Consider the following 143,440-nt stretch of genomic DNA (forward strand, 5'->3'; position numbering starts at 1 on the left):
CGGAATAATTTCACTTTTTTTATCTCTTCTCTGCGTCCTGGGTGACGTCAGCCGCTTTAAAGGGGCGCGGTTCCGTTTGAGAAACAAGCTCACAGACTGTCTCGTATTTGTGAGCGTTTATATTGTATATACAGCAGTATTAAATCCAAATCATCTGACTTACACATATCAATAAAACTGAACGGCATGGAGTAGTGTCAAACATAAATACTGTAAGCCACAACAGTGTGGTTTATGCTGCCATCCTGTGGCCACAAAGGTGCATTACATCCTCTAACATTCATCCGCTTTTCCCACCTTGTCCAAATATATAGATTTCTTACATTCTGTTTTGGATTTTTCCCATTCAAATAGCAATATTACAGATAAACTTTTGTGGCAGGCTGCCTTTCATTACGTTCCTCTTTATCTGAGGTGCTTTCGGTTTCAGCCAGCAGCTTGCTTGCAGGACACTTGAACGTGTTTCTTAAAAACAAGCGTTATGCAATGTCATAACACAGTGGTGATTGTGCCCCTTCCCCGCATGAGAATGGACTGGCCCACTACAGCAACAGGAAAACAATTTCCTCCTCCTCCTCCTGCTGCTGCTGCTATTGGGGACACCAGCCGCCAGCGCAGGCTTTTAGAGAGGGCTTCAGCCATATCATAGACGGCCCTTCACCTCCTCCTCCACCCTCCTCCTCCTCCTCCTCCTCCCCTCCATCCTCCTCGGTGTCTAAAGGCGAGGAGCGTCATCGACCGTCTCCTGGATGCATTTAATCCAAGCGGAACCCGAGGCTTTGATTTATCCTGCGCTGTTTGGAGGTAGGAGAACATTTTTTCACATCCATTTCAGACCTGATCTTATTGCTGCTATTCTAATCCAGAACATGCGCGTTTATTTGTTATTTTTTTTATTGCATCTGCACATGCACTTGTCTCCTTACCCTTCATCGGCGCAAATGAAGCCACAGAGAGGCCACATGATCCAGCATCTCCGCCTGCGATGCTGTTTTCATGCTAGACCGCAGGCCAAGGACATCACCAGACCTGTTTAAAAAAAAAAAAAAAAACAATAATGGCATTCCCAGTTTTCTTAAACCTATCCTCATATCCCTTCGTATTTATTTCTTGCTTCTCAGAACACCTCGGGATCTCCACAGGCTGTGCTTGTGTACTAATTTCTGTAAACATTTCCCCCTTTTCAATATTTATATAGATCTGTGGGCAAAAATGCTGCGCCCCTTCAGCTTGCAAATCTCATTCCCTGATCCAAAAATATACCCCATCTTAGAATATAGAGCAGCCAAGACAGCCCTGTTTGTTTTTAAATTTTAATTCCACCTGTAAATGTGATTTTCTCTCTCTCTCTCTGTCTCTGTCTCTGTCTCTCTCTCTCTCTTAGATGGTCTCTTAGATTGCTGGGCTTGCCTGTTGATACAAGGCACAGCATCTTATGATTTACTTTTGTTTTTACATTGAATTAGTTTTTCCACTCTACATAGCAGGTGGCCCACAATTTACCCTCTTATTGCTGCTGATCAAATTGTGACATTTAATTCTGAGCTGTAAGTCGCTCTGTGTTGCTGGTAAACATAAGACACGATCTAAAGCTAGGCCAGGTAAAACTGGACTGATTAATTTATATCAGCAAGTCCTGCACGTCATGGATTTGTGTGCAGGCCCGTAGTTAAGAACATGCTGTGTCTTCTTTCGTTTGGAAATGAAAAGGTACATTCAGCTCCAGAGTGTGCTCATGTGTGAGTCTGTGTGTGCGGATGTGGGTGGGTGGTGGGGCTAATGGGCCAAACGCAGGCCTCAGCTTCATTGATGGCTCCCTGGCAGTTAAAAGCTCTTACTGATAAGACTCTCTCCCGCTCAGATTACTCCTCCCCCCGCCGGCTATCGGACACACGGTGCACTCAGAGCACTAGTGCAGCCAGTTCGGCCCCAGATGCATGGATCGTTGTCAGCATCAGCCCACAGAAACACCACCCCAATGACAGCTTTGGAGGAAGACTTGCCTGTCTAGCCACAAGGGCACATCTATCTAGTATTGATTTCATCCTCTGTATTGATTTGTTGTTACATGATGAAGGCCTGCTCTCTGGGTTTCCTTATTTCCTGGACACTTGCAGGACAGCAGAGAGATCCAGTTTCCCCTGCATACAGGTCACTGCACTGGTCATAGTTTTTGTGTTTGTCTGTGAGAGAACACACTCCTCCTGTTGGTAAATTTGCAGCAGGGATGCATACAGAGTGATTGGTGATGGCTGGACGAGGGAGCAGGGAAGGCAGCGCTCCCCGAGGTCTTGTTGTCTGGAGGGAGGAGTGTAACCACAGCAATAACTGTCGAGGCCTGGCAGGGCGTCGGCCCGGCTGGGCCAGCTGATAAACAGTAAGACAGGAGAGGGAGCAGGCGGACGACGAGGAGGAGGGAGGGAGGGTTAGAGGAAGGGGAAGACGAAGGGTGGGACGGAGGAAGAGGGAGGGTGATGCAGATGAAAGAGGAGGCACAGGGGAGAAGAGAAAGAGGGGGGTTCAGAGGAAGTGGGGATCAGTCAGCGAAGGAAATCCTCCGAGGCAGCAACATGTTTGGAGTGTCTTATGTTTGTAAGGTGCAGGGACCTTTTTCCTGCAAGTCTCCCACAGAGAGGGAGGCCAACAGGAGCTCGACTCCTTCCCTCCCCTCTCTTATCCCCTCGCTCTTGAGCAAGTTCCCCAACACTGCTGATTTTCTGTTTCTCTCTCTTTGTTTTTGTATTGTGGAAGTCTTAAAGGACTACTCCAATGTTTTGGGGGCAAAATAAATAGAGTTGCTGTAAAGTCAATTTTTTCTCTTTGACAGAGCTAGGCTAACGACTCCCATAGACTTGAAGTCTTTATGCTAAGCTAAAATTAAATGCTACCCATAGGAACCAAACCAGTCGATGCACAGAGGTGAAAAAGGTATCAAACATCTTGTCTCAGTCTGGGTTAGTCAGAAAAAGGGTATTTCGCCCAAAAACATTAACGTAATGGTTAGTGCCTTATTTTCAGTGATGTGCTCTGACTGAACTATCTGGAAGTCTTAACTGTTCATGTAGAGTGACTTGTCAAACATCCATCTATATTTCATTTGTAAAAGCAAAGCAGCAGAGACCATTTAATGGTTGCCACATGTTTTGCGGATGCATGACGACATCAAGGCTTCAGGAGATGCTGTCAGGAAATGCCCGGGCAGGCAGTAATGCTTTTATGCTCTTCCTTTCGGATTAACACCTTCATGGTACATACTTCATGATAAAAAATATATACAGATTACACTCAAATTGTCTGAAGTTGCAACCTCTTAAGATATAAGACAATATGATTCCCCAAAATGCATTTTATTCGTTTTTTTATTCGAAGAACAAAGTAAATGAATCATGTTCCTAGACTTTTTTTTTTTAATTAAATGTCAGCCTGTGACCAGATATATAGGTAGATGTGTTTGCAGATTGTTTCTAACACATTTGTTTTTTTTATCCTCTCTTCATGTTTGTATGTCAGGGCTGCTTACAACAAGAGGAAAGTTTCTCCCCAGCCATGCAGAAGGTAATCCACAGTCACACACTCCTGCTGCAGCCTCATAAACAACAATACAGATGCTTTAATGAACAAGTTTGTTTTATATGAGCCTGCGCACGACCCTCGATGTTTCTGCTGGTCGCACAGGTGGAGGGAGGGGTGACCCATGTTAACCTGCCTTCTTCCCGAGGCCCCAGCACCCCTGGGTCCCCCGCCACAGGCATCACAGTAAATACAGTCCCCTCTCTACACAAACACACACCTACAGTTGGTTTGTTTGCTTGCACACACACACACACGCAGTCACATGAAAAGGAACCTGTCCTGGTGTGTGCTGTGTCCAGGCCCGTGTAAACGACCAGGTGGTGGGCTACAGAGACCTGGCAGCTCTGCCCAGAGATAAAGCCATCCTGCAGGTGGAGAGACCAGACCTGATGACCTACCAGCCTCACCTCAGCTTCTCCTCTCTGGACCCGCCACGCAGAGAGGTACGCACAACACACACACACACACACACACACGAAAGGCGTCTGTTGCACACGCTGACATGAAATCAAGAGCTGACTTGTTGCGCTTGTGTTTCTGTCGTCCCCAGAGATCTCTGTCTCCTCCCTCCTCATCTCCTCCGATGTCTCCTGAGGTAGGAGCCTGGAACACACTGTCAAATGTCCATGTGTGGTGTAACTGTGATTTATGACTAACTGGACTGTTTCACCCGCAGCCCTTGAAGTGGTAATCCTCAAATAGTCTACATTTTAAAAAATATCTCCATCTTTGGTGCTAAGCGCTTTTTCCAGTGGTGTCTCTGCCCGACAGCTCAGTTAACCCTCTGAAACCCGAGAAAATTCTCTTGGTTTCTTTCAGAAACAGTAGAAAAAGGCTGATTAGCAAATTACTTTTCACATTTTTTGAAATTTTGAAATTACATTCCAAGTGAATTCACCATAAAATGATGGTCTTCTGCCAAACGGGTTGTTTGTCTTTTGGAGCCCTGGCTCTGTTAGATCTAAATGAAGCAGAAACTTAATTAATGTCATTAGTAATAACTGTGTTTACCTGCCATCTCATGTCAAAATGGCTGCTGTGAAGAAGGTCTGTTGAGACAGGAAACAACAGGCATTTGTTAATAAGAAAGTGTTGTGGATGACAGTTTAGGGATCCAATTAAGTTTCTTTCTTAATTGCATGCGCAGGCACCAAGGGAAGCCGTAGCACCAAAGACATGTTGTCCATTGTAAAATAAATATCCATGTGTTGGCCCATTCTTTGACATCAACATGTTTTTGACAGCTCACGTTAAGACACGATTTTTGCCGTATTTGCCTTTTGCCATAAAATTTTTCCTTCTGTTCATAATTTGGTGGAGGGTCTTAGCATATCATTGATACAGAGTTCACCAGATAAAATAAAACACAATTTATTGGTATCATCTAGATCAGTGGCTCTCAGCCCGCGTTGCAGAGACCCCCTTTTGACTTCACTTTTTTTCTATTCATTTTAATTTCATTATTATTTCATTGACCTCTGCTCATAGTTTCCACTCTCTTCATTTTTTAATCTGCCAATCTACAGTACAAACAGTTATGGAGTAAGTAAATCTTACTAGATGGGGATCCCTGAGATTACATCTTATCAAATACAGGTCCACGGCCTGATGTGTATCAACTTGGGGGTTCAATCACCGATCTAGATCATTAAAGTTAGCGACATATTCTGAAAGATGGGGAAACAGTTGAGAGCATATATCACTAGAAATATTAGTGTCCTGTCATCAATTTTCAGTTGACAGTTAGTCACTTTGGGACTAACACAGGACTGCAAGGTGCCTCGACCCCCTAACCATGTTTCAGCCTATTACTGTGCATCTGTTTTGGAGTTGTTTTACACTTTACTCAAGTTTTTCTGGGAAACAGAATCTGGGAATTGGCAGAAATGGCCCTAAAAACTCTCATGTGATCAAGTTTTCACTTCTGTCAAAGCCTTAAATTTATGGAGAGTCTTCAGAAGTTTCATTAGTCATGTTGATGGATGTACTAATCTTTCTGTGTGTGTGTGTGTGTGTGTGTGTGTGTGTGTGTGTGTGTGTGTGTGTGTGTGTGTGTGTGTGTTAGGTGAAGGGACGCAGGGCAGAAAGTGAAAGTGGCTCCCCTGGAGGATCGATGATGCAACTTCAGGCTGGCCGTAAGATCAGTGGCAGCCTGCAGCATTTCCACAGACCAGGTAATAAACCTGAACCTGTTTTATGAAAGCCTTTAATGCGTGAAAAACCTTTTACTGCTGAACCAGAGACTCTCAAACTGAGGGTCCAGACCCACTGCTGGGCCCCAGTGTGGAGGCAGGTGGGCTGTGGGACGGCTGGATCAACCTAATCTCTTCTCAGCAACAGAGGATGGATTTTTTAAAAATTATGCAACACAGAAACAATTTTTACACACTTCAGCCCCCCGACAGCACCATTACCCATGATGCCCTGCAAAACTGACGATGCCTGGAGAACTGGAGCAGCCTGTTTAGCTTGCTGACAATATCATGGGCACATTTTTAAAACCGAGAGCAGCCGATGTGCTTCCTAAAACAATAAAGATCATATCATATATAACAACAACAAAAAAAAATCCTTTAGAAATTGATTAATCGCAAATTAATTTCAGTTTAGTAGTCAAGTTGCATTTATTTGAAATATTGTATTTCACACTCTTAACAAAATTCACTTTAGTTTTTTTAATCTGAGCCATCGTGTATAAATATATGATTTTATTTTATTTTATTTATTTGTGAATAAGGGAACCAAAGAAAACCTTACTGGTCATTAGGTGATATGTTCACAGAGAGGAAGAATACTCAGCATTGATCACAAATTATCCTTGACTGGAATTTTTTTTTTTCCTCAGATAATGGCACCAACATATACAGGAAACCTCCCATCTACAAACAAGGTAAGCTCTCTGCGCTACTCAGTTTTATTTCCATCTCTCACACTCGTTTCCCGGTGAAACAGCTTTCGTTTTGTCCTCTTCCGCTCTGCAGATGTGAGTAAACATGTGGAGGGGAGCATCATCCAGTCGTCCAAGTTCCCAGCGGCTCAGCCACCAGATCCCAACCAGCCGTCCAAGATAGAGACAGAGTACTGGCCCTGCCCGCCATCACTGGCTGCTATGGGTAACACACACTCACACACTCTCTCACACACATATAGAGCAGTGCAGACGGGTGACAAATGAAAGGAAAAAGCATGAATCTGTGTAGTCAGCCCGAGCTTAGTCTCTCTTTCTGCTCCTTCCACAGAGATTGAGTGGAGGAAGAAGAGGGTTCAAGAGGAAGATGAGTTTGAAGACCTGACAGAGGACGCCAAGACGCTGCATGAGCAGGAGCTTGAAAAGGTGTGTTTGCAGGCCCTCAGTGACACACACACACACACACACACACAAATGGAGCTGATAATAAAAACAAGTATTGATATGAGTCTCACGATGCTGAGGATATTTCTGACGTCTGTGTTTGTGCTGTTTTTTCCAGATCAAGTCCAACCTGGGCCGCCTCATTCTGAAGGAGGAGAAGGAGAAAGCTGTTCATTTCCGCAGGAAGACACAGTCGCTGCCTGATAGAACACACATGCACACTAGTAAGGCAGAATGTATAATTATGATGTTTATTTATGTGTAAGATTACCGCTCCTTTGTTGTCACTGGACTCTGTTTGTTTGCCTGGCAGGTTTGTCCTCAAGTGCATCCAAGTCCGCCTCACGCTCAGGCTTGACCAGGGTGAGTGTGTGTGTGTGTGTGTGTGTGCTTCTAAAATGGTTGATGATGAACAGATGACATGTAACAGGATAACAATGATGTCATTACACATCTAATAACAATTTGTGAGAGTGAGAAAAAAAAGTCAAAAAAAGATAAGGGAATAGGTGAATGCATAGTGGAGGAGAATTTTGACTCTGTAGTAAAGAATCCCTTTAAAAAAACCATAGAGAAGTTTATTATAGTTCATTATGCAAACAGGAATAAAATGATATGTATCATTGATTTTGAAGGCAACAGAAGTAAAACATACTTTAAAATAATTACCTACTTGCAGCAGTGTAATAAATAATGTTACCCATTGCGATTCCACACAGATAATCAGCTGTCCAAAATTGGATTATATTTTACAACCCTTCCGTTCCTGTTCCTGAAATGTTCTTTTTGTTGTGCGTTTGCAGATGCAGTCTGCAGAGTTCTCTACAGATGGAGATAAAGGGCGACCAGGTAGTTTTTCCTGTCCAGTCGTACAAAGTCCTAGTTGTACTGCCAAAATAGAGCAAACAGCTGAACGCTCCGTCTCCGTGGGCTGTTTGGCTGCAGCCCCGAGGCACCTTGGCATAGATTGTGCCGGTGTCTAGATCCCTGCTGGAGGGATATGACACCTTACCTGGCAGCAGGCTCCCATAGTGCCATCTGCTGAGACGTGCTGGCTGGGACTCCCAGTGCTATTTTGTATTTGTTTTGATAGTTTTAATCCTCATTACACCGTAGACCCCTTTGACAGCAGCCATTCTGACATGAAAAAGCAGGTTTTCCTCCCATTTTGAACTTTGATAGTTTGTGGGGCCCCGTTGGCAGATCAGGCACCCACGGCCCCTACCTTCCTCACTCTCATGCCAACCTTTCCTCAACATCCTCAGCAGTTAACCCTCTGTCCTTGGAGAGACGCCAGCCAAAATAAAAAAGGGCTGCCCGAGACTTTAATGACCCTGAGCCTAATGGGATATTAAACATTTAATTACAACAGGAACCAGGAGTGTCTGCTTTCTGTGTGCTTAATATCCCTCATTTTCTCTGGTGTTTCCTTTATGTCAGGTGTGTCTTATAGATAAGATGACCAAAATATAACCCGTGAAAATGCTTCATTCTGAATATCCGGAGGAGGGCTGAGTAGATGTTTTTAAAACCTACATTATAACTCGACAGCACGGACAAAATGTTTTATCTCTCTTCCACATTCATGTGTGGAAGGTTTTCCTCACATCATGTGGCTCCTTGCCTGTGGCTGTCCCAGAGAAACCCTACACAGTTAATTAAAGCCACTGTTGTAGCATTATAAAATACACAGGCATTTTTTTTTTTAACCCTGAACACCAGATGTGTGGATCACGGACTGGCAACAACATTGAGGCTAGTTTCAGATTGAAGTGTCAGTCCAACGCCGCTTACGGTCCAAAATAATCCAAGGCCTCGCCACTAGAGCCAAGAACAAGACAGGAGCAAATGAAGTCACAGTTGAGAGCAATATCAAAACATGTGGCAGCTATTAAAACTATTATGCTAATAATATTCAGCAGAGTTTCCATATTCCCATAAATGCACTTTGCAGAAAAACAATGGGGAGAGTGTAACGTCAAACATGTCTGTGGTGTTTCAGGGTATCAGTCAAGAATCTGAGGCCAAGATTCCAGTATGCAGCATTGTATACATTTTTTACCATGTACTACACCTCATTTCCCTTATCTCCTTCTTATCATGTTGCAGCTGCTCAGGTAAGCGTGGTGTCTGCTGTGTGTGTGGCATGTGCATGGCCGGTGGCATCGGCAGCTACGTGTTTCTGCTAAACTGCCATCTTGGATTTAACAGCTGCATGTTTGCAACCGCTTCCCCGCACTCGCTTAGCTCTTGCACGGCGCTGTTTCCAACCTACTCCATCTCAAAGTTTGTCGCCCATGAAACTGTGTGCCGCAACAGATGTGTGTGTATAGTCACTGCACTGTGTGTGTGTTTAGCTTTGCAACTTTACAACTTCTGATGCCACTTACGTTTGTTTCTGGCATTATTGTCTCTTTATGGGTCTGTGCACCAGGTTGTACAGAAACACCTTTACATACAATATGTATGTTTGCTGGTGTGTGTGTGTGTGTATGTGTGTAGAATGGAGAGGCACGGAGAGAGCGGATGGACAGAGGAAACTCACTGCCTAGTATCCTGGAGCAGAAGGTGAGCACTGCTCGTGGGCCGCCTCTCCATCAGTGCCATTCATCAAAATGCCCAGACAAGCATGCACACGCACAAGACGACATACCAATTAACAAGCTGAACTAAATGAACTAATCTCTTTTACAACTAACACAGCGACCAGATAATTTAACTCTCTCCCTTTAACTCGTCAAAGTGCTCAGGTAAGGTCCCCCAAGTCTGTTTCAGATAAGAAAATTTATTGAAATTAATGAAACCCCAGCAGCAACCTTTAACATTCGAATGTGATCAAATAAAATTGAACTTTGGCAGAGCGCTGGGTTGTATAGTTACCTGAGCGTGATAGGAGTCCACGTGGTGGTGAAAGACCCTCAGTAGTTTCTCTGAGGACGCACTACACTACGAGTTCAATTGTACTTTAAGCAGGGGTGTGTAAATTCAAGTTTGAGAGCAAAGAAAACCACAGGCATGAAGGAAACCTGTGCAAAATCGCAGAACATACTGACACTGAAAAAGGAATGATGTGAAAACACACACACAAAAAAAATGAACCGTGCAGTATGAGGTAAGAGAATCTTTGAAATTCGCCGCATCGCAGCGATGTTTGTTTGACAGGCTGGAAGAGTAAACTCAGTCAATTGAAAAAAATCCCTGCTTTGAAGGAGCCCAGATGACTGAGCGTTCTGTTGTTTGTCTCTCTGCTGTCTCCGTTCCCTCCTCAGATCTATCCGTATGAAGCGCTCATTGTCACCCACAGAGGGCGCTGTAAGCTGCCGCCAGGAGTTGACCGTACCCGACTGGAGGTGTGTGTCATGAGCAGTGCTGGTGTGTGAATGTGCGTGTGTGTGTGTGTGTGTGTGTGTGTGTGTTTGATTATTGGTTTTCAGTTTCAGTCGGCGCAGGCGAGAGGGAGAGAGAGTCACTCTGATGAGCTCCTTCACTGCGGCTGAAGGTTGAATGTTTTGTCCTTTACTGAATGGGAGTGAAATAAACAGGCCTGCAGATCGTGAGGCCTCATTGGATGATTTAAAACCACCGCATTAGAGAGAGAGAGAGACAGAAAAAGAGAGAGAGAGACAGAAAAAGAGAGAGAGAAGGATCCTGGTTAAGGTTTTCAAACCTATCAGATGATCTTTACCTCATTCTCATAATGCAATCTTATAATGCAACTGAATGTTTCTGATATTAAGTGCTAATGTGTAATCACCGATGATCAGTTTAATTGGAGAAAAAAAACATCCTATGTGTCTAATCCATAACTTAAAAGAACATTGGTATTATACAAAGGGTAAGACATCTTGCTGGATCTATATTATTCTATGATTTATCCTGTGACAGTGTAGCATGGGCAAGCACATATGAAAGCAGTGGTTATTTTTTATTACCAATAAAAAAAAGTTAGACTGGTTACTAACTATGGCTGGAATGCTCAAACTGCCTCATTATTTCAAACCCTGGAGATTTTAAATATATCTGACGTCGGTGAACTCCACATAGGCACCTCTGTATCTCAGTTTCCTCACAATTCACTTCCTATTTGCTTTCACAGTTTCTTTGTGGCTGCTTGTAGTCACAGATCCGCTGCGATCACACCACATCTGTTGATCCTCTACACAGTCAGCTCTGCAGAACTAGCCTTTGCCAGTTTTCAGTCGGGTCCAGTTAATATGGAACAGATTGTCCTCGTCACTTCGCAGTCACTCATTTCAGATTTTTCTTTTTTTTTTTTTGGAAGATCAGCCTCTCTTGAAAGAGTGCAGCACAATATAAATGATCTGCTATTGCAATCCTTGTATTTCTTTATTTCTTCCTGTGTGTTTTTTTTTTTTTTTTTTTTTGGGAAATGTTTTTTTTCTTCTTGTTATTTCTAGTCAGTGTTAGATGCCCTCAGTTTTGTTTTTTTGTTTTTTTAAATCCCAGCTGTGCATTTTTTTTTTTTATCATCTTACTGTGTATTTCTTCTCTTTAGTTTTCTTTAATTCTGTGCATGAATAAAGAACTGAGCTGGACTGCAAACGGTGTCTGTCTTCTCTCCCTCCAGAGGCATCTGGCTCCAGAGGAGTTCGAGCAGCTGTTCGGGATGGCTATTGCAGAGTTTGACCGCCTCTCGTTATGGAAACGAAATGAACTTAAGAAGAAAGTTTCACTTTTCTAACAGGACGTGACCTTGCTCCTTGACTACTCGATGAAATCCACTCGCGCCGCCGGAGGAGCAACATAGTCCAGAACCAACCAACACACCGTCACAGTCAACACGAGGAGCGATCGATCAGTAGTATCTGCAGTAATACTAGCCCAGGCCAACATATCCGCCATCAGACTAACCTATCATAACCCTCCAAGTGTGCCGGCCCCTTTGGAAAAGACAGAGTGTATTATGAAGGCTGGCCCCAACTAACCCGTTACCCCGACTAACCCTTAACTGATGCACTGACAAAACACATCACTCCATGTGGACACACACACACACAAAAACACACACACACACATATTATCTGTGCTGCACTTGTAATCACCATTGCTTGTAAAACACCCGGGAACATCTCTGCTCATTCTCAGTGTGCTTTACGTGTCTACTCATCACATGCATCGCCATGCTCATACATAGTAATGTTTTCTTTGGATTCGGCTGGTATCTCAGTGATTTGGACCTCCAGGCCATGTAATACTGTCCTGAAGCTGAACGACAGCTAATAGGGAGCTACAGTCATGCACTTATCTGTTACTGACTCGTATGGCAGAATGTAATAATATCCAACTATTTATTATGTGGCGCATTAGGTATGAGCTGACTGACTGAATGAGATATTTATTTGATGATTGTAATTCTTACTCTCCACTTGCAGAACGACCATCTTTGCTACTGTGAATTGTTATAGTTTGGATATTAGAAAAATGTTATTTCAGCTGTACAGATGTTTTTTTTTTTTATTTTATTTTATTTTATAGAACCTCGTGCCCCTCTGACTTTGTTATTCCTTGCTTTAATCTGCTATTACATTTGCTGTGCAAAGTTCAATTCTGTCATCACGGATTCGTCTAATTTTGGATCTTGTCTTGAGGTAGAGTAGCAGCGTTCCTCCTGCCGTGTTCACTACTTTTTGCGCTACTGGCATCAATGCAAGACTCTCACATGCTCACCGCTCAGTGTCAGCCCATCATGCCGTCCTCCACCTTGCTTGCTTTCTGCTAAGACCGTCATACCATCCAGCCCCTTTGTTTCTGTTGTGCAATCTACAGGAGTCAAATAAATCTGTTAAATAGAAAAGAAATGCTGTTGAGTGTCTGTGATTTTTTTTTTTTTTTTTTTTTTTTTTTTACTGCAAAGTATCTAAATTACATACATTACATATGAAATCACTGGTAACACTTTACAATAAGAGTACAACAATTAACGTTAGTTAATGCCGTAATAAACATTAAGTAACTAACCGTTAACTAATGTGTCTAAGAATCATGTACTAATGCTGTTCATGCTAAGGTATTAATTTATATGTTATTTAAGGGTTATTGTAGATATTAACATTAGTAAATGCCATAATAATCATTAACTAACAGTTAATTAACCATTACAGCATTAACTAATGTTAACTAACATTAATTGTTGTACTCTTATTGTAAAGTGTTACCAAATCACTCTCAAAGTGTAAAAGATGCCAGGAAATCAGGGATTCTCTTGATATCTATAGGCTCTTTTCTCACCATCATGTATTGAGTAAATTCACATTTTATCCTCTAGGTGATGACATATACTGCTTCTCAATATTTATTTATTTTTGCACTTATACAGCACATATTTCATACATATGATTTCAAACCTTATGGATTTCTAATTCATTTTTCCATTCTACTCTGATATTTTCAGTTAAACTAATGGAAAAAGATTTATACTTTCAACATCTGAGTGAATATTATTTCACATTTTCTTCATCTTCAAGGTCACATCCTGTGTCTCAATTTTTCATTTTATGTATTTTTTGTATTTTTCACTTACACTGGAAATTTTTCATATTTATAATTCCATGTTATGGATTTCTACTTCATTTTTATAATTCTACTATTCTTTTGCACACCTAATCCTAATCCTAACCCCATGGTGCTGCTGCTATTTTTCCATTCTACTCACTGGTAGATTTGTGTGGCACACTGTATTTTTAAAAGTGTCTTTGTTGTTTTACATTCTAACACCCGCCTTTGCTATATAATTATTTCCATTACCTTTTTTGTAACTGGTTGGAGATAAGCAAGCCTAAGCTGTGGAAATACTTCATTGTGAGTTCTGCCTTGAATTGTGGGTAATAATGTGAAGGGTTCGTGTTGCTAAGAGACATATGGGCTACACATAAAAGAGGGGAGCTTGGCAATTTTTCAATGTCACAGTCTCCCACTGGATAAAGCAGCACAAAGCGATGCCTCCCACGCCGGCCTTTGATTGGCAGACACACGATACGACACAGAATCCGCCGTCCTTGAGCATCTAAAGCTGAAGCCGCATTCAACAGAGACAGAGGCACTGTTACTTTTCTGTTTTTTATTGAATGGAGTGAAACATCTACATAAATGAGAGGCCTCGCAATACAAGTACTTGACAAAAAGTTCTCTTTTTTTCTCCAAATTTAGCTATAAAGAAAAAATCTTGGTTAAACCGCTTCTGTACATTCTGTGAGATATGTTCTGAGACCGAAACAGAAGTCAGAAATGAGGCCTCGCTCTCCACCCTTCCCACCCACTCCCATGAAAAAAAAAAAAAAACAACAACAAAAAAAAAACAACAAAAAACAAAAACCTCAAACCCAGCCAGTTCCCAACGATCGGTATCCTCAACACACACACCTGAAACACTCCTCACCTGCGAAACAGACAGCCACAGCATGTCTCATGCATGTGAAGCTGCAGGTAAGTCTCCCTCTTGTTGACCCTGTCCTCTTAAAGCTTGTCATCACTCTTTTCCATCACATTTCACTTAATTTCTCTCTTTCCCTCTCTCTCTCTCTCTATACCTCTCTTCCTCTCCTGCATCCCTCCCTCCCACATCCCCTTTTCCCACTCAGGGGATTTTATCTAAATCTATTTCTGTAAAAAAAAAAAAAAAAAAAAAAAAAAAAAAAAAAAAAATCAACATCACATTGAAAAGAGGGAACAATTAAAATATACATATATAATATAAATGTCAATACTTGCTCTTCAGAGCTCAGTTACACTATCATTGGCATAAGAAAGGATGGATTTTATGCAATGGAAGTTCAAATTAATTTCTCTCCTGTCTATTCAAGTGCTGTCACTTGTTCTTTTGTGTGGGCACAAACACAGAGAAGGTACGTTGGATGAGTATACAGCATCAGTTCTTCCTTTGCCAAGCACACAAAACTAGAGGTCGAGTTGATAGAAAGGGTCTTAACGTTGTCCCAAATACCAACTCATAATTAGAAAATGGATTTGCCTTGATTCGTCTGGGCAGTGATTGCCTTCAGCAAGTCCATGTAGAATGTACAATTGAGATTTTATCCTGTTATCATTTGTTCAGGTTCAGTCTTAAACTATGATATTAGATCTTTATAGATGATGAAATAAATAAGCATGGTGAGAGTCGGCTGGACTGAGAGTCACACTGAACGCCCCGCCTCCTGCTCTCGCTGGGAGGAAGGAGGAGGGGGGAGAGGATGGGAAGGAAAAGAAGCGAGGGGGAAGGACGGCATGAAGGAAGGTGGCACACAGGGGGCGGCAGAGAGCGTCAGCGGGGCCGGGGGAGAGGCGGGGCGGGGAGGAGAGATGGAGGGATAGAGAGAGGAGAGCGGGAAGAAGAGGGCTGGAGATGAGCTTAGAGGGCGGATCTAGGCCTGTGCGTTGGTGCCGTTCTTGTCTGGAGGTCCGGTGCTGGCTGGCAGGTTGTTGAGGGAGGGGTTGGCCTCTTGCTGCTTGCTGTCCCGGCGGGGCGGCATCCTCTCATTGATACGATCCAGACCCCTGGCCTCCTCAAAACTCTGGATCTTGTGCTGGGGGTTGAATCCTTGAATGGCTGCAAAGACAGGAGCTTCTGTCAGAGCGAGGCCTCAGCAGACTGCAGGCAACAACCCTGAACTAGAGGGTTGAGACACATCTACTGCACACCAGGGTAAGAAATTAACCTTTTGCTTTGTTTTTTTTTTTTTTTCAAGAAGGTATTTTTTTTTTGCCACCGTAATCAGACTTTTTTCAGGGGTAGGGGGCATTACGGTTTTTTGTAGGCGCAGTTTCATGCATCAGTTGGCACCACTAATGTCTTTCCCCATGGTAGAAACTGGCAGCAGGCCTTTGAGAAGAGAATGGAGCCATGTTCCCCTTTCTGTCCCAAACACCTTTATTGTTGAGGTTTTTTTTTAAACCACACTGATAGCCATGCCAGTGATTTTACTCATTTATTGTAATATCTACAAAATGTATAAACTTCACGTTTCGCTAATCCTTTCCAAAATTAAGCAGTAATATTTAAAAACTCTGATATCATTTTTCTTCCCTTTTATTCCAGCCACTGGTTTCCATTCATTCCACTAAGATATGAAAATGAACTTTCAGAGACTTCAAACTTTCTTCACACCAGTATTTCATCCACATTAGTTTTTTTTTTTAAAAAAGCAGCAGCACTGTTGTGTTTTGATGAGTGCAACAGTCCCTCCACCGAAAAATAGCTCCTGAGGAAACGTTTGCTTTTGACACCTAATTATCAGCTCTGTGGTTTATGCATGTTGATGACTTCGTTAGCTACAGAAGCAGAACATTATAAAAGTGGCCGTTTTTGATTAAATACTGTAAAATCTTTAGCACCCCGACATCTTTTGCAAAATGCTTTGTTACGATGCAAAATGTGGGGAAACGGGCCAAACATTCGAAATCACTGGTATGGTCCTTTAATTGTAGCCTTTTTCGTTGGTGTTGTCGCTGCAGTGGTTTCTGTGGGGTCTGCATTTCCTTCTACTGCCAGCCACAGAGTGTCAACATTTCCTACAACTTCAGTCTGTGCAGTCAGTTGTTCTCTGATCAAATTTGCTCTGTATGTCACTCAGGACACACTATCACCGATCCCCAAGAATCCCTGATCACTTTATACAACAGGTTTTAATGAAATTTCACATTGCTTTGGCAGGTTATAGGTAGAAATGTTTGTTATTTACCACATTACTCTATACACTGTTTTTTAAGTATTATAAGCACTATAAATGCCTCTTAGGTGATATGGCATTAAAACTCTGCATTACTTTTTTTCAACAAACTTTGGACATTGAAGTGTAAGGACTTATGATTTCTAGTACACATGATAAAGGCAATATTAGGCTCAGTAGATTTAGAGTTTTATAACATAAGAAATGCGGACTCTACTACAGATAAAAACCTGACTCAACTGATGTATCATTTGATGACTCATTTGAGTATGTGATGACTTTTAAGACCTAATAATTGCAAAGCTGAATTTAAGACATTTGAAGACACATTAAGGACCTGCAGACGTTCACTGTTGATGCATGACTATTTTCACAACTCAGTGAAAGACAGTGGCTGAGATACAAAGGGCTACTTCAAATTAATATGGATGCTTTTTGCCCCCTTGTCCCTAATTTCACAAAGATTTGATGACCATTCCAGGGGGTTAATGTCTGACCCTGCTGCACACAGGCAAGTTTACTGAAGTCTTAAGTAACACAAGAAAGAATCTGTGAGGCGAACTGAGAGGACTGGTTCGGACCACGAGAGATAAAGAGAGAGAGAACTTACTTCATGAGAAGACAAAGACAGCATGGAGACAAAGAGAGAAGAGACTTTTCTTAACACATTGGACGAACATTAACGATGGACAACACTTAGAACGAGCGTTCGTTTCTGAACAAAAAGGAGGGCAAAGCATCAAAAGCATACAAGATCATTCAGCTACTCAACTACAACAAGACACAGGAAGTTTGGGGGGAAGGGGTGAGGGGAGAAAGAGAAAGAAAGAAAAAGAGAGAGAGAGAGAGAGAGAGAGAGAGAAAGAAAGAAAGAGAAATAGAGGGAGAGAGAGAGAGAGAGAGATCATAGACGACTTGCATACCTCGTGCCTCTTCTGCCTCTACGGTGGCTGTGTAAGCGTGAGTAGAAGTGCCATGCCCAAAACCAATGGAGAGAGAGTGGCAACATTATCAATGCATTCAGTCAGTCACGTTATCACTGCAATCAGTCAGTCCTGTTATCATTTAGTCAAAGATCATCACAACTCCCCACCCTCCCCTCCATTCATAATGGTAGTAAAGATGAGGTCAGAGGTTAGAGGTGGGGTGCAACAGCTATGGGAGACTGGATGATTTAACCCTTTGACACCTGAATGACACATGACATTCCTGTTTGTCTTCTCAAAGATATAATTTTTCTTAAAATTACTACGTTGGCTACGTTGGCCGATGAAGATTATCATTATTATTATTTTGGTTCAGGAATCACACTCACAATGCTTAAATATTTTTTTTGCCATCATTGGTATAGAAATCACCATGAAACTGAGAATTTTAAGTCTTTGATGGAGTCAGTCATGGACTTCCTCACATCAGCTCTTCTGCTATAAGCCTCCAAATGTAGGTTTTACTAAGAAAGCTCTACAGCAATGTTAGCGAGGAAAACATTTGCTGACATTGTTATGTATGTATGCATATTTTCACTACAGTTGGTTCATCTTACCAGAGACAATACCATTCATGTAGAGGAACGCCCACTCAGCCCTGCTGCAATGTATTATAGTACAAAATGCAGCCGCTAAAGCTCTCCTTTAATTATTGACTTTCAGGTTTACCATCCTTTTAAGACAAAAAAAAAAAAAACGCATCCTCACAGGCCAAAATAGCAATACATTTTAAATATTTACCAATACCACCAATGAACAAAATTATGTCCAAAGCCTGCATGTGGGCTGCTGGGTTTCAAGGGGTTAAGTGGATAAAATAATTAGAGGGATTTATTGGAGTTTGTTGAAGGAATAAGCCATAAAGGACACAGTTATGTAAACGTGGTGTCAGACGAGGGTTGTACCATGGTGGGGCTCATTTAACAGGATGGCTCCTTTGAGGAAAGCTTCTGGAGGATTTAATTTAAAGGAGGGGAAAGACTGGTAGATTCATTTCATCTGCCCCATCTGCTCGCTGTGTGTATGTATCAGTGTGTGTGTGTGCGTGTGTGTGTGTTTATGGGGTGGGCTTGGGGCTGTAGGTTGTTTATGAGTGGTTAGTCTTGGAGTGTGAGTGCAGGCACAGGAGGTTACTGTTAGTTGGGGGGGGGCGGGGTTTGCGTTAGTGTCTGTTCATGTGTGTTTGAGAGGGTGGGCTGATTTTTACTCACCGCTTTGCAGAGTTTGTCGGCCTCCGGACAAAACTCCCAGAGGCAACGTCCCGGTGGGTGTCAGCCCCTTCAGCTGTAACACACTCTCATTCTCCTCTCTGTCAAGGCATGCACAAATGCACACACACACGCGCACACGCACACAGACACACCCACAGAGAACATGTCATCATCTGCTGCAGATGGGCAGTAATTTTCCACAGATTACACTTAATTGATTTATCAATAAATCAGACCTACTTGCATAGCACTTTTCATACAGGCAAGTGTAACATAAAGTGCATAATACAATAAATACAGAACATAGTAAAACACAGGAAACTAATAAATCACTCTGTTAAACAGGAAGAGAGAAAACGCTATGATAAATCTCAGCAATCTTAACTGAGGGACATTAGAGGCAACAACTAAGAAATAAAAAAAAAATAAATTAATGGATAAAAATTAAAATAGCTACTTAGAATAGTAATAAAAAAAAGGCTGAGATGTGGAAAAATAAAAGCTGCAAAAAGGAGATAAAAAGCAACTAAATTCTTAAGATTGCACAATAAAATAAAATCAATGAAATCAAGAATGTAAAAGGATAGACCAAGGGGTAAAACCAACCTAAATAAATAAATGCATAAATGCATTTTAATACAAACATTATATTAATATTATATTAATAATATTCTAATATGAATATTAAGTTTTTAAATAAAAAAAACAAAATAGATTTTAAAAAAAATCAATAGATAAACAAATTTGAATACAAATACTAAGCATTTTTGGCCGGTCTATTTCCTCCAGCAGACCATAAACCCTTTTCTCACGAGGCTGTAACGCTGCTCACACTTTGTGCCAAACACCTCAGAAGAAAGAAAATGAGATATACAATGTGGAGCAGTGTTTATGTAAAGCGAACAGAAGGCAAAAGCAGAGCTAATTAAAAATGCACTCGCTGCTAAAACTGCTATCACATTGTGGCATGTGATGTTATCATTTCTATAAGCCCAAAACAGTTACATAACCACATACAGTGAAGGGTAACTGCATCTCCACTGCTGTACAATAGCTTTGCAGAACATTAGATAATACACCTATTACCTATCTCGGCCTCAAAACCATTCCACTAGGTTCTTTTTTCTTTTCTTTTTTTTTTTTGAACACCATTCACAGGCTAAGTGCAAATCATTTTGACACACTTACACAAGACTGAAGGAGGACAAATGTAAGTCAAGAAGAAAGTCATTAACCTTACACTTAATTGGGGCAAGATTGGAAAAAAGGGTTATAATTATGCAGTAACTCCATAGTAATCCAAAATACATCAGTCAAATACAATAGATTATTTATTATCCCATAACCTATTTTATATGTATTTACTGCTTTACTTTTTTTGGGTGAGGTCTCACAGTCTTGGCCAGAAATGCAGCATGAAGACAAAAACATATGAACACAATAAAGGCATTCAAAATAACACAGACTGAATGAGCATGTTCACTCTGGCTGACTGAGAGACTGAAAAGCCTTCAAAAACAAAATGTGCATGTTGCCACACACACCTGAGCACCGAAAAGACACGGGCCATCTTCCCAATAGCACGGATCTTATTTCTGATCACCTCCTTCCTGACAGCAGGAGCACCGCCTGAAAAAAAGGAAAAGGAAATAAGTTTGGGAATTAATTTCTTAGAAATGAGCATGAGGAGAAAAAAAATCAACAACTAGGAGAAATTGCCCTGAGAAATATAATTTACTTCACAGGCCTCAGCTGATACTCAGCTGGTTGTCAGCAATAACTGAGGCTTTGTTGTTATGCAACACTGGCACAAAAGCATCGGTGGTTCGCCTTTGTTCTGGTTTTAAGTTACAGCCTATAAACGTGAAATAGTTGAGTTTGATGGCATAATAATATGCAGTGTTCACTTCAACACCCGAAACTGACTGCAGATGTGCTTCAACTAAGAGCCGCTCCACACTGTCACATTCAAAGCCTCCATCTCCCAAGCAGCTAACAGTGTTATCTTCAGATAAAAGTGTGTATCCTCAAATGTATCATCACCAGACTGCCCTCCGCCCACGTCATCATTACAGTCTGGAGTCATGCTGCTACTAACACAGCACCACCAAACTTCGAAAGCGCCATTCAATTCAGCATAACTAATATAGAGAATAATCATATGACAGGCAAAAAGAATTATGCCACTACAAAAAAGAAGCCTGAGCACCATTTTGCGCACACACACACACACACACACACACACACGGCATGTGAGTATATGCTCTGGGGACAAAATACTATTACCTAGCAACAGATTGTAGAGGCATAGCATTGGCACTGTGCCACCCTCTGTGGGTAAACACCACATTGCATTGGCATCGGCTCACACCAGCTAGGAGAGCATATTATTGGCCAAAGCTTTACCACCTCTTTGATACACATGCATTTTCTGCAAATGCAACAGCTTTACAGTGTGATTACTGCTGCTTATACTGAGCCTAGGTATGAAAAAATAATTAACCCAACTTCCCCAAAAGGTTTTAGTTCCTCTTTTGTTGCTGGTCGTACCGTGTCAGGACGTGAAAGTATGTTACGTATAAGAGAGCGATATGTAGATAGATCTTTTCAAGTCCGAGGCGCTAATCCCCAGGTGATTTTTCTTCTGAAGGAAAGCAGAATGATTCAAATCTATTTTGAAAGAAAGAGAAAAAATATGCCGTCCCCAATTTTAATGTCACCACTGACATGTCAAGAGCCACACCCCTGCACTCTAGACCAGAAAGCAAGACTGCATCCCTGTCTGTCACGGCCACATGCTGAGTATCACCTAAAACTTTGTAGTAAATCGTCTCCAAAATCTCAAAATTGGTCTCTGTTTTTTAGAGTTGTCACTACATACAGTATATGTGCTTTAGGTATGGTGAGACAGTCAAACAAATAAATAATAAAGCATTTCTCAATATGTTTTATTGTTTTGGTTACACTTTCAAAAAAAAGTCTGATATTTGTGAATGTTTAGGGGGGAAAAAGAACAGAAAGAGCTTGAGAGAGAATAAATAAATTATGTGTCCTTACCCTCACATGTGTCGTCACCTTCTGACATGAGCTCGTCATCAGAGCAGATGTTCAACACGTTCACCAGCATCTCTGTCACTGCATGAACACACAACATATAAACAAATGTCAGACACTTGTCATGTACAGGGATGGTTTTGTTATCGATGCATTATGGGACATAGGGGTAAACTGCATACATGTATGGCTATGGGTATACGCATAAATAGATCTGACAATGTTAGTGAAAATGTGCCATTTTCCCATGATGAATGTGGTAAATTAGTACATTTCTCAGTTAAACGATTATAATAGTAGAGTAAGACTATCTTCCCGTCCCTGAATTATCTGCTGACTCCAGGTCCGTGACACAGTGACTGCACATACTGTTTACTCTGTCTAATGCTACAGTTGTGCAACTGAAGGTCTTTTAGTGAATAACTGAATCAGATTAGGATCTGTACTGCCCAGTGTTCACTGATAGAGTGGAGCCTTGTTAACAGATTAGTGGCATTACTGAGTTATGGTACATTCTTTAAAATCACAGGCCTAATTGTGAGTGGCAAGCATGCACATGTAGGTGTATATCTTCTAAAATACTGATGACAATGATAAACATTGTGTGCACCCACTAACACTAACCTCTAAAACCATTCAGGCATCAGTTTATTTGGTCAAAATAAATCTGTGATGAACACGCAGGCTACACACACAGTCACATTTTATCTGCCCACAGTGCATAAACAGAGACAAACAGTGTACACCACTTAGGCCCAAACTGCAAACTGTTTTCTGAGAACTTGCCAGGCAACCGCAGCTTAGTATGTTTTGATTGTATCTGTCACCGGTGCGACTGAAAACGGAGACCGACTAGGTCCCTTTGGCACTTAGATACAGTTGGTGACAGCTGGTTTACACCTGATATGGTCACAGTGTAATATCTGTACCACACTGGTCCCCGGTCCATCAAGTTAAAGGACCGCACCAGTGATTTTGAATGTTTGGCCCATTTACTACAATTTCCTCACATTTTACATTGCAACAAACCATTTTGCAAATCATGTGGGGGCAATGAAGATTTCGCAACATATAACCAAAATCCCTCCTTTTTCAAATTTTAATTTTTGGTTGAAGAAGCCACCTTATAATGTTCTGAACAAAGCTAACAAAGTCGACACCATTCATACCACAGAACTGATTACTGGCAAAAACAAATGTTTCCGCAGGGACTATTTTCTGGTGGAGGGACCATTTGACTCTGTCCAATTTCAAGTCATCAAAACACAACAGTGCTGCTGCTTTTGGGAAAACTAATGTGGACAACTTTATTACGGTGATGGGATACTGGTGCGAGGAAAGTCTGAGGTCTCTGAAAGATAATTTTCATTAAGGAGGGAAATGAATGGAAACCAATGACTGGGAAAAATTTGTATTTTGTTGATAGGCTAAACGTGCAGAATCTCCGGAATGGTCCTTGGACTACCTACTACTCGAGGAAAAAAAACTGAGTTCTGGTTCAAGGTTATTGGTCAAAATCAACTATTTCGTCTTGGGAAAAAAGTATATTTACTATATTCAAGTATTCTACAACCACAGCCGCATTTCGCTGAGACTGTTTGAGCATCTTCTAACCTTTTTCTCCAACGAAGGGCAGAGACCAGGTGAAGACATCCATGAAGTTCGGCAGCCAGTAGGGGTGAGGAGAGCAGTTAAACTGCCGGATGTTCATCACATTATTCTCATACTTCAGCACCGCCGCTGAGGAGGGATCACCACACACACACACACACACACACACACACACACACACACACACACACACACACACACATTAACTCTCATAATTCATAAACCCTGTGTGGAAAGTTGCTCTTTCTTGTAAGGTATAAGTGATGCCATGGTTTCTGTGCTTCAAAACACACTTGTCTTACCTTTGTTATTGTACACGTCCAGGTAGTTAGGGGCAGAGAAGATTGTAATTAAAGACGGGAAGCCTGTCGTTTGACTTTTCCTGTACATTCGATACCTGAGAGACAGAGACAGACAACTGTACTTTGCATGCTCAAACAACATCCCTTGTAGCTGAAGTAAGAAAGATTCATGATGATAGAAGACATCCTTTTGCTGCACTGGTATCATCACTACTCACCCTGCATCTTGGGCTTCATGTGCTCTTATTACAGACAACAGATTATTGTTCATCAGGAAGTCACATACTGCTGGGTAACTGATAAACAGAAAAATAAGTTATTAGTGTTGAACAAGCATCGCGAGGAGCTCAAGAGAGAACACGCATTTAGATGTTTTATCATCCATAGCCCTGAAAAGTTAATGTAATAAAGCACTGTGTTGAGACATGAGAGCAAAGATTAAGTGTAGTGTTTGAGGTTTCTGTGCCCACGCAAACATCAAACACAGACACTTCTGTGACTTTTCAGGTTTGCTAACCGCATTCAAGGACTCAAACCATCATGCTGTATAGGGAGGAATTTTCAGGATAAGTTAATATAGATAAATAACTGCATTGTGAAATTGTTATTATAAATATATTGTATCGCTTGTTGATGACCCCAAATCGCCCTGTCCTGCTGCCACGTAGAACAATCAACATACTAAAGTAAGCAAGGCCTGTGACGCAAAAACTATGTCGAATTTCACTTACCTCAACACAAGTCCGTAATCCTTCACTTGTCTACCTTCACCATACTAACATGTGCTAAACCTCTCATGTACAAATACATTTTATAATTTAGTTAAAGACAGGTATACCCCAATTTTCCACCCTACCAAAATCAAAGATAGCAGACTCAACTTCTTTGTTGGCACTGTAATCTCAAGAAATACATTTGCTGATGCGTAAATGGTGCCGCTTCGCATTGCTAAAGGCCTCACTGACTTTTATATGCGGATTTTTCTACGCAGCAGCACAGAACCCTTTGGGAAGGTCAACAGCCGATACGAGCAGACGTTCATGTTCATGCTCCAAGATTTTTGAGTGCTGACTGAACTTGAATCTAGTGTTCATGACTAGTAGTGCAAAAGGCCAATGTTTACTTTGCGGTTTTGAATGATATAGTGGTAGAGATGTTTGCATCAGCACACAAAATGGAAACAAATGGTCAAGCGTCTGATTTCTGAGAGCGTGACGCTGAAGATGCTGTTCTGGTAAACCTGGAGGGAGTTCTACAGTGACGGGCTGCACGACAGGAGCTGTGACAGCACCAGCGCTCGGCGTGGACGCCCGCTGTTGACTTTCCTGCTGAATCTGTTAAGTACAATTGTGCTATGTCGACTGGTACTTCAGGAAAAGCCTTGGGATGAAACTAGCTGCGCCCCAACTCAAGGAAAAATTTTGGAAGTCAATAGTTTAGAGTCAGCTACTGGCTCTTCCCTTTACAGTTAGACTGTTAAATCTCTCTGTGCACTGTTAGTGACAATCTGGTGAAAAAATATTGATTTTTGGATAATGTTCTTTTTTTCCTCAGCTCCCGTCTTTCGTACATCAAAAAACATGAAAGGAGGCTCATTAAAATCAATCAGACTTGTTTCTTTTACAACTACATGTAACATAAAATTTCTTTATCTGACAACAGGATTACTGTATCTGCAGACCTTTCAAGCAGCCCCCACTCTCCACTCTTCTGGTGTATTAAAAAAATATGGAAAAATATAACACATCATACAAAATACTGTGTTTATATTTAACCTTTTTGTATGATGTAAAATGTTATGTAACGATGTGAATAACTCAACATACTGACAAAGAGATGGCGCAAATTTCAATCAACACTCTTTCTGTATTTTTCCAAAGTGCCCCCAAAAGGACAAGTCAGCCTTGTTTGTCCTTCCTGGTGAATAGATGCTCCTACGGTACTTCTTCCCTCAGTTGTCATGGCAGTTAAGAAGGCTGCTTAAAACTCAAGTGCAACACGAGATGCAGAAAGTGCTAAAATTAGAGATCAATTAAGATCGAAGCGTCTACACAGGAGGTCTGGGAGTTTATAGTTGATCCTAGAACAACTGCAGATTCAGTTCAAAATCTCCAAGCCATACTTTGGACCTGAAGAATGACGCTTCATAATTTCTGAGTGTGAGAAGAGCAGGCAGCCTGTCTATGCACTCAACAGCCAATGAGTGGAACAAAGTGGGAACATCAGTCGAGGAGCTTGACCTGCTGGAGTTACTAACAGATTTACAGGAACCATAACAGATTTTGCATTGAATCACTGAAATGTCATGCCACTAAAACAAAACTGCAGTAAATGCAGCATGAAGGATTCAATTAAATGCTTTTGAGGTAGAAGCCTTCACATCTCCATGACCTCTGTGCTGTGCCAACATTGGAGAGTCAACACAAATAGAGAGGCAGCACAAAGACTGCTAATATTTTCCAAAACCTAAAAGTATATTAAGTCGTAACAATGGTCACACCCACAGATTACCATTTGTTTATGAAAGCCCTAATCTGCCCACATTAAGCCACTAGATTAGCCAGCAACCGCTTTAAAGGCTTTAATCCCAAATTTACAACTGGCAAACAGCAGTGAGAGCCCTGAGTGCTGTACCTGTAAAAATAGGAGCAGCCGCGGACACTGTTGTGGCAGAAGTGCTCTTGGGTCTTTTCCGAGCCGTAGTCCTCTCCTGGATCCGACCAGAGCAGGTCACACATGGGCCCAAAAGCCGGCGGTTCCTTAAATCGGTCCAGCTACAAACAGCAGAACCAGTGTCAGCTTTTGACCACATTATAAAGAGCGTAAACAATTTTAATCGACTCATACCTTACACTACAATCAAATTTAACAGGACCATACCGGTGATTTTGAACGTTTAGCCTATTTACTATAATTTAACCACATTTACATTGCAACAAAGCATTCTGCAAATCATGCAGGGGTACTAAAGATTTCAAATTGAATTTTTGGTTGAAACAGCCACCTTAAAATGTTCTGCTTCTGCGGCTAACAAAATCATTCCCATTCATAAACCACAGTACAATAATTCACTGTGTAAAGCAAACATTTGAGAATACACAGGAAAACTAATGTGGACGACTTTATTATGGTGATGGAATACTGCTGTGAAGAAAGTCTGAAGTCTCTGAAAGTTAATTTTCATATCATAGTGGAATGAATGGAAACCAGTGGCTGGATACAAGCGAGGAAAAATGATATGGGAGTTTCTTTGGGAAAAGACTAACTGAAACAGTATAAAGATTTTTCAGGTATTAGGCTAAACATGCTGGTATGGTCCTTAAACAGGGTATTATTTCTACATTAAAACAGAGGTTTAAATCTGGGGAGATACCTGGACCAAGGTTAAGAGATAGGGATTTACCTTCCGTATGTCATCCAGGCAGGTGATTTCTGGACTGAGACCACCATGCACACAGAGGAACTGCTGGTTGAGGAGCGCAGCCAGGGGCAAGCAGTCAAATGCCTCCATACAGGCATCATATACACGCTCTGAGTACTTTATTTTACCTGGAGGACACACCCACCGAGGTCTGGTAAATTAACAAGTCCGGTGCCATAAAACATTTAAAACACGCCTACCACTATCAAATACACCTAACTGATAAAATAAGATAAGAAGTTTGCCAATGGCAAGGACTTGCTACAAGAGCTCAAAGCAATAAAGGGGATTTAAGGTTAGACAAGAGCAGCTTACACTCCTGTTTGAAGGTGAAGTACTCTGTGAGATGCCGGCACTCATGGTTGCCTCTGAGGAGGAAGAGAGTGTTGGGGTGGTTGATCTTCAGAGTCCACAGGTACAGTACACACTGCAGGGAGACACAAAAGATGCCCTTCACCATTCAGCAATGAGTCCTTACATGAAAACCCCAAGGCTGGAGCCACACTGACCCGTCACCGTATGGACAGAAATGTGACAGAGTCCTCCAGTTTGACGTTTTGCTTTTGAATTCTTCCAACCGACATGGATGCACCACAAAGTCCCAAAAAGCTCAGTCTCTTCGCATCTTTCTGCACATCAAAAACTGGCACAAATCAAATGACACGTCATCATCATTAAACACTCCTCACTGCAAACAATTAAAAACACACACTGACGAGAGATGGGTGTGGCCACAGCCTGAAGGAGTCACTTCATTCAGACATGGACGTTTGCAGCTATGAAAACTTCAAGCCACACTAAGCAGTAATTCTATGGCAGAATCTTAACTGGAAAATGATGGTTGGGCAGCATAGTTAAATAGTCTGAACTGGCAACATGTCTTTCTGAGGATAAAGCAGTCTTAAATAGGGGTGGATAAATCACAATACAACTACTATCATGACATTTTACCCACAAAAGTGATGGTATCATGATATAGTTGATTGTGTGATATGCAATATATTGTAAGATGATGATACATTACGATGTATCTGGAACAGAAGGAGAAAAAATGCTCTGGAAAAGGTCAAATAATATTTCAATAAGCAGGAATCAATCATGTTTTCAGTGTTTTTTTTTTTTTTTTTTTTTTTTTTTTTATCTGCATACAGACTGCAACATGAACATGACAGAACAGTTCCAGCTAAAATACCTGAAGGCAGGGAACAAATACACCTCACAGGGACCCAAATGTGCATCTGTGCGAATGAATTTGAAAACTTGAATAGCAAGACTTTGCACAAGTGGACTGATAAAGTCTCACAAGAGGAATTATCACAATATACTGCATTATCACTTTATTATTCCACCCCTAATTCTAAATTAATACTGTTCAATGGAGCAATCAGATATTCTAAAACTTAGCTACAGGATTATGGAATATCCTGAATGAGCAGCTAACCCTAATCCTAACAAAGTCTTGGAAAGGGGATAATGTGGTTCTGCGTGGCCGAGTTGTTGCTGTGAATAAAGCATGGCAAGATATCCACTAACTCTAACAAGGAAACATGACAGCAGCCAATAAAAATGTCATGCCAACCATAGCTAGACTAAGTTAGACTCACTTCCAGAAAGCACACTGGCAGATTCAGTACCCTCAGCTCCCTCAGATTGTTTTGGAAATGGGACACAGACAGAGCCTAGAGGCAACATCCAAGGCTTTTGTGTGCATGTACACTTGCACACACGCCCGCGCGTTGGCGTGTGCGTGCGTGCAAGTCAGTGTAGCAGCTTGGAGGGTGAGAGACAGACACAGATTTGTATGTTAGTGTGCCTTTCATTTCCTACTACTTTCTATTTAAAGATGTTCTCCTAAGCCATGCGACCCAGGACCAAGGCCCCGGCTCCAAATGTCACATGAAATGGCAGATGCGGAAGCACAAACACATGTAAACGACACCTACCTCAATGCTGAAGTATCCTCGATCTACATAGTCTCCGAGGAACAAGTATCGGGTACTGCTGGGGGATCCGCCCACTTCGAAGAGCTTCATCAGGTCAAAGAACTGGCCGTGGACGTCTCCACACACTAGAGAGGCATGCTTGCGTTATTTTCTGAGAGTCTGATTCTAACAGCATGGAGCAACTTGTTTGTGTTTAGCAATACGGTGACAGTTTGGAAACTTTTAGGTAATGAGAGAAAAGGAGAAAAACAGACAGATGAAAGCTGTGAAACAATAAGGCGGGCAGACAGTGCAGAAAGAGGTAAAAATAGAAAGCGGGGTTGAGGGTGGAGGGTTGGATACCTAAGCTAAGCCACATGTCAGGGAGGGCAGCTATAGAAATAGATTGCAACATCTGAGACAGGGTAGATCAGTGAAATTGGCTGAGTTTCCATAAAGTGCCGCCTGCGCACTCATTGTCTTTCTTCCTAAAGCTGAAGAGGTTTCCAGGCTGGAGGCAGTTTAGGGAAATTCACTCCCGATATGATGTGATGCGGCCATGTGTAAGATGTCAGGTTTACCCGTGATGGGGGCTTCCACTTCCAGCATGCATTTCTCCTGGCGGAGGATGCTGGCTCCCTCATTGATGATTTGCAGAGCGGCCTCCTCTTCCAGCCGGCCCTCCTTCACCAGATGGGCCTTCAACAGCTCCACACTGGGCCTCCCGTCTACATACAGGTCTCTCACTGTGAGGCGTGTACCGGGAGGATATGGCACCGCTAAACACACACATACACACAGGACAGACAAAGAGAAAGAGACACAAGCGTTAACAGGGTTTCTACTAGGGGTGGGAATCACCAGTGGTCCCACAAATCCATTTAGTCATGTTTCTTTGATTAATCAGGATTCAGTTACTAGCCGCAGTTTGTGATGCTTCTGTGTTTACAGTCATAAATGCCAAAATTTCAAAAACACTAGAAACTCAAAAAACATAAATAAATTAATCCAGTTCCCCTTCTTTTTACTTGTATAGGTCAACCGAACAAGCACCATATTCTGTTTTGTAGAATCAACCAGGATTATCCAACACATCTCCTTCACATTAAATGCAATTAAACAACTTGTGATGCTAAAGGTTATTGTGAAAAGAAACTGAAGTGGCTTTTACAGCAATACAACCTAGTGAATAACTTGTATCTCAGATCAGTGTGAATAGAACAACCTGTTTGACTTGACTGTGAAAGGAATTTAAGAACTTAAGTAATAAATGGCAATGGCTTTTTGTATTTTCAATACAATCTATGTGCAATCCTGTTGGCTGTTTTCAACAACTGCCGGACTCTGACTTTTGAGTTGTGACATGGTTGTGTCGTTGAAGTGATGAAAATGAAAGTAAAAAGACTGATTTTTGGTTTCAGGGAATTGATAATTGTTAGGAAAAAAGAATCATGATCTTATGTTAAGTTGAGTCAGCCTTGTTTCTTATTTGCCAGTAAATTTGCAAAATCTTTCCATGACTTTTCCATAATAAAAAAAAAAAAAAAAAAAAAAAAAAAAAAAAACATACACCAAATTTCTGTGACTGTATATCTGTCGTGTAAGTAGTAAAATAACCTTTAAAACCAGGGGGGCTCATAACAACCTCCATGTCTCTTGAATCTGACTGGCTGCTGGTTTCCCAGAATGACATGAGGGCTGATTTCCAGGGAACAATAATATCTTAATTGCATCTTTCTGTCTTTTCCAAAACTTTAGGGATATTTCATCATTTTCATGACCACAGAAACTCTGTGTTAAACACTCAGATCCAAAACAACTTCAGCACTTTACACTTTGGTACATTTAACAGACTGTCAGTCCAATTTTCACTCTACATTTATTTATAACTCTGGTCAAACCTGGGCAATCATCACAACATCAGAGCATCTCTGTTAGTAACAGGGCCAAGTTTATACTTGGGTTGTGATGATACTGAGTATTTCTTACCATATAAGAACAGAGTGACATTAGTGTAGGTTTACTGCTAATGGAGCCACTATTGGAGAAAAAAAAAGAAACTCTCTTTGTTCTTCATTGGGTAATCACGTCGATCAAGCTGAACTGAACTTGAATTGTACCGCGGCAGTAAGGATCGCCCCGAGCATTACTGAATGAGTGAGGCACTAAATTTTATCTATCCAAAAGTGTGGGCTGCAGGCTACAGGAGAATATGAGAAACAATGGCGCCTTTGGCAGCAGGATCCCTGCACAGGGAAAAGTGAAACAAAAAAAAAACACTGGCTCTTTATTGAGTATTTCGCTGGAAAAGATATGACTCACCTTGCAAACATTTTGACGCGGTGTTAAAACAACACATAGAGCAGGCTGTCAAGTCCTATTATGGATCTTAAGAACTTGGAAGTGTTGTGACCAATAGCATGGACATGGCACTTAACCCTAAAACATGATGTGTGCAAACACTTTCCTTATTTTTTTACATTATCATTACCAAACCTTCAGTTCACTTCCAAAGAGCCAATGGGGAGGAGGGCTCATTTATTTGAGATACAGAGATAAAAATGGATAAAAATATAATGAAGAGACATGGCATAGAGAATAAGCAACAATGCAATAAAGAACCAAGAATAAGGCTGGGTAACCAACAAATAAGGATTAATTTTTAAACCATATTAAATCACAGTTTACCATTAAAATCTGTTGCAACAAACCTTAGAACTGATTTAAAATGAAGGATTATATTTGAACCTCAGTTAAATTTTTACTCTAAACCAAGATTAAATTTAATGCTGTTGTGACAGAACTTTAAACTCCAAATTAAACTACTATTAACTCTTTATAACTCATTATGTGTAACAGGAAAAGTGACATTATGTGTAAATTTCTTGGAGTCTACCTTGAACTAAATTGTCTTGCCTTAGCTGGTTACAAATAAACCTGAGAACAGCTTAATTTCACTGCTAAATATTTAAAATAATGCCATATTCAGAACATTAAGTGTAACCACTTGATCTATAGTTCAGTGGCTGAATGTCCTTGATTTTTTGAGGGCCCAAGCGCCACGGGTCCTGGGGGACCCTGTTATTTTTGTTAGAATTCTTCTTCTGCCTTAAAATAATCTGAAGCGCAGAGACTCTAAGTCCTACAGCAATCAAATTTGGTGGATAAGTTTAAAATCCTCGCCCTTCTCAGGCAAACAAACAACAGAGAGAGGTGCTATAACAAGCAACATTGGACTGCACGCATTGGTTTTCATTTCTGCAATGATTGGGTTGTTTTGTTTTGTTTTTTCTTCAGACATTTTTAGACAAAAATTTTGCACGCCACATATATGGGCTGGGTGGATTTAACTCAGTTTTTGAAATTCACACCTTTAGAGGCCATAAATGAAGTAGACAGTGGAGATGCACACAGGAAGTGAGGTTAAAATTCAGGCCTGCTTGAGGTTAGAACAACCAAACTTCAGAAAGATATTTGAGATCAACCCCGAGGTTTGACAAACCCATCGACTGTATAAAGAACGATTCCATGGCTCAACAAGAAAATCATCTACACACAATTTTTTTTTTTTTTGCATTTTGACCCCAACAGTTTCCAACATTATAAATTTGAAGGGAAACCCTCTCTTCTCTAATATTTTCTTGAGAGTACTCTATCAAAGCATATATGGACTTCCCCAAATTAAAGCTAGTACAGTGGTGTGCAAATGAGGTTTACGGCAACGATGTGCAAACAGGAAGTGAGGCATCATTAACTCTTGATTCTAGAGTAACCAAATATCACTTGTCTGAGATGGGCCCAGACGTGTGAGAGGTAACTCTGTTCCACAGCGCCAACATCAGGTCACCCCAGCATTATTGTTTTTCTTTCTCTTTGCCCTTCTAGGTTGCTTTATTCGCTAAACTTGAAAAACAGCATATTTGAACTACATGTATCACAAAATCAAAATACTTGTGGCCACTTGCTGCAAGGCACTAACAAATTTGATGGCAAAGATACACACACACACACACACACACACACACACACAGGAAGGGCTGCTTCACACCAAAACTTCATACAAATATCTGCAAAGACCTAAAAGTGTGTCAGACCACACTGGGCTGCTCTCTGTTGGCTTACCACAAGGCCAAAAATTGTCAAACGTCCTCCTGCAGTTGTGGGGCTTTCACGAACCTTTGACATGTACAAGCTTTCCAAAACTCTGAATTAAGCTTATTCTTCCACTGTCAAATCATCTGGCCCATGGATTTGGACCCTGCTAATGGCAGCTTGCATCCCTTTACTGTAATGCAGCCTTAAAACCAAGAAAAGAAAACTCTTATGCCATATCACATTATTACGATATCCAAAATCCCAGATAATATGTAGTCTTATATAACGATATCAATGTAATGTCAGTATATCGCCCATCCCAACTTAAAGCTATATTTCAATACAACATTTGTGTCCATCTTTGGTGCTAAGCTCTCATGACTGTGGTGTTTCTGCAATGCTCCTTCCAGAGATCGCCTGTCAGCCGGTGTGTCCAGCACGGTGACGTCTTTTTCCTTGGATGATCTGTCGACGAGGTTTCAGCCTCTGTAAGTGGCACTCTTTTCTTTGTCTGCTCACCCACTGTGGCTATCTCTGCTCATGTTAACTCCCCACCTCTTCAAACAAAGCACTGTTACAGCTGCGGGAAATGTGAAATGCATCATTTCCACTAACTTGTTTTCTGTGCAATAATATGCAGGAGCATTTTTTTAAATCCCATTTTAATTGCATACAATGGCAATTAGTGTATGAAGTATAGCTATAATTGTGTAGAATGTGAGTGAATAGGAGGCATTAATTTATTTATATTACTATTTCATTACTATGCTATTTTTTTATACCTCAGCCCTGTCCTTGAGTGCAACTGAATTGCATTGTACGTTTGCACAATGACAATAAAGAAATCTGAAATCCTCTACACCACATTTTCCCAGGGAAGAACAAACATGATATTGGCTGTTCAGAGCAGGAATCCTACAGACTTTTATGAGCTTAATACAAATTAAATCACTATATATTAGAATGTATGACTATATAGCATCAGCATGGTATAGAATAGCATATTATATCTATATATGAAATGAAATGCATGTTCATTTTCGAGTATGTGGCACAAATAACAGTAACATCCAACTATTATACAGCCTCAGATAAACACTATTCTAATAGCCAGTCTCTCACAACAAGCTGGAAGGCTTTATGTTTTAGTAAAAAAAAAAAAAAAAAAGCCAACAACAGTCCATCCGTACTTCAAAAGCACTTTTCTGCTACATATGAAAGACAGCAGGTAGCGTGTTCCTGATTCATACTGAAGCTGACTTAGACTAATGGTGTTTCATAATTACGCAATCACTTCAGCAAAAGGCATTCCACACAAAGACCATGAAGGCATGTCAAGGCTAGAAATGAAGACAAAAGGTAACAGTCTGGCAGTACAAACCAGCTCCCCAAGGAAATGCCACACAGCTTAACTCCCAAAAACACGGCTGAGTTTAGAGGGATTTGGTAGATCAATCTTAAGGAAGTCGTCAGGCTGCTTCTGTACTTGCTTAAATGTGTGAGTGTGAGCACTTGCTATTTGTTAAAGAAATGAAAACTGGAAACCAGAGGTATGGTTTAGAGGCTGTGATTGCACTGCAGTAACACGGCTCAGAGGAGAGGCAAATAGAGAAAAGTGACAAAAATACTAATGGGGATAACTGCAGAAATACCTGTAAAGAAAACCAAAAAGGCTGTTGCTGTATGCTGGCAAATGAAATCAGCTGTTTCCTTCTGGTCATACCTACCGTTTATCACAAAGTCAACTGGGGCTGGGGCTCATCTCACAATCTCATCCACTGTCACACATGCACACACAATTCCCTCTGCTCTCTACCTCCATATTCACAGGCAAAAAGTATTTCAGAAGGCATGTGCCGGCGTCCATATACACTCTCTCGGCCCAGTGATCTAATTAGTGTACAAGTCTGAAACCAAACCAGGTCGCACACATTCAGCCAATCATGTCAGCGCCCCTGAACTGGTTCATCCACAGCTCGGTGTGTCACCAATTGGGTCCCTGTACCTAAGAAACCAAGCGAACTATCAAGGCAACCATGATTTTGATGGGACAAGATTATCGACTCCATCATTCAGGAGCCAATACCTTATATCCAAAAACAATGAGAAGAAACCCTGGTGGTTAAAATGAGGTGTCACTCATGGCAGAGCAGCAAGATCCAAGTATTAAAATCACAAAGAAACTGAGAAAATGTTCCTGCCAGGTGCTTGGGGGTTGCTCTGAGTGGACTTTTTGCCTTTAATGGATGGTATACAGTGAAGAAAAACAGGAAAGACCAGGGTGCGAGAGAGGGGGCAACAAGCAACAAAGGTCCCATGCCTGACCCAAATGCAGGACATCGCAGTCACATATCACATGCCCAGACCACCTCAAGACCCCTAAGCTCATCATTTATACACAGTCGAACCCAACATCAAAAAATAGACGCCATCCAAAGCAGACATCAGCATGCACAAGCGTTTTGTGCCCACATCAGAGGAAATAACTATCCATGCCAGGAGGGGGCATCAGTCCCAAAAAAGCTAAGCGAGAACCTCAGGGTCGCAGAAACATAAAGCAAAATAATAATAATCAGGGTTCCCACTCTTTAAAGGAAGTTATTTTGGTTTTTGATTTTTCAAGGACATATTCAATGACCTATGCGCACATCAGCTGTTGCTCACATAAGGTTGCCTTAGAATGGTTCAAAATGGAAAAAGCAGCAAAATTCTCAAATTACTCACTATCAACATGTTGTTTATATGTTGTGCAATGTTGTTTAAGTGTAAATAAGTTAACATGTTAACAACACACAAATGTATTGACAATGCACAAACAATGCGTTGTTCAAGAGAAAATGCACTGATCAACGCGTCGGTTTTGTGTTTTTCGACTCATTTGGCTCTCCATAGACACCAGCTGGGTATGAATGGGTGCTGAAACTGGCCAGTGTGAGTTCAGGAAAACACAGAATATGTGATCTCAGTCCAACTTTAGAATTTTCCAGGATAATGTTTCCAGGGCATATTTTTGATGACTGAAAAACTGATCTATAAACTAGTTATCCAGGATGCTTGGCAACCCTGAATGGTGGCTATTATTATCACACCACTCCGAATCTGTTTTGTTACAGAAATTGATTACATGCCTGCTGATTAATAATAGTTTCTTAGGGTCCAAACATTACATGCAAGTGGAAACATATCAGTTGTAGACTACCAAAAGTAAAGAAAAAAAAATACTGTATTAGTAAATAAGCATGTTTTAAATTAAAACTCCTTCCTGAACTTTCCACAAAGTACCTTCTTTTATTCAAAAAAAAAAAAAAAAATGAAAATGAGTGGAATGAGAAATTTCAATGTATTTAATTACTTTGGCCAATAAAATTATTACTGCTATTACCATTGGCAGGTTCATGTTTTTATTTATTTATTTATTTATTCATCAACCACAGACAGGTGAGCCAAAGGGAATTTGTGTTTCTTTGTTGTCACTGGCTGCAACAAATGATTTTTTTTTTTTTTTTTTTTTAATGACAATCCATTATTGTGATGAGTGACAGAAACTGAAATGAACACTAACATTATAACTACTGCACTTCAGCCAACACTGAGTTGAAGACAGCACTTAACTAGTGCTATCAGTGCTATTGGTGGTAGTGCTAACACAGTGCCTCTAAAGTTATCTCAGGTTACAGCACCAATGCTAACCCTGTGCTGATGTAACCACTTTAGACTGTGAAGATGCCCTGCCATCTTCAGCGCTGGAATGCTTTGAAGTAACAGTATCAAGCCAGCCAGAGATAGCCAAGTAACACTGCAAATAAGATGCATTAGAATCTACTTTTATTCATTTGGGGGGGAAACACAACAGCTGAGTTTTCTTTTGGTCCTTACTTATGTTCTATTATTTACTTTTGGGCCCAGTCTGGGCTAGGTGATATGGACTAAATCTAAAAAATATCACGATATCTTTAACCAAATACATTAATATCAATATTGTGATGATACTGTAAGGATGAACACTGGCGCTTTCATTTATATTTACACACGAGAGATTTATGCTATCCTCAATAATGTGGATATGATGACCAGGTAGAGACAATTAATGAAACTGCAAGAACAAACTAATCAGTTCAGAGAATTGCATGTCTTTACTGTAGTGCAGGCTTTAAAACCTGGAAAAGACACCACTTATGCCATATCAAGGTATTATGATGTCCAGAATCCCAGATAACATACAGTTCTATATCATGATATCAATATAACACTGATATACTGCCAAGACCTACTGGAAATACCTACATTTTTATTGCTGTATATACTTGACTTAGATTGAGCAAGTTCTTTGTAATCTCTTAGTAAGCCAAGTCAATCATGAGCATTTATATGACATTCACATACTGCATGTAGACTCCGCTTTGAAGGCGTGCTTGAGAGTTTGTCATCCTGAAAACTAAAGCATGCATCAGCCATTTTCCAAAACACAGACAAAAAGTGAGGTAAGAAGTGGGCTTGAGTGTCTCCTGATGAATGCACTCCCTTTAATCTTTCCTCTACTCTGACATTAAAAGTCGCTCTTCGCTCTCTCTTAGGCTATATGTTCTGCATGGAGCACTCGTGTCAATCAAACTGAAATGTGGCAGTGCTTCTCTCCTGCAAACAGATGGCCGGTCATATTCAGGTGCGGAGAGAGTAGTTGCCCCAGCTGGAGGAGCTCAGTTATCCCGACGTCTTATTCATGACTGAGAGTAACGCTGATCTTGTCTACGACCGCCAATTAGCACTGCTGATAGCTGTACTGAGGAAATTATATTGGACCAAAGAACTAGGCCACAAAATGAAGTTCATGTATAGTGTAGCAAACAGTTTGGACAAGTAAGGTCAGCTAAATTCGGTGCCAGCTGTCCAAGGAGGTGGCTGCATTAAGATTTTCCCCAGCATTAACCATCATTTCAATAAAAAAATCACTGCTGCACTATGCCCATTTTCATTTTGTCTCTTCATATTGTGGCTACCACTCTGCTCCCACAAGCCTATAACGTTAAGATAAAACTCTAAGATAAAAACATTCTTTTTCAGGTCTGACAAGCTTAGGCTTGTGTAACATTAAAATGAACCTTGCAAAAATGTCCAAATCATATCTGTTTGTAAAGCACAAAAATGTATTTTTTGTTTGTTCATTAATGTGAGTGTATGTGAACATGGAACACTATTTTAAAGATGCATCCTTAATCGAGGCCAAAAGGTGACCGAAAATACAACTAGTAATAATAATTACACTATCCCCTGAGGCTAAAACCAGGCTATGACTCATTACACAGAGGCTATATGCTCTTGCAAATAAAATCACCTACCAAACAAAAAAGCCAACTGTTAAGCAGTAGGCTACTGTGCACTTTTTGCAGACACCACAATGAAATTTAATGAAATCGATACCTGTGTTTTCTGTCAAACTCTTTCTTCTATTTGGGTTCAGCCTATTGACTGCTCCACTTCTATCCAATGTAGGTAAGTTATCAACTCATTAATGGTGAAATTAATAAAGAAGCCTCAGTAGAGTGTGGCACACACAAAGACAGGAGAACAAAACAACATCTAAGGCTGATTGTTTTAAAATTACACGGAGAATACATGGTTGTGGTAACACATATTTGGAACAAGGTGAAAACAAGAGTGTTTCAGAGAAAAAGGTTGTGGTGGCACTGGCAGTACCATTCCAAACGCCAGAGCACACCTTCATATTGGTGCGGTAGGGCAGTAATGCAGTTACTGTTACAGTCCTAGTTACCACGCTATTAGTGTGATGGCTTTGTCAATGGCACCTCTTATTGCCTGCTTTCTTTGTTATTACTGACATCACCCTTAGCCAGACAAACAGGAGCCCAGGGGCAGAGTCTTATCACAAGACACAGGACAGGGCCCTGTGCAGAGCTCCATCACAGGGCCCATGACAGGACACTAAACCTGGTGCCACAGTAGGGCTCCATCACAAGGTCTAGGTCCATCAATCATGAATGAGGACAGAATCATTACACATGCCTGGCAATGCGAATGGTTGGACTGATTCGATTACCACCGGTAACTAAGCCAAAAGGTCAAAGCATCGAGACCAGATCTGTGATCCATCAGTCTGTAAAGATCAGTGGGCTGACACAGACAGAAACACAGACAATTCCCCACAGTGGCGGGAGCTGAATAGTCAGGGTCGGCCGTGGGAACAGTTCAACAGGACGCCCTCAGGTGGTACGGGGCCAGTCAACATGGGTCAGTGATTCTGGGGTTCTGGAGGAGTGTGTGTGAAACTCTAAGTGTGTCTTCTCTCTTCCCTGTTTAGATGATCAGGCAAGACAACTAAAGGCTGATTAGTGGGAGTGTAACGGTTCAACAAACCCACAGTTCAGTTTGTATCGCGGTTTTGGGGTCACGGTTTCGGTTTCGGTTCTGTTTGTTTGGTACATTAGGGAGAAAAAAACATCTCCATTTCTAATGCTATCTGTATTTCAATTTATTTGCAAAAATAACACTTCTTTCATTCAGAGATATGTTAACAATACATGATATCAACAAATATTCATTCAAAGGTAAAAGTGCTGCCTAGACTACTTAAAACAAACAAAATACTTTCAGTACATTCATTAATTCATCAGTTAAGTGTGTGGTTGTATGGCTCTTTCAGCGCATTTTTCATCTCCATGATAGAACAAACACAGTATTGCGTATTGAATGGGTCATTTTTTTACGGCTCCATTTTTACACCCCTACTGAGTGTATGTCAACAATATCATCAATTTCTTGGGGATTTTGTACCAAAATGGAAAAACTGCAATTCTACAATCCGTGATTAACCAAACTGTACATGAGTGAAGAACTGTGATTCCCTCCACCCCACCCATAACAGTGCTATTGAATATGATTTCTATTTTTTTTATTTTTTCAAATTCATAAGGTAAAACTGTCAGTACTCCTTTTGATTAATATTAGGCCAAATAACTGACCTTTCCATGAGCTGCATACAAATACATTCTATCATTACACAGCACAGCCTTTACAGAACATTGGCAATAGCTACATTCAACATTTTGCGTTGAATTGGTGCTATTTAGTGAGTCTAAATTAAAAAGAAACAGAATTCTAAGACTGGTCAGATTTTCCAAGTCAAAGTGTGATGAAAAAGCAAGCCATGGCTTAAAATTTAAGGCACAAACTATATGGTGATAAAGGTGAATCTTTACACCCCTATTAATTTACCTCCTTTCATAATATCTGATTACTATGATGCCTCATGCACACGCATATGCACACAGTAGGCTTGCTTTCTTTGTGAGACAAGTGGAACAGGTGAGCAAATATATGAGGTATAACTATGGTTAACTGGAAACTAAAATGAAAAGCAAAGCCATGGTCAAATGTTTGTGCGTTTGTGTGCATGTGTGTGATGGGCTCCATGGCTGGCTGGGAGCCTTAGGAGGGCAGGTTTAATGATCTCATGCTCTCCTCCAGCTTTATACTCCTAAGCCTCCCTAACCCACTGAGCCTATCATACACACCCACCAACCCACAAACACACACACACACACACACACACACACACACACACACACACACACACACACACACACACACACTTAACTAACCAGTTAGCTAGATAACCACTAAACCCTCCCATCAGACAACACAATGCATCTCCTGAGCCCAAGACAATCACACCTCCTGCATTCAGTCAAGTTCACAAGCACTGCAGCACTGCATACATATTCAGCCTATAGACAGCCATAACATGTTTCACCACTCACTGCTGCCATTTGAAAACGAACTCCTACATGAAACAATAGTCTTGGTTGAAAAATGGAGCCCAGGTGTCCTGCGGACGTCGTACCAACTTGACTAGTGAACCTGAACTGAATGTGGATGTCAAACATCGCTGACATCTGGCACTGTGGATGGCTAAGCTATACGGCTAGCTGATTAGCTGCTGGATTGATTAACTTACATAACCTGGCTACCTCTCTCCCTTGATGGGGAGAGCGAGTAGTAAGCACCGTGATCCAGCGGGCTTGGTAAAAACCTGAGTAAATTAACTGTTAACAGAGCTGGCTTTTCATCCAGAGGCGAGATAAGCTCCCCTGCTCGCATTAGCAAACTAGCTCTCACACCAGCTACCGTTAACTTCCTGCAACCAGAAGAAAAAACATTATCTTTAACGCTGTAGGTATAAAAGCATAAAACAAATACCTTTGATGGGTCGTTCAACAGTAGAGAGTTTGTTTTGGTCTTTTGCCGACATCCTCCTCCCTCTGTATTGTGCGTCGGAAAATTTGCTAAATTCTAAACTTAACTTGATGAATTCCTTACTAGCTAGCTAGCTAGCTGAAGTGAGCTAGCCGTGCTAGCTAGTTGGGTTTTAGCACCTCGGAGCAGCGGCGCTTCCCTCCTGCGACAGGGCAACCAGGCTGGAGCAGTGAAGCCGATCTAGACTAGAGCTAAACCTGACGGGGGAAGGGAAAGGGGGGGTCTCTTTAACCAACAAACTGAAGCTTTTCCTGCCTTCTCTGCCCTACGGTGCAGTGATGCCAGGCTGCTGTCAATTTGTCAGATGATGAATCGACTAGTCCAGGAAATGATCCCCAGGCACTGTCAATGACTCCCTCAAGATGTCCCGCAGAGTGCGTCAGATCATATCTTTATTTTATCCCTTTATTCTTGGATGAGGTGCATCTGTCACAGGCCGCTGGGCTTTGGTTTTTGTCGTGATCCGATGTGCCGTCCAGACCCTCTGTCGGATTACAATAATCCACCACAAGCGGATTTCCTAAAACATGGCTGTATGTGTCCAACGCGTGGAGCTGTGGGTAGTGTAGTATTCATGTAATATTAATGCCATGCATTCACAATGAGTTGGCCATTCACTTGTTTGCTGACAGCCTAGGTGTGTGTGGGGGTGGGGTGTACAAGGGTGCAAATGACATGATACTAGCCTAAAATAAGAAGAAGAGGAAGAAAAAGAAGAAGAAGAAGATGAAGAACAAGAGCAAGAACATTATTATTATTGTTGTTGTTATTATTGTTGTTGTTGTTGTTGTTGTTGTTATAAGTGGTTTTGGGTAGTAGGAGGAGGAGTCTAGAGGCGGTATTATAATAAAAATTGTTTTAACTTCTTTGTATCGGCAGTAAATACATACTATGTAAGACATGACTTGTGACCATCTCTACATAGATGTCCATCCTTTAATTCGGCGCACACACAACAAGCTACACCAAACTACAACTCATTAAATGTACAGCTTTAATATCTGACTCATGGGTTGCGGTCTTATGGACGTTAAACGACGAGTTAAACTAAGCATTTATAAAAGCTGAATTTCTGGTGATATAAGTTGCTGTTCGGCGGAGGGTCTGCATGCCGAATTGAATGGCAGCTCTCACTGCTAATTAACAATGCTAATTAAGAGTTACTGTGTAGGCCTGTGTTTGCCCACAGACAAAGCCACATTAAACTATCAATTTTTTTGAATGTACCGTCGCGTCCCATCCTCTCAGTGCAAGTGCGCGACACGTGTCGCCTGCAGTCCTCCCAGACTCCATCAAACAAACATGAACTTTTGGAGAAGAGGGTGATTATGAAACTGTGTGAAAACCCGCTTCGAGTTGCCAAGACTCAAGGTAAAAGCCCTCATCATGTCAACGTCACATGAATGAGGAGCAAACAGAATGACTGTAGTACCACCATGTGGCCGCTGAGCTACAGTACCTGCATGATGCAAGGCACCATTTACTTGGCAGAATGTAAAACCCAGGACTATTACGAGGCTATTTATAATCGTCATAATAATAATAATACTAATAATTTTAAATGCTGCTTTTAATAATATTTTTTTTTATTTTATGCAACTCTTCAAAACACAGTTACAACAAGGCATGAGACAAGGTGACAGAATAAACTTCCATATAATTTCTGTAACACTGGAATGAAAACAAGTTTTATTTTTCCCTCCGTAAGCCTTACGTGTTAGTGTTAAACTTATGATCAAAGATAGCCTACCGTATTTCACCAATTAATCGCCCGGCCGCAAATAGCCGCCGGGTTCTTATAAACGCCTGGGGTCTGCACGCATTTTGCGTATTAAACGCCCACCCGAATAACCGCCGGGGCGATTATTTGCATTATATTGAGGTAACCCAAAATAAGGCTGTTCACCTTATTTTTGCAGCAGTAAACAGTTAGCCGCACAATAACAGTGCGGCACTTCCGTTTTCTGTCAAAATAAGAGCGCTAGCTAACGTCAGAACAAAAGGGTGTTCCGTAATATTAAATCGACCAACTGAAAATATGTTGGACAGTAGCTGTCATCACGATAATGACCTGGTGCAAAAATAAATAAAGGCCTGCAGCGAATAGCCGCCTGGTTCTTTTAAACGCCCGGGGTCCAAGTCGATTTTGCATATTAAACGCCCGGGCGATTAATTGGTGAAATACGGTAATTAGGTGAGGAATTTATTGCATCAGAAAATATTGTGTATTAAGCTCGTTTGCATTGCTTTTTCTACTATTTGTGTTTAATCTAATAATGTGCTGAGCATCATCAAAACTGAAAAATTGTTATAACTGGGTAGATTCAAGAAGTGCTTGTAAAATAATACATAACTGGAGCTGACTGTTTGGGCCATGAAAGGCAACACTATGATAAAAAAAAAAAAAAAAAAAAAAAAAAAATATTCATCATAAATCATTCTGAGATGACTGAGCTCATTTTTGTGTCACACATTCTGGTTTTATTTTAGTGGCAGCAGTCACAGGCATTATCCAGCAGTGATGATAAGTTTATACTTTCCTCCCTCTGTTTGTATCTCAGTGCAAAATGACCAAAAATGAAAAGAGATGGTTTTCCTTGGTGAGTTTAACATGATTATGAAAGATCTGGAGGCAAACTCAAAGTACTGTCTGCTACTTTTAGCCAAGATTCATATTGGGTTTGTCTACTTTGTCTATTTATCTTCTTCCTTTTGTACACTAGCCAGTCTGACTGAGCTGTTATATGAATTTTTGCACATTATTTTGTACATCTTGCTGCATTGGTTAGGCTATATGAGGTGAGGAGAAAATTAAAGTAATTAAATATAGTATAAAGGGTACCTCTTTACAATAGGACTATCTAAATAGACTAATTAGGTTATTAATGATGTTGTAAACACATTATAAATCATTAAAAAAAAAAAGTTATGGCACAGTTTTCATACATTGATGCAGGCTCACTATTTGGCAAGTTACTGCCTCACTGCATCTGTTAAATCTCAGATCTTGTTAGATACTTACTTTGTCTTGTCCCTTTATCAGTCTGCCATCCTTGATATCTGCACTGATGTATGAAAACTGTTATAACTTGTTTATAACTGCTTATTGATGATTTATAATGTGTTTACAACCAAATTACAAACCACACTGATAAATCCTTTGTAAGGTATAAAGTGGTACCTATACCACAACTTTAACTGGTTAGCACTGGCGACAGAGCTGTGGATGACTCATTTGGCTCATGATAAAATGATAAAGGTCACTGCATCTGAAGCCACCCCTAACAGCCCATGGCGTGGACATTATTTTTAACAGGTACTTCAATAAAATGTTCTGTGGTGATGCCAACTTTTGTCTTGAGAGATCTTGAGTGTCTATTACAGAATGCAAAAATGTCACATGCCTTTTTGTGCTGTCTTAACAAAACGGTTCAGGTATGTTTTATATATCAAAATACAAATTGATTCATACAAATAAAAATATGTTAATAAAAATACTCCTATGCAAGTTGGTGTGTATTTCAATGACTTTCCTGGTTGTGAATAAAAATGCTCAAAGAGTAACACCGGGTCAAGGAGTGCTGTAGAAACTAATGACTTCTATTGATGATCACTCCTGCCACCATATTCACTACTCTATTACATTATTCCTAAACCAAGTTAACCAAATGATTTGTGTCTTACAAGCTTAATGACTGAATTTTAAAAAATAAGACAGTTAACTTCTTTAATAATATGCAAAAATAACAGCACTAAGCTTCAGAATAGATCTTATCCAGCACCCGACATGAAATAAATAGTAACACTTAAAAAGGTTTTGATCATCAACAGCAGTTGTTGGGCCTCTTGAGAACCACGGTTTTGCCAAACGCCTTGCCCATGTATGGAGAACTTTGCGAGGCCAGGGAGTCCCAGATCGATCGGGGCCTGTCCCCCCAGACCCTACCTCATTCAAACCATCATCACACGCTGTCGCCCCGTCCCAGACAGCTGCTGTATTTAAGTGCTCTCCCCTCAAATCATTACACTCACTGAAGCAGCAGCAGCATCTCACGGAAAGACAGCAAAATGGTATGTGTTCAAACAACTTTCTGACTATTTGAATGGCCTCTGTTGGTTCTGTTGACTTGTTTCAAATTACAAAAATGATGGCTGACATTCCACTATGTTCAGTTTACAAGTTATTATTCATTTGGGGGGTAATCTGAGATAGTTGAAAAGAATCATCATGATCAAACTGGTCTCTCCACTTAGGCCAGCAGAAAGACAAAGAAGAAGGAAGGAGGTGCCAAAAGGGCTCAAAGAGCCTCCTCCAATGTTTTCTCCATGTTTGAACAAACCCAGATCCAAGAGTTTAAAGAGGTAGAATCATATTTCCAATGCTGTATTTATCGCAGATTAATTTAGCTCTTTTTAGGCTGTACTTACGCCCGATTCTTCTTGTTAGGCTTTCACACTTATTGACCAAAACCGGGACGGATTCATCGATAAAGAGGATCTCAAGGACACATATGCCTCTTTGGGTTTGTGGTTATGATTGTAGGCTTACACAGAACATCACATTACCATATGCATTTTATAACAAATGCAGCTTTGTAAGGATGTGACCTACTTGTACATATTCTCAGGAAAGCTTAACGTGAAGGACAATGAACTTGAAGACATGCTGAAAGAAGCCACGGGCCCAATTAACTTCACCATGTTCCTCAACCTGTTTGGAGAAAAGCTGCATGGTCAGTTATCATTTCTGACTCCTAATGGACACTAGAACACAGGCCTAACCTAAAATGAGCAACCAAACAAAATGTCCTGTCTTTGCTTTATGTATGCAGGCACAGATCCTGAAGATACCATCGTAAATGCTTTCAAAATGTTTGATCCTGATGCCAGAGGTTACATACACAAAGACGAGTAAGCTGCCTGTTACATATCTGTTTGAATTAGATCAGCTCTGTCATAATGTGTACTGTAAAAAAAAAGAAGTCTAGCCATATGAGCAGATAAAATCATATGTGCTATGTTCACAGATTACAGAAATTACTGATGACACAAGCAGACAGGTTTTCATCTGAGGAGGTAAAAAATTCAACAATACTGAACAGTGTGTTTTATATTCATGCTGAAAATTTCTGTATGCGGTAAAATAATTCCTTGAGTACATTAATTTCTCTGAATTTCAGGTTAAACAGATGTTCCAATCATCCAATATTGATGCTGCAGGGAACTTGGATTACAAATCTCTGTGTTACATTATCACACATGGGGAGGAACAGGAAGAATAAAGGATCCATCATGAACATCATCGTGGATGTGTAAATGAAGCTGTTGCAGTGGGTTTGCTGCACAGCGGGTGCCAACACCTCTCTGTCCTGGTTGTAGATTAAACCTCAATGCTGTCTTTCACTGGCTTGAAATAAAAGAAGACAAAACTTGACTCGGCATTCATTCATTTGTTCTGTAAAGATGTTTCACCCATAAAAAGTGTGTTTTCCAAAGGGCTTAACATTAGTTTAAAAAATACAGAAATTCCACAATATACAATATATTCCATAAAGAACAAAGTCATCAGTATTGAAATAGATTATAAAAAGGAATAAATTGAAGAAAAACATAGAATCAAGTGTATTTGGCCTCTTAGACAGTCGTCTATAGTCCAGCGATGAGTAGCCCTCAGTGCAGTGCTCTTTGGTAGCAGTAGTATCAGGTTTCCCTGATGGCAGTGTCGACAGTGTGTGCAGGGAAATGCTCATGTCCCATCACTCCTGTCCCGCTGCGGTCACCGGCAGGCTGCCGCCCGCGCCTCGGGAAGGACGTAGAAGGCAAAAGAGTATCCCGGGAGTTTTAGATGTTCTCCTGGCGGCAGATTGGTTCCTTTAAGCTCAGGTAGAGTTTTGTCATCCACCATCTTCAAGACTTCGCCGTTGAGTTTCACAGACCTGCATATCACAACGCACTGTCAACTCTCACAGCTATTACAGCATATACAACAATGACCTCGCATTAAGTGACAAAAAAGTGGTTCAAAGATGGGATAGAGTCGGTGTCCATCCCTACAATACTGTCACAATCATTTTGACATAAAACAGCAGGTGTTACTAATCAACAAAGGCTCCACTCCATTCAGTTCTAACGCCCCGTTCATGCGGTGCTGGATTTATCATATCCTTCAGTTTCCCCACAGGAAACACCTTACCAAGTTGTACAGTCAAGCCGGGTAAACAGGGATTCTACATTACACAAATTGGCCGAGTTGTGGCATTTGAAAATGCTGACAACCTCACGTCGTGACAATGTCAGTTTTCTGTGGATGACACAGAAAGTTTCTTGTTTTCACTGAAAACCCTAAGCTTGTTGGCTAAAGCTAGCTTTATTGGCAAAAGCTGGCCTTGTTGGTTAAAGCTAATCTTCTTGTCATTAGCTTATTGAGCTAATTAGCTTAATAAGCTAATGACAACAACTTCCCTGAGTCCAAGATATAAAGCACATGAATGCAATACTATTTTTCTCACAAACCACTCAGTGTGAGCCTCCAAATCGTCCCATGAATCTGATGAGTATGTGAACACAGCATGATCACATTTAAATGGAACAGACTCCTAATTAATTAATGCTATTAAGAACACCTGTGTTTACCTGCTATTTCATATCAATGTGGCTGCTGTGAAAAAGGTCTGTTGGTATTCTTATAAGATAATTACACTCATTCTAAGTAATGTGTATATGATGACCAGGCCGGTAGAGACAAATATTATAGCAACGACAGTCTAATGAGGTCAGAAAACTGCATCCCTGTACTGTAATAAAACCAGGAAAAGACAACACTTATGTCATATGATATTACAACATCCCAAATCATAGATGATATCTAGTCTTATAACATCAATATAATATCAATATACTGTCCAGCCCTAGTAGAGCGAGTTCTTCCATTTTGATGCTGGAGGCATTATTTTTGTAAATAAAAGAGGGGGAGTTCCAGGACACCCTGCTGTATATTCCAAGTCTCTTGTATCCGTACATATGCTCAGTACTTCACCAGCATGTGTGATCACTGTGCATGAGAGGGTTTTGCCGAAGTGGTCTTTGCTGCAAGATTTGAGCAAAAACATGCATGCTTGTGAAGTCCTGAGGGTACGACTGGATGCCGGAGACTTGGATTATACAGCAAGACAAGTGTCAGGTTTTTTTTTTAAATGGAACTTTTGATATTGTTTTGCTGCTGTGAAATTCTAAAATTATGGATCTAGTTGGATACAATGTATCAGAGATGGCTGTGTTTTAGAATACAAATTTACATGAAGGCTTGAGATTAAAACTGTTTTCATCAGGGACTGAAAGCGGCACATGGTGAGTACTTGATGCTAAAATTATGCATTATGGGTGAAGTATCACTGTAAGGAGTGCAACCCCCCAGGCAGGGCTTAAATTGGGTTTCCAGGAACACTATCTGGAACCGTACTGCTTTAAGTGTAAATAATTCTACACCCCATGAACCAGGCCTCAGGACATGCCATGTCCCTCTAGGCTGGAAAAGGGCTGCAGAGTGACAGGTACCTGGAGTACAGCCCCTGCTCCCCCGGCTGGTCAGACTGAAGGACAAACGCCACCACTGTGCCACTGGAAATGTGGGCAGGCAGAGAGACTCTGGCTGGACTCTTACTCAGGTTCATGGCTATCAGTGTGACTGCTCCATTCCTGTAATATGTGCTGGAGATACACAGTGATGACAGAGGTTACTAACGATGTCATGGGCAGCTAACACTTGTGTTACAAATTAAATTTTTTTACACAGGAATACCTCTTCTTCTCAGTGCAGTGGAGATACACCCTCACTCTCTTTCCCTGGGCCGAACTGGAGAATCCCTTAACTTTCAAAACCTCGAGTCCAACAAGTCTCTTGTACAGAACCGATAACCAATAGTCCTACCAAAGAAATGCATTGCATATTTAGTTTTGACATCATATGTGTCAAAAATGGGAAAAATGAAGTAACAAAACATGATATTCTAAGATTTGGAGATAGAGCTGGTGTCTAGCAGTGGAGCAGAGAGCATCTTTGTCCCAGTACCTACACTTGTGGTCTTTGTTTTAGTCAAACTACTTGAGTGATGTATTTATGGGAAGCTGCCAAAGCGATTAAGTAGCTGTGAAGACTGAAAGTGTTCAGAAGTTTTGTCAACACACATCAGGACACACTTGGTTTCCAGTTGCAACAGGAGCTACTACAATTACGGGTGTTGTATGACACAAGAATGGCACAAAGAGGACACATTTTCTAAATAAATATGTGAATTAAAAGCCCACTTAGTGATTCAAACATTAGCCCTTCACACTTACCCCTTAATATTGTCTCTAAGCAATTTAAGGGTAAGGGTTCATTAAGGGTGGATCAAGTGCACCTGCTCTTAGGCATTTTCAGAAATGGGAAAGTCTTCCAAACTCGGCAGTGGCCTGAATGTGCACTCAAGACTGCAAGTACTGGGACAAAGCCAGCTGGTTTTGTAAAGAAGAGCTTACAGGGAGAGGATCCAGGTTGTCATCGACCAGGTGGTAAGTCCCAGAGCCAATCAAAACCTGCCTGATGACAACGTTCAAACCCAGTTTGGCACCCAATCCTAATTTATCCAGCCACCTGTATTCACGAGATAATCAAAACACTGAAACATGTTACAAAATGTTGGAATACATCTTTAGTGTATATCAGTTTAAACTGCAAATCTCTGTTTTGTTGAAAGGCAAAATATGAAGATATGTTTTTTTTTACTTTTCTACTTGACTGGTAGAGAGATGCTGTTTTTTGATGATGCTCAATTGGCATGGAAAGATTTGCTTGTTAGTCTTCTCCATGCGCTTATCAAAAAACTGCATTAAAAGGGCAGCATATAGCCTATAAGTCAAAGCTGAAGCTTCATGTTTCTTCCAGAAATCTAATACAGCATGGGCTAAGGAAAGGCTGTTGGGTCCAGATGCTGTCTGGCTTTACTCTGCCAAGAAACAAACACACTTCTAAAGAGAGCCAAATCTGAGTTTTATGCACCTCTAGACACAGAAAACTTAGATAATTCGAGTAAATTATGGAGGGCTATACAGTCCTTATCTACTCGCACAAATCAAATGGAGTAGCCTTTGGTATGGTAAAAGACTGATGATGATGAATTGATAAATTGTTTTACATGTTAACGTCTAAATACATGTCTACTGTTCATGATATCTTTTTTAAAGATATCTATTTATTATTTTTAGGATAATGCCATTACTAAAGGAAAGAAAGGAAACAGAGGCACAAGTGTACAAAGAATTCACATTAAATGTAAAAAAAAATGTATATGTATCCATATATGATCCATATATGATCATATAAATAAATAGTGATACACAATAAGCATGCCCAACCATCTGAATATATACAGTACCCAAACAAACAAAACAGTTAGATACACTTTAACAACTACACTCACGCTCAGTGCCAAATATAGCTCATAATAATTTTATTTTGTCTGAAGTTTTAGCTGAGATGGATTTTCCACTGGCACCATGCATTTCAGCAACAGATCTTTAATGTTCATGCTTTTGAGGCTATGCCAGTGATTGTAACTGTGTATGTGGGCCGGTCAACTAACCTACCCTGGGTAAATAAAGGCTGAACAGAATAAAAATAAAGAATAGTTACATTACTTTTTTGCTTCCTTGTGTCTCATACACAAGTCTGACAAATGTGCAAAGCAGTTTTAACCCTTTAACTTTGTTTCTGTAAATACCATAAAACTTTTATGTAGTTTCATGCGACTGGTTGCAGTAATTATAGGGTAGTTTTGTGTAATTATTACCAGTTCTCCTACACTGCTCTGCTTCGGTTTGGCCTCCGACATGTTTATGAAAACTGCCTCAAGTAAACTTCTTTACTGCTACATGTGAGCCTTACTATAGGTAATGGTAGCATTGCTTTAAATTTTGAGATTATGAGATTAACCCTGCCAGGAAGCAGTTAATTCAATCAACTACATATTCCCCAAAAGATGATGCCCTTTTCCATGTCAGCAAGCTCATCATCACCTAACAAGTCCCCCAAGGTTATGGGTAGGAAATGAGGCTTGCGTTCATCAGGAATGACAAAGAGGCAGCAAATTCAGGCTTGTTTCTTCATGTCAAACCTCACACTTATATAAGAATGATGATTTGTTCAGTTAAAAAGTAACTGATGACTGGTTCACACGGGGCATTGGTGAAATTGGTTTTTGACTGACAGAGGATTGTAAGCCTCTGATTGATCAAATTTTTTTTTAAACATGACTGACAAAGTCCCCGGTCTGAAGAGATACTTTAGTTGTATTTCCTGGGACTAATGGTCACTTGGCCTTTTAGACCTCACAGTAAGGCGGTGTTTCGAGGTGCACGGCAAGAGAATCAGCATGGAGGAGTCATCTAGTGTGCTAGTAACACACAACCCTACCCAATAAGGAAGTTCATGAAATACTCACATGAATCCTGCTACGAATGTGTCAGAAAGTCCGACAGCCCCACCTCCATAGGCAGAGCTGGTTTCGCCCAGCCAAACCTTCTTTCCAGGAGACACCATCTGAACTGTCTAAAAACAGGAGGGAAAACAAAAACCTACTTCAGTACTACAATGTCATACATCAAGCAATAAGATGCTGTTTTACTCACACTGACACTATAACCTGTTACCTCCAGGACTTCATTGGTCTTCAGTGCCAGAGTGTCCAGAACCTCAGGATCAAGAAAATCCTCTAAGGACGTGTCTCTCCCATTGACATAGTAACTACAAAAATGTGACAGAGAAACAAGCAAATATTCAAATAACATAAGTATCTTAGGTACAAAATGAACAAAACCATAACTTATTTGAACTTAAAGAACGATACCAGTGATTTTGAATGTCTAACCTATTTACCACTCTTTACCCACATTTTACATGGCAACTAACCATTCTGCAAATCATGCAGGGGCACTAAAGATTTCACAACATGTAATCAAAATCCCTCTATTTTGAAATTTAAATTTTTGGTTGAAACACCCACCCTATAATGTTCTGCTTTGCTGTTAATGAAGTTGTCAACATTCAGAACCACAGAACAGATAACTGGCTGTGTAAAGCAAACGTTTCCCCAGGGACTATTTTCTCTGGCGGAGGGGCTGTTTAACTCCACCCAATTTCAAGTCATCAAAACACAACAGTGCTGCTGCTTTTAGGAAAACTAATGTGGATGACTTTATTACATTGATGAAATAATAGTGTGAAGAAAGTTTGAAGTTCATTTTTATATTGTAGTGGAATGAATTAAAACCAATGGCTGGATAAAAAGTTAGGAATGACATGATATGGAAGTTGTAAAATACGATGCTTTGGAAAAAGATTAGAAGAAACATGAAGTACATGCATTTTGTAGATATCAAGCTAAACATGCAAAACCACTAGTGTGGTCCTTTAATGCAATGATCCAGGCTACAGTACAACCTATTAAGGTTGCTTTTTTTATCATTTGAAAAGTTCCATTGAGGAGACCTTACTGTACCTTTCCTGAGCTAATATTTGTTTTACATGCATCAGCCAGTTACCCACAAGAGCCAGTCTGTGTAACACTCTTGCCTGTGGTCAAAGTCAAGTCAACTTACTGGTGCCAGGTACATGCGTCAATTGCTTCAGATCCACTTTCCAAAAACCTGCAGGAAGGATATGTGACTCTTTAGAATATGCTGTGCTTGGTTGAGGGCAGGTTTTTATCATCCAGTCTAAAAAAGGACAATTATGTGGAATTGCTGCTGCACGGGTAGAATTAGCCAGTTGATGAAATAAACCAGGCATACCGGCCAAGCAAGTGACTCTTGATAACATTAACTGAGGTATGCAGGTCACATGTAATAATTCAATTACAGACACGCCACTTCTCTTGGCTCAAATGCACCACTTTCAAATGTTCTACTCAGCGGACACTTGAAAATCGTTTCCAAGTTGTATGTTTGATGTTGTATGATACTATGACAGTAGAGTTTCTATGGATTTAATAACTTGTGTATCAGAAAATAAGGTGATGGAAAGAAAACTGAAGTATTAGGATCAGGTTCCTATTTTTTTTTTGGAAGTGAAAGACACATCTCTGACCCCTCCAGCAGGTCCCGTCTGTGGTCCCGTGGCTGGCTGACATCCGGCCCATAGAGTGCAGCGCTTTGGTAAAATTTGGATTCTTTCATCATCTCTCGAAGATGGACAAAATCCAGGCCAAGCTGGTACCCATCCACTCGGATGCCTGCCTTTTTCTCATAGCTGTTTGGTTCTGATTTAAAAAAAAAACAAAACAAAAAAAAAAAAAAACACACAGTTAACCTCACATTTATTGACCTCATGATCTACTTTTCTGATGTTTGACTTCCCTCAGACCTTTTCTACAGCAGCAGAAAGGGAACTATTGTTCACAAGACAAATAGTTTCACACAGACGTAAGAATGACTTCCGGGCTCCAGAGCTAAAGGACACACTGAATGCCTGAAAACCACTAAAAAACAAGGAAGTGAAACTAAAGTCTCAGAGAAGTAAACATTAACTACAGTAAACCATAAATAAACCCATATAATACAACTCAACCTAAATACTGAAAAAAATGAAGATTATGTTGCTATGTCTTAATATGAATCAGTACATATGTAGGGTGAGGAAATATTTTAAGAGGTTTGTTCCAAAATGAGATATCCACCACTTAAAAACAAAATAAGAAAAACTGAAATCACTCTTCGGAATTGGTTGCTGGCATTAAAGTTCATTTAATTTGAAATAATTAAAATTCACTTTCTTGAAATAGTTCTTGATTTATCTTAATCTAGATTTGCATGATGTGGGTTCCTGGTCAAAGGTTAGTGTATGTCCTGCAGTAAATGAAGGTTTAAATTAAACCTTCAAGGCACCGGCTTTAACTTCAGATTATTGCTGTTTGTCAGAGCAAGCACAATCCTCCTCCAATTTCACACATTTCTGGCCTTTTCCAGATCCAGTCCATGTCTCATCTGGTTTTTAAATGAACCCTTTGAGCAAATGTGCTTGATTTCTTTCAAAAACATGGGGAAAAGCGATGCACAAATTCACAAAAAATGACCCCAAAAATTAGGAAATTAGCACCAAAATTACAAGATAATCATCAGGAACCAACAAAATAGCAAAAAAAAATACACCCCAAATATGGCAAAGGTGTCACAGAAACCAAGAAAAAGATGGATCTGGTGGATTACCACCACAGTTGAACCAAAGACTCCTGAGTCCATAAGTAACTAACATGAAATTAAGATGTGTCTTGGAAAGCTACATTTTAATTAAATCTCTGTCCAAGAAACAATCCTGATAGGTTAATCTTCAAGTTATGAGTCAATTGCTTTTAACTGGTGCATGCATATTCGTTCAAAAGCAAGTTACAGTGAGTTAAGAGTTTTGTGTGGGTACCATTTCCCAGTTCCCAGGACATTTTGTACTGTTTGGCCTCACAGTACTGCATCAGGGTCCTGGCATTTCTGCTGTCCCAGGCGTTGTCAGCCGTCCTGAGCAGAGCATTTAGACCGAAGATCAGATCCAACCCAGAGCAGTTGGCGAAGGAGTGAAGCAGATCCACAGTATACTCTGCCAAAGGAAGATTGCACACTCATCATACCTGTCAGAGAGTGATTACTGTGGACATGACTGCACATCCTGTCATGTTTTAAAACGTCATGCTGGGTTGCTACATCTCCCCGGTGCAAGTAAAGACAGCAGGATGATATTGCACAAAGGCTTAATGATTGTACCTGTGAACTTCACCCTTCTGTACTTCCTCTGCAGATCCTCACTTTCCAGAAATATTTCCTGCTGAGTCCATTCTGCCTTCAGCCTCTCCTCCAGTAATAAAGGCAACTCTAGTTTCTCACAGTCTTCTGACACTGAAAGGACATCAAGCATCAACATAATTAACTTGCCTAATAGCTTTTAGTGGGACCAAAGCAGGCTTTAATGAGGTGTAGTCATTTAATGAATCAGAATAGGTGCTAATTAACCTTCAACAAGGGGAAATTACAGTGATCCTTATCATTATTGGAATGATTATAGCCTGGCAGTATCAATAACACATGTGACCTCACCTGTGGAGAAATCAGAGTACCGTTGATGATACTCATGTGGCTGAACAAATGGCTTCTGAGGGGTGAAGATCATAAAATCTTGCCTGGTACCCCCAAATCTCAAAAATGCCGGCGTTAGTGCTTGTGCCAGTGTCCTCAGCTTTGGAGACCTAGTGAAGACAAATACACCGGTCTAATACTGATGGGAAAAATGTTCTCTAAAAAATGCAGCATTCCTGTAACTTTGAGTGACTAAATTTAATCAGAGGGATTTTTTTAAAACAAAGCAACAAGGAAGAGAGACAAAACTAAAGACAAATCCCAGAGCAGCGCTATTGAAAACTAATGGGAGACCTTGTGGACACTTTGAGACATAGCAGCTGGAATGGTTTGATGTTCCTGGTTCATATTAGGCAGCTAAAGAGCAAATCATCATTTAAGCATCATTGTACAATTTTATGTGTTAAGCATGACAGTGGTGTTGGCGCACTGATGCTAGAATTGACATTCCTTTACACTGATGTTCTATTATGCTTACTATTGGCCTTTATCATGTTTACTCATTGCTTTTTTGCAATTCTTACTCATAATTTCTATTTTCCTTCACGCCTTATCTGCCAATGAGCACTTCTTTGTTCATGGTAATGTTTTATTATTATCTTTTCATGTTTGTTGCATTAGACAATGCTGTCTCATGAAGCATTACCTCATGTGAAAGCACACATGCATAATTTTTTTTTTTTTAATTTATTTTATGGGCTCCAGGAAGACTATCTATTGTTATTGCATTTGTTAATGGAGAGCAACTGCCCACTGGGATCTGCTGTCATCGCCTGTTTCTGAAACCAGTTTTCATGTTCCACAACATTAACAACCAGTCTCTTGATCACATCACAGGTTCATATTTAAAAATACCGATACACGTGAAGTCTTTGGAATAGACTTTCTCCTTAAAGTTCACAGAATAGGTCTGATCTGCAACACTGTGGCCACACTGAGACATCTAGACCAAACGAGAACAAAGGCATCAAATGAGTGTGGCAGGGTATGACACCATAAAGTAATTAACTTAAAGTGGGTCCAAACTTGATTGTGTGGGGGGTTTTCAGCATCATGGAAAGCAAAGACAGGGCATATTGTAAATTTGTTAGGACGCCACATCTAAGATAAATAAATAAATAAATAAAATAATTAAAAAAAAAAAAAAAAAAATCATAACATCATGGGGGAGCCTCCAAAAGTAATGTCTCTCTATCTCATAATTTATCCCGATTATCCCAGTAGCAATGTTGCAGTGTAGATAATCAATCATGCATTTAGTGGATATGAAAGAACTGAGAATGATCTAATGTAAGTTTGTCATAAGGAAACTGAAAAAAACTGAAACTTGCAAATGATGGTAAGCCTTTGTCTGTTTTTCTTGTTTTGCTGTTATATATGCCAGTGTATACATTTTATTTATTTATTTTTATTTATTTATTTATTTATTTTTTGCGTTTCTTGTGAAGTCACCCTTTCTTCTGACACACCCTGTTGAAATGTTTTTTTGTTTTTTTTTTTTTTCTTCCCATTTGTATTCCTGTATCCGCTTTCCTTGTCCTATGTCCGAACTCTGACTGGGCTAGGCTACTGTGTGCAAATAAAGGCTCGATTAGATTAAATAAATTATATAAAATGTTCAGGGTACTTTCCCAGTATCTCGAGATTTAGAGAAGTGACTCTCTATTGTCAACCAATTAAACAGCTTCCTACTGTTTTCAGCGCATGTGAAGTGAAATAAAGTGAGCGTTTGCTAATTTATGATATTTCCTGTAATATTTGAGCAGTAAAGTTGTGTGGCAGCCAGTTATACCTACCCCAAAAGGTACATAAATTTTTCCTCCACGGCCAGACTGGCATCTATGGCCACAGACAGAAAGCGCTGGTCCACGACGGTGAGCACCGCGGAGAAATCCACCGTCAAACTCACATCTGTAAAGTCGGTGTAATTGCCGCTAAAGTCTCTCTCTGCTCCAACAAGAAGCCCCGGAGCCCGCAACAAGAAGAACACTAATGTTAGCACGTCCGGCTTCATGGTTACACAGGAGAGGGACGCAGCCGGGACTGAGGTGGACTCATGTCTGGGATTTCCACACCGGCCGGGCGACGGACCGTCAGTGAGCGGTTGTTGACTTCCTGAACAGCTTCCTATTGTTTACAGGTGCCCGAGCCCTTTGATTCAGCAGGACGCGTTTCTATTGGCTCCACACTGTCGCGTGCTGTCGCCGGGTCAAAAAACATGTACCTTCAGAATTAGACACCTTCCACAGACCTAGGCATTTAATATGGTAAGGATAGGTAAATTATGATCATCTCCACCGACGACCCCGCCTCACGCCACTGTGACGATGAAAGTGATTCATTTCCCTCTTATCTGTGCAGGAACGTAGCGGACAGGGGGGACGGGCGGGGGGAAGAGGCAAGGCCCCCTCACCTCAGGAGCCCCCCTGTCCCCACTTTATTCCACCCACACATAAATAGTTAACGCTGCCACATCCCATATGATTTTTTTGCTTTTATGTTTAAATGCTTGTGAATGTCTGAGGCTGCATTCAGATGCTATTCACAAGCATTTGAATTTGAAAAATTACTGCACACATCTTAGAGGGAAGTGCTTCTGTTAACTCATTTAGATATGACTTACAATTTCTGGTGATCACTGTTGTGCACTATAAAATAAATAAAATAAAAATAAATATTATGACATCAAGTAGACACTTGCTTATAGGCTAAGATGTGACAAGTAGCAATAATTGTGATTTTTGTACTTCCACTGTTTTCTTGTTTTGTTGTGTTTTAGGCCTCTCTGTGCAGGAACTGGACAAAAGCCACTTTTGTTGTACTGCATTTCATTCTACTAACTGCAAAACTGAAGAAGTCACATTTCGTTGACAGAATACTTTGTCTATATCCAAACATAAATGTCAACAAATAGATCAATTTTTTTTTAAACAGGTTTTCCAACCTAAATCAGTTGTTTGTCTGGTACATATGGCCTAATGTTACTCCACTCCTGCTGTTAGAGCCAAGCTATTCTTTCTCAAATATTTGCAAATTCAGCCTTTCTTTAAGAGATATCCTGTTGTTTGGATCACAGGTTTTGGTTGGTCTACAGTGGTCTCAAAGTGAAAATGAAAATGCTTTCTGAAGTGCTGGCTATGTGAAATGTATTGGTGGTGAATGCCACATTTGTCATAAGGAAACTGCAACTTGTACTGAACTAAATGATGTGGCCAAAAGCACATTTAGATGTAGTCTAAATATCTATACCACCCTCTTGCAGAATTATAAATACTCCATATAGGTCTACATATTTCTTTTACATACCCACCAATGAGTCTGTATATAACAGCAGTGACTAAGTAGGCCTTCAAATTCGGAAAACTGTTCCTGATAAAATAAGAAAAAATGAATCCTACTCTCAGTTCTGAACTGCCATTTCTGTAGTACTTATTACCATTTTATTTATATCGAGCCACTTTTCATCTCAAACTTCACCAGTCATATTCACTGTTTCATCTGTCAGCTCCTCAAAATGATACATAATTATGTATGAGAATGTTAGGAAGAGCCATGGTTTGCATACAGGCCTTCTTCAACTGGGCATTTCTGGACTGACTCAATACATTTCTAAATACATTTTTTTTTTAAACAGAAAGACTGGATGTCTGGTCATCTAGTCTTTAATGAATATTAGTGCTTCCTGGTATAAATTAAATTCAGTGGAATTGTGAAAGACAATTCAGTATTTGTTACACCCAAAGTGCTTTTGGGCTACAGTACTATGCAACATTTACATCACTGATAAAAATAAGACTGAGTGGACATTATTTTCAGTTGGTGAAAAAAATAAAAAGCAACATCAAATTTACAATGAGAATAAAACTTCTCTGTATTAAAATCAACTCAAAATGAGTTATTGGGTTTTTATAGCGAAGGGAGATCCGAAGGCATCATTAGCAGTTCATCCACTTCTTCCTGAAGAGCTGCAGCCTTTTCATTCAGAAGCATCTGCAAAAGAGAGATATATCATCTGATGGACACAAACAGGAGAAAATGAGATGTTAATTTAAATGCAATTATTGCACATAGCAGAATTAATCATAAAGATGTTTATGCTCAAAGCACTTGAGAAAGTATCGTGGGCTTTGGATTGCCACAGATTCTTTGAAAATCCAAATCATCAGACAGAAAAGTGACAGGAAGATATTTACTTTTGCAGAGGCCACTATTTGGTTGGCTTGTTTCTTGTAGAGGTTCTCTATTGTCTTGGCAAGAACACTGGGGTCCGCATTGGCAACGTGAGCCAGCGTCTTATAACCAGCATTGTACAGCTGCTTTGCTCTGGACTGGAGAGAAAAAAAAAAAAAAATCAGACACACATGTTGTAAACACACATTATTAGATCTTCAGAGTATTAGGCTATAGCAGCTGCGCGCCACAGAACTTCACTGGAGTAGAATGGTCTTTCCCATTTAATTCAACATATCAGGGTGGTAGGAGTGACAGCCATTTTCATGTGTATCGTTGCCATGGTACTGAGCTAGTTTCCAAATAAACCTACTTCAGGCAAGCTCATTTCAACAGTATACTGTTTTGATAGTTAGGGAGACAGAGATTCAGCATACTACACTGTTTTTTTACTAACTGGAAATGATATAGCATGTCAGCTGATGATGGGGTCATGTGACCTACCTCTGGAGGGCTTATGCTACCCTTTGAACTTCAAAATTTAATTACAAATTAAAATGTATAAGAATGACTATCTTTATAACACCTTAACTCTTTAATTCTGTACAGTTATATCTGACATCGCAAATGCTCTCAGAATGCTTCCCTTTGGGTCCAGGCACACCAAACCAACATCAAGGAAGTGGTGGTGACTGCTGGGTTGCGTCATGTCACCTGACCAGCTCCGCTGCCGATTCAACAAGCTGAATCAGTTGAAAAGACGCCGTCAAGGGTCTGACTAGTGCCAACAGTGCAGGGCATACCACAAAAGCTGTGGCTACAGACATTCAACAACAACCAAACACTGGCCGACGGTCAACTATTGGTGTGGCTTGGTGCATCACAGCCTATGGATGCATCTCTTTGAAGGCCCATGGTGAAGTTTGGGAACTATAGCTCTAGCTAATGCATACTAACCTCCATGACCCCAGCCACCTCCATGAGAGGGATGAGTTCAGCCGTCACACAGTAGCTCAGCCTTCGGGTCAGCTCTGCCAGGAGAGCTTTAAATGGCCAAAACTCCTCAAGTTCCTGATCACAGAGAAGTCAATCAATCAATCACTAAAACAGTGATCCAACTTGGTGATCTCCAGTTTGAAACTATACTCTGAGATGGGACATTCAATCTTTAAAGTTAAGGTTTTTCTGATACCTCTGTGAAGTGCAGCACGCAGGAGCAGAAAGCTGAGGAGGAGCTGAGCAGAGTCTGGATGAACCCTCGGCTGAGCTGAAACTTCTCAGCCACACACCACAAATTAGTTTCCCTCAGCAAGGAGAAGAGCACTAAGGCCAGGTACAAACGCCTCGCTACCATCATATCCATATTCTGAAACAGAGGGAAGGGAGAACATACATCGTGTACTTTAAAAAGGACCATACCAGTGATTTTGCATGTTTAGTCAAGTATCTATAAAATGTATACACGTCACATTTCTGCTAACCACCAGTATAACCATTAACCAGCATATAACAAAAACAGATTTCTCAAAATCCCACAATGGTTGTAAGTTTAGGAGAAGTTCTACATTTAATTATATTTCAGGTACCAGATGATGGGCTATTCAACTTATGGCAAAAAGAAAAAAAATAGCTTTGAGAGAATGATGAATCATGCAGCATGATGATGTTTTCCTGGTCTTCTCACCTTTCTCACTGTCTGGCCAGCAGCCTTTCTGGCAACAAAACTCTCGGGCACTCCAACTGCTGCAGCCATCCTCTGCTCTGCAGCGGACAGCAGGTTGAACTGAAACAGATCAACAAAGCAAACTATTCACACAGAGCAACAACATTTCTTGCTAAAGAACCACACCAGTGATTTTGCAAATACTTACAAAATGCATACACTTCATATTTCTGCTAATCTTTTTTCCCCAAAGAGAGCCAATGTATTTTCTAACTTCCATATTATTTTCCCTACCTTTTATCACCCATTGGTTTCCATTCATTCCACTATGATATGAAAATCAACTTTCAGAGACTTCAGACTTTCTTCATAGCAGTGTTCCATAATAAAGTCATCCACATTAGTATTCCTAAAAGCAGCAGCACTGTTGTGTTTTGATGACTTGAAATTAGGCAGAGTGATCTCTCTCCACTGGAAAATAGTCCCTGGGGAAACATTTACTTTACAGCCAATTATCAGTTCTGTGGTTTATGAATGGTCATGACTTTTTTAGCCACAGAGGCAGAACATTATAAGGTGGGTGTCTGTGTGATTATATGTTGTGAAATCTTAAGTAACCCTGCACTGAAGTAAGTGGGCCAAACATTCAAAATCACTGGTATCGTCCTTTAAATGAAAAGTGACCTAGTAATTAATGATTAAAAATAATTAATAACAACAATATAATCTCAGGAAGAACTAAATGTTGATGCTGTACCTGTCTGAAGTATATCATCCAGTCAGGCTGGCATTGAGAAATCATGTCATAAGGTGTGACCAGGTAGATGAGGTGGAGGTAACTGTTGAGCATCAGACTTTCCAGACCTTTGGAAAGGTCATTATATAGGATATCACTGTAGGTCAGGTCTACTGAGCCTGCGGAGACAACATGAATAAAACTGTCTCAACACTGCACTCAGTGAACTCCATGAAATACCTATCTACAATACAGTCAGTACAGTCTGTAATCAAACTCAAAGATCAGTTCTGCAGAGGAAAGCTGAAACGTGCATGTCTGTACTCACTGAGTGTGACGAATGAAAATTAAATGCGAACATCGGATCATATGACTGACCTTTATAGGTTGCTTTTCCGAGCTTGGTAACTTTCAGAATTTGCCCATGTCCATCTGAAGACACAGTGATGAGGCCTTTCTCTTTCAGGAGTCCAACACACTCTTGAATGATCTCCCAAAGGCTCTTTTCTAGACACAGCTGCCTCTCTTGGACCGACAGGAGCGTGCCAGAAAGGAAGTCCATCACTTGTTCTAATGAGTTGGTGATCTACATGGGGACAAAAATGATCTTGTCTTCATGGCAGTTTGCTATTAAAGGATATGCACCACCATTAAAAAGTTTGAAATTTTTAAGATTTTATGTTTATGCATCTTTTGTATAGGTACATTTTACGTAATATATGAATACTTTGTGTATATATACACAAAGTATTCACACACACACACATATATATACTTATATATACTTTTATATTTTTTATTCTTTATTTTTATATAGTCCAGTTATGTGCACCGAGTGCACTGTATGCGTGTGTATGTGTATATGTATGTGTGTACTGCTGCTGTCATCACTGTGAATTTCCCCATTGTGGGATAAATAAAGGCATATTTTATCTTGTCTTATCTAAAGAAAGCTGTTTATTTTTAGCCATTTTTAAACCAAAACTAAACTTGCCAGTCTACTACATACTGTAACAACTGAAAGAAAGATCAACACAATTAATTTTATGTGCACTTAATACAATAGCAGTGGTTTCTCAAGAACCTATATGTATGAATTCATTTGGTTCTCTAGACCCAAATGAATACATACATATGATAACCTAAGGATGAAGTGTCAGTCTTTCAAACAGTAAGAGTAACGCCTTTACTGTATTTTTGACAAAATGCTTAGTGAATGAAAGAATCAGTTTCATTTAAAAACAAACAAAAAATGAATAGAAGTCACTACTGTTAAAAAGTTTGAAAACACTGAGAATATCTGTTTTTGAAAGAAACTAATAACTTCATTCAGTAGGCATTAAACTGATCAAAAATACATCCAATCGCTTACTGTTGCTGCCAGGTCCAGGCACTCATGGCCAATTTGAAAATTTAAAGTCCTTTATGTAAGGGTTTAAATACATTCTAAACACACCCTATATGTTTGAGCTTGCACCTTCCTCAGGGTGTGGCAATACAACACGAAGAAATATGGAGGAAGTCAGGTTCATATGTGTGCAAGTTAAATAATATTATCTGGCCTCTAGGGGCATCACACATCACATAACCTGGCCTGTAAGGGTGGCACAAATGGCATCACATTACGTAGCCCCTAGGGGAATCGCAAGAAACTGCATCCTAAAAAACATAACCTGACCTCTAGGGGGAGCATCAGACATGACATCACATCACATAACCTGGCCTAAAGGAGCAGCACAGCTGGCATCTCGTTTAATGCCCTCAAAGGGCATCTTAAAGCCTAATAATACAATATTAATAATACAGTTAAATCACAGCATACATATTGCTGAAAATTTTTATTCTGAAACTTACAAAATAAAATTATTATCAATGGCATTTATTATAGAGAAAAAATAAAACATTTTAGCAGCATAGGAATATGAATGAGCATTATTTACAGAAAGAAGAAAAAAGTCCTCACTGAAGCCTGGATAGGTAGTGGCCTGAGCTGGACTGTTTCTTTGTTCTATTGTGTGACAAAATAAGGTTTTTGTTTGCCTTTGTCTAGGCAAGTCTTTTCTCTCCATTTACAGAGCCCTGTTGTGGGCCTCAGTCAGAACCTGCAGCTGATATCCTCTTTGTTTGAAACGCTGCTGCATATCCTCATACTGGGTTTGGAAGTCTTGAATCACAAATATTTCTTAGTCTCTGAATTTGTCTGTACAGGATATTTACAATGAGCCACATCTGCATGTACTACAGTGTTTCTGCCTGGTGTAGGTCCCCTTACTCCAAAGTGAATTTCAGGTTTTCATTTGTGTTGTTCAAATATGTATAGAAAACCAGAAACCCTTTTTCAGAGCCTGAGCAGAAGAACAGCAGAAACACATCATCAATGTAGCAGCCCCACCATATTATTTTGCTATGACAAGGGTTGCTGTCCAAGTAACCTACATGTTGTAGTTTGAAATAACAGTTTTTTATTGTTGCTGTTGTTTTTTAAACATATGATCAAAAAGTCCCATTTTTGAGCAGCCATTATTCCATCCTTAGATAATCATGCCAGCGTGTTCACTGGTTCTAGAGAAACCAGTCCTGTTACAAAGAATGCAAATGAAAACAGTTGTGCTGTTTACTGAAGCTAAAATTATCTTTCTTTCGCTGGCATTTTTAAGTTCAGTGTTTGTTTAAAATGGCCAAACAGGAGTTGTTTTCTCTAGACACAAAAACATAAAAATGTCTGTGATTACAGACTTTTCAATGGTAGTGTGCCAAACGTGGACATATGTGTACCACAGATCTGAAAACATGAGCTGCATTAATTTGACATGGATGCCAAGTAATTAATAACAGTGATACTCACATTCAATCCAATGAGGGAGAGGATGAGACTCAGAACACCCTTTCCATCGTCTTGCATTAGATTGCTGTAACAGGTCTCCATGGGGGCAGACACAAGCTTTTTAGCCTAAAATACACACAATATATGAATAAAGAAAAAAAATCTAACAACAACACATTTAGTATCGGATCATATTGACTTGTAGGATGTGAGTGTAGTTACCATATTCTTGTCCTTCTCCTGCAGGATGAGGATGCTCTCCCCTGTACTGTCTATCCCTGCCCGACCAGCCCGTCCCACCATCTGCTTGTACTGGCTCCTCTTTAAGAAGTCTGTGGCCACGTACGGTGAGCGCAGAATCACTCTGGTTTGTGAACATTGGGGGCAACGCCAGAAACAAAGTGCATTTGTTATGTCATGAAATATATATCAGCTGAGACACTTTATTGGCATTGGACAGATTAATTCAGCTGCATACTACAAAAATTGAAGCTTGATTTGATCTTTTATTAATAATCTCTAATAATCTGTAAATCAAGGATGTTTTTTTGAGGATGTGTGTCAACTGTAGCCAGTTTTTTTGTCAAAATAGCAAAAACATAAGGTAGCAGCTAGGCAAAACATCTAAACTTTGATGGACTGATGTGGTTTTCAGTTCTTTGGTTTAAATGCTTAATACAAACCAAAATATCTCTTGATGTAAGGGTCCCTGTTGGACAAAGTCACTTGAGATGTGGGTTTGCGGTTTATTGGAAGTCAACTTGGGGGTCAAGTCTACAAAAACGTTTGAAAACCCCTAAACTAGGATATGAATGATGTGCTCATTTATCATTTAAATTACCAGTATCCTTCCTCTAAATTAAATGGAAACCATCAACCTGGTGCTTGTTTATAATATAAACAATGCTGTATTCAATTTAATTAATGATAAATATATATAAAACAAAGTCAGCTGATGAACTGTCATCAGCATTTTCAGTCTTGTTCTAATCATCAACTTCTGGTGAAAATCAGTGAGTCAGTCACTAACCTGCGGGCAGGGAGGTTGATCCCTGCCGCCAGGGTGGAGGTACACGTGAGCAGACAGAGAACCCCATCAGAGTAGGCCGCCTCCACCAGTTTCCTCTCCTCGTTGGTCAGCCCGCTGTGGTGGTATGCTACACCGTACGGCACAATCTTCTGCAGCACCGGACACATCGAACCATTCCCACTGGCCTTCAGCTCTCTGAGCAGAATGGCTTTCTCTGCCTCCTTGTGCTGCAGGAAGTCCCTACAGAAGGGAAATGGAAGATACTAAAATCACTACTGTAAACACTGTGGAGAAGGCCTACTGACACCCACGTGGCTGGTGGCACTTACGCTTTAAGGTATTTGCAAATCATCCCTGCAACATTTTCACAGTTCTTCTTGGTGGGGCAGAAGACCAGGCACGAATGCTTTGGTATGACCTCCGTAACCAAGGCGATGATGTGATCTGGGTCCAGCTTCTGCATTGAACTGGAGTACTATGGGATATTAGCAATATCAGACTTGTACTCATGTGGATTTGGACTGAACATAATTTAGTAAAATTACAGGAACAGCCACCCAAATGAACACTCTTGGTCTCCTTTTAGGTTTTGTGCATTTACTGTGGAAATGTATATTAAACTATCAATTTTAAATAATGTAGAAGTCTGTATAAACATTTACCCCTTCCCTTATTTACACAAAATGAGATAAGCAGAACATCAGTGATTTAGAAGATATTGCTCTATACCCTTATACAGCAACTTTGGATAGTTACCACATGATGCAATGTTTTCCCAGTGTGGCAATTAAAGCTAAATGAGGCAAGGGGTCAGAGTGCCTTTTGCAAACTGGATTTCACTGTTATTTCAATTTTATTATGCAACATGTATTTCTAAAGCCACCTTTTCACTTTTAATAAAATTGCACAGGACAGCAAGACAACTCTCTGCCCCTCTCTCCCTCTTTCTGCAAGCACTTTACCGAGTGACTGTAAACTGTAAACCTGAAAACTATAAAATATGTAATTATTCAAATCAATGTGTCATTATTCTAAGTTACCTTGAAGTTGAGAGGGCGTGAGAACCTAAAGCACTCCTCCTCCTTTGGGTCCACCTCATAGATACTGTCCTTCAGTTTGACATACTCCCTCAGCTCGACCTGGAAAAGGTGGAAGTAATATTGATTTTGGAATGACAAGAAATAGGGAGTGGTGGAACCATGTAATGCTAAAAACAAAAATATTTTATTGCTAATATTATTTCTTACCATTTCAAGCTTAGCAGAGTGCGCACTGCAAATTAATATAGTGACTTTATCCCTCCCCAAACCAGTTTACTGTGTCATTTTTTGGTTTTAAGTGCTATTCAGTTTTGAGTGCAAATACTAGCAATAAAACATATTTTTGGTTGTTGTTCTTCAGCATCACATGCTTCTCATCTTCTTTATTCCATGCACTATCACCAATTGTGAACCATGTTTTTTTCCCCCCTTTGTTTTTCAAAATGACATACAGGCCTGAAGTCATTGGTATAATTTTCAGCTCTCAAAAACCTCTGAAGGTCCTTGATGTTTCCCAGAGTGGCACTCATTCCAATTATCTGAGTTGTCTCTGGAAAAGAAAACATAAGCATCATTAGCTTACTCCAGTTTTAAGACACTGATTTTAAAAAAAAATGTGATAAAAGCTAAAAAAGGAAGACTATAGACGAATGAGGGTCACTTACTGCTCATGTACAGAACTTTGGCCAGTGTCATTTCAATAACAGAGCCTCTGCTACCGTCACCCAACATGTGAAGCTGTGTGTGGAAGAAAACTTTGGTCAATAATCCTCTTACTGACTTCACTTTTATAGCTAATGTGCACAAAATACTCAAACTTTCATGGTCAATTCACATAATATACAAACTGTTTGACAAGGGTTAGGCAATATATTGATATTATACTGGTATTGTGATTTGAGACTAGATATCTGGGATTTATGAAATCGTAATATCATGATATGGCGTACATGTTGCCTTTTCCTGTTTTAAAAGGCTGCACTACAGTCAAGGAATGTGGTCATCTCAACTTAGCACCTATTCTAGCCGTTCTAATATTTGTCTCTAAATGCTTGGTGATCATATACACATTAGTAATGATTGATTATCAAAAATCTTGTATGTAAATGTATTATGAAAGCAACAGTAGGGATCCTTACAATATTACCACAATATGAAAAAATGAGTGATAATTGATTTTGTCCATATTTCCCAGCCTTATGTTTGACTGTGTACCTCATCAACAACCACCAGTCCGAGGTTATCCAGCCTGTTTGTCTCTATGAGAGAATTGATCAGGCTGTGGGCCTTTTCTATTGTAGCAATGTAGAGGGAACTCCTGTTTCTTCTTTTCACCGGGGGGAACCTGCCCTTGCTGCCAGCGTATTCCTCCACCATGAAGTCCAGCTCCAGGCCAAAGCTTGCTAACCCACGCACCTAAAAATACAACAAAGACTATTGAAATTTACAAACTAATTATGCAAGAAGTAATGTCAGAACTCACTGGTGATCATTATTAAGTAAAATATAGGCTTATTTTGCATGGCTTGGATATCTTCAAGTCCCAGTACCTTCTCTTGCACCAGTGATATGTACGGTAAAATGAAAAGACAGTCTTTCTTCCTGCACAGCAGCTCTCTGAGGATGAGAATCTCAGCAACAAGCGTCTTCCCTCCACTGGTCGGAAGAGAGTAGATCAGATTCCTCCTTTCCTGAACACAGTTGAGGTTCAGACATGTCTCTTGCCAATCTGAAAAATGGAATATCTCTGACAATAAGCACCAGATATAACTCAACTTTAACCTTTATCAAATTGTTTTCTGTCTGTGGTGATGCTGGCTTCATTATTTTGAAAAAAAAAAAAAAAAATACGATAGTGAATTAACAGAAAGGATTAAATCACCGTATAAGTTTTTGATTCCTCTAAGTTTGTAAAACAGGTCCTTCACTTTGGTGGGGAGCCCAAAGAAGGGACCCAGGTCTGGTGTCTCCGCAGATACAGTTTCCATGGCCTGCATGGCGACGCTGATCTCTTCAGTGACCACAGCCTCTTTCAGGGATACAGTACGTGAAACACTGGAGGGAGCTGCTGCATTACACAGCATCGTTTTCTTCAGCTGATCAGTCATGCTTCTCCTCGCCTTCGGAAAACTAGCTGTTTGTCTCGCAGCTTTATCTTCAATGATCCTTTCAGTTTCATCTTTACCCGTCCGGTCACTGTGTCTCAAAGGCGTGGAGGTTTTATCCCCTTCTAACAACTTCATCCTCTTTGCACTTTCAGAGGCTTCTTCAGAAAATTGACACTGTGTGGCTGGCAGGTCCTTGAAGGATTCATCTCTGAGGTCATCTAGGATGGAGTCAGTAAGATTGTCATCATCATAAGCTTGTTTCAGAAGGCCATCTCCTGATGAATGCAATGCTGTGAAGTTAGCCTCGGGTGGATTCACAGGGTCGCTGTTGGCTGCACAGTGATGATCACGCTGCCTTTCATTTTGCTCTGCACTATCCAGCTTTGCCAGGAGAGAGCTGTCACCCAGGATGCTGTCATAGTCCCCAAACAGATCTTCACTGTCACTGCAATACTGCTTGGAAACATACACACAGCAAAGTTAACAAACAATCAACTAACAATGCTGCAATTACCTTAAAGTCAGCCGATCAATGTTTGCAACATAACATACCTCAGCAGCTTTTACATCAGCCATGGCAGTGGAGATCACCCAGGTCTGTATGCTGTCAGAACATTGCCTTAAACTTGTACTTCCTCTTTTTCTGGCAGGTGTCAGAAGACTTCTGAGACTATCTCTGGTCCTCTTCCTTGTGGACACTCGTCTCACTTTAATTTCTTGCTTTTCAGCATTCATTATCATCAAAGCCAAGCTGCCACAGCTCTGCTACTTGATGCTACATGTCTAACGTTAAAAGGTTTAGCTAACACTAGCCAAACAAACCATTCAGACGCTGTAATTTGGCAGGCAAGCAGTGTGATGCAGCGATTTTAGGAGCTTGAAGAAAGGCTGCAGACGCCCGCACATAGCTATGAAATGCTTAATTAATCCTAGTTATGTTAATAAAAAGGCATCACTCGGACGCAAAAAATAAAAACAAGTACAAATTCAATGAAAGTCGATTATTTAGCTTACGTTACTGGCAGTTGGACACACTAACTTGCAGCTAACAAGCTGTAAACAGACTCAGGCAGCAACGGAGATAAATAGTAAATGTCCGCAGAATTAGTGAATAAAAGGCTGACCTCGAAGACTAACAAAACAGCGAGTAGTAGCCTGAAAGTCAATATACAGGCTATAAATGTTCACCATGTAAGGCTCATTTAAATTTGAAAATCTGTACCATGTGATATCGGACCATAGAAACACAAGAGGAAGCTCTGCCATCACTTCCGTCTTCGGTTTACCGGTTAAACTCATTTTAAGACTGTTGGTGTCGAGTAGCTTCATTATATACATCAAATTTACGCTTTCACATAAGAAGCCATATCCTTCACTATGATATGTAAATGTATCAGATGATCTAAAAGTTTGCACATCACGTACAATTTGTATGTAGGGGTCCTTACGAGCGAATTTAGCCAACAATTGTTTTTTTCCGTAGATAGTTATCTTTTCATAATAATATCTTTGCAAAAGGTAACGTCTAATTCTGTCCGATTAGATATAAACCTCAAAACATTTACGTCTTAATTACAGTATTTAAGGAACGTATGAAAATAAACTATTGCACATGTACGTACGTTTAAAATTATGTGCCTTTTTATTTAATTTATAATTTTAGTATAATCAACAAACACAAGCAACACAAGTACTGGGAACTTAATAATCAGGCTAAAATCCAGTGTAACACCGGAAGTGAAGCAGGACAACATCCTGTCCTGTGTCAGGTCAAAATGCTTGCCTTGAGAGGGGTTAAAACACTACAACGTGTTTTTTCACAACATGGAAATACAAGTAAGTGTACAGTTCCGCTTTCACATAGCTTTAATGACGTGCTGTGATTTGTAAAGGTGTAATTAATTGCGCCTCGCTGTATTTGTAGTAACTCAAACTAGAGTATTGCCTGCGCTAGCTAGCAAAGCAAAGTGAGCTATTATGAAACACACATTAAAGTTCATATCCTGCTCTGCATTTTAGGTTTAAGGAGTCTGTCAGCCACTTCTAATGTAACCCACCGAGACGATGACATGGTAGGTATTAACAAAGGTATTTCCAAATGCTAGCGTCAACATGTGAGTCTTGAAATGACTTGTCAGAATAAAATGTCTTTGCTCTTCATCCTTCAGCCTGAAAAGATGGATAACCCTTTCAAAGAACCACAGAAGGGATGCATACTCTGCAACATTACAGTGGATTACAAAAACATTCAGGTCAGTGTCACATTTCAGGTGATTGTAAACATATTTAAACATTCATTTTCAGGTTATGTCTACTCACGTCTGTTTTTTCTTACAGTTACTGTCCCAGTTCATATCCCCGCACACAGGCAGAATTTATGGCAGACACATAACAGGTGAGCAATGACGGGAAGGCACATCAGGGCTCATACAGGATGTCTCTGTTGTAACCTGCTGTAGAGGATTTACCTGGTCAACATTTTGCGGGCAGGTACAATCAAGATAAAAACGGGGTTGAGCTGTCAGGTTGATGCAGGCTGTTGCTCTTTGCTCTACAGGCTTATGTGCCATCAAGCAGAAGGAAGTTTCCAAAGCAATCAAGAAAGCTCATTCAATGGGTAAGTCTTAATATCTGTCCAACAGAGTGATACCAAGCATCATTTTCAAAGCGTTTACAATGAGTTAATTAATGGTAACCATGCTATGATCAATAAATTTTCATCTCAAATAAGATACTAATGATTGATTTAATGTTTTGATTGTAACTTTTGTCAGTCCACCTGTTAAGTTACAGTTAACTGAGAGACTGAATGAGGACAGTATATCGAGGGAATCGTATCAATATGGTAGTTCATTACATACATTTACTGTAATTAATTGATTAAACACTCTAGTTTATGTCATCATCACAAGCTTTGTTTTTTACATCTTCACCATCAATATGGACTACCTGTTAGAAAATCAGATGGCACGATAAACATTTAAATTAAGAAGCGAGTAATGGCACAGTTCTGACATAAATCAAGGTGCATAAGTGATGCAGATCCATCTAAAAAGAACCATACTAGTGACTTTGCATATTTAGCATAATATCTACTAAACACGTTGCATTTTTTGAGTGAGGGGAGTGAATTGGTTTCTCTGGCTCTACTGTCACTTTTGCCCTCTCCACATATTAGTACAACCAATACCAGGATGACATGACCTCACACTTCACTCTGTGGGGCTGGAAGTAACTCCGGGAAACACAGAAAATCCCTATATTTTTAATTAGAACAACCCTAGGGGGGTACACTGTATAAAACAGCTAATCATTGCCTGAATATCTCCAGTTTTGAGTATTTTTCTAACAACCCTGTTCCTCTTTTCTCTCCCAGGTTTCATGTCGGTGACGCACAAGCACCCTCAGTTCATGAAGGATCCCAACATCTGTGGCATCAGGCATTTGGACTAGTGCATCAATAGTACATGTGCTCTGTTATTTGTGTTGAATCTGTAAAAATGTGTCTATTAAAGTCTCTCAAGTTGGTCTCGAGTGAGAAAGGAGTGGATTGTGTGTATTCCTCTAATTCATACTCCAATATTCCAGTAATACTGAAAATGAATAAGTTCAGTGTAAAGTGTGAACTCAACTGAAGGGGCAATTGGTGAGGATAAGTAAACCGCTTTATAAGTCGTGTATAGTCTTAATGCAAGTTTTATTTTATCAAAAAGGTATACCTCTCAACAATTCCATTACAGTTTTCATCATATTTACAGTTGTGAGACAGACAACTACTGATAATTTGACACCTCTATACTAACAAGTGCACATTTAGCAGCACCCATATCAGTCAGTGGGAGCCTCAGCACAACTACAATCATACCAAACCCTTTTAGAAAACCATCAAACTGCTAAAATAATGGGTGTGTGTAAAAAAGGTCATCCATGAGAACCTGAAGAAAGTGTTAACCTCACTGCATTTACTTTTGCTTGGGAAATTTAGTAAATGCACAGAAGCCTGGGGAAGTCACAGCTTCAATTCAGGAACGAGATTAGCTGTGGTGTCGTCACAGGGTCCACACATCAGCTACGGCCACAGCCAGCTAGACTGACTGTGCAAAAGGAAAAGTGCAGGAAACTACAATGTTGTCATGCACTATGAATGTTCTGCACGCTACATCAAACTCCTTTATTAAGGAATTATTAGTTAAACTTTTTCTTGATTTTGTGCACAGGTAATTGGGTGATAAGCAGACCCCTTACACCTGTGGTCCACTCATAGTTGACCGGCAGTCCAGTTTTGGACCATGACCCACCAGTTGAGAACAACTGATCCACAGCACACCAAATATATAAGCAACAAATCATGACTGACAGTGATGAAGGTCCATCAAGCCAGTTATCAATGAAGAAACAGTTCATTCAGAAATGAAAAAAATGGCAATAAGATCAATATTTCTGGAATCTGTATGATTGTTTGGCTTTAGAACAGGTGGATTTCGCTGTGCAAGGTGTTTTTTTGCTTTGTTTATGCAATTTTGGGGCTCTTAAGAACCAGTTACCAGTCACATCTGTTGTAGAGGAGACTGGAATGGACGCTAACTCATGAACTGCTCCTTTAATCATCATCGACTGCAGTGGCAGTATCCTCTTGACTGGCCGATACACTGACACCCAGTGTTAATGTTGCACACTGGGATTCGCTCTTTCTGCTTTTTTTATTCTCCCTCACCGGCACTTTTTTCAGTCTTTTTCGAGAGATGGCTCTGCTGCTGTCGTTGTTCGATACCTCCTCTGGACCGAGCAGTGTTGTGGTCACATCTGTGCCACTATCAGCGCTGCAGCAGAGCTCTGGCACGGGAAAGGCCTGGAGGGTTAAAGTCTGTGTCTGGAATAAAGGGGAGCAGGATAACAGGGCTTCAAGGGCCTCATGAAGCAGCATGTTCTTCTTTGGCTCGGGTGGGAAGGCGTCTGTGTCTGCTGAGAAAGACAATGGAAAGGTCACAATTCAGCCAGATTATTTGTTCAAATGTAAGTTTTTTTTTTGTTATGTAGCTATTAAACAATGAAACATAGTGTGAAACCAAGGATGTAGACTCCCTGTGGGCCAGTCGGCAACAAAATACATAATCTCGCCAACTTTCATCAAAATTAGACTTATTGTGTAGCAAATGTTACATATAAGAGTTTGAAATTTTGACCTTTAATTATAGGCCAATTAGTGCAACATTTTAATCACCAGGACAGTTTCTAAATGTCTCATCCCATGATGTTTAATCAAAATCAGACCAGATATCATGTTTTATGGATAAATGGACTCTAGTTCCCACAATTTCCTCACGTGAAGGACAATAGACCCTTTTCACAGTTGTGATTTTGACATGAAATAGCAGGTAAACAGAGGTGTTACTAATGTGATTAATTAAGGATTTGTTCCATTTTGGTCAAACAGAACCAAGGTCCTGCTGTTGCCCATGCTGGCTCACTGGAAAAACATTAGGTGTCAAATTACTAGTAATTCCTACATGAGGATGACACCATACCTTTTTCCATTCTGTGTCCTCTCTTCTCATTAACTCGTTTCCTCAGAGCTGCAACATCTGCCAGCAATGTTTCAACCCGTCGTTCACTCTCCTCAACGTCCCTGCAGGCTTTCTGTGGACGGAGAAACATCAGTAAAGACCAGCTGCAAACCCATGCAAAGATGTGTGCCACGTTTCCTGTGATACTTACCCGCAGTTCGAACTGCAAAGAGTCATACATTTTGCTAACTTCATTCACTTCTTTTAGTGACCCAGTTGAGTTGAAAAACACTGACCTTGAACAACAGAGGAGAAATTAATTCTGAGTTATTTGAGCAAACAAAAAAAAACGTGACCAATAATTGTTCAGTGATGAATGCCCGCAGCGCCATACCCGTGTTTCTTCATGGTGCGGCTGTAACCTGCTGCTGAACAAGCTGCAGACACCTTCCAGTACGCCAGCTGCTCCAACAAACCCAGGTTGTTGACCAACACAGGAACATTTATGAACTGTCTGCTCGGAAGAAAAAATACAGAATTAGAAGAGTAGCGAGAGCACATGAACCCTGATCTTTGCTTAAATATTCTTATGTAATGGAGACCACTGATTCTGGTTCATAGTGGGATTTTCTATGGCACCAGTGCAGGTTTGGTGTGCTGTCACTGACATCCTGTCACTACCTTCTTTATACATTCCGTGATACTGCAGAAAATATCCAAGCTTAACCCAGTGCAATTCATTTACTTTGTGTCATCTTAAACTGACAAACAATGTTTTTGAAAGGCTGGTGTCTGTTAAGTCAACTTCAGTGATGAGACAAATTATCCATGTGTCCCCGGCAGATTTTTGGCTCCAGTGCTCCATGCTAACACATTAGTATAAATTATGTTGATGGTAAGATATAATTGCATTATCGCAAAAGTGAGAAAATGACAAGTTGTGGAACTCTAAAACTACATATTAAACTATATGAAGTGAACAACCAGTGTCTACTTTCTGCTTCCATGAGAACTGGAGGTTAGGGGCAATGGAAGACTGTCCTGAATATGCAGTTCACCTGTAACAGCTCCAAAAATAAACCTAGCTATATAAGCAGTATTTGGCCTAAATTTTATGAATGTACAGGCTGCTTAATAACATACACAAATACACTTTTTTGCCCTACAAATGTCTGTCCTTACTTTTGATCCACCTCAGCGTGGATTATCCTGCTTACAACACAGCTTGTATACTGGTCTACATGCCAACATGACAGTAGTAGATGGATAGTTTTCTTGAGGGTGGGTGGTGCCGTTCTGTTTATGTTTCAGGCAGCAAGCTAGGAGAGTCACTCACCTGCTGCTGTCACCTGGATTATTTTGCTCCATTTTTCCCTGTCTGCAGTGGATGGAGTCAGAGCAGCAGTAACATTGTTATGACACTAGGTGTCGCCAGTGAGCTACTGAACTGACTTCTCTCTATGACACACACAGCAGCAAGGCTTTCTTGGGTGAAGCACATTAATCTGGGGCGAACAGGCTCAATGATAAGGCCACAGTTTGACAACAGCCTGTTATTCAGAAATAACAGACCGCACAATGCTTTACTTGACCAATCAGAATGAAGTATTCAACAAAGATGTGTAATAAAATAATTTTATGACAAGTATACACAACTGGCCACAGACCACAAGAGTCAATGATCTACCAGGGACACAAGGATGATTTTGATGTCTGTGCTCTCATTACAGCTCATCTGGCCAGTGGTCAAGTGTTTTGATCATAATCTCTTACAATGGCTGTGAGAAATCCCCCTCCCAGAGAAGACTGAGTCCCATGTCCTGACCTGCCGTGTGATATAAAAGCAGCATACTCCGTCCTGTGAGTTGAGCCTGGTGGTGTTAACTTGCTGGGCGTCAGCAGCAGAAAGATCATGTGAGGGTTGGACAACGCTTTCTTCAGGTTCTCATGGATGACCTTTTCTCGAAACGTCATTTGTTGATCGGTGTTCCTGCGTTGTCTGTACCAACCAATCACACTCTAATCCAAAGTTGAACATAGAGACAATGAATATATAGTTCAGATTTGGTTTTACAAACAGGAAATGCTAAATCCAGAGTGAGCTTTTCAAATTTGTTATACTAAGGTATTATTAAGAGCAGGTTCTGCTGACTTACCTGTTTACTGTCTGCCAAGATTTTCTTTAGTTTATCCAGGTTTACCTCTCCCATACCGTTACAGAAGCTAGAGAGAGACAGGACATGGAGTAGTAATAAATTAACAATGGTATAATTCTCTGTGTCACCACCAGTAATTCCACATAAGAAAAGCATCTGCGTTATTCACGACTGATCCCATTTAATCTTAAACTGTGATTTGACTATGTGTCACACCTAAAATTCAAACAACTGTGTTGCATCACTACTAATACTACTAATAGTAAACAAAGGTGTTACATGTTGTTAACTCTGTTTTTGTGTGACAAAATCACACTGCTCCAAGAATGATTTTGCACAGCTTTCTGGAAAATATTATTTAGGCTGATATTTTCATGGACTGAGCCAGTTTTGAACTCTGGCTTCACAATATGTACACACTGATGATTCATGACACTGCAGAAAGATTGTTGAGTCAAATGTGCCACACACTAGCATCAGACACTAAAGATGCAATCATCCAGCCATTACTTACTTATTCAGTTTGTGGCAGGTTATGTGTTTTTGGATATCTGGAAAAGAAATCAGACAGTATTACTGTATGTGACACCAAGGATGTAACAGTATGCCAGAACAACATTGAGACTGACATACTGTATATTTCCTCGATCTGAATGTGATCAGCTTGAGAGTCACTGATGGTAATCTGCTCTTCCAACTTGCTCTCTCCAAGAATGAGGCCTTCCTGCAAAGTTAGAGGACAGAAATGAAAATCAGCATCTGAGCCAGATGTTATCGCAGTTTTTCACAAATTGTGTTTTCTCTCTCTAGTGACGAAAAATTTCATTATATTGACTCACATTGTCTGATCAGTGAATATTAACATTAGCAGTGCATTTTCTATGTAGCATGTCGCCATGGTTTACAAGTTCAACATTTAATTGGAGTCAGGCTCAAAACACAGGCTAAATAAATCAACATGAATAATGCATAGCCTGCATCTCCAGACCATTCAGGGTAATCTAATTTTATAAGAACCTTTGCTCTGAACATTCACTTTATAATTATATCCTGTCCAGTTTCCATGCCAGAAGAGCTTGTTGATAGAATTTGGAGAGTATTATCAGTAACTTTGCAATACGATAATAACACATCAATAAAAAATTAACACAACTGAAACTACTTTAAATAGGTTATGTGAAATGAAGTACCATAATGAGTTTTGTGCTTTAAACATTCTTTTATCCATTTTGTACCGTACAGGTGTTATTCATGAAGTCCAATAATTCAGTTCCACCCTCAGTTTTGGATGCAGAGAGCACTACTTTCTTTAGATGCTTATTTTTCCACACAATGTTGTAAATATGTTATTATCCCTCCTATTACCTTCAAATTTACTCACATTTGTTATCAATTGGAGTCAATTCGACCCCAGAAAATGATTATAGTAAAAACTGGTATGAAAGTTTATGTGTCAGGAGCTCTATGTGTCTTATTGTTAGTTATACTTTCTCAGTGTTACCCAAAACAACTAAAACATTTTTGGAAAATGTTAATATTTCTTATATTTGATACAGCTAAAAAAAAAAAAAAAAAAAAAAAAGCGTGCGGTAAAACAGACCCCAACGAAACATGGATGCATACAAAATGTGTCCAGGACATTGTCATATTACTCTCATGTTTATCCCCATTAAATTAGGAAAAGTTATTCAATGTGAAGTTAAAAAAAAAAAAACGATGTTAATTACGTAATTAGAGGGGTAAAACGCGAATAGGGTCAAACTAATCCAACTGATACTAGGAGAGTTAATATCTTTACATGTTGAGTCATGAACAAGTGAAGGAAAAAGCATGAGCAGAGACATTTAGTAACTCTCCCTAAAAGATTAATAGATATTGTTTTGCTCTTCTTCAATTTGGGGGAGAAATTAAGCTTTTGGCTAACATGAGTCGTCAAGTGTCTTGAGTCGTGTGTTAGGATGTGCTTTTTATTTCCCAACTTTTCCCAGCTTTAATTACTTTAAAGTGGGACGTCTCCCTGTCAAAACAGTTGTTAGGGCTGCTGCGGGCTAAAATCTTTAGCGATAAAAGTGCCAGAAATGAACACAGCGGCTGTTTTGCTGCAATTAAAACCACTATTTGATTCACCCCAGACGTCAAAGACCTACTTTACTCTTAAACCCAAATGTTTCTTGAAAGTTTGCGAGTGTTTATTACATCTAGGATGGAAAACTTGCGAGGAGGCGGCGGTTGAAGCTGCTAGCTAGCTTCCCTCCACCGGAAACAGCTCAATCGTCTCGCAGCCGGAGGAGCACAGAGAAAACTGAGCAGAAGTAACATGACACAAACTCGTACTTACTACGTCTGAATCACTGTTCACATGCTGAAACATCAGTGAAGCGAGGACGATCCCTGGCATACGAACAGTCGGCTCCGCCATACTTGCGGACCACTGAGATTTACCGTGTGGGAGGATACACAAAGGCGCAATTCAGACGCATATTTGTGCACTGCGTTTTCCCTGCGCAGTCTGGAGTGAGCGAGTGAGCGGCAGGGGCGTGTTTAAATCCCACTGCCTGTGCGCTGCCTTTTGTTTTGACACACTCCGCTTCTTCCTAACGGGCTCTGCTTCCTGACGAGGGTACATGCTCTGACAATCTAAGCCTTTTCAGGTATTCATCTCGAAAATATATGTTTGTGATATCCTAATGTGATTTATTATCTACTTTACAATTTTAAGATCACGCTAATCAGAGGCTATAACTGCCTAATTATTTCATATGCACAGTTTAGGGGAGGAAAAAAAAAGTTGCATGTGATGTTGCTGTGTTTTGCAGATGATAACATGATCCCAGTGTTGCAGAGTGGTGGATGTCTGAGCTGTTAGTGATGGAGGACCTCTGGGATGTGGCCGTGGTCCTGTTCCAGGTGTGGATCTCTGTGGTGTTGGGCCTCATCATGCTACCTGCCATGTTTGGCCTCTCCCTGGGTGTCACCGGGGTCTACATCCAGATCTTGGTTAAAATTCTGGAGGTAATGTGCATGCACGGCCTTGTCTTGTTTGCAAATTGATGTCACTGGCAAAATGGCTCTGTTTGAATGTGCTTTTATTTCATGCACCCTGATCGTTTTTTTGTGGGGGGAGTTTAACCTTCTGAAACCCATGAGTAGGCTTTTATTTTGAAATGTTTTATATGACTGATCAAATTTCAGTTTTTTTTTTTTTTTTTTTTTTTTTTTTTCCAAAACTGCTACTTTGGCCTGTGAAGATGATTTTTTTTTCAAGTTTTTTTTTCAAGTACAGACACAAAAACAAGAAAAAAAACAAGGAAAAAGTCAAAAGTGTGGTTAATATCATAAAGGTTATTTTTATTATTGTTATTAGTGTTTTATTATTGTTATCAAACAGGCCAAAGTAGTGATTTATTCATTTTTTTAAAAAATAAATTTAAATATTTAAAGAGGTAACTAAAACATTTCAGAATACAAGCCCATGAGCTCATGGCTTTCAGAGGGTTAAGGCTCGAGAATATCCAGATGCTAGTTTCAGCACTTTATCACAATAACTTGTGATGACCCTATTCACTCCACCGTTAATATTCCCGTACAGTTAGGCAATGTGCAGCAGGCATTGTGTCAGGGGTCATCTGAAAATAAATTTGATTTCTTGGTAGTGGGCCACAGTACGAATCCAGAGAGGACGCAAGGAGCAGCCCACTCTGCCACTCCCCCTGGCCAATGGTAAGCAAGTTTATCGTCACTATGAGTGAGTAGATGCTTTGTCATATGAAGATCCTGACTTATTGTGCAAGAGGGAACAGACTCTAATTTCTCCAACTGATTCCTTTTCATTACAATTGTGTTGGTATGTGTTGTTACACGTCACTGTGTAATTTTATTTTGGCAACTTTTGTCAACACTTGAGGATTTTTTAAATAATCTAGCAGTCTCTTTATTAGGAGCTCCTGTGAAGACCTCGTACAGACATTAGACATTAGGGGAAATGTTGGCTTAGAAAGAGCTATGAGTAGTTCCCTGTTTTCCCTCCCCGTACATTGTGTCCTGTGGTATGAGGGATTTGATTCACTTGTAGACAGGGCTGACCCTGCTCATGTGACTGCCTGGGAGTGTGGGGGCTCTGGATTGGTCAGTTCTCACATCTAATGTCGGGGTGCTGTGCAGCAATATGGAAACACACACAGTAGGTCTCATGCTGATGATGCAACAGCAGATTACATAAGTTCAGCCAAATAACTAACTTGTGCTCTGCCCACATCCACTACACTGTGAAACACTGTGTCTGTGTCCTCAGCCGCTCTGCCAGCTGCTGCGCTGTGTAAAATGTACTATAGATTTAAACCTTTTCTGAGAGGTCGCCGCCCTCGTGATCCTCCTGGTATTGGCTGTGTTACATGACTGGCCTCCACTTAAACAGGAAACAAATTGTGTGACTGTTGCAGATTGTTTTAATCTTGTTTTAAGCTTTGGCTTTACAAGGGGCTGGTGTTGTTTGGGGCTTCTCATTACATAGAAAACATCTATTTAACTGTGTATGAGTAATAAACATGTGGAACATCAGACAGCTTTTTCGAATTATTGATTTGTAACTTTTCAACAGCAAAATATTGTTTAGGGCCAAACAAATATGGTTATGGTTAAAGATCAGATATTTATCCTGGTGCTGTAGCCCTCCTACAATGCAGCCTTATTTTTTGTTCTCTATAAACCCAACAAGAGGGGTTGTTGTATTAGTAAATGAGTCACATGTAGGATGTTTCGCAACATGGTTTTGCAAATTACTCAGCAAAGATTGCAGGGTATGTACTGTCCTTGTTTCCTATTGCCAAAATTGCAGTATTGTCAGATTTAAATTTAGTGGCTATATGTTGTTTATCCTTTCCTTTTAGACTGACATAAATGTAAATGGGTAACACTTTGAAGTTGTGTTCATAAGACTGACATAACGGAGTTGTACCTGTGGCCATCAGTGACAAAGACAAATGTCAGCTTTGCAGGGAATGGGACATCATTAACTGAAGGACTCTTACTGACAACAGTCATAAATATTCATTGATGTTCATGACAGCTGGCATGTCACATTTACGACAATGTTATGTCATTTTTACGAGCACAGCTGCAGATAAAGTATTAACTCTATTTGACATAAAATTTACAATATAAACTACTATTCAAAAGTTGGGAATCAGAAATTTTTATGGTTTTTCATCTAAAGAAAGCTGTTTTTAACTGTAGAGATACCAGTGTACATACTGTAGCAACTAAAAGTTTAGCCTGTGTCAGCAGCACAGCTGAGTTTATTTGCACATTGCATGATAAGAGTGGGTTCTCTAGTAGGAGCTGAACACATTGGCATGACTACCTGTGGATGAAGTAAGAGTGTTGTTAAAACATTGGAGTCATGACTGCTGAAAGTGGGGCATTGCAATCAGATGGACAAATTCAACTAAGAAAAAAAAAACAAAAAACAGCTATTTCAACATGAGGGAAAACCTACATTTTCAGCAGCCATTTCTTCAGTGTACCAACACGCCGTTACCTTATCCTTAAGTAATCATGCCAGTGTGTTCACTTGCTACTGGAGGTACCACTTCCATTATATTAAGTGCAAATGAAAACAATTGTAACACATGTATGTTTTCTTTAACAAATAGAAATCAATTGAAAATAAATGAGGAATAACAAGAGACAGATCTGTTGACAGGCTTCATAAAAGGAGGACATTTTTAACATGTTCTCTATGGTATAATATGGGGACAGATTGGTATTTTCTCAGTATTGTGGGGTACATAACCCCTCCAAAGAATGCTTGGTTACACCCTTGCTCTGTGCCCAAAAACATACAGTAGTGTACATCACAGTAAATAGTATGAAACCATCATAAGTTTTACAAAGATAGGGTTTTTCATCAGAACAAGATATTGATAAATGCTGAAAAAATAACTGATGCTTGTTTGTATTGGTGGTTGTTCTATGTACTTTGTTACTACTTTGTGTCTTTGTGATAAATGTGCAGGGATCATTGAGAGAGAGGGGGGCTCCATGGAGGAGGAGATGGGGGAGCTGCGGTGCTCCCGGCCCCAGTCCCCAGCAGGGCGAGAGTTTGCTCTGTGCGATGTCTTCTATTTCTACAAGAAGGGCATTGAGAGCATCGTGGATGACCAGGTGACGCAGCGCTTTTCCTCGGAGGAGCTGGCCTCCTGGAACCTCCTCACCCGCACTAACCAGAACTTCCATTACATTAGTCTGCGGCTCACCATCATCTGGGGCGTAGGCGTCTTTGTCCGCTACTGTGTCCTCTTCCCTCTCAGGTCAGTGTGAGCCAACTCAACCTTTTACCTCCCCCAACCCCAGGGAAACAGCGAATGTGGCAAGAGTCTACCACAGTCTGTCTAGGTTCTTTGGGTTTTGCAAAGGACATAAAGTAAAGTGACCAGATTTTTGGGAGCAAATCCAGGGATGTTTGTGATTTGCTGACAAATCCTAAACACAGCAGATAATGCAGAATCTGATAGAGATTCTGTTTTGCGTTGTGTTGTTTTTAGTTTGTCTTTTTTTAACTAATGTTTTGCTAATTTTCTGGTCATTTTTTGCAATGATTTGTGCATTGATTTTCAAAGTGGAGTCTGTAAACCCCAGGGGCCTCCACATTGTCCTCAGCAAAATAATAAATAACTAGAAATGGTTATAATACATTGTTTTAATCTAGCGAATATATTTTCTTAGTATCCAAGTATGATATCTAAACAATTAAATTAACACAAACATAAAAAAGTTTGAAAACCCCTGGTGTAGTGTACCCAAATTCATTACAGATAATTTTTTGTTGTTGTTGTGATCTGTCCTTTGACTTGCAGGATCACCCTAGCTATCATCGGCCTGACATGGCTCGTGATTGGAACCACTCTGGTTGGATTTCTGCCTGACAGCAGGTACGACAACAAGCTGCCACTCTGGGAATGGATCAAGTCAATCGAGTCGGTTACAAATAGCGATTCTTTTTGTCTGATGTTTTTTATATCACCATGCAGACCTTAAATCAATATGCTGTCCTTATTTCAGTCGTATTTTAAGACATCTAAAAAGGGGGGAAAATTTGTGCTTAGACTGCAACAGATGGTTGTCTGACCTATTCAAACAAACATTTTTTTCTGGGTCTCTGTAACAGCATCATGATTCATACTGAACCTTAAAAATCTGGAAGAACTTTGGCTTTAATAATTTAGAAGGTAAAGATTGTATCAGCTTGCCTACAAAAACAATGGTTCTAAAAAGGTTCTTTAAAAGACTACGGTTCCATGAAGAATGATCAACAACTAAAGAACCGTTTTAATTAGTCGATGGTTCCTCATTAAAAAAAAAAAAAGAAAAAAAAGAATAGGGTTCTTTATTTAACTGAATTATTTTCATAAGGAATTTGAACCAAAAATATTTCTGGTTCCTCAAAAAACCTTTTTGAGTTAGGGGATTCGTTGAGGAACGATCTAAAGAAATGCTTTGTTAAAGAGCCTTGTTCTGAAGAGTGAATCAGAAATGGCTCTCTTAAAGCACTGTTATGAAGAACTATTTCTAAACCACTGCCAGTGCCTCTAAGAAGTTTTATGGCTCTTTGAGGCATATAAAGAAATTATTCTTCAAAGAACCATGGTCTGAGAGGTTCTTTGTGGAACCAGATTCCCCTAAGACAGACTATTCTTGGTTCCTATTGGCACCTGTCTAATATTACTTGTTTGTTTTGATGGTCACTCTCTATCTGAAGGTCTGCAATAAATGTGATCATTTTCTTTGGAGGTATGACTCAGCCTTTTTCCATAGTCAAATTCACACACTATCATAAAATTGAATCTCAATACTGGCAGTCTTGACATAATTACAGAATCAAATCGCACTGGCACCCAAGTAAGAATCACACTGAATTCAGCAGCACTGTTTAAGAAGGTTATGGGTTTTCTGTGCCATTTCTGATTATGGCTTTTATATTTATTGTGTCTATATTGCAGTGCAAAGAACTGGCTGAGTGAGTTGGTCCATCTGATGTGCTACAGGATCTGTGCCAGAGGACTCTCAGCCACCATCCATTACCACAACAAGTCAGTTCCAACTGGATGTGTCCAGTGTAGCTACTGTGCGGCTGTTGTTTCACTTTCCTTTTCAGTCTTATCACTCCTTTAGTCATCACCACACATACACTTCACACAGGAGCTGGTGCTGCAAACCCATGTAAATGAGGGCTCCTCTCATTTTTCTAGAGAGAACCGTCCACAAAAAGGAGGAATATGTGTTGCGAACCACACCACGCCTATTGATGTTGTCATTTTGGCCAATGATGGATGCTATGCAATGGTGAGTATCACCAACACGGCAGGTCAACATATCAGCGATATTTTATATTTCAGCCAGTAGCTATTGTTGTAAAAAGGCAGAGAATGTCACACTCTTTGCTTCATGCTATTGTCAGGTGGGTCAAGTTCATGGAGGCCTGATGGGGATCATTCAGAGGTCGATGCTGAGGTCTTGCCCCCATGTGTGGTTCGAGAGATCAGAGATGAAAGACCGCCACGCTGTTACCAGTAGGTGAGACAGTCAGCCAGTGAATGGGAAACAGTATGAATAACAACACAGGTTGTGGACGCCTTCAGCAAGGAATGCCAGTGACAGCGTTCAGTTCTTGTCTTTTTATGGAATTTAACCAGCAGTCCCATTAAATTAATGACTCGCATTCATTTTACTAATGATTTTGCTCACACACCAAATGCTGACACTGTGCATTATTATAATAGCTTTCAACTACTATGTCATTCAGTGGCCAGTGACAGCATATGGCCTCCATCCACCTAAATAATAACTTCTGCCACTTTCAAGCTGGACTTTATTTTTCCGTCATTTTCCATCATACTGATGAGATTCCAAGCAAAATCTTGTCAACAGCTTCACTAAAGAACTACTTAACGGTATGGCTTACTTTCCTTGGCTCACTGGTGTTCAGGGCAGTCTTATAGAGCTAATTTCAACACAAAAGCATTTTTTTCCCAACATTACAACATGACTGATTGTGTTGTAATGTAATGAAGCATGTTGGTAAATAAATAGATACCATCTGCTGTTGACAGCCTTGCATCACTGTAATTATGCAAATCCAATAGTGAAAGTTAGCAGGTCATAGATAAAGTGATTAATAAAATGTATACATGTCTCATGACTTAGTGTGCCAGTGTGTTGAAAAAGCCACATTTCAGGAACTTTTAGCACATATTAAAAGTCAAATATATCAGTATGATTGAAAATGGGAGTTAAATCCAATTCTTCAGTTCTGATCAGTACTGTCTATTCTTTCTATTCTGTGTTTGAGATGATCTACAGTAGAAAAAACAATTTAGATTACTTACTATCTAAATTGTACTTACTACTTACCATCAAACTCTTAAAAGAGGGCTTGCAACACTGTCATTGCAGCGGCTATTGGTTTGTTGTGAGAGAGTAGATTAAGAAAGCTGGAAGAGGTAAAGCTGAAACTTGCTTTTAAAAAGAAGGGTTGTGAATGTAATGTGTAGTAAATATTTGGGTCTGAGATGACCACATTTGATCATTTACTCTGAGCTGATCACTTGAATATTAAATGCGGGCTTGTGAGCCTGACGTAGAGCATTCGTGGGCTGAACTGATGCTTTATGGCAGGAAAAATACAGCATCTAGTTTCATCGGGTATTCCCTAAGGGCCAATAGGCGATGGCTAAGAGGATTGGAAAAGCATAAATGGGGTGCAGCCACGGCTTCACTGAAGAATCCAGAGTTTAGCGGTGCTTGCGCTGAAACAAATTACCTAAAGATTTAAGTACAAGGGTCTTGAACATTTTATTTTCCCAAGAGGCTATTCAGTAGTCGGCAGGCAGTACATTTAACACAGCCTGTCCCTGATGCTTGTCTGTGTGACCGACACAGATGCTGTGCAACTTAAATATTTTGCAAATCTTTTAGCACCAAATTTATGCTTGCTGTAACAGCATTAGGTGGATTATATTCTCTTTTTTCAGGGATGATATACTATATATGTATACTACAAAGCCTATGTGGTTTTCAGATTAATGCAGACACACACCACCATGCACCTTCTGCCCCCCTTATAGCGAGTGCAAAATCATTTTGACATGCGCTACCGGTGAAGTTCCCATCCCAGTGGTATGACTAATGAAAAACTATTCCCTTCTCCCACCACAGGCTGAAAGCTCATGTTGCAGCCAAGAACAAACTTCCCATCCTGATTTTTCCTGAAGGTTAGTTACTGCTGTGCTGTGAAGAAACACCACTGCCTGTGGCTGTTTTTTTGAGGAAGATGGTGGTTTTACGGTGGGATCACTTCTGTCTGTCTGTAACTCTTTCTCACACAGGGACCTGCATCAACAACACGTCAGTCATGATGTTTAAGAAGGGAAGCTTTGAAATCGGAGGGACAATATACCCAGTTGCCATCAAGGTAGTGACTAAAGACTTAATTAACATTTAATTTTACAAGTCAGTCAGTAGATTATGTGAAGATAATATAGTCAACATTTCAAAAATAAAATTGTCTACATCCTCTAAATGTTATTGGCCTGAAACAGCAAACTTCTTCAGTGAAGTGACAGTAAGTTGGACTGCCAAGTGAGGCTGGGCAATATATCAATATTATTTCAATACTGTGATACAAGACAAGATATCATCTGGGATTTTATAATATCATGATATGGCATAAGTGTCATCTTTTCCTGGTTTTAAATGCTGCATTACAGTAAAAGAATGACATTCTCTGAACTTACCAGACTGTTGTAGCTGTTCTATTATTTGCCTTTACCCACATATGGTGATACTTGATTTTGTCCATTTTGCTCAGCCCTATTCGTAATCATCGTAATCCCTTCAAGAAATTGCTCATACTCATTTGAGTTTCCTCTTTTCTGCCCCAGTATGACCCACGTTTTGGAGATGCTTTCTGGAACAGTGCCAAATACAACATGGTCAGCTACCTGCTCAGGATGATGACCAGCTGGGCCATCGTGGTCAATGTGTGGTACCTCCCCCCTATGACCTTAGAGGTAGACTCTCTCGCTCCAAATTCAAATTCATTTCTTCTGCAGCTTATGATTATAATGCTTTTCCTTTTAAAATTTTAACCCCCAAAGAAAGATTGATTATCACACATGATATCTCTCTGTCTATGTAGTGTGATGGAATTTGGTCACAAACAACTAATGCTTTAAAAAGCTGAGCGTGAATTCTCCTATTACAGGGTAATATAGTGTATTGAGTGATCATGTGCATTTGTGCTTTCTATCTACACCTTCTTAAAGCTAACCCTGCCATTTTATTTAACCTGGGCTGATATTCTAGTAATCAAGTAAGAGATTGCATTGAGCTGGTTGTAGATTTCTTAGAAAGAGCCATGTTGTGGTTTAAGCAGACCATGTGAGATGTGACTCAGACTTGTGACCGAGCACTCGAGATGTGACTCAGACTTAGATCAAGTGATTTGTCAGCATCTCTGTGGAGTGCAAGTCATCGGAGAACCAAACCACCTTTTTTAAATTTTATTTGAGGTCACTGAGTACAGTATTGTATCCACAGAAACTAATCTTGTAGCAAATTAGTGATAAGAATCGTTTGGCTGATTTTCTCTGCTGTAATCCACCATTCCTTGTAAAACAAGGCTTTCTATTTTAGGAGCTACATATTCAATGAGCCTTTTATCACTGCACTTACTTAAGCCCTTACTTATCCCATGTTGTGTTCATACAAGCATTTATTTACCCTGGCCTATGCATTCAATTCACACTTATACACAAAGCCTTAGGCGCTTCACATGACCAATGAATACATTCTATATCCAGTATATCCACCTGACATAGCTCCCACAGGCCCTGATACACACAGTCTGTAGCTGGCACTGTGTCTCTTGGACTAGCCCCAAAAAGTCAGTGTTAACCCTGCTCTGGAGTGTGAACACACACTTAGGCCCTGGATAACAGGGGTCTTAGCCCAGGACTAAGTGTAGTGTGGAAAGGGATAATGAAAAGTGTCTAAATCCTGTAGAAATAATTTATTTTATGCTTAAGCCAGCCTCCTGTGCAATGTTTGGTCTTATTTGAAAATGCAGAAAATTTGATTTAGATATCTCTCTAAATTTGTTGACAAATTAGTTACATCAGTTATGTTGTGTGCATGTGAGGTGTGAAGGTTTGAAAAAATAGTGATATTGGAAAAATTATACATCAGATTTCTTAAGTATATCCTAAAGGTTAAAATGATAACTTGCAATAACATGACAACTGGGAAGGTTCCCACTTTCTGTTGCAGTTTAAAAGAGCATTATTAGCCACTGGGGGAGGCTGATAGGAGCTAAAGAAACTACACTCATTGTATAATGTATAATTATTTGCTTAGCCTGTGTGGGTTTTGCAAGTTAAGCAGATACTGGACGACTGTGGTTTGTCTTATCTCTGGCTCATACAAAAGTGTAACAACGTCCACTGAAACTGTGGAACAGAGGCTGAAAGATCAGTTTATGCAAAAGTGGCAAAGTGAACTCCCAAGTATGATATCAGGTAGAATTTAAACAGTATCGACTGTATGAAAACCAAAAGCCCAGAGAGGTTAATCGTGAATTTAGGGTGAACAACAGCAGATTCCCTTGGTCACTGGAAGATGTAAAGGCCTAGATAGAAATCAGAGGCTCTACAACCTTTGTAATGAGAAACGTCAGGGAGACAAGCACTATATCTTGTTTGAACGTTAGACTGTAGGAATTATAGACGCAGGTATTTGCCGAAGTATTGTTTAAACTGCTCTTCTATGTTTAAATTAATTTTGTTTTTAAAATCAGATAAGCCAAAAGTTATTTGTAAACCCAAGTCCCATTTAGAAAAATGTCCTTTTTCTGTTTAAGTAACATTTGTTATACTTTAGCCATGCCATGTGCCATCATTTTGTTAGTATTGTTTGGCTTGTTTGTGCTCCATACCATGAGATTGTGGTCTTGAGTAAATAAAGAAAAGATATTTCATTCTAATAATATAAAATAGTATCCTATGTCATCCACATATTGGCAGAAGTTTATTTCTTTTCTCTCACAGTGAGATTAAAATAACCATGTATGCAGTTATACACGACTCTGAATGACAAATTTCAGGTGAATGTTAAGTGAGTGTTTGGTCAGGTGAATATGTCACCCTGAAATATCTGCTGTTTTATTTCTGCTTTGAGCAGGATGGGGAGGATGCGGCCCATTTTGCCAACAGAGTGAAATCTGCCATCGCTGAGCAGGGAGGGCTCCTGGACCTGGCATGGTAAGGAGGCGCGATCACCGCACTTACGTTCACTTCAGACTTGTTTTAATTCAACATCACAGTTTTTAATAGTAAGAATCAAGACGGCTATGCACTAGCACAACTTAGTCTTTTTAATTTTAAACATCTTTTTGACATTTAAGCAGTTTTTGACATATCAGTATTCTCCCCCGAGCAGTCTCACATCTAAATTCACCCCTCCTCCCACAAACACCCACAAAAAATGAGCAGGTAGCTACTTAGGAAAAGAGGGGGAAAACATAATGAAACGAACAACAGATCAATAGATATCAATACTGAAGTAGCTATATAGTGGGAAAAAAAGGCAAGAGAGCAATACAAAATACAACAAATGTTCCAGTGACAATTATTAATAATAATAAATGTGGCCAAGTATAACAAAATTACAGGAAATATAAAGTGTTCAATAAGAAAAAAAAAAAGAAATAACGGAGCAATAATATAAATGGAAATTCATGGCTCTCGCTTTTACAAATATGAAAGAAAGGGTGACTAGTGATCATGAAAAACCTAATTTTGTCATTCGACTACTGCTACTACTACATCTGCTGTCTACTCGGTTCTTACTTGACATAAAATACCACAATGCTTTGCTTTACAAACTTCTGCTGACAACACGATCCCATTCTTTATGCTTTCTAATGGCAAACAATGCAATAATTGGTCAGTAAGTAGATTAAATGTTGGCAATGGTTCTTTGTTCCAAAATTCTTAGCAAAATATGGCCATTTTATTAAAAGTTTACATTGTCTGGAATTCAGAAAAACTATCCGGCCTGGCAGTGTTGTGAAATGTGTGTGTCTCTTGGCAGGGATGGGGGACTGAAGAGAGCGAAGGTGAAGGATGCATTGAAAGAGGAGCAGCAGAAGATGTACAGCAGCATGATTGTGGGACAAAACGGCAACATCTCACCAGAACCTCACAGTCGAGCCACAGAGAAACAATAATGTCTGACAGTCCCCTCCGATGAACTCTGGACAATTTCTCTTTCCCTAACATCTTTCTGTGATGTTTGTAAATCCCTCACCTTCCACAACACAACTGGAATTGGATAAACTTGTTCCATGTTGTTGGAAAGCGGGAGGCCACATGATGCTGATTCATACTGAGAAAGATTCAAATGTGCCAGCTTTAAGCCTTAGCTGGTTGCTTTGAGATGCTTTTTCAATGAAAGGAGCTAGGACGTAACCACACATTCTTCTGGGGGGGGGTCCCCCTCGATAATGAGAAAATAACAATCTGTCCAGCCCAATATGCAGTAGAAAATATGTTTCTATCTTCAGTATGGACACGCGTGGGTTCCCAGCCACCAGGAGGTTTGGTTCTGGAGATATATGCCCATTCGTGAGGCCCTCCATTTTTCAGCGTAAACACACACACTTTTATTTTGAAACTAATCCAAATAAGCTTGGACTTACTTGAAAGCCCATAGCACTTTTTTCATTAAAGGGATAATCTGTCATTTGTTCATGCACAGCATTGCTTGGTCCAATAATAGCATTCTCGTTCCAAGCACAATATTTACATAAACTTGCTTTGGAAGCCATTTGCTACTACTGGAAAATGCATGATACTAATTTGGAGGTGCGTTAAAAGTCAGTAAACAGTAGGCAACTGACCAAAACAAAAAGAGGTGCAGCGGCAGCCACTATTTTGGAGAAATCACAGACTATTCCTTTAAATGGGAATTCAAATGGTCTATATAGTCCTCAAAGCTGTGTTCCAGATGTGCAGATTTTCATACATAAAAATGGAAAATGCACTTAAAGAGCTCTTATTTGGGACCCCCACTCCCCAACATCTGTGCCATGGTTATGTCCTCAGAAAGGGGTGAAGACACCAGCTACTCAATGTAATGTGCATTGATGAAATATTTTATACTTGCCTTTTTAACTTGTCCTCGTCTGAGAGGATCTACTTCATACTTTTTCAACTGTTTTCATCTTATATGCTGGATGTGATATTTTTGTCCAAAGATCTGTGCTCAACCTCAAGGTTTCTTTTCCAATAAGTCTTCATGTTAAAGAGTTTTGTCTCCGGTGTCGTTCCTCTGGCCCTGCGTTGGTGTGAGACTGCATTTCTACCACTGGGAGGCAGTGTATGCTAACACAACAGTTGCTATTGTATTTATCCACTTATTCCATTCCCCAAGACATATCAGCCTATCAGTTGTTATCAAAAGTTTAGTGTAGCCGGGGCCACAGTGATTAAAGAGATCTACATAGAAAATATCTTGAATCATATGGCACATGTATTTGAGTGATGGTCGTGATATAACCAGAAGCCTGCACTGTGTGGATGGAAAATAATGCCTTGTATCTCCTGACCCAATACAAAATATTTGTATTTCCGCAGGTAAGGATTTAAAATGTTAAAATAGTAGAGATGTTTTTTTTTGTTTGTTTGTTTGTTTGTTTTAAACCAAATGTCACATTTTGTGACACATTTTGTGGTGCTGCTCTTTTACCTGTGCGGGTCTGTAATAGCAGGAAAAATTCTAACATTTGGTTTTATTTTTCCATCTGCACACCGTTATAGGCAAATCATTTCTCATCTTATTTCAGTGTCATTACAAACCGATGTTTCACTGCACTGTGTGATAAACAGCGCAGCAATATAACTCAGGTGAAAAGCAACATAAAGCATCTTATAGCATGATTACTTATTGAATATGGTACTTGTAGCTTAATGAAACCAGATATTTGCAATCAGATTTGGACATGGGCTAAATGAATGCCTGCTCTGTGCCATTTTCCTTTAATTAACACCACCACTGATGGAAATGTTATGAAATATTCACCTGATCACTGGGGCAGTTTTAAGGGCAGTGTCTGTCCTAATAAAAATCTATTATCCCCCGTTCAATAATTGAAGGCAGTGGGAAAGAAGACGAAGAAGAAGAGAGAGATAGAAGTGGCTGTTAGAGAGAAAAAGAAATGCTTGGTCTCCACTAAAAAGCTTGTGCAGATGAGTATGGGCAAGACATGTTTACTGTGACGGTGCTTTAATAAAGAAAGCAGAGACTGTGAAATAGCATTGAGTTATTCTTCCACACACAGCGAGCTGGAGCGGGCTTAAATTTCACAGGCTCTCTGTCTCTCACACTGAGACCATCTCACAGCCGACTCAAGCACCCGGCTATAATAACAATCCCGCAACTTAAATTGCTTGAACAGAAATGTTTGTTCTCTCCTAACAAGATTGTGAATTATTAATAGGATCTAAAGCCGATTTTATAACCCGATTGTTGAGGTGGGATTCTTGGCAAGCGATGCTCCACCACACCATTTACTGTGATGTATGTGTCTGCACATCTTTATATCCAATTTAATGTGATTCAGATAGATTTCAAAGGGACATCATAAAAGGCATTGGAGTGACCCCTGCTAGGTCTGGATGACTGTACACTCCATACAACCACCCTGTATGTCTCAATATGTTGATTAGATTTGCCCAATTTTAGTTTTACTCTGAGGTGATCTATACAAATGCAATGCAGGTACACTAAGTAAATATGAATACATTTCCAAATTGAATCATTTGTCCCAGAGAATGTAGTCCATGCAGGACATCATTTTAAATCACGCTTTGCTGGGAACTGAGCAGTTTGACCAGTCACGAGGGTAAATGACTGAGGCTCTTTCTAAGACCCACCATTAGTTAGACCATAATGTCTTTAAATACATTGTTCTGCCATCTATTCTGTGCTTGAAATGGGACTCCTGCTGTAATGTCTGTGATGCTGAGTTAAAATACATCACAGAGAGAATAATCAATACCAGCATGAAGAGCAACATTGTCCATATTCAAAAGAATCCCACAATACGATATGATTCATCACAGATATTCCTCTGGTCCAGGTTTAGCACAGAGTGTGCCGGGGGCGAGCTGGGATGTGTGAGATTAGCTTAACCTCCCACCTTTCAGAGACTCCTCACCCTGACAGGAGTCTGATACTGATGCCCAAAGACAGAACTAAAGTTTGTAATGACTGCTCACATGTCACCCAACACACCATGCTCTTCATTTGTCACTATTTTACTCATGGCTTTAACGTTGAAAGCTGGAAAACATATTTAACAAATGAGGCATTTGTAATAAATGATTTTCATGGGCTACAAATCTAATTTGCATTTTAAAGGACCATACCAGTGATTTAGAATGATTGGCCCATTTACTGCAACTGACATACATTTTACATCGTGTGTTACAATCAAAATCAGTTCATTTTCAAACGTGAATTTTTGGTTGAAACACTCACCTTATAATGTTTTGCTTCTGTGGCTGACAAAGTCATCACCATTCATAAACCAGAGAACTGATAACTGGCGGTATAAAGCAAACGTTTTCCTGGGGATTATTTTCAATCGAGTGAAAGGCTGTGTCACTCCAATCTGAAAGTTTGAAGTTCATTTTCATATTGTAGTAAAATTATTGGGAACCGTTGGCTTGATAAAAGGGAGGAAAAATGATATGGGAGCTCTAAAATATAACTTCATGCTTTGGGAAAAGATTGGAAGAAACATGAAGTATATGCATTTTGTTGATATTACACTAAAAATGCATAATCACTGGTATGATCCTTTAAATATACAAGATATTATACAAAAATATACAAGATTGCAATATAGTAAAAATGCTTTCGATGTTTTAGTTTGTTGCTTGGTTAAATGCATTGATGCTGTCTGTTCTGATTATTGTAAGAAGAACATCATGGTGTAGCAGGAAAAGAGGTGTTTAATTTGATCTAATTGTATAATATATCCACACAACATGCAAAGAATAAACAGAAGGGATAAAAGGATCGCTGCTCGGTAAATAAATAATAGATGAAGACAAGCGTGCTTTTCTTCAATTCTGTCTGCTGTGTTTCTGCTGGGTGTCAGTCTGGCCGTGCTGCTGGACCGTGGCAGCAGTCACAGGATGAGCGTGATGCTGGGGCTGGTCACAGTACAGCCTGGACGAAAATCAAGTTCACCACAGGTGACAGCAAGCCTGTCACAGACAACATGCAACATTACAACATGAAAGGGTTTGCATAACACATGTGGAAGGATAAGGGTGGGGGATCACACTGCAAAGTTGAGCAAAGTTTGAAAATGAGTTTGAAAAGTCTATGTCACAAGAGAATGTGTGTGCGAGTGTGTGTGAGAGATAGTGAGTGTGTGCTTGTGGTGGTCTGGCCAGGAGGGGGAAATATAAGACCAAGCCTCTCAAAGCATTACACTGATTTGCATACACTAATGAAACAGGCTATAATTGGTCGGAATTGATTTTTTTTTTTCTGCTTTGATTGAGCTACAATTGAGTCTGAAGTTCTTCAAGTGGAGAGCTGATTGATTTGTGGTTAAATTCTAGTTTATTTAGTTTAGGAAATAATTATGTACTCATGTGGTGATTGGACAGGGAGGAGAGAGTTGCTGACACCCCTGACCCCCCTTTCCCTTTGTATTTTGAGTGTAATCATTTTTTATCATCATCTACCATACATATCTGTGTCCACATATTTTTTCTTCAAAATCCCCCCCAAAAATTCATTGTGTTTTACTGAGTAGAAAAGTGGAGTTACATGAAAAATGTCCTTCAGTGAGGTACATGAAGGTGTGAAATTGCAGACTACTCTTTGCCCTCGGCCCTGTGCCTCAAAAGGTATTTCTTCTTTTATTGACAGAGTGGCAGAATTTCACCTTGATGGTGGGTCTTGCTAGTGGCCCACTGTTCCCGGCATCTTCCTCCCCTTGATTGCTTTTGTTTCCAGGTCACCTCCTATCTATTGCTGCAACTTTTTCAATTTCTCAGGGCTTGTTGTATGAAGACAGAAGGCATTGCCATCATGCGCCGATTGGGCGAGTGTTCCCTGGAAATGTACATAAGCCTGCCGAGAAACAACACAAAAGAAAGACGCTGAAAATCTTCTCACTTTCATGCTTAGTGGGCAACGGAGATCTTGTCATCTCCAATGGAGAAACGCACCATGCAAGTTCATCAAATGAATAATCAAATAAATGTCTTGGTTCATTAATATGAAATTATCTTAGCATGAAGATTAATTGCATTAAACTTATGAAAGTGTGTTTTTTTGTATAAATCCAAGCCAGGGAAATGATGGATGATGAGAAAGGCATGATGAATGAAGAAACCAGCGGAACTAAATTGAAAGTGTACTCATCCGTTCTCTCCTCACAACTAATGATAAATTGAGCATGTCACGTTGAACAATACATGTTCAGGTTTAAACATCATCTCCTCCACAAAGCGGTAATGTGGGCCGTCAGGTGGCTCGTTCTGACGGGACTCCTCACACCTCACAGACGGGGTGCCGCTGCAGGCGAGAGGGACGTCCTGCATTTGTGCTGAAATAGAATCACAGACACAGAAAGCCACTGTTACTCATTATAACCAGATTCAACTTGTGTCTGTCTGCGTATCTGTCTGTGTCTGTCTTTCTTAATGAGTATGTGCACAAAGATTTTTTTAGGCTTTTATTTGCACAAAAGTTACTCAATGTATTTTGGCCATTCTGACTCTATTCTCTTTACTGTATCCTCCCCTCGATATGTCCTTTGACTTTCCTTGTTCCAAAAAGGAAATATCTATAAGGATTGATTGCAGGAATATTGTTTACTTTGCTTTGTTTAAATTAAAAAAAAAAAAAAATGAATAACCGACAGGCAGCCAAAGTTACAGATGATCAAATTCCTATTAAGATTGCATCTGGCCAGGCTCCAGCTGACAGCCTATATTGTAAATGATATTGCCATCTGTGAGGCTGCGACAGTTGGGGAATGAAGAAGAGGATCTCTATCAATCTCCAGTTGGGCCATTCATATTACAATACTAGTTATGTCATTCCTGCAATGCAGTATGGGCATTTCTGATTGCAATTGCTAAATACTGACAATTGCTGCAGGGTTTATAGCGTTATGATGCTGCATTATATTATGTTTAACATCATATTTTCAATCTAACTGTTAGTACATGGTGGAACACACTCATGGTAGAATAATTCTCCACTTCATAAGGGTTTATTGTTGTTTCATGTGACAACAGTTGCTCGAGCAAGGATATGTGTATATATATCATTTGTAAGCCATTAATATTTTTTTGTATTTGTATTTATTTATTCACACATATACACAGAATAGGTTAAAAAAGACATAAAAATAGAGAAAATGTGTAGAATGCTACAAAACACAAGTTGTAATATATCATGCATCCAAACCAGCACTTGTACATGCACATTTACAGCTCATATGCACACACACACACACACACACACACACACACACACACATACACACACACACACACACACACACACGCACACACACACTATCTTGGCACATAGGCACACTTGAGGGACTAGGGGGATGAGGGTGAAATATGCTCTAACCCGCTTCAACATGTATAATCCATGCTGTCGGGACGGCCTGCAAACATGCAGATACTGGAACAGAACACACACACAAAAAGCACATTAACTCAGATAAAGATACACAGAAAAAAAAACATCAAATCATGAATCAGTACTGATTAATTTTGTGTTCCTTACAGTTAAGTATGATGCATTTTAGTGTTACCTTTTTACTAAAAATATGTGATGATTTCCTATTATACAAGTAACTTTAAAATATCTTTATTATACAAATAAATCACATTGCTTGATTTTATTCCAAGTTCATATTTGGCAAGTCCATGTTAGATTCATCCATCATGGCACTTTCTGATCATTGTCTCTGGGGGAAGAGGTTCATCTCTCCTCTTCCACCAACCAAAGCAAAAGCGGCGCCACATCCGGCAACTCCACTTCTCCAATTTCATTCTCAGCAGCTATGCAGAAAAAATCAGTTCAGCGGAGCAGCACACTTTACAACTTCTCGGCAAAATGAATACTTTTTAATTTCTCTGCCTGGGATGGCCCTGGGCCCCAGGACAATGTTGATGGATGATGTTTTAATGCTGCTGAATGTTATTTTTACTGAACAGGGAAAACTATAAATTTTTACTTCATTGGCAATGATCGTGCCCTATGCATAAAAGTGCGGCGGGTGTGCGTTGCCCATGAATAATCGCCTCTCGCAGCAGATGTTACTTTGCAGAAACCAATTCCTCGGATAAGATTTGCAGAAGATTAATTGTCTACAGCTGTTTCATGGCCCGGTGCAATCTTAATACATTTATGATAAGTTTAAAAGCTCACTAGAGGCAACGGAGCCTCCCATGTGAGGCTGCAGAGAGAAAGGGATGCTTTATTCCTACATCTGGATTCATATCCTCTGTCAGATTCATCATTAGCCTTAATGCAAGACGACTAAGAGGCTGGCCATCATTATCGTGCGGGGTGCAACAGTGTCTTCCTCCTCTTCCTTTATCCTCTCTTTCGCACTCATCATCCCCACATTTTCATTTTTCCCATTTTTGAGTGACCGAATTATTCAGATTTGTGCAAATGAGTTGTTTTCATTTTTCTCCTCTGAGAGTGGAAATTGAAAGTGACCCAGCATGACCCCCATCTATTACTCAAGCTAAATTGCAGTGAATGTGCAGTCTGGATCATTCTAATGGTACAGGCCAACCGCACGGCTTTGTTAACCGAGGGAGATATGACCCTGCCTATACACAGCATCTGTACTAGTTTGGAAGAATCAGCGTGTTATGACCCATACTCCAGGGTTTTATGAAGCTCTATTTAGATATTCTTGACAGAACAAAAAGGCAATCATGTTCACATTTCAGTCGTGGGTCAGGGGGCCGCACCGGGGTTAGTTGTTTAAGGTGATTTTTGAGGAACCGTTCCATGTTTAAAAGTTCCTGACACTGATGGAGGGTCTGAGGTTTTCATTTGCTAAACATTTAAGCTGCTGTGGCTCCTTCTTCTCAGTGACTGTGTGCCTTTAATTCCACTCCACTTCACTTAAATAGCACTGCAAAGCTTTCTCTTACAAGTGATACAGCTGATTATTAATTGATTGTTAGTATCCATTATTTATATGTGAATCCACTCAATGATTGAATGAATCACAGAAACCCCTGTGGCCTGTCATTAAATTATTCAACGCCACCATTATTTCAGTTTCTATTGTCTTGATTACTCAAAAATGAAGCACATTCACAAAGATCTGTGTATTATTATGGATTGACATGATCCACAACAATCGCCACAGTTTAATTGCCAGTTCACAACAATGTGGATTACAAATGCGACCTGTGACCTGAAAGCCAAATTTTGTGCCGCCCATGCATTGAGAAGTGGACCTTTGATAGAGATTGCGGCATAATCCTGATCATCAATATCCTCCCAGTCGTCTTCCAACGCACACAGCCGTGCAGCATGACAGATCTTGGCATAATCTGACAGGTATTGGTCATAAATAATCCGGGCGAAGCACCGTCAGCATGGCCTGTGCCTCATTTCAATGACACCTCAGACACCGAACATGACATAATATGCTGTAATAAAACAAAACCTTCCAGTTCATAAATTTGCATGATTTATATGGAAGATATGGCATAAATTTAGCATAATACATATGCAACAACATGAAGGCATTTTAGCGACATCATTTTAATATATTCTCATGTGATGGTAGGACTTAATTACTAATTGGATTCTCCTTTCTCAGCTCTCTGCTCATTAAAAAATTTAAGTTAATGAACTGAATATTGTGCCTCTACCTTTTATTCTTATCTGATTCAGAGTGCTTACAAATAGAGCATGGTTGATGCTGTAAGGCAGCAACTTTTAGTGGGAGGCAAAGACTTTTACTGTGATCTATCAGTGCATTGTGCATGCCATGTAAATTGTACAATTGGTACAATTATACATTTAAAAGGACCATACCTGTGGTTTTGCATGTGGAGTGTAATATCTACAAAATGTATATAATTTGCGTTTCTGCTCATCTTTTCCCAAAGAAAGCAGTCATATTTTAGAACTCCTACATTGTTTTTCCTCCGCTTTATTCAGAGACTTTAAAACTTTCTTCACACCTGTATTCCATCACCGTAATAAAGTCATCCACATTAGTTTTCTGAAAAGCAGCAGCACTGTTGTGTTTTGATGACTTGAAATTGGGCGGAGTGACACGGTCCTTCCACTGGAAAATAAACCCCGGCTTTACACAGCCAGTTATTAGTTGTGTGGTATATGAATGGTGACTTTGTTAGCCATAGAAGAAGAACACTATAAGGCTGCTGTTTTAGCCAAAAATTCAAATTTGAAAATGAAGGAATGATTTTGGTTATATGTTGCGAAAAATTTTGCACCCTTGCATTATTTGCAAAATGGTTTGCTGCAAAGTAAAATGTGGTTAAATTGTAGTAAATGGGCCAAAGATTCAAAATCACTGGTATGGTCTTTTATGAAATACAATGACATGTGACTTTGATTTAATCACACGGATAACATCAAGCTCAGGTGTAAAACCTTTCTTTGCCCAGTCGTCCTCCAAACCACAGGCAGTAACAGGAGAGGAAAACATGGACATTCAGCAGCGCATTCGGCCAAACCCCAGACATCATCATTCCACTCTGCCTCCTCTTTCTCCTTGCACACCTTCCAGGCTTTGTACAAACAGATACCTGTCACGTATGAAGAATAGGATTGCTCCTTAACAAATGCCTCATTCTTGGCGGATTATTTACTTTTAATGGGCGGGGGGGATGAGAAAAGCACTTAATATGTGCTCACACGAGGTGTGATGTATGGGGTCATCGTAACACTGGTGGCATCGCCCTAGGTTGCTCGTTTAAAATAAATCTATCAGAGGCTGGGGCTGTGCTCGGAGGTTCACTACAGTATATGGGGGTGGAGAAATCTGCTCTCCCCAGGAACAAGATAGTCGTCATCCCAGGGGAATAAAAAAGACTGTTTTGCTTCTTTTATCGTGCCAGGGCCTCATGTGACAACTTTGGTTTATGAAATATGCTGCCTCTTTTGGCGTGGCACATCCCTGACAAGACATATATGGAGGAGGCCATAAGTATTTAAATGGTGCCATTTATTTGCCATTTGGTGTTATTAATATTCATGATCAATCATCAGAAATGAGGCACCATAGAGCCACTAGCACTAAGTTTTATGATGGTTATTAATGACAACCTAACCCCCTATAATGGCATGCTTTACTTCTTCCACTCATACATCTCTGAACTCTTAATGATCAAAAGTATTAATTCCAACACTATTCCATTATTAATATCCTGGATGGAGATAAAAAGTAATATTAATGTAAGGCCAACATAAAGACAGAGTCATTATTTAAGCCCTGTCATCATTTGTCTTATTTAAATACCAAAAGCGATAACACTTTATTTCAATTTGAATGAAGACATTAATTTTTTTTGTGCTGACTAATCAAAGCAACGTTTGGCCGTATATTGAAAACTTGTTAGATCAGTCATAAATCTTGTAGTTATTGATTATAGATCCTCCTTGATTATATCCCCATACCAGCTCCCTTTTTCCCTTTCTTGCCAAACCAAAACAATTTTAGCTGATTGATTTAATTGAATATTATGTAATAAAATAAAACTTGCAAAAAGGATATGATGAACACAATATTGGCATTATGTCCCGACACATTTGTTACCTTGATTTCCTAGTGGGTCTTTAAATGTTTCATTGAATTTATGAGGTCAGAGGTAAAAAAAAAAAAAAAAAATGTGTATGTGTGTGTGCGTGCGTGTGTGTGGGTGTGTGGGTGTGTGTAAATTTGTCCACCAGTCACTGAAGCTGTTGAGTCGAGGATATCTTAAATGATCCGTTTTTATTTACCAGTCAATACAGAGAAGTAGCTCCCTGTTTGTCTAGATTTGGCACGTGCCTCCATCCCATCAGGTAACGCTGCTCTGTGATCAGACAGGCAGCCAGTAAAGCAACACACTGCTGCTGTCTGACTTTGATCCGACCCATAAAGGTGTTTCACATTTTATATATCTGCACAGCAATTTCTTTGACTTGTTTTACAGAGTGGTGATGAATTTTGCTTAAAGGCAGTTTTGAGATGGGAGGGCACATCAGTTTGTTTACTAATGTTAAGGATGAGGCTGAGGAAAGATAAACCCCCCCAGATTTATGCCAGAACTAGTAACCCAAAGAATTAATCTAACACCTTTAAATGCCTGTCTTAACTCTAATATTTTGTCAAATTTACACAAAAACATAAACATTAGAGCAAAACGCTGTGATATTTTTGGTGATGATGGGATAAAAGAGTTGTCCTGAACTCCTGCAGCATTTCCTGCAGCATTTCTAGGTTCTATTATATTGAGAATTGAGTGACATTCATCAGGCTTTACCATATCATAAGAAGGTGATGTATAGCATCCTATTTGAAACTGCAAAGTCTGCCCTTAAAGCTACATTATTATTATTCCACCCTGGCATGACCATCATATTTATTTGCTCTGTGAATTCTCTGTATCTTCCTAGAAATAGGACTTGCACAAGTTTTGTTTTTTTTTTTTTTAGATTATTTATATTTTAAAGAATGTCAAACTATTTGAAAATTGTAATTTTAGAATTGCTGTAATATGCTAGCTGAAGATTTTGTCTGGTTTTCACTCCGCAGAGCTTCCCGCTTCTTATCCCAAAAAGAGAGATGGTACCTGCGGCTCATTGTCTGACTGGTTTTCTGGTTGACTTGCAGGCTTGCTGCGTTGTGAGGTTGCAATAAACAGCGTTTCATCAGCAGGGAGACCGGGGCTGCGGCACTTGTTGACGGGGAGGGTGTGTGTGTGTGGGGGGGGAGGAGGTGAGGGGGCCGGAGGGGGGGGATGAATCACTAGATTATGCGCAGGGCCATGCACTCGGAAAATGAGAAGAGAGGCCTCAGCCAACACACACCCAGCTACCTTCCGATCATCCTTTTAATAACCTGTAATATTGTGGCGGGAGGTTTCTGCCAGGCTGAATCTGATTGATGGGCTCTCCGATGAGACATTACAAGCGCGAGGTAGATTTACCAAACAACTAAACATACAAATTATTAAAAAAGGAGGGGTTACCCTCTGGACCCCGGGAGGAAAGTGAATAACCTTTAGTTAAGATGATACCATTTCCAAGAGCAATTTATAGTCTATTGACTGGAGAAACTGTCTTTTCAGATGTGCGGAAATTGTCTTACATTGCAGATGAGATCTTTTGCTTGACACCGGATTTGGGGGCCAGGGCAAGAGCAAATATCACATTAGCTGTCCGGGCGCTGGAGAGATGATATCGGACTGTGTTGCTGCTCTGGACAAACATAACCACATATCATCCCATCTCCCAAACACAGCCTCATCCACCTGACTGCACGCGCACACACACGGGGACGTGCACGCGCGCACAAAAACAAGCACCTCCACTCAGTCAGACAATCCTACTGATTAAAGGGAGAAACCGTGCCTTTTGTGACGCCGTTAAGGGCCGCTGAGAGTTTACGCTCACGTGGCATTTCTCATTACCTCTCAGGCTGGCATGTTTTGACAAGGGGGATCCTTCACTTGCCACTCAAGTCTATCAATGTCAGCAAAGGGCTCAGTCACAGACCCATATATTTGGATTAAATAGTCAGAGTCATTACAGCGAATGTTATTGACCTTTTAAGATACAACTTTAATAGCGTTTCTCTCTCCCTCTCCGTCTGTCTGCATGTGAAACATGAAAGGCGGCCGCGCTTATGAAGTCCCCCTCAGGGTTTGCCTGGAATTGGAATCAAATACTTTAGATCCCCTCTTCCTTGTAGGTAATGCCGTGGGCTTTGTAGCAGAGAAAGGAGAAATTAAACGAAAGCACACAATGAGAATGAGGAGCAGGCGATCAGGATTACAAGAGAGGACACTCATTTTCCAGTAGCCAGCCAAGCTAGACAAAGCCTAAGTGTGGGACTGAGACCACACCAGTTGTGATCTTCAGCTTGTAACATGAATTTTTTTTTTTCCGTCTCTCAACTAACAGACAAGGTGGAGGGGAAGATGGGGGGGCGGAGGGGCGGTAAAAAATAATGCAGTAATTCATCCAAGTTGAATTGATTGAAAGTTTCAGATGATTTACTCTCTTTATCTGTGTCATCATTCAAGTGTGGTGTGTGTGTATGTGTGCGTGTGTGTTAAAGGGGTGTGAGGTTAATATCCTGCCCTGTCTGAAGTTCTATTTATCATCTCAGGTACATTTAAGTGGTACAATATGTGATGGAAGATGACTAATATGTAATGACAATAGCCAATTGTAAATCAAAGCACAGTATCGGGTTACGACACCCGCGACTTATTTAGACAATTGTGTCAGATTCTCTTCTTTTATGTAAGAGGGAGATGATATGATAGAAGTTTTCTAAACTTGTAATCTTTTTTATCCTCGGCGCTGTTGCTCTTTCACCTGTCCGAATCAGTCTTATTGTTTTCGCCGCCATGATTTCACCTGCCCCCCCCACCAGCCGAAGCCCGTCGTGTTATTCACTGTCTTCAGCCATCAGCTTTTTCAATCTCGCGATCAGGGAAGTCACAGCTCTTTGTACAAGTGCCTTCAGTAATTGAATTTGCTGCAGAAATAGCGGCCTGGAAAATTTCATTTTGGTTCCCAACGGGTGTGCGTGTGTGTGTGTTTCTGTGTATGTGCGTGTGTGTTGCAAAGGGGGTGGTGGGGGGGGGGGGGGGTGGGATGTGCACAAACAGGCGGGGCACATCCCCTCCTTCCTAACTTATCTATTCTCTCTTCCATTTCCTAGTCTCAATCCTTTCCCACATATACCCATCCCACTCCATTTTTACTCAGCACCAACAGACTCAGTCCCTCTTCATCCCATCCTGCTCTCCTTGCTTTCACCCTCTCTGTCCTCTCAACTGTCCCCTGGACCTAATTCTCGATCCTCCTCTCATCCCTATTTACCCCTCTCCTCCTATATACACACACACACACGCACACACACACGCACACACATCGTCCTGTCCTCCTTGTTGCCTCTTCTCAAAAACCCTGACCACTGGTAATCTTTTGTCAGCATAACTCGCTCGCAGTGAGGCGCAGGGAGGGAGACTTGAGGGCTTGTCACGGTGGCAATTTTCCCCTAAATACCTTCCACAAATAATGGTTTTCAGAATGAGCATTAACAGGGTTGATTACACGAAATGGCCCTTTTAATTTACAGCGGGATTCTATTGATCACAGGAGTGCAGATTAAAGCGTTCAATGAAGCCAGTGATGAGGTATTAACCAGCTCAAGCCCCCCGGGGGCCTGAGGGATCGGGAGGCTGGCCAGGGCTCTGCCTGTGTACAGTTATTCCCCTGTAATGAAGTGCCTCTATGCAGCGGCATGGAGCAGAGGCAGGAAAAATAGATTGAAGATGATGAGCTCTTCAAAGTCATTTCTTGCTCTCTCATTCCACCTCATGCCCGGTATCTCCTGTCCTGGCGTCCCCTCTCCCTAAAATGCCTTGGATTTACTTAGCTGGCTGGACCGATGCAATTTTTATGACCTTATTGCTTTTTTACCATGGTAATAGTTTTGAATCAATTTATCAATCTGCAGGAACCATCAGCCATGTTGCCCTCAAAGATCAAGTCCGGGTCATTCCATCATTGCACTCAGGTGCACTGAGATGGAAAGGCAGAGGGGGGAGAGAAAAAAAAGTGCTTCCCTCCCACGCACCCCATCACTGCCATTGCCCATATGAGAATGGTCCTCAAACAGCTTAGCAAACATGCTCTTACCAGTTTAACCCCTCATCCAAAACCCCCACAATCATGCTGTCTTTAAAATCAGAGAAGGTGAGAGAGCACAGGGATTTCTTATTATCTATACCTCGCAATGGAGAGAGAGAGAGAGAGAGAGAGAGAGAGAGGCAGAATTAGAGGCTCAGATTTCTTATGTGAATGTACATTGTATGTATGAGTATATAAGAATAATGTATGTATATCTATATGTACATCTACCTATATCTGTATCTCTCGATAGATAGATAGATAGATAGATAAATAGATACACACACACACACACACACACACACACACACATATTTCTCAGTGATACCATCCAAGGATTTACTATCATTATTGTCAAGGCTATTAATTATTATCATTATTAATTAATCAGTTTTATTCATTCTTATCACTTTACAGTTTTGTATCCATTGTTTTCCCTTATGTTTTGTTTTTCACCGTGTATTTTGTTTTTGGTTATATATAATATAATATAATAAAATATCAGGAAAAAAAATAAACTAAATAAGAAGCCAGAGAGCAGTCCTCTTGATTCTGCTGTTGCACAATGGCGTCTGCTAATCACACAAAATGATGTCGGTTTAATATATTCACATAAATCGTCCAGGTTTGTTTTACATTTTCCAGATTGATTTCGTGTTTAACTCATTTTCAAATCAATAAGAAATTGAAAAAGGACAATTTATTCTTGGGATTAATGTATTTAACTGAGCGTTACTGCTCTACTGTCCTTTGTTTGGCTTCAGCAAATGTCAATTAATGTTCCATATCCTCAGTTAGATCAGGCCTGAGCGCTTTCATTCAATTAGGCTGAATTATCTGAGGCACTGTCTACTGTACACCACATAATGGTAACTCAGTAATGTGATAATGGCAAAATAGCTTTGTTTTACATTACTACACAACTGTACCCTGGAGATGTCAAAAATGGGAAATATTTAAGATCATTTTTCCAGATCATTTAATCATTGCTCCAATGATCTCATTTTAAACATCCTAAATGTTTAATCCGGATCTAATTGTTGCAACGCTCAGCACTTTGAATTTGGATAGATCAAAGGAGCTTGTGCACCATACTGATGTGTCTCTGTTTTGTCTTCGTAGGTGTGTGTCTATGCACCATCTCATTGTCTGCGATGTGTGTGTATATCTGTGTTTGTGTTAGCGTTCGTTTCTCAGAACCTGTGGGAGGCTGTCCGCCACACAAGCTGAACAGAGGCTCCATAGAGCTGCTCTATATTTAGTGTCCTGTGAAAGCCATCTGCCCTCCACTGTCTCCCTGGCCTTTTTTCCCTCCTCACAAAGGAGCCATACGTCTCTGGAAGCCCCGGCACATCTCAACCTAATGAGCCTCTTTAAGGCTCTTTGAATTTCTAATGAATAACACTATGCAGGAAAATAAACACATTGCTATTGATCATGGCATAAAGGTTTAAACTAATTTAATAAGTGGCCCCTGGCTTTGGCTGGAGTCTGGTAACCCTGCCCCTCCACCACAGGGTGCTGCTGGTGTCTGTCCTCTGTGTTGTTACTGTAGCGTTGCTGTGACTGGCTAAAAACACACCGAACCCCACCGCTTAGGAGCAGGCCCTGTGTGGGAATACGGGCCGAATGAAAATATTCCAGACAAAATAAACCAACAGGATGGGATCTCCTGTAGAAAACGTCTGATATACAGTAAATGGTTTGGATAGCTACACACAGCATGGGCTAATGGGACGGATGTCAAAGGGGTTAACGTCTTGATATCCACAGTAATGGAGAAGGCAGTGCCAGCGGGGCTACCTTCAAACGTGAGAAAAAATAAAGATACCTCAGTCCGAAACTACTCGAGCAAAATTGAAAGGCAGCCATTACAATAAGTATAAGTCCTAAAGTATCTGATGTTAAGTGTAGTATAAAAAAAAAAAAAAAAACGCAAATGAATTGTGCTTAAATAAATAAAATAATGACAAATTATGACAAAGCCTTTTTGCTCAGATACTTATTGAAAAATAGCTTCTGTAAAAGAAAAAAAAAATAATAACAGTAATTCTCTTTGGTAACACCCACCTGTAAACTGAAGATCAAGAATGAAAAAAAAAAAAAGCATATTACCTAAATTTGATTAAAAAAAAAAAAAAAAAAAAAAAAAAAAAAAGAATAACCTGATTGCTTATGCTTGTGGCAAATATTTTAGATTCATAATTCAGATTTTTGGGAAAATAACTTTAAAATTCAAGTGACTATTACCTAAAAGGATGCTTGGTCAATTTGTCAGTCTTAAGCAAAATTTATAAGATGGATATTCCAAGGGTCAACTTCCTCTGAAAGCAGCATGGCTTCTTCCACGTTTTACAACCTTTTTTTTCCAGTGGACAGTCCCAAAACGATTTGATTGCGCTGTGCTCTCAGAAAATAATGGTTCTTCAATGGTTCCTCAAAACACTCTCTCATTCTAAATAAAGAGGTTCTTTTTATTTAGGGGATGGTTCTTTGGTGGTGGCAGGATGAAATTAGGACTGCAACTAACAGTTATTTTCACTGTGGATTAATCTGCAGGATATTTTCTCACTGAGTGACTTAATGTCTTGGGCTAGAAAACATCACAAAAATAGTGAAAACATTTTAACACCTTGTCTGGAACTGAGTGAAGGAAAAAGGAACCATCTGAAGAAATGGTTCTCTTGCACCTGTATTTTTCTACGTGTGGCTTCCCTGTTTTCAAAAAAGCCGTTTATAATGGACTGTTGGACTGCGTTGAAGAGGCACTAGAGGTAGAGTTTCTCCCCACTGAGGGGAGCCATAAGTTTGTGGTTATGAATGATGAGCATCAACAAGAGACAAACGCAAAGAGCAAAACAAAACAAACAACAAAACCAATAGCTGTGGGCCCCCAATCCCTGACTGTCTACTTCTCAGTTTTCTTACATGTGGCAAATTCCTTTAAAAAATATCGCTTTGTTACTTTACACCACTGAAATGCTCCTTGACTAGTACAGTCAAGCACCTACTAGTTGCCGAGCGCTGACCTTATGGACCCCCCTCCAGATGGGACCTCTTGTTTGGTATGGACCCCGAGGAGGTCTGGTATCAAAGGTTGTCAGATATGATCCTCATTAGCTCGGCCACTGAATTCATCTGCTTCCTGTAAAACCAAAGGAGGCAAATGGATGCGTGTTCCCTATTCATTCTCTTCTAATGTATTGAAATACTATGCAACATGCTTAAGTAATAGATGGGTGCAATCATGGTAGAGGCATATGATTGATTATTTGATGACACTTTCTGGTAGTTTTTAACTCATCCTTTTGAGGCAGTTCCTTACCCTCACCCCCCTCACCCCCCATGGGTATTGAAGACAGAGCACAGTAATGGGTTCACGAGGCCACGTGTGATGAATATTTAAAATGCAACTTACATGTAACTGTGTCAAGGGCGTCTGACTAAATGATAAGTTTAGCATCAGCTATTAAAATATACTTGCCGCTATTAAAGTCTATAAACAAGCTCCTTTATATTTGTCAGTGACATTTAAAAGAATACATTTTTTTGTAATTTTATTTGTTTACAGCAAATCTCTATGTTACTTGCAGTAAATATAACATGCCAGGTTATCTTTTGTGTTTACATGATGCACAGTATGTGCACTTTTGCTGTATGCAATGAAATGGGTTGCACAGATTGTTTAATTGAATGTCATGCCAGTAAATAGTGAATAGTAAATGGATATGGCCTTTGGTCCGGTGACTTTGTTCATGGTGGCACATGGGGCATTACAACAGTGATGAGCCAGGCAGCGTCCAGAGTCGTCCTGCTGCCCTGACCTACAACATTCCCAGAAAGAGGCTCTGTATTCTGGCCAATATTGGACTAATCCCCCTCTATCTCTCTCTTCTTGGAGGTCAGCCTTAAAAAAAGCATTAAGCAAATAGCTAATGGAATTAAGGCTATAATAATATAGGGATATAGTGAGACAATTCTATTAACAAGATATAAATCATGTTGAGTGTGAGGTAAGTGTTTTTTAATTGATTGATGGAAACGGCGATCCATAGGTTTTCTGAAGACTAACAGCCATTTACCGTCTCCTGCAGAGTAAAAGAGGCAAAAAGGGAGAGATAAGAAAATTACGTTGGGCTGGGAATAAATTATTCAGAAAAGATAATCATTTTGTGCTGACATTACTAATGTGAAGAAGCATTTAATCTCCCTCCTGCGGGATGGGGGACCTGGGTGAAGGTTTTTATAAAGATTAAAACTGCACCCAGAACACCATGCTGTTATTATCCACACTGCTGTCCTCTAATCAAGGGGAAGGATGCTGTACAGTGCATGGAAGGAGAGTACGCTCATAAACATACACAAAACACACCCACAATCACAGTCACACATGCACACCTTAAAGGACCATGTCACTGATTTTGAATGTTTGGCCATTTTACCACAATTTCTCCACATTTTACATTGTAACAAACCATTTTGGAAATCCCTCTATTTTCAAATTTGAATTTTTGGTTTAAACACGCACCTTACAATATTCTGCTTCTGTGGCTAACAATGTGGTCACCGTTCATAAACCACAGAACTGATAATTGGCTGTGTGAGGCAATTGTTTCTCTGGGGACTATTTTCGGGCGGATGGATAATTTCACTCCGCCCAATTTCACATCATGAAAACACAACAGTGCTGCTGCTTTTAGGAAAACTTATGTGGACGAGTTCATTATAGTGATGGAATACTGGTGTGAAGAAAGTTTGAAGTCTCTGAAAGTTCATTTTCATATTGTATTGGAGAGATTGTTTCCTACAAAGGTTGGAAAATTTACATATTAGTTCTAAAATATGACTGCAAGTTTGGGGAAAAGATTTGGAGAAATGTGACGTTTATACATTTTGTAGACATTAGGCTAAACATGAAAAACGTCTTGTATATATGCTCACAATGCACATGCGTACATACAGTGGGACGTTTTTCAGGTGAATGATTTATTTTGACATGAAGCTCTGAATTTTAGATGGAGAAAAGAGCAGCATGTGAACAAAGAGTGCTGTCCTGTCAGCTCTCCTCCACACAGCTGATATAATCTTGGGACCCTACTTTCTCACTTGCAGGGGTTCCAAGTTATGGATTTCACTACCCCTTAATCCAATAGACTTATCTTCCAAGCAGTTCAAAAGACTCCTGAAATCACTTCTACTAAATAGCATAATTCACCTTATGAGTTACCACTGTAGGCTACGTCATGCCCTAAGCACCTTCTGTCATTTAATAGCTTTGTGTTTTTGTTGTTTTTGTTTGTACAAAAGCTAGTTCACATTTTAATGTTTTTTTTTTTGTTTGTTTGTTTTTTTATTTTGTTTTTTGTATCTGATTGCATTGTTAAACTTGTGGTTAATGTTGTTTTTGTTTGTATACTCTGTTTCTGTGTCTGCATGTTTGCAGGCCGTCCCAACTGCATGGATTTTACATGTTGAAGCATGTCGGGCTACAACATATTCCACCCTCATCTATCTAGCTCCCCCCATGTTCATTTTAAATGGTCTAAATATAGTTTTGCCTTTTGCTGATTTCATTTTGTTATTCCAAGGCTCTGAATGAAAAAAAGTTATTTTTTCCAAAAAGGCAAATGCAGAGAACATTGAAAATTAAACTGTTTTTTTCCTCCCTAATGTACAAAACAATGCAATTTTAGTTCTTTTTTTAACCTATCCAGTGCATATGTGTGAATAAATAAATACATTACAAATGCAATACAAATAGAACCACCTGTTTACCTCAAGCCACCAGAGGAGTTGCATTTTTTTTACAACACACTCCTATAATGATATGATGTGCAGTGACAAAAAAAAAAAAAAAAAATCAAGGCCACCTCGCCGTGGATCTATTGCCTTTATATTGTATAATACACATTACTTACAGATGTCAATCTTCCCTCACTATTCTTCACCTTGCTTTGTGTCTGGAGGTGAATTAATGGCTGTGGAAAAAGGGAGATAGAGAGAGAGGGAGAAAGAGAGAGGAGAGAGAGAGAGAGAGAGAGACAAGCAGCCCTCTGCTAAACATCCACTGTGACAAATTATGAGAGTTACAAACTAAGATGACAAACGGGCAGTTGAGCAGGAAGTTAACAAGACCGTGATCAGCAGGCCCCAGCGGGCGACGGGCAGGCGGCGTTATCTCCCCCCTCATGTTTATTACAGCCAGCCTCTTGTTGGGCCCGGCAGCGCGCTGACATTGATCGACAGCTCCTATTAAGACCTTCTCCCTGGCAGCTGGCAGGAGCAGATACATTAAATAAAACAGTTATTACTTTTCATTGGCCTAGCCATAAAATATGGCGACTAAATAGTTGTTTGCCATCAGATGCAGTTTGATACAAGATTTTAATTTGAGAGACTGCTCCATAACGCCGCCACAATTGACACTATCCTTTGTTTGGGAGCAATAATGATCGTGTACGTCCTTGGGTATTGATGGTCTGTCTCCTCAGGGGCTTTGTTTGGGTTTTATATATGTCTCTGCATGTCAGGGCCTCTACTGGGATATTATCACGCCCGCTTCCCCTTTCTTCTGCTCCTCCTCTCACTCACACATCATGTCTTCTTATCACAAGATGTCTCGTTGTGGCCTCCATAAGCTCTCATATGGCTACAAGATAAGGCATTCCCTATGAGCGGCGGCCATGGTCATACAACAATAGCAAGGCTTGTCAGGCCCAAATTACAGCCGTGCCAGGCCGATATCTATCCATCCCGCCTTTGAATTACAACTATGAAATAGGCCCTAAACACTCATCTAATAATGATGTATTGGAAATGGGATTGTCCTACCACTCCCGCCCACCCACACACTCACACACACACCAATCCCACACACCAAAATCCAGGCCACTATCTCCGTGGTGACGGCGGGACATCTGCATGCTGGCTGGTGCCGAGGGCCGGTGTCACGTCCTCTGCTTTGTGTGCTGCATATTAAAAGCTTTATGGAAGCAATTAAATGTGTGCTTAATGGCCAGGAGTTGGCAGAATGATTGTACAATTGAATTAGCAGTTATGATGGCCCACATTACAAGATGAAGTAAATGCAATTACCTCAGGCGTTTTCGTTCTCCTCCCGTCAGGTTTAGCTGCATGATGTGACTTAATTAGCTCTTGTCACATACACTTTCCTCCTGATCTAATTCTCTGACAGCTGAAAGTGTGGCTAAAGCAGAGCGGTCCCCTCTGTCTGCTTTCCCATTGATATTCCCTGGGCCCTATTGCACCGTGATGCATTGAAGCTGACTCATCCCAATAATAATGGCCGTAAAAAGAGGTCCGTGCAGCGAGATTCCTGGACCTATCTCCCCAGATTAACAAAATGTGATTATGTTGATGCTGAGTTACAGCTCTTTGGGATGTTGAAAATTGATGTGCTATAGCTTGCATACTCAAGAGATGAACAATTGGCAAATGGATGAAAATGTGTTTATGAAAAAGGCCGGCGTGCTTGGTTTTTTTCTTTTTTTTCTTTTTTTTTGTGGTATTTTTTCTGTTTGATTTTGTTGTGGACCATACCAGTGACTCCGAATGTTTGCCCTATTTACTACAGCTTACCCACATTTCCAACAAAACATTTTGCAAATCATGTGGGAGTACTAAATATTTAACAACATATCATCAAAATCCCTTCATTTTCAAATTTGAATTTTTGGGGTTATAACCCTATAATGTCATGCTTCTAAAGCTACCAAAGTCATCACCATTCATAAACCACAGAACTGATAATTGGCAGTGCAAAGTAAATATTTCCCCAGGGACTATTTTCTGACAGAGGGACTGTTTCACTCCACCCAATATCAAGTCATCAAAACACAACAGTGCTGCTGCTCTCCAGAAAATTAATGTGGATGACTTTATTACGGTGATGGAGTACGGGTGTGAAGAAAGTTTGAGGTCTCTGAAAGTTCATTTTCATATCGTAGTGGAATGAGTGGAAACCAAAGGCTGGATAAAACGGAGGGAAATGATAAGTGAGTTCTAAAATGCGACTGCTTGCTTTGGAAAAAGATTAGGATGCTCCTTTAACAACAGGAAATGTCCGAAATGCCATCTTTTTTTCTTTTTATGAACACCAAGCCTACTGACCTTTCTGTTACCATATCATTAATTGACAAGTGAAATATATAAAGAGATAAAGTTTGATAGGTACATATAGTCAGCAACATGTTGTAATTTTCTCCTGCAGGAGGTCAAGCGGGTCCTCCCTCGGAGCACTGAGCCAATATATCACAGCAATTTTGCCCCGTCATGCAGTCGACAGTGATAAGTGGCCTTTGTATCAATACAAAATCTAAACCTATATGAAGCCGCCTTGTAAGGACTCAAACAGAGGTTAAATGAATCATACTTGATGTTCTTTCTCAAGTCTCTTTGGAGCCCTGCTCCGCTCCCTCCTCTCTTACAGAAACAATTGATTAGCGCTGAGCTCTTAGGCATGGTCATTTGCCAGTGATAGAGGCTCAGCCAGTGTGAATGTGGTGTCCTTGCAGATTTAGTGGTCACTTCTCTCAACTTTGCCCATTAACCTGAGTGCAGCAGGCAGTTTGCCCCCCCCTTCCCCTGAGCACCAGAGGAACATTTATTACCCAGGGACACTCTAATGGATCCCAGTTAAGGTGTGTTAACAATTTTTCTATTGATTAATTGGAAGAGAATCATAGCCAGACTAACTTAGCCTAGAAGATTTAGTGGCTTTTAAGGTAGTAGCGATGAATATAATGCTTTAGAAAGAGCTTCTGTACATTATATATATGACACCTGCTACATTAAGCTACATTAAGGTTTAATACGTCTTCATTACTGGCACTTTGCCCAACCCCTTCAAGGTTGAAATAGAGATCCACCTTTCATTATACCACCCATCATCGCTCTATGGAGAGATATCAAATAATAATGGAATTGTTGAAACAGTTCTGCCTGAGTTGTTAATGTTAATCGATGTATTAAATATTAAAGATTTCCATAACAGGACTTTGAACTGCTGCCACGCTTCTCCCATCAGGACAATTCAAAATGCTGCAGCAGGCTAAACTCTCCTTTCCCCCGTAATTAGGCAAAGTAGAGGATGATGACAACCTCACAACCCCTGACCTGCTGCCGCTGCTGCTGCTGCTGCAGCTGCACGGGACCAGGGGAAGTAGCTGCTGAAACAAGGGGAACTCAAAGGCACGTTTCAACAGGTCACTGAGAAGTTCACAAAAACCACACGGTTTTTCTTTGGTTAGAGGCAGGACATGTTGCTTTGGCCACAGTGCATGCTGAACCTGATGTACACGTTTGTGAATAAATGTTGTAATTGAGGACGGTTGGTCGTGTGAGCGGGAAGGATGGACCAGCGTGCAGGCGTTGACTTTGCAGATAAAGGATTTATTGACACTGGCCATAAAAAGAAAAAAAAAACTAACATTTGGTCTCATTAGGCTGATGATTTAGGGATCTTGCTCCAGTTTCTTGGAGCGTGAAAGACAAGCCGTGGTTTGCTGTCTTCCCAAAACCTTATATAAGCTGTCAGCTGCTGACTGTGGCCAATCAGGGGTGGTCTCACTCTCTTTGACACAGGTGGCTTCAATCGCCCCTCCTTTGGACGAAGCTGTGAATATGCAAATGTGCAACGCCCCCTGAGACACCCCCACTCCCCCGCCCCGTTCCTCCAGGTAAACTAACTTAGACACTGCGCCTCATCCCGTGATGGCAACAGGCAACATTGTTTAAATACAGCCTAACACGTCCGAGCGTCAAGAGCCTGATGTGCATCAAAATCAGAGAGTTACTGATGTGTCTGCATAGTAAATTTATTTCTCAGTGTGTTTATGTCACTGTCAGCCTGCAAATATCAACTATCAAGTGCACTGTAATGTCAGCTACCGTTGTGCACTTTAACATTAGTTCGTGTTGTGCACTTAAATGTCAGCTACTGTAGTGCACTGTAATGTGAGCTACGATAACTGAAAGTGTAAACAGATGTCCAGTTTGTGTTGGCCTGTGATTTTAACATTTGTTACTTAGATAAGTTAAAGCTCACACCACTCGCCAGGCAGCCTCTGCGTAACGCCATCGTTTTGGCAATGGCTGGCATTTATCTGCCAGTTTCACATCGCTAAAGCATTGCTGTGCTAGCTGCAACAACATCGAACATTATGCTCTAATTTGCATATCTTTGCATAGTAGATGTTGATAGTTTTTGCTCATTTGTGACAAATTGTGCTCGTTTTTCCACGGCACTAAACCAGATTTCGGGAAAGTGAAGAAAGCCTCTCCTCTTCAGTGGAGAGATGAGAAAACACTGTTGCAGTAGCAGATTTGGCACCAGTAACATAGTCAAAGTCAAGCTTTAAAGAGTTAAAACAAAAAGAGCCTGTTTTGGAGTGTAGAGGGTCTTTAAAGGGTCAGGCAGGTCAGGGAATTAAAGTCCTCCCACAGAAAACCTGTGTGAGCAGAGAGACTAAACGCAGCTAAATGTGAGCTCAAACATCACAAATTCTTTTATAGACTTTTATAAATGTTGATCAGATGAGTGTGCGGCATGTGCACCTTCCTCTCAGCATACATCATACAACAGCAACTCAAGGAAATTACACATTTGAGAATGGAGAAAGTAGGTTCCATGACAATAAACTCCTCTTTTCTTTTTCTTTTTTTTTTGATATATGGAAAAAACAGTGGAAATTGGTCATAAGCTTTGAAATAAAAATTCTCAGTTTGATTCAGACGCACTGACTGTCTAGTACCTCATTTCACAAAACGTTATTTGTGCAAGCCCATTGACATTTGTTCTTGTTTTTGTGACCCAGCGCGCAAATGTTTTTTAAATGCATTGCTGATCTGCAAACATGTGTTCGCCCTCAAACAAACACTCACTCGTGTATGGGCAAGAATCTCTCTCTAACAGCAGTTACACAGAAAATCCATCTCCAAAACACAGTAAAGAATGGAGAATATGTTGGATGAAAGAGATATTCTGGCTGCCGCACACGACGCAGCAAAAATAAACGTCTCACAGTGAGCTAACGTCAGACTGGCGAGAGTGGGGGCGTGCTACAGTGCCCTGTGTGTAGAGAGAAAACAGCCTCCTCCACGGGACACCCCAGACTGCCCCAGCCGCCCAGATATTCAACCCTAAACCTCTATTTCTTTTTCCTTCTGAGCATCCAAAGGCTTACTCATGTTTGGTTTGAAAATCTTTTGATGAGAGTAAGTGTCTCTGCTTTCCAAAGTCAGCATATGATCATTTCATATTGTCTTATCATATAGTTATAGCTTAGATTTGTGAAAGCCCCACTTCCAAATCCCAAAGAGGAATACACAACGGAAAAAATCAATTTTGCTTGCATTTCACAAGTCAAAGAGTGCAACAATGGGCTAATAACATGTTTTAATGCTGTTTTTTTTAAAGAGATATTAATTGTGTGTGTAATACACACCCCTTTTTCCCATGCATCTTTTCAAAACACGTCTTTTAAAAGGAGAAAAGCCTTCAGGAGTCATGCATGATGACCGCCTGTGTAACAGCTACCACTGCACAGGGTGACTATTTGTGGTTTAGAGACGTACAAGGGAAAACAGACAACGGTGAGGGTGAAAATGAAAATATGCAGCTGCTGACTGTGGCGGCTTGAAGAAATTATTGAAGGAATAGCGTTTCATCCATTTATTGTTTAATGCCACATTAGCAATCTGCAATGTTTTGGAATCGCTGCCAGTAGAGGCAGCTCCGGGCAGATGGGCTGGCCCGTAAGATAGATCCATTGCCACATAAATTCCATGTTGCCATCAAAAGCGAAAGGAGAAACAGCACTAACAGTGTGTTATGGTGGCTGCGAGCCTCTGCCAAAAACAACAGCTCATGCTTTTTCCCTATTCAGACATTTGAGGGATAGATTCAGATGTTATTTCTCATTAGTATTACTGAACAGGAGGAACAAACAGAAAGCACTTACTGTCATGGAGGAAAAAGCCCACTGGTCACTACTAGCATGCATAATTCAGTAGTATTAGCACTCTGCATCACAGAGGCACTGAATTGTATATTCCTCCCATTTTCATTTTTTGAACCAAAATAATCCATTTTAATCAGATGAGCATATTACTTAATCACCCGCAGCTCCCACTGACCCCTTCCGGAAGCGCAACGTAAGACATGCAGATTTAATATTAACACCTAGAGTAGTGTCACTTCAAATGAATGTCAATCCTGTGGTTTTATATGGCAAACAGATGTTGAGGCTGTCTCAGTCAGGCCTGCAGCACCTGCTTGAACAAACAGGAGCGTGTTGATGCCCGGATCTTTTCTGTTTTCTTACCAAAGGCACTTCACTGCACCCGCCCCATCACTCCTGCCCACTGGAACTACTTTCAGTGTGCCCGGCAAGTCACATCATTCAGAGACCTTTCAGGACAGTTTCAAAGGACCACACTAGTGACTTTGCATGCTTAGCGTAATATCTGCACAATGTATGCACTTCATGTTTCTGCTAATCTTTTCCCAAAGCGAGCAGTCATATTTTAGAACTCCGACATCATTTATCCAGTCATTGGTTTGCATTCATTCCACTACTAACATGAAAATGAACTTTCAGAAATTTTAAATTTTAAATTGAAAGTTGAAAATGGGGGGGATTTGGTGACAATTGTTTACTGGAAATGTGGTTAAACTGTAGTAAATGGGCCAAACATTCAAAATCACCGGTCAAGTCAAGTCAAGTCAAGTCAAGTCAAGTCATGTTTATTTCTATAGCACATTTACAACAGCTTAGCTGAACCAAAGTGCTTCACAGTAAAAATAAGTGCACATTAAAAAAAAAAAAAACAGGTGTACAGGCACGGATAAATGCTTCACAGTAAAAACAAAAGCACAGGCATAGGTAAAACAACAACAACAACAAATAAATAATTAAATAAATAAATAAATAAATTGCAAAAAAGTGCATTGAAAGAACCAAAATAAAATACAGAGAAAGTCAAGGGAATAAACTTGGGGCAGATCTATGCGGAAGGAAATGCAAGTGAGAAGAGGTGGGTTTTGACCAGGGATTTAAACTTTTCCAGGCTCTGGGCTGCTCTGATGTGGATGGGAAGGCAGTTCCAGAGCCTGGGGGCCATGTTATAGTCCTTTAAAGCACTCCAGGTTATTAACGGTTGAATAATAGAGTCCAGCTATGCAAATGACTCTGAAGCTTAATTATAAATAGTTAGAAGACAATAAGAAAGATGTTTCATGCTATACAACAGTGTACAGATATTTTGACTCAAGTAGCATATTTAGCCGTGTTTTCTTTGCAAAGTCAGCATGTGGTCTTTTCTTTACACCTCATCTTATGTTCCACAACTTCAGCCATCATGAAAGTTTTACACCTGAAAACAGCAGTGCACAACTTGCACCTCAAACAAGATTATTATTATTACTTCTACCCTTGAAGGAATGATGGTAGGAATAGCCTGGCTGTATCTTACAAGATATGTATTGTGTGCACTGAACATATATGTTAAATTCCCCTTAAACTGAGTCATTGTCTTTTTTCTCATAAGTAACCACAAAAATTATAAAATAACATGTTTAAAAAGAAAAGCGCCAATGAGTCCATCATTAGCTGGTCCTCAGTCCTGGTACTAGCAAACCATTATCTGGTTACCCGCCACCACGGAGGGCACCACAACAAGTGTATCTACGGCAAGCAGACATTTGTCGAAGCCACTGCTTCATTCTGTCCTCTCCATCCCCACAATTGACTTGTCATGTATTTTCCAGCTAATTAGCTCTTTTAAATCAGGGGTTATGTAAGGCTTGCATTGATAAGAACATTGCGGTAAATTGACCGTATAATGCTGCCATTCATTCAGGGACAATGACCCCCTGTAGCGATAATCGGGATTAATTAAAGACTGTTAAGGAAGAGTGATGGCAGGGCAGCATGCATGTTGGGAAGATAGCAGCGCTCTCTTTAACAACACAATGATTGGTAATTTCTTGTGAATCTGCCCGGGTTAAACAGCGGGGTCAGGGGTGATGGAGCAACGAGAAGAGGTGGGCGCATTTAAGCAAAGGTAATTAGAAAGGCTTGAAGATAACATTTGTTCTCTTTGTAGATGCTACATCCAGAAACGGTCTTTCATTATTTCCTTTACCCTCTAAAGATGGGTATTATAATTTACGGAAGGATCAAAAGGAGGGAACTAAGGGCAAATAAGCAGATAAGCGTGATTTACTGAACACTGGCCAAAATAAGCAAAATTACAGGCAATATGTCAGGCAGATATCATTCCCCCCTTTGCAGTTGCTGTCTTCACTTCCTTATTCATTCACTTGGCTTAATCTTCTCTCCATACAGTCTCCTGCTCAGGCTTCTCGCCCCTGACTTGAACAGAGAATATTGGGGTTCACCAAGATGTCCCTCTCTGTCAATCTCTGTCCATTACCCTGTATGTTTTGAACAGTCCCTGACCGGGGCTGCATGATTACTTGTGGCTCCCCTAGTTTTTTGTGATTAAAATCCACTCTCCCTAACCAAGTAGAGCTCCCTCTTGCAACTGGTGACAACTATAAGACAGGATACACGGGGTCTCCCCCGGGAGCTGGGAGCTCCGGTGCGGCACCCGTCTTCTGCAGCACAGAAAGGACTTGTCTCCGTTAATTGTGGGCCAGCTGCTGTGACAGGTAATGGGGCTGGGGGGATGGAGCAGGGGAGATTGGGCCCTGCTCTGCTGCAGGCTCCACTCTCCTCCACACTGTCTATACAGCCTGGCGGCTTAATTCACTGACCATTAGCCGGGAGATTTGTTATTGCTCACTTTTAAAGGCACTGACAGAAAGCATTTCAGCCACCAGACGGCTCTTCCGCGGGGAATTACGATGAAGGATTTGGCTTCTACCGTGCTGCTCTGTTCCTGTGTCTTTGTCTGGCTGAAGTCTGGGAACACACCACATCCACTCACCCACCTCATAATTTAAAACATAATCTTCTATTCTCCTTAATAGCTTGTGTTGTTTGCCCCACATGCACAGGAATCAGGAGGGTGTAAATTGGCTGAGGGGATTCCCAGTCATGGAGCAATGGCTCCTGATTGTCAATCACTTTTCAATTAGCAAATGAGCTACGCCAGACAAGGTAACTCCTGGTCAAAATGACTTCAATCAAACCCTGTAAGAGCTGAGGTAGGACAGAGGAGAGCTGAGCCAGCAGCTCTTAAGGATTGGAATTATCCACTTCTTCACATAGAGCAATGAAATTAACTGAATATAATATAATTACCATTATGCAATTGATCAAATGGTCTGATTCTTAAAGCATGGCTGCCCAAAGGCCAATAACTTACATTAACCTGACAAGGGGAAGAAAATAAAAAGATAAAACACCATAGAGAGGACTTTGTTAGCCGAAATCAGATCAGTTCTAATAACACATCTGCTCTTACAATATAATAACACTATGATAAACAAGCTCAGCCATATTCCCTTGGTAAATATACTACTACTACTATTACTACTACTACTACCACTACTACCAGTACTACCAGTACTACTACTACTACTACTACGACTACTACTACTAATAATAATCTTTATTTATAGAGCGCTTTTCAAGATCAACATTTCAAAGTGCTTCACAAAGGCAGCAAAAAAAAAAAAAAAAAAAAAAAAAAAATACCGGAAATAAAATAAAATAAATAAAGCAGTCAATACAATAGATAAAAGTCATTAAAAAACAAGTTAGGAGTATAAAAACTAATAAAAGACAGGAAAGATGTTCTGATAAAAGTATGTTTTATGATGGGACTTCATAAAACATACAAAAATCACTGAAATCAGCTGACCTGATTTTCTCGGGCAGAATGTTCCAGAGCTTTGGGGCTCTGGAACGATTGAGAAAATACAAGCCTTGCCAATTGATAGAGATTTGTTGATATAACAGTGCAAGAAATACACAGCAAATGCATTACAACAAAATATAGAAATAGGCAGAATTCAGGATTCATTTAAAGACCACACCAGTGATGTTGCGGGTTTGGCCTAATATCTGCACAATGTATATACATGACTTCAGACTTTCTTCACACCAGTACCTCATCACTGTAATAAAGTCGTCCACATTAGTTTTCCTAAAAGCAGCAGCACTGTTGTGTTTTGATGACTTGAAATTGGGCAGATCTGAAAGGCCTCCTGGTGGTGCCTTCATGGGACATCTGACAAAAGTACGCTACGCTCCATTTTCCACTGACTAACAGCATCAAATTCAAAAGCTGTGTTGTTGGTAACCCAAAAAACAAAAAGGTTTTTTTGGTTTATGAATGGTGACGGCTTTGTTAGCTGCAAAAGCAGAACATTATAAGGTGGCTGTTTCAAGCGAAAAATTCAAATTTGTGAAATGTTTAGTACTCCTGATTTACAAAATGGTCCTGTGGTCCTTTAAGATCAATTTGGTAGCACAATGAAAATTTGTTTCTATCCACCCAAATCAGGTCAGTGTTTGTCATTATAAGTCTTATGTATTTATCACCATTTTACAACTGAACTATTTACATGCGCATGCAGTTTGCTACCTTCCTATAGATTTCAGTTGTACCAGAATTGACCGTTTGATACAGCAGGTTTGATCGAACCCAGAGCTGAATCAACCTCAGTCAAGCAGGTGGAAGTTTGATCTGTTTTTCCAGGTAAGAATGGTAAATGAAGTGATCTGCGTTTTTTTTTTTTTTTCCTCCTCTGTCAGCAGGTTTGACCTTCTCTCCTGGTGTGACAGAGGCTGCTGAAGGACATCCTGATCGGCTGACACTGCACTTCCGTCTGCCGTCACCGCGCTGATCGTTGCCAAGGTGTGAGAGGTCTGGTTGCGGTGCAGGCAGTTGATGAAGAAAAGGAATCGATGGAGTGAGGAATGATGAAGAAATGAGCGAGGGAGACAGACAGGCCGCAAAAATGAGTGTGTCAGATTTTCTGCGGCATGAAACTTCGAGCTAAAATGCAAGGAGCGGAGAGGGAGGAAAAATAACAAGATAATCAATGACTGAGATGAAACAATCTCAGCATCTGTAGCAGTCCTGTGCATGCATCAAAACACACGTGGCTTAGTCATTTTTAGATTTCATTTGAATTTAAAGGGAATTATTTAATCAGTGGTCTTAATGAAAATGCCTTCATGAAATTATTATAGAGTAAACCTTTCAATTTTTGCACAGAAATTGTCATGTTATGTATTTTCATATTGAATAGGTATTCTGTTGCATGTTATAGGAGGTTCACTTGAGTGGTTTTATGCTGTAGACTGCATGAAAAAAGGGCTCTTCTTCTTCTGCTCCCTCTCAAAGAGTCATAACAATAATAACCAGACAGGGAAATGATTGATGAATATATGGAATCTTAAACTGCTCTTTGGTTGGTTGCCAGACAAGCGAGGTTTATTTGTCTTCATATTGTGCGAGTCTCTGTTTATGTTCGGTCTCTGGAGAAACCACATGTCCTGAGAAATGACCAAACCCACCAGAAAGACACAAAATATTAAGCTCTTCAGTGCCACTCATTTTAAAAACAATTTTAGCCACTGTTGTTACTTAGTGTTATCATTTTTAGAAATTTATGAATATATCCATTAATCTTATTTTAAGGTAAAAGTACCCTGTTGGTGTGTGATGCTTTGGAGAGGGATTTTTTTCCCCCTGTATAGGGTAGCTTGAAGCTATGGGCAAAGAGCCATACCAGTGATTTTGAATATTTGGCTCTCTTAATACAATTTACCCACATTTTACAAGACAACAAATCATTTTGCAAATCATATGGGGATACTATACATTACATAATGTATAATAAAAATCCTTCCAGTTTCAAATTGGAAACAGCTTCTTGCATTGCTTCTCGAAAATTTTTAAAATATGATTTATATCAGCTGTGCTCTCTCCCTGTAAGAGAAGACTGAAGAATAGCGGCTCATGATAGTGAAGCAGCACAGTGGAATCGAGGCCTCTACTGCAGTCTGCAGCTTTTCCACTATTTCCAGGCAAATTGATTTATTTCACATTATTAATGAACTTTGCTGCAGTTCCACTTGTCAGGCTTGGCCTGTGAGGGTCAATAACGAGAGGAAACTTGATGTTAGTGGATCCGGCTTAAGTGATTCTGTCGCGCTAACGATTCAATATATCAGGACAAATGTCAGCTGCTTTTAATATGTTGATTCTCTGTGCTTAATCTGCATAAGCACTGCATTTGCCAGAGGTGCAGGTCTTGGCTGGGAGCTGGATGTATAATGACAAGTTGGAAATTCCTTTTGTTTTCAAGTAAATATTTGATGCAAACGTAAGGCCATCCAAACAGTAAGTAGTGCTGGTGGAGTATAAAAACCCACTTAATAAACCACAACTCTCAAAGAGGTCTTGTTTACTTAAAGATAACAGGCTATTTGGGAGCAAATTCTTTTGTAAATAAATATGTATTCAAAAGTCATATGATTCATATTTGGGTAAAAATGATAACAGTGATGTGTCTGTGCAGGGGATGCTGCATGGTAGGTGCTGATGTGCAGGCGGCAGGCTGGACGGGGGAGGCATGTAAACACTTAAGGTGACTAAACTGCTGGCTCTAGTTTTCTGGCCCGTTGCAGAAATCAGTGCGATGGATCGGATGGGAGAGATTTAGTTGCAGGTGGCAGAGGTCGGTGGATTGTGTATTCTGTGCAGTCAATAATAAAGTTAGGACTTATGCCCACGGAAAGTTAATGAGCAATCACAAGGACCTTGGAAAGTCATTTGCATCTGGGCATGGGCTTTTCACTTTGGCTGGGAGAGGGCCCAGGGGACACGGAGCAGCGGTGATACTGCAAAGCAGGAGAGTCACTCATCACCGCTCTGCTTGGAACAAAGGATGTACTCAACACTTGACAAACAACATTTAAAGGACCATACCAGTGGTTTTGCATGTTCAGCGTAATATCTATAAAATTTACATACTCAACGTTTCTGCTAATTGTGTCCCAAAGCAAGCGGTCATATTTTAGACCTCTGATATCATTTTTCCAATCTTTTCTTCTTACATTCATTCCACTACGATATGAAAATGAACTTTCAGACACTTCAAACTTTCTTTACTCCAGTATTTCATCACCATAATAAAGTCGTCCACATTAGTTTTCCTAAAAGCAGCAGCACTGTTGTGTTTTGATGACTTGAAATGGGGTGGAGTGATACGGTCTTTCTGCTGGAAAGTAGTTCCAGGGAAACATTTCCTTCACACAGCCAATTATCCGTTCTGTGGTTTATGAATGGTGATGACTTTGTTAGGCACAGAAGCAGAACATTATAAGGTGGCTGTTTCAACCAAAATTCCTGATTTGAAAAAGGAGGGATTTAGATTATATGTTGTCACTCCTGCGTGATTTGCAAAATTGCTTGTTGCAATGAAAAATGTGGAAGAATTATAGAAAATGGGCCAAACATTCAAAATCACTGGTTTGATCCTTAAAGTCAAAATTGCAATGTTAAAAAAAACAAAAAAAAACCCTTTCCAAAATATTTTCCATTAAAAAGACAATTGTATTCACTGTGGAGAGGAAGAAATATCGCCGTCTTTTGTGTCTTTCTCTCAAATGATGGAGCGGCGGTCTCAGGCCGGGTTTATCCAGCAGCACGAATCCCATCTACACTCTCTGTTGTTGTCTTTGTGCCGCCATCAGAGCGGGCGCTGAGGCAAAACCGCATTCAGGAACAGTGGAGCTAGAGTAGTCAATCAGAATATTCAGCACGCCTTTGAAGTCAACAACCATGGCCGTGCATGCATGGAGGATTTACTTTATCACGGGGTCACACTCGGCCACACCACACTGGCCATGTAATCACCTTCTCTGCTTTCACATCCACTGCTATGAGGCTGTAATCTGTCCAGCACACTATGAGGCGGGATGCTGCCCCCTCTTCTCTTCTGGGTCCTCTTGGCCTGCGTGGCCCTTTCAGCTTCCAGACAGCCACAGCACCCAGACACGGGCCCCTAAAGGAACCCAGAGGAGGGGGAGCGGTGTAAAGAGAGGCCACGCAGGTGTGCTGATATATTTGTCACAGGAGATCCATGTGGAGAGAATGTATGGCAAATCACATACAGCTCATTAAACGGAAATTATAAGCCAAAATTATAAGAAAGCACATGGCTTAAAGGTGTGTCGCCTATGCTGGGAGCATAAATGAAGGATGGATGGCGGTTCAAGGCACAGGAACGCCATGATGACATCAGGACACCCGCTCGGCATAGAACTGATTTCAAAGCAATATAGACAAAGCTCCAGCTCATTTATCGTTCCACATTGTTTCATTTACCGCCCTCCACCTACCTCTATAGACTTTATTGGATACATCACATTTATTATAACATTTAAGCAAATGAATTGCTGGATGGCTACACTAACAAAGATTTTTTTAAAAAAGCAAAAACATGCTAATAAATCTTTGGTTATATACATATCAACAGCATCCCATCTATTTTTCTAGTGTGTGACTGGCCCCCGGCTGCTTTGAAAGCCCTCTGAGGTGCAAAATTGAAGCATATAGTTAAAGTAGGCAGAGGGGAAAAAATAGATTTCATTACTTTGCTTTGCAGCATTTTTTCCACGTCATTACAAAGCAGTAATGGGCGATCACAGGAGGAAACAGATTGCTCTGCTACTCGCATCCAACAGGCCTCATTTTAATGTGCCACCATTATGCGACTCACTGCTTTGTTACAGTCAAGTATGAGGGCCTTTTTTTCCCTCCTCCTATTTTTATATATCTGTATAGAGAGAGTAGATGCTACACTGTTCTGACAAGAGACAAATGTTTCATTCAAATGTTGCTTTCGCATATTGTGGAGGAAGTAATGAATTCCTCTGCCGTGGCAGGCCTGGTTCACCGTGTCAAGCCTGAGCAAGGTGGAACCACGGCTCCACAACAGCAAAATTAAATTTAATGTTCCATTCGCCACGGGAAAGGTGCATAAATCAAGGCTTTTGATTTGCATGGACTGTGGCGAGCAACCTCATCCCATGCAAAAATAAACCAGGACAGAATATGATGTCACGGAAAGAACAATGTAATCTCAGACTTCCTAATAAAAGTAAGCAAGAGGCGGGGCCATTTAATTCAGACTGGTATTATGTTGCTCTCATGTCAAGTTTATTATTAAAAACCTGGCTCCCACCCTCCTCTTTCATTTAAAGGAAAGGAAAAGCCATTTCAAAAGTTCTTCCTGTTGTGTTTTAATATCGCCACAGTAAACAAGAAAAATGAAAGCCTGAACGGTGCAGGCTTGAACCTTTAGAATCAGCCACAACAAGCAACAACTATTTATGTAGCACCTTCAAGGAACTTGGATATTGATTTAAAAAAAAAAAAAAAAAAAAAAAAATCTATATATTTTGTGAATGAAAATCTATAATCGCTAATTTAGCAATAAGTCCCTCCATGCCTTCAACTTTTATATATGTAAACCTATCTGTATACATGCTATCATGCCCCCACTTCACACAAACTAATGTGCGTACAAAGGAATGGAGATCATGGATATGTTCTTAAGGTGTAATCGGGGTTTAAAATTAACATGGCCATTGATTCTAGCTGTTTGAGATGCTTTGACTTCACGCTGAGCCTCAGAGGCTGTCTGCCTGCCCCTCACCAGAATTTTTCCCATAACAAGACACAGCCTGAAAACCCCATAGCATTACAATTACACGGCAAAAGAGACGTCTTCTTCTTGTGGCCGGGGCACTGGGCGGCAGGAGATCACTAGGTCATTTCCCACTACCAAAACTCAGTGACCTCATCTCTCAAAACTTGAGGAGATGCACCCAACAAAAGGAATGAAGAGAGAAAACTAAATAAGTTGCAGGGTCCCAACGTAAGCATGGTCTGTGTTAGTGCAGGAAAATCATAAAATAGCATTTTTCTTTGATTAAAACATACCCCGAAACCATGAGTGACTTTAATTCCATGCTTCCTATTTGTCCATCATTTGTCCATAGGTCCACACAGGCCTGTATGTTTCTGTCATATAGCCGTCATTTATGTTGGTGAGCTCTGTCCCAAAGCTGGCTGGGACAAAAGATGCATCCTGTTTACACAGATTCACTTCCTTTAGATCATTTGTCATTGTCCTGTAATGAATAAGCAAAAATTTAGAAGAATGAGAAATTGGGAGTGCTGCACTGGGCTCAAAATAAAGAAAAAGTGATTGCAGTAAAAGCAAATGCATGAACAATCAGGTGCTTTCTGAAGACGGGGTAACAATACAAGATGATGAAAAATGTAAAACGCAGTCTGAACATGGGAGGCAAATCCAAATCTTTCATTCAGAGAGGGAGAAACAACAAACACGTCTCAACTACACCGTCATCATCAGGGTGTAAAAAACGTGCAGACATATGAGAATTAAAAGGTCACCAATGATCACATGATGTGCCACATGACCAGGAAGTGCATATATATTTCGAGTTTCTGGCACAAGCCATGCCATAAGAAAAACAAGAAAAAGAGCAAGAAAAAACAAAAACAAGAAAAAGGGCGCCCAGAAAAGTCATTCAGTCATGCACTTGTCACCCATATCATCAGATTTAGCCTAGGAGAGGAAATGGCACTTTAAAAGATCGACAAAGACTAAAAACAGATAGCTTTGGATATCAATAAAAAAACAAATTGTATCCACCCCAACACACACTCACCCAAAAGAAAAAGTACTTATATATTGTTTGTGCAGCCAAGTTGCCAGGGAAAAAATACTGGCATTTTACGTTTCTGCCCATAGTGACGTAGTATAAAGCAAGCAGAAAATGCTGGATTAGGAAGTAGGTCGGGTGGCATGGATTTTTTTGCAGATCAGGGTCCCAAGTCAAGTGGGCTGCGTTTGTTTTGTTTTTAACGTTTTCATAACATTGACCATGACCTTTTGTAACCTTTACAATAATGACAAACCTTTTCCTAACTTGAACCATGCCCATTTCCTAACCTTAACCGAGTAGTTCTGGTGGCTAACAAAGCTAATGAAGCAAACGAAAGGGGGTAAAGTCGCCAACCAGCAACATATTTTAGGAAACGTTGATATTTCAATGTGTTTGTTGGTTTGCAGAAATGTAAGATTAGATTTTGTTAGATTTTGACTCTGTCCTGGCAAAATGAGTCTGTACTCTGTCTCAAAATAAGGAGTAATTCAGACCATTCCCATATTAAAAACAGCCTTCTTTTATCATCATAATTAATTTAAGACTAAAAAAAGACACTCGATTTGACATTGTTTTGTTGCAATGTACTTTTGTAGGTTAAAGTTTACCACCCTAGTTAGCGCCATTTGTTATTCAGACAATTTATTACTTACATGACTTTGAAAAACACAGAACTGTCTCTGTAGTCTGTTGCTGTCTTGATATTGTAGTTGTACATCAGATTAGAGATAACAGAGTCGATTCTTTATTACTGGTCGCTCTAAATGGGAAGTTAGTGCAGATATGTTTCCAGTAAAAGTGGACAGTTGTGCTAATAGCCTTAAATTGCTTTGACTTCATTTTTGTGCAGCTGACGGAGCAGCAGATGCAGAAAAGGAGCAGGAAAAGTGCACAATAGAGAACTATAATTGTCAGTTGGTGCTTAAGAGCTAACTTTTAAGGGCAACATAACATGCTATCATTATAATATAATCTTTCAAATCCCACTATTGAAAATCTTATTGAATATTCCTATTTAAATGATTCTTATTATCAGATTGTAACTGTTTCTTAAGTAATCTGATATCTTGTTTGCAATACTTCATTGAAACAACACAGATGCATTAAATACAGTATATTAAGTTAACGTTGCCTGCTTCAACTTGATGAGCAGCTCTATACTGCACACACACACACACACACACACTCACGATAAAATGATGGCTTAAAGTACAGTGATTATCAGCCTTATCTTTGATGTTCCCGTTTCTGTAAGCTAATGCAAAATAGTTTGCATTCCCTCAAGAAATTATAGTGACTCACACACACACACACACACACACACACACACACACACACACACACACACACACACACACACACACGCAAACACTCACAGGTCTGAAGCCCCATTAGGAATCAGCCCTGATCAATACCCAGTGAATTAGAGTGCTACTGATCTGATTAACTCCCCATTATTTTCTACCAGCCCTTATTTAGGATGCATGATGAGAAAATATCCCACTTTCTTTTTCTGTACCCGCTTTAAATGAAATACACACATCCCGGGTTGCATTGACTTTGCATTAGGTGCACTTTCCCTGACTGCATGGCGATCTCTTCACACCACTTAAAGGACCATGCCTGTGATTTTGCAGGTTTAGTTTAATATCTACAAATGTATAAACTTCACATTTCTGCTAATCTTCTCCAAGAGTAAGCAGTCATATTTAAAAACTCTGATATCATTTTTCTTCGCTTTTGTTCCAGCGACTGGTTTCCATTCATTCCACTAAGATATTAAAATGAATTTTCAGAGACTTCAAACTTTCTTCATCATCATAATAAAGTCGTACACATTAATTTTCCTAAAAGCAGCAGCATTGTTGTGTTTTGAGCAGTGACAACTTTGTTAGCCAGAGAAGCAGAACATTATAAGGAGGGTTTGTCAAAAAAAAAAAAAAGAAAAATTTAATATTAATATGTTTTGAAATCTTTACATCCGTTGCAAAATGGTGTGTTGCAATTTTAAATGTGGATAAATTGTAGTCAAAATCACTGATATGGTCCTATAAAGGGTTATAAAATGTTACTATTTGAAGTTTTCTCTCATGTTGAGTATTCGGTATGGATATCTACACCTGCTGGGTTACAAAGTGCCCACTTTGTATGTTGCGCTGTCAGGCCTGCAGCCCTGTCTGCTGAGCACGGCGTCTCCCTCCGAACCCTGAAACCTGAACCCTGAACCCCTGAGAGGATGCCGGGGAAATGCAGGTTATTGAAATGAAATGGATCTACTCTAAATCTGTTTTCCTTCCCCTCCTGTTCTAATAGTGCTGGGGAGGAAGAGACAACGCAAGAGGAGAGAAGACGAGAGGGGAGAAGCCAAGTCCTCCCAAGGCATGATGGGATTAGTGCTCAGGCTATAGAGCAATTGCAGCAGCCCTGGATAGAGAGGTTCAGGTGTAGCGGCTCACCCCTGTAGTTAAAGAGATTATCAACAATGAAGATAATCTAAAGAAAAGTTACTCCACTCCACAGCCATGATGGAAAGTCGACGTATTTTTTGAACAAATTCCCAGAAAAGGCTTTTTATTGTATAAGTGTGCTGCAGCCAAGCAGGCTGTACAGGTGGCCATGTGCTCACCCTCTGATCCCCAGAAGCACCGCTCGCCTCCATAAACTTAATAAAACAGATAGAAGGGATGATAGGCTTTTATATTAAAAGCCATATATTCTGATTAATTCCACTTCTTTTTCAAATTGACATTCCACGGTTTAAGAAAAAGAGGGGAGAGAGTGACGGATCCCCTTGTGAAGCAGCGAGAGAGCTTGATCTTCAATCCACCAGGATGAAAGCGATCGGCTGATCAAAATGTTGTGCATTAATGTCCAACAGCAACAGCCACTGTTTACCTCAGAATATAGTTCATTTGAGCTCCAATGAAAAATCAATGCAACGCACTGAGCTCAAATAAAGTCTCCAGCTGCTTCTCTGATTCCAGTTTCACAATTAAGGCAAACCTTTTTTTTTATTATTTTGGATGAACAGTGATCAAAGAGACTCATTTAACCTGTGGTGTTTATATATCAGAGGAGAACTGCGTTTTTGGGTCACTTTATGAGAGATGTTGTGAAGGCGGAAACTTCTTGTATTATGAAATGGGGGAACCATCTGTGATAGTCCCTGTGCTGAAAAAAATAACAATTAATGGCCATATGTCTGCACACACACCGGGCCAATTACACCGGCAGCTACTGTCCTGTACATGTAGAGGAAAAGGATATTTCAATATTTCAGTGCATGTAACCTTATGATTTGATGCTAAAAGATTGAGCCCAGGTAATCGTAACTTTGGCGGACATGTGTGTGTGTGAGTCTTATGGAGGCAGGGTGGTTGGGGGGCTGGGATGGAGCTGTGAGGGTGGGAGGGTTGGGGGGGGTGCAAATTCAGCACAAGAGGGCTGTGAGAAAAACACACAACCTTATACACCAGCGATTCAAATCAATTTTAAAGCAGAGCCGGAAGAAATTCCTGTACCAGTGAGCCCAAGGTCCTCCTTTTTTCGAGCTGAAGAAGAACAAGTACACAGAAGTAGAGAGGGAGAAGAAATAAGCAGCCGCTGGAAAAAAAAAAAAAAAAAGAAAGAAAAAAAAAACTTCCCCAGATTCCAACTTGCAAATAAAAAAGCAAAGCAATCAATCATGTTGGAGAGCCCTCATTCCTGGCTAGCCCTTCCAGGGAGCCGCAGAATGAAATCGGACAAGACTAGAATATGCAAACTTATTCGCTCTTTCTGGGCAGCTGGGGGGAGGAGGGGGGTGAGAAGAGGGAGGTAGTGGTGGTTTGTGTGTGTGTGTGTGTGTGCATGTATGTGTGTGTGTGTGGAGGGGGAGGGGGGGGGGGGGGGGTTCTGAAAAGATAAATGGGCATTCCTGAGGACGACATAGGGCTTGTTAAAAGTTTACTGTCACAAACACTAATTAATCACCCCACCAGCTGCTATTAATCATATATTAATGAGATGGTCTCTTTACTTTGGCCCGGCCAGGCCTCCCCTCAGCCCCGTGGACCCCTGGAAGCCACATTGGACAGAAAGCATCCAGGACTCAATTAATCTTCTAGCACCTCCGCCTGCAGCAGACAGACACCTTCATTGAAAGGAGGCAAATAGCGAGGACATTTAAACTGTCCATATTTCAGCACGTATTTTTTGGGACAGTTAATCATCCCGGTACTGCATAGAGATTCAGCTGTCTCCTTTAGATTCCAATATAAAAGGCCGGTAGCGGGAGGCATATATATCGTATCTTCATTCAATGTTTAATCTTTTCTGGTAGCAGAGAGGTGAAAGTGACAGGGATGAAATGGACTTGGCAGATTATTTCGAGTGATCCCTTTTTGATTGTTGAAATTGTGCCTCCAAAATGCGTTCAGTGATGTCAAATGAAAGCTCATGTTGTGGTCAACCTTGCTTATTCCCATTGCTCTCTGGGTATTGATTGGGCCTGTTGCTTTAACTGAGTTGTCTGGACATAGAGTGCCACTGAGGTGTAGTGATTTCATTCAGTTCAGCAAAATGGCTCGCAGAAACATTCTGTCATAGAGTGATGCGCTTGAGGAAAAAGTGAAATGTCAAATGTTCGCCACAATCTAATGATAATTGGATGGCAGCAAGAGAGAGAGCTTACAGTCTATACCGCTGTGTGAGCGTCACAATAAGAGACGGATCAAATCTCCGCATCGCTCTTTTGGTAAGAGTGGGGTACACAATCAGCATGAAAGTGTGGTTCCCCTCCACGGGCAACCATGATTTTATGCCCTTGTTTATATTCCCGTGGAGATGAATAACTTGAGAGGCTGATTTAGATGTTCTGGAAAATTGCATCAGTTTCCCTGGCCGCAATCCTCCCTGTTCTCTGACATTGCTAGTCATCATATTAGATTGTTGAGAATAAAACACAGGCCTGATCTGACAAGCCCAAATTGTTCTCTGACATCTGCTGCCGGGGGTTCAGCGCTACGGAGAGACAGTAGGTCGGTGCTGGCTACTGGATCACCTGTTGATGCACTTACTGCTGCACTTAAAATTATTTACAAACAGAATAATGTTACCTATTTATGTAGGATAAAGTATATATATGTGAAGACAAAAATTAACCACCACACATTGAAATAACTTTATGCATGTTTATTAGAGGCAAACACATTGCTTCCTCAGCTTTGCTCAACCTGTATAAATAAATGGGTCTGCTTCACCCACTCATGATGTCATATTCAGATTTGGAGCGATGTGAGAAAAATATAAATTGTACTGAATTCAGATGTGACCACAGCTAAAAGGTGATGGTGACACCAAAATTGATAGAGTTAATTTCCTGTGAAGCATGAGTATGTTCCTGGGAATTATGTGGAAACCCGTCCATTGCATTTAAGCACATGTTGTGTGCAAGACAAATCTTTGGCCTGAAGGTCAAAAAAAAGGAAAGGTCATAGGGTCACCACAATCAAGAGAAAGGGGGGAGTGTGCACACACTCACCATGTCAATGCACTATTTACATTTCATGATATCTTGTGTGAAAAGTTGACATTTTTGACAGAGTGACACTAGAGGAAACTGAGGTCACAAAAACTGACAAGGTTCATCCTCTGAGGAGCATGAATGGGTTTACCCAAAGTCATGGTGATCCACCTAATAGATTTCAAGATATGTTGCCATAGAGTAAAGTGTTGTATGGACAGACGTATGGATGGGCTGACATGGCCATCTTTAGACCCTTCCTGCCAACAAGGCCAAAATATCTTTATCATTATGATTTTATTTAACTATCGGTAACACTTTACAATAAGAGTACAACAATTAACATTAGTTAACGTTACTTAATGCCGTAATGATTAATTAGCTGTTAGTTAATTATTATTATGGCATTTACTTATGTTAACAATATCTACAATAACCCTTAAATAACAGCATTAGTACATGATTCTTAGACACATTAGTTAACGGTTAGTTAACTGTTACTTAATGTTTATTAATGCTCTCCCCCAGAGAGCACGTCAAAGTGTCTTTGAGCAAGACACTGAACTGCTAACCACTCCTGGTGAGCAGCTTGGCACCTTGCATGGTAGCATTTGCCATGAGTGTGTGTGAATGGGTGAATTTGAAGCAAACATTGTCAAGTGCTTTAAGTGGTTGGTAGACTAGAAGTGCAGTTCATTTAACCTGTACATATTAGTTGGTAGAATAACATCATACACATTTGGTATAGAATTAAATAATAGGGACCATTTCCCTAATAACAATACCAGTATTTTTGCTTTTACAGCTATTTTTTTTTATTCCAAATGAATACAACAACAGCAATGTCTTGAAATAACTCAGCATTCTTTTCATGAAAGCATTAACCCATATTAGTCCAATGATCTATTGAAATTAAATGACAGCTGACGGGGGTCCATGCTCTACACTGAATAAGACTGATAATAAAACTTGGCTGTTATAGCATTTCTGTTGATGGGTAACAGCTTTAAGGACCGTGCCAATGATTTTGCATGTTTAGCGTAATAACTACAAAATGTATATACTTAACGTTTTTTACATATTTATTTATTTATATTATTCTTTACATATTTTACAACTTCCATATCATTTTTCATACCTTTTATGCAGCCACAACTTTCCATTCATTCCACTACAATATAAAAATGAACGTTCAGAGACTTCAGACTTTCTTCTCACCAGTTTTCCATCACTGTAATAAAGTCGTCCACATTAATTTTCCTAAAAGCAGCAGCACTGTTGTGTTTTGATGACTTGAAATTGGGTGGAGCAAAACGACCTCTCCACTGGAAAATAGTTCCCAGGGAAACATTTGCTTTACAGAGACAATTATAAGTTCTGTCATTTATGAATGGTGACAAGTTTGTTAGCCGCAGAAACAGAACATTATAAGGTGGCTGTTTCAACCAAAAATTCAAAATCAAGGGATTTTGATTATGCGTTGGGAAATCTTTAGTGCTCCGGTATGGTTTGCAAAATGGTTTGTTGCAATGTAAAATGTGGGTCAACTGTAGTGAGTGAGCCCAACATTCAAAATCACTAGTACAGTCCTTTACAGCAGTGGTTCTCAACCATTTTAGTGTCAAGGACCCCAAACTGATAACACATCAGGCCACAGACCTGTATTTGATAAGATATAGTCTCAGGGATCCCCATCTGGAGATTGGCATATTAACAGTGAAAAGTGTGAAAACTATGAATAGAATAGTCTTTCTTTTGCATACTCTCATTGGGATAAGGTCTAGTCAATGAAATAAAAGTGAAATTATAATAGTCCTCAATTTACCGGGTACCCCTGGGGGTCCCTGGACTCCAGCTTGAGAACCACTGCTTTAAAGAAATAGAATGAATGACAGGTGGTCTCCTGTAAAAAAAAAAAGTTTTACTCTCCCTCCTACACTGCATGATGTAAATGTATATAAATATGCAAACTGTACCTATATATTGCAACCCATACAGTATCCTCCCACAACCTCCCCTTCCTGACACTTACGGGATGAGATTAAAGGTCACAGCTTCCTGAGTTTGGTAGTTGGTAGGCTTTGTGTCCCAAAGACCGTGCTGAGAGACGTGCAGCACTACGTGCCTGACCTGTGTGCTTCCTCTGCAGAAATGTTTATCACACGTTGGGCATTTATAAACTGGAGGAGTGCATTAAACAGTAGAGGTGTCAGTGCATGCTGATGGAGAGAGCTGCAGTATTGTCCCTGCCTTATGCAGATCAGCCTAGGGGTCAGCCAGCCTACACACCGGGTCCTACTCCAGCCACATACTAATGCACATAGCCCAACAACTACAGTATGCAACAGCAAAAACCTCCAGTGACAAAGATTAAAGGGGGGACTGTGCAAGCTCCCATCAATAAATAATTAGTAGAGCGTTAAAAAATAAGCGGTTGCTCAAGGTGTTATGTTGTAGGTGAGGGTGATCTATTTGAACATGCACAAGCTAATGTACACGAGCCTGACCAAATGTTATGAGTTGTTTATACCGAGGGTTCATGATGTGTTACATGTTGAAGGTCTCATACGACTCATCCGTCTGGCCGTCACTGTGTCTAAGGTCTATGAAGCTCAGTCGTGAAAGCTGTTGCCATCTCGTTGGGTATCGCCGCTTTCCTCCAGAAATGTGCCTCATTAAGAGAATGGAGCTAAATGGGCCGTGCCTTCACTTTACACCTGCAGGATCCCTTGCACAGGAGAATAAAGCAAATGGTGTGTGAAGTTACAGAAAGGGGTCTAGAGAAGTTTAAGACACAGGTTGACAGACTGTTGCGCTGAAATTCTGAGCTAATGGGCCCCGGAGGAGCTCAATGATTTTACATCCAACATAAAAAAAAAACACATTTCATACACCTTGGATGACCAGACATTTTCTCTCATAGTCCCATATTTTTTAAGTCTGACATCAATAACCCTGCAAGCCAGTTTTGAGACGAGCTATCAAGAAACAGCTACAAGAGGCCATTTCAGTTCTGATTTGTTTTCTCCAGAGGAATAAGGAATGTTCCAGTCCACCCTCTGCAGTTCATAATCCTTTGATTTTGAGCTGCAAAGAGTTAATGTACGCAAGGTTGCTAATGGGCTGAAACCCATGGCTCCCCTGATGGTTGGGGCCTGCTGTTTAATTACTTTTTAAACGTATGCCACAGCAGCAAACACAGGCAGGCTGTTCTGTGTGAGATGAAGGCCCATCCTGTTGGAAGACTAGGTTTGTCTTTCAAACAGACCTCTGGCTGGCCCACGCCTTGAGGGAGCACATACATATGCAAAGATATACAGTATATGTCCTCCGCTGCACATGTGTCATGCCCCTGATCTAATGTGAGATCTGCTTAAAGACGGTGTAATCAAAACAAGCGCTCTAACCTTACTCTTCCTCCTTGTCTTTGAATGATCTTTGCAGGACATTTGTTAATACCCTTTTAAACGGATAAGTTAAAGACCAGTATCAAACCGGAATCTGAGACAAATGGTCATAATTAACCACTCAGGCAGCCATTGGAATAATCAGGCCATGTAAAAACGTATGCCAAAACAGAATCCCATTTCCATCAATGACCTCCAGAATGTGACACTTATCTGTAATAATGGCCCCCAAGTGGAGAGATGACATAATAAACATGCGACCCTATGGCCAGGTTTGTCAGAGAAATGTCCTTTAACTGCAGATACACTCTCTAATTGGTTTGCCTCTCTCATGGTGAGAGGAGCCCTCTCTGTAATTGCCCACCAAAAGGAGCTGCAGAGTGTGTGAGCGTGAGGCGCAGCTCTGTGTAGGTCCGAGCTGATGGGTGCTCTCGTGTCCTTCAGTACATTACCCAGGGATCACCTGAGGAGGGTGACACAGATAGATCTCCCTCATGTGCCCCATGGGGGAGTCTGATGGCTTAAAAAGCAAGGTAGCCACAGGAGACCCATTGACCTGAGGACAAGAGATGGGGGGGCATGTGTGATGGAGTGGGGGGTTGGGAATAGAGGACAGAGGGAGGGAAGGGGAGAGGACAGTCATCTGTGCACTCCTGTCACCGGGTCCCTGTGCAGACAGTCACTGTTGCTTTAATCAAGGACAGTGCTGGATCCTACACATGAACCGACTGCCTCAGCAAGTGTGCATGAGAGACAGCACACCATGTGCAAGACTACGTACAAATATCTCTTGTATGTGATCTTATGTGTTAATGGTTATATGTGTGATAATCACAATTAGGAGTCACTTTCATCACTAACAGCAGATAATATCTCGGAGTTTGTATATCATCAGTGCAATTTCAGACAGTTTTACTAATAACTTCACAAAATGTAGCAACTTTTTCCTTTCCTTTTGTAATAACTTAACACATTTTGTGATAAAAAACTTTAAATGTAAAATATGATATTTTCCCCATATTTTGTAATAATAAGATCTGGGGTTTAGAGAGTGCAGTAGAATGGTTGATCATGTATTATAAACACTCCCCTCACTTTTCCCTATTACCTTAACCTCTCTCGGGGGCGTGTCTTGGACGGATGTGGGCGTGCCTTTGAATAGTCTGTTTTGGGGTGCTTTGGAATCAGCCTCAAGGGGGCGTAACACACAGTACAGTGCGATTTACCGCACTCAGTTTCACCCAATTTCATTTAAGTAAATAAAACAGTATGGCACTTGATGTAAATAAAGACAGCAGCTGTGCCATGTCACCTGATTCGACTGTTATTTAGACCACCAAATTGATGTTATCAATCATAACACCCCTCCTACAGGTATGGGTAAGTATGGAGACTGAGGGGCTGGTTAGTGGGGAAAGACGCTGTTTAGGCTAGTCTTGGTCCCTATGGAGCGCTACCATCTCCATCTCCTGGAAGAAATTTTTTGGAGCAGATAGTTTCCTGAGGAGGCAGGGTTTGTGGCAATTCTCGCTGTCCTTTTCTTCGCCTCAGTGCGGTTGTTTGACAGAGGACAGCTGACAGCCAATAAAGCGCTCAGCAGAGCAGACAACATGCTGGATCTTGTCCTTGGAACAGGGCGAGGTGGAGCATTACCAAACTGTAGAGGATGTGATGATCTTTTTTTTATTATTTCTCTATAAAAAAAGGAGCTAGTTGTGAGATATTGAGTGCTCTTGGTTGCAGCAGGAGGAAGATTTTCTTTTGGGTTTTCATGGTTAGGAAAGAGTTGTTGTCCTGTTTCAGGATGCAGGATCCCGAGAGGCTGAGTGACTCCCAGGGTTCACAATTGAGCCCTGTTTTACAGACATAGATGAGTAGGTGGCTTCCTTTGAATGTCAATCACCACCTCAACATTTTTTATCTGCTACAAGTCACTGGTGGTGCATCATGACACAAAACCTTTCTCATGAGCATGGACTTATTAACCTTCCATTAAAATAACCAGTCATAGGTTTAGCCTGGTGTCAGGAAATTTCATGCAATGAGCCTGATGTGTTGATTGCAAAAATTGAGGAAAACACATTTAATCACCATTAAAGGATTATGCACAGGAGCCATGATTAGAAACACATCATAGTTTGATCTTGAAACTGCATGAAGGCTATGTCTGTATATATGTATACTCAACTACACAAAAAAACAACTTATAGGCTGTCAGAAATTCATGTCAAAAGTTAATTCCCTGTTTAATTTTCATTTTTGGATGCACTACCATATTTTTCTGGATATTGCTAATTAAATTAAATATATGTTCAATTCTGAAACTATTTGCACATTCTCGCTTTTGTTTATGGAAATGTATATACCCAAGATAACTTTCATCTGTCCCATAGCATTTCTATTCATCTGACATTACCTCCTTAAGCAGGACAGTAATAGGTGTTTAATGCTGTTTATCTGGCCTTAACTTGACTTGTTGTTCTTATTACGGCGTTGGGCAACTGCTACACTAAGTCTGAATCACTGGCATGAATCGTGGCAAAGTGACTTCTGAGACTTGTTAGGATGTGTTTCAGGATGGTGGCATTCATCTCTGCTGTGAGCCTGCTGCTTGATGTTCCTACAGGTCTTTCACAGCAGCTTTATTTAGTCCGATTGAATCAAAGTTTGATCCAACCACAGCAAGTACCGTGTATTTTGGGCTGCAGCAGCTCCTGTAGCTTAGTTGGGCATTATGGAGTCATAGTTAATAGGAGAAAGCAGCAACTTGGTGGCGTTAACAACCAGCAGTTAGCAGCATACAAACCAAGTGAATTGAGGGTTATGGAGCAGCAAGGAGATACATTGCCTTCTTGATATTCAGTCCAAACAAACTCTGAAATAATGAATAAATGGCGCTCCATGCCCATGATGGATACTGTATTGTGATGTTTTTGTACAATAAAATCAGAGCGGAAAAAAACAGCCTGGAGCATCATTGGTCTGACCCTGACAACTTCCACATGGCTTTTGAGGCTACATTTTGGTTTATTTGAATGTTTCGCCATGTGAAACCAAAGCGATCCAAAAGAACAACGCAACAAAGTGTCAACTGTTCCACTGATTCGTACCACAGCAAACAGACTATAGATGTGAAAACGTCCACAGATTACAGCTGTTTCATTTCTTTATAAGTTAGACTTCCTTACAGAAAGAATAATATCTGTGTAGGTGTCAAAACACTCAGTCAGTACCCTCAAGATACAGCCTTCAGTCTTGGTGTGGATGGGAAGCTTTAGTTTTTTCTGTATTTTGGGGCCTTCTGGACCGTTGCATGATCAGAAATGGCAAAGGGGGCACAGGAGAAAGAGTGTAATTCACCTTTAATGATGATGAGTACAAGTGGCCCACTGTTTTTTTTTTTTTTTGGTTTTTTTTTTGTGTTTTCTTTTGTACGCACATCTTGGGAAGTTAACCAGTTGTTGGTATCTGGGGAGTCCTTTCCTCAGATAACGCATGTCCGTCAGTGTGTTTACACGACGGTCGGCTTGGGACTCGAGGCCTCGCCGGTCAGAATATAAGCGGCCTCCTGTGCCTTCAGCAGGATGGAATGACTTGGTCAGTCCAGCGTCGGCATGTTTGTGGACAGCGCAGAAGAAACTTGTGTCTGTGTGGTAATGTTAACATTAATGTTATGATTGGTTGGGTAGAGGGCTTTGATGACACGCTTAATGAGAGGTCTTAGGGAGCAACCCAGCGGGGCAAGGGGGAGACCTCCCACATCAAACACAAGCCCCTTTTCCCCTTTTGCCCCTGGAAAAGTCAGTCTCTCTCTCACTCGATCCTTTCCCTAAAGACTCTCGCTCTCTTTTCCTCTGTGCAAGAATAGGCTATGAATTTCATCTTGCACGTTGCATGTGTGGATATGTGTGTGATTTCCTCGTAAAGCAAAATTAATAACTTTAGACGGCTTGAGCCAGTGGTGAAAAACAAAACTTGCTGGCATCCTGTGCCCGTGGTTAAATCCTCAAAGACGTCATGTTCCCTCATGGGCTCATCACATCCTGTCACGTTCATTTTGGGTTCATGCTGTTTTACCGAATGAGCGCAGTGTCTTAAAATTCAAGTAAAAGTGCTCCGAGCAAAGTGAGAGAGGCGCGTTCTTTCAGCATGGAACGAGACCATGAAGGAGCCTCGGCTACAAACAGGCAGCAGTTTGACACGAGCGCAGCGGAAAGTGAAGGTGTGGAAGTTGCGTGGGTGGATGAGCAAAAACATTTAGTTTCAGCTCCCGTGCCCTGGGTTCAATTCCTAACTCATGACGAGACGTTTTCTCCTCGTCAAGTGAGCGCCGGTGATGGTTACGAGTGCAAGAACTGATGAGAAACGTTCTTTAAAGAGCTTCTTCTGTTTGCAATATTCTCTCCGTCAGTGTCAGAGACTTAAAGTAGATTTGTGTTGGAAAAGCTACTACAAGAAAAGTTTTTAAGAAATATATTTTTGATTGTTTTTATTTTTTGCTTTTTGTTGTTGCGGATTTGCCAATGTCATGACAATGTCATGTTTGTTGTCATTGTAGGTTGCTATTTTTGTTTCATATGTAGATTTTTATATTTGACCTATTTACTGATCCTTAAATTTGGCTTGTTCTTGTCTTTTCATGTAATTGGATTAGATCAGTAGAAGCTAATGGGTATCCAAATAATGAATAAATAAATGAATATTTTTTTTTTTTTTATTCACTAAACACTATTTAAAGCTGGTAACTTGTTGAAAGGGTGTTGTTTAGCCTAATATCTACAAAATGTATAAACTTCATGTTTCTGGTTCTTCTTCTCATATTTCAGTGATTTCACTGATATAATTTTCCTCCCTTTTATCTAGCCATTGGTTTCCATTCATTTCACTATGATGTGAAAATTAACGTTTAGGGACTTCAAATTTTCTTCACACCAGTTTTCCATTAAAAAAGTCAGATATAAAAAGTCAGAACATTATAAAGATGGAGAGAAAAATAAATAAAAATCGAGGGATTTTGATTAGATGTTGTTAAATCTCTAGTACACCTGCATGATTTACAAAATATTTTGTTGCAATGTAAAATGTGGGTCAGTTGTAGTAAATGACCCAAACATTCAACATCACTGACACGGTCCTTTAATTACTAAAAATGTCCCTATCACATAATCCCTTTTGCAGTTTCCACAAACTTGATCTACATTTCAAATTCTTGTCAGCCTCTGTTTTCACATCACACTATAAGCCGGACTTGAACGTAATATAAATAAGTGACATGTCATATGCCACACATACATGATGGATGCACATACCAGTCAAATAAACTCCCAGCACACCATGTTACTGCGCAAGTACAAACACAGCTATTCACATCTCCATAGATATCAGGGGCTTTCTGTGTGTCCCATTCTTCCTCTCCTCTCAGAAGTTTACTCAGCTTGGGAATTACATCTTACAGATGGCTGCTACACTAGGGGAATGGGCTAATGTCACAAGGGGAAAATATTATTGCAGGACTGACCTCTGTTTGAAAGTGCTCTGAGTGAGTGTTTTTTGTGAGTCCTGTAGTCCTGACCCCACGAGACATCATCAACCTCATCAAAGACTTGACCACATCGCACTGTATTCACTAACTTTCACATAATCTCCTCAGTGAAAAGTATGCACATGCAGCAATCTGTGGCAGTAAGGTCAGAGAATATTTACAGATGCTCCAACAACCTCCCTGTTGTCCAGCGCCGCGACGCTCAGTCTCCCTGTGCATCAAAAATCCCTTCAACAAACGACCTGAAAATACAATAAATTGAAAATACATTTAAATCTGTGTCACTTCTCACAGTTCCAGCTGTTTTATCCGACTCAAACTCTTCGGGGCGGACACATTTTGGATTCGGTACAGAGAACATCCAGCTCCTGCACACCCAGGCCAGATCCATTAAGCT

General features: G+C 40.3%; 8 protein-coding genes across 13 annotated transcripts; 4 read left to right on the forward strand and 4 right to left on the reverse strand.

Annotated features, from left to right (window-relative positions):
- Positions 1–614: 614 nt before the first annotated feature.
- dmtn (dematin actin binding protein) lies at positions 615–12,773 on the forward strand. 2 transcript variants are annotated; one of them, XM_030066190.1, is made up of 16 exons: positions 615–804; positions 3,511–3,555; positions 3,676–3,756; positions 3,873–4,016; positions 4,124–4,168; positions 5,639–5,747; positions 6,419–6,463; positions 6,555–6,686; positions 6,813–6,907; positions 7,044–7,149; positions 7,239–7,288; positions 7,729–7,774; positions 9,035–9,042; positions 9,428–9,493; positions 10,195–10,275; positions 11,514–12,773. In XM_030066190.1, the coding sequence occupies exons 2-16, from the start codon at positions 3,547–3,549 to the stop codon at positions 11,625–11,627; spliced, it is 1,131 nt and encodes a 376-aa protein (XP_029922050.1). In that variant the 5' UTR covers positions 615–804; positions 3,511–3,546; the 3' UTR covers positions 11,628–12,773. The 2 variants fall into 2 exon arrangements, with proteins under 2 accessions (XP_029922050.1, XP_029922051.1); XM_030066191.1 differs by lacking the exon at positions 615–804 and having other exon boundaries at positions 3,503–3,555.
- Positions 12,774–13,988: 1,215 nt separating this feature from the next.
- Positions 13,989–41,998, reverse strand: ppp3ccb (protein phosphatase 3, catalytic subunit, gamma isozyme, b). Of its 2 annotated transcripts, none has more exons than XM_030065016.1 (14): positions 41,425–41,998; positions 29,697–29,894; positions 29,137–29,261; positions 27,509–27,620; positions 27,176–27,321; positions 26,407–26,546; positions 23,991–24,068; positions 23,773–23,867; positions 23,474–23,599; positions 21,863–21,940; positions 20,350–20,434; positions 18,806–18,903; positions 17,532–17,558; positions 13,989–15,479 (listed from the first exon to the last, which is right to left on the reverse strand). In XM_030065016.1, exons 1-14 carry the CDS (start codon positions 41,474–41,476, stop codon positions 15,304–15,306), a joined length of 1,536 nt encoding a protein of 511 aa, XP_029920876.1. In that variant the 5' UTR covers positions 41,477–41,998; the 3' UTR covers positions 13,989–15,303. The 2 variants fall into 2 exon arrangements, with proteins under 2 accessions (XP_029920876.1, XP_029920875.1); XM_030065015.1 differs by having other exon boundaries at positions 13,989–15,488; positions 41,425–41,997.
- Positions 41,999–44,048: 2,050 nt separating this feature from the next.
- LOC115369276 (myosin light chain 5-like) lies at positions 44,049–46,865 on the forward strand. Its single transcript, XM_030065848.1, has 7 exons — positions 44,049–44,081; positions 45,736–45,843; positions 45,929–46,004; positions 46,110–46,214; positions 46,314–46,392; positions 46,509–46,557; positions 46,662–46,865. Exons 1-7 carry the CDS (start codon positions 44,049–44,051, stop codon positions 46,761–46,763), a joined length of 552 nt encoding a protein of 183 aa, XP_029921708.1. The 3' UTR covers positions 46,764–46,865.
- A 46-nt stretch (positions 46,866–46,911) lies between these two features.
- Positions 46,912–57,916, reverse strand: hpse (heparanase). Its single transcript, XM_030064746.1, has 12 exons — positions 57,432–57,916; positions 55,597–55,745; positions 55,267–55,398; positions 54,929–55,102; positions 53,603–53,774; positions 53,116–53,163; positions 52,168–52,261; positions 51,960–52,066; positions 49,999–50,113; positions 49,280–49,404; positions 49,036–49,188; positions 46,912–47,417 (listed from the first exon to the last, which is right to left on the reverse strand). The coding sequence occupies exons 1-12, from the start codon at positions 57,647–57,649 to the stop codon at positions 47,258–47,260; spliced, it is 1,647 nt and encodes a 548-aa protein (XP_029920606.1). The 5' UTR covers positions 57,650–57,916; the 3' UTR covers positions 46,912–47,257.
- Positions 57,917–59,120: 1,204 nt separating this feature from the next.
- helq (helicase, POLQ like) lies at positions 59,121–70,445 on the reverse strand. 3 transcript variants are annotated; one of them, XM_030064743.1, is made up of 18 exons: positions 69,759–70,445; positions 68,981–69,662; positions 68,649–68,827; positions 68,314–68,514; positions 67,764–67,836; positions 67,551–67,648; positions 67,099–67,197; positions 66,388–66,533; positions 66,059–66,298; positions 65,251–65,392; positions 65,050–65,154; positions 62,583–62,790; positions 62,226–62,383; positions 61,490–61,588; positions 60,998–61,171; positions 60,763–60,876; positions 59,829–59,963; positions 59,121–59,625 (listed from the first exon to the last, which is right to left on the reverse strand). In XM_030064743.1, exons 1-18 carry the CDS (start codon positions 69,945–69,947, stop codon positions 59,542–59,544), a joined length of 3,126 nt encoding a protein of 1,041 aa, XP_029920603.1. In that variant the 5' UTR covers positions 69,948–70,445; the 3' UTR covers positions 59,121–59,541. The 3 variants fall into 3 exon arrangements, with proteins under 3 accessions (XP_029920603.1, XP_029920605.1, XP_029920604.1); XM_030064745.1 differs by having other exon boundaries at positions 59,121–59,647; XM_030064744.1 differs by having other exon boundaries at positions 68,981–69,659; positions 69,759–70,444.
- Positions 70,446–70,913: 468 nt separating this feature from the next.
- mrps18c (mitochondrial ribosomal protein S18C) lies at positions 70,914–72,756 on the forward strand. The gene is made up of 6 exons (XM_030064750.1): positions 70,914–71,042; positions 71,226–71,278; positions 71,375–71,458; positions 71,544–71,601; positions 71,764–71,823; positions 72,583–72,756. The coding sequence occupies exons 1-6, from the start codon at positions 70,982–70,984 to the stop codon at positions 72,657–72,659; spliced, it is 393 nt and encodes a 130-aa protein (XP_029920610.1). The 5' UTR covers positions 70,914–70,981; the 3' UTR covers positions 72,660–72,756.
- Positions 72,757–72,895: 139 nt separating this feature from the next.
- On the reverse strand, positions 72,896–79,311 carry abraxas1 (abraxas 1, BRCA1 A complex subunit). Of its 2 annotated transcripts, none has more exons than XM_030064749.1 (9): positions 79,205–79,311; positions 77,500–77,590; positions 77,381–77,417; positions 76,867–76,933; positions 76,536–76,729; positions 75,105–75,224; positions 74,922–75,006; positions 74,732–74,843; positions 72,896–74,165 (listed from the first exon to the last, which is right to left on the reverse strand). In XM_030064749.1, the coding sequence occupies exons 1-9, from the start codon at positions 79,283–79,285 to the stop codon at positions 73,807–73,809; spliced, it is 1,146 nt and encodes a 381-aa protein (XP_029920609.1). In that variant the 5' UTR covers positions 79,286–79,311; the 3' UTR covers positions 72,896–73,806. The 2 variants fall into 2 exon arrangements, with proteins under 2 accessions (XP_029920609.1, XP_029920608.1); XM_030064748.1 differs by having other exon boundaries at positions 72,896–74,168.
- Positions 79,312–79,406: 95 nt separating this feature from the next.
- Positions 79,407–93,225, forward strand: gpat3 (glycerol-3-phosphate acyltransferase 3). The gene is made up of 13 exons (XM_030064747.1): positions 79,407–79,517; positions 79,683–79,878; positions 80,520–80,586; positions 82,880–83,174; positions 83,721–83,795; positions 84,864–84,953; positions 85,113–85,206; positions 85,322–85,437; positions 87,079–87,134; positions 87,249–87,334; positions 87,804–87,932; positions 90,100–90,179; positions 91,012–93,225. The coding sequence occupies exons 2-13, from the start codon at positions 79,717–79,719 to the stop codon at positions 91,145–91,147; spliced, it is 1,386 nt and encodes a 461-aa protein (XP_029920607.1). The 5' UTR covers positions 79,407–79,517; positions 79,683–79,716; the 3' UTR covers positions 91,148–93,225.
- The last annotated feature ends 50,215 nt before the right edge of the window (positions 93,226–143,440 follow it).

Source organism: Myripristis murdjan, chromosome 12, assembly GCF_902150065.1.
Source record: "Myripristis murdjan chromosome 12, fMyrMur1.1, whole genome shotgun sequence".
Classification (NCBI taxonomy): Eukaryota; Metazoa; Chordata; class Actinopteri; order Holocentriformes; family Holocentridae; genus Myripristis; species Myripristis murdjan.

Excerpts from the sequence above, each read along its gene's own strand:
- gpat3 (XM_030064747.1), top strand. The coding sequence starts at position 79,717 with ATGTCTGAGCTGTTAGTGATGGAGGACCTCTGGGATGTGGCCGTGGTC. Across the intron at positions 87,335-87,803 it reads TATACCCAGTTGCCATCAAG|TATGACCCACGTTTTGGAGA; the intron begins GTAGTGACTAAA and ends TTTCTGCCCCAG. Across the intron at positions 87,933-90,099 it reads TCCCCCCTATGACCTTAGAG|GATGGGGAGGATGCGGCCCA; the intron begins GTAGACTCTCTC and ends TGCTTTGAGCAG.
- abraxas1 (XM_030064748.1), bottom strand. The coding sequence starts at position 79,285 with ATGGCGGAGCCGACTGTTCGTATGCCAGGGATCGTCCTCGCTTCACTG. Across the intron at positions 76,934-77,380 it reads ACCTGCCACAAACTGAATAA|CTTCTGTAACGGTATGGGAG; the intron begins GTAAGTAATGGC and ends GTCTCTCTCTAG. Across the intron at positions 75,007-75,104 it reads CGCACCATGAAGAAACACGG|GTCAGTGTTTTTCAACTCAA; the intron begins GTATGGCGCTGC and ends CTGTTGTTCAAG.
- dmtn (XM_030066190.1), top strand. Across the intron at positions 4,169-5,638 it reads CTCCTCCGATGTCTCCTGAG|GTGAAGGGACGCAGGGCAGA; the intron begins GTAGGAGCCTGG and ends TGTGTGTGTTAG. Across the intron at positions 5,748-6,418 it reads GCAGCATTTCCACAGACCAG|ATAATGGCACCAACATATAC; the intron begins GTAATAAACCTG and ends TTTTTTCCTCAG.
- ppp3ccb (XM_030065015.1), bottom strand. The coding sequence starts at position 41,476 with ATGTCGGCAAAAGACCAAAACAAACTCTCTACTGTTGAACGACCCATC. Across the intron at positions 27,621-29,136 it reads GAGGATACTTCAGCATTGAG|TGTGTACTGTACCTGTGGAC; the intron begins GTAGGTGTCGTT and ends GTCTCCCTGCAG. Across the intron at positions 26,547-27,175 it reads GCCTGGATGACATACGGAAG|CTGGACCGATTTAAGGAACC; the intron begins GTAAATCCCTAT and ends TGCTGTTTGTAG.
- mrps18c (XM_030064750.1), top strand. The coding sequence starts at position 70,982 with ATGCTTGCCTTGAGAGGGGTTAAAACACTACAACGTGTTTTTTCACAA. Across the intron at positions 71,043-71,225 it reads TTCACAACATGGAAATACAA|GTTTAAGGAGTCTGTCAGCC; the intron begins GTAAGTGTACAG and ends TCTGCATTTTAG. Across the intron at positions 71,459-71,543 it reads TGGATTACAAAAACATTCAG|TTACTGTCCCAGTTCATATC; the intron begins GTCAGTGTCACA and ends TTTTTCTTACAG.
- hpse (XM_030064746.1), bottom strand. The coding sequence starts at position 57,649 with ATGAAGCCGGACGTGCTAACATTAGTGTTCTTCTTGTTGCGGGCTCCG. Across the intron at positions 52,262-53,115 it reads GACGCATGTACCTGGCACCA|TTACTATGTCAATGGGAGAG; the intron begins GTAAGTTGACTT and ends ACATTTTTGTAG. Across the intron at positions 52,067-52,167 it reads AGACCAATGAAGTCCTGGAG|ACAGTTCAGATGGTGTCTCC; the intron begins GTAACAGGTTAT and ends TCCTGTTTTTAG.
- helq (XM_030064743.1), bottom strand. The coding sequence starts at position 69,947 with ATGATAATGAATGCTGAAAAGCAAGAAATTAAAGTGAGACGAGTGTCC. Across the intron at positions 69,663-69,758 it reads CTGATGTAAAAGCTGCTGAG|CAGTATTGCAGTGACAGTGA; the intron begins GTATGTTATGTT and ends TATGTTTCCAAG. Across the intron at positions 62,791-65,049 it reads TCTCCCTCATTGGATTGAAT|ATCACCAACTCATTAGAACA; the intron begins GTGAGTATCACT and ends GTCCCCATGTAG.
- LOC115369276 (XM_030065848.1), top strand. The coding sequence starts at position 44,049 with ATGACCAAAAATGAAAAGAGATGGTTTTCCTTG. Across the intron at positions 46,215-46,313 it reads GTTTGGAGAAAAGCTGCATG|GCACAGATCCTGAAGATACC; the intron begins GTCAGTTATCAT and ends TTATGTATGCAG. Across the intron at positions 46,393-46,508 it reads GGTTACATACACAAAGACGA|ATTACAGAAATTACTGATGA; the intron begins GTAAGCTGCCTG and ends CTATGTTCACAG.